Below are 144,179 nucleotides of genomic sequence, written 5' to 3'. Positions count from 1 at the left end.
GTGATACAAATACCAATGGCCCGGCTCAGAACTGAGAGGGGTGGATATCGTCCTGTCAAACCCAAATACAATTTCACTCGCTGTACCCCAGGCCCAAGCAAGGTTCTACTAAATAATTGACTCTTTGGAGGACTCTGAAACCCCCAGGCTGTAAGATGTGGGCACTTGCTATTATTTCCACAAAGCTCCATTTTGGTTTGAACAATAACCTTTCAGGATTTGAGAGCTGTGGGAACTGCTGGCACAAACAAATACATCCTGTAGACTTCAGACTTCAGACCATCTCCCACAGGGGTGTAATAGGAGGGAATATTTCTAGGTTCCCACATGGGCATTTTGGACATGGAGAGATAAGGAATGTTTTCAAACACTGTGTGTGCTTCCAGCAAAATGGAAAACTCTTTCTTCTCTGGTTAATAAGCAAACAGTACATCTGGGTAACTCTTACCAGGATGGGGATGACTCCTGTGGCTGGTTCTTACCTTAATACTTTTTTTTAATAGAAATAGAAATAGGGCCATTCTCACTCATCTAGAGTAATCCCACCTTGTAAAAATGATAATAAAATAGCATTTGTAATAAAATAAAAATTAATTAGTAAAATGAAGAAAATAAGCCTGAATTCTCTTTACTAGCTGTTTAGGCAAATAGTGTGAAGTACTTGTTAGCTTTCTGTTCCTTTCTGTTCTGTAGCTACTGTTTATTTTTCCAAAATGGCTTTCTATGAATATTTTGCAATATGCATTTTAAAAGGATGTCTCCGTAAACATTTTCACCATTGAACTTTTGTACTGCTGGTAAACACAAGTTTTTTTGAGAATCGAACTTACTTCAAAGTGTGACACATATAGCCATTGAAATCCCTCATCTTTCCAGTCGTTGTTTGCCTTTCCTTTTGCCAAAGTCTCCATCAATGGAACTGCTGCAAATGGCCCCTTTGGACCACGCTGTAGAGCCCTGTTGGCCCGGGGATAACTCTGGAACAGCCTACGATGATCTCTGGGTTGCTTCAGGTACCTGGCTGACACCTATGAGAGGTAAATATGACTCACCTACTTTCTGGCCAGATTTTTCGCTCCTTGCAAAATAAATGATAGAGTAACCATCCTAATACTTTAATTTCTACAACTAAGCAATTAAAAAAAAAAAAAGTATTTTAAGCAGTTTTGCAAACATGTATTTTGTATCACATATTTTTTATGCATATGTTTATTCACTTGGAATGAAAGAAAATTCGGCAAAGAAAGAAATAACTTTTTAAGTTGTTGAACAAAGTAAAATTGCAATAACATGCCTAGGTGGAAAAAAAAGCACATTCATTCTGTGTTTTGGTTAATGGACCATTTGCAGAAAGAAATACTGTACTAGAGCAAAAGCTATACCAGGTAACAGATAGTTTATTGGTTAAAAGCTTCTCATATTTTAAATGAAAATAGTTTTCAAAGTGGAAACATCATCATATTGCTTATGCAAACTATTTGAGCAAAGTGAAGGACTTTTCAAAGAGTCTCCAAATCCTTTTTTGACTTTAGCAAAGACATCTACCATTGATTTGATACTCTTTTTACGGATGAAAACGTTATTCAAGAGTGAGAAATGTTTCCATTGGAATCACTTACCAAATAATAAGCCATTAGCTTGTTTTATTTCTGGAGGGGATCATGCCAAACAAATTACTTTTATTATAGGTCAAATATCACCGGTACTGAGAGCCTTGGATGTGATTTTTAAATGCTTTGGTGGATCTATAGCAATGCACTTCCTACTGCTGAGGACTTCTGAGATCCCATCTCATCAAAATGAGCTTTACCCATTCAGCTCCAGTTCATGCCTCCTCTTCACAGCAGGAGAGCTTCGCTGAAGAGTCAGAGGACACGGAACAAAGAGGAGGGTTTTATTTGTTTGTTTGTTTATAACTCTCCTTTGTGAGATCCCGCAGGAGTTAAAAAGAGAATAGTTCACAGTCTAGTAAGATCAGAACAGCAAAAGTATTTGCAGCCTGGCACACAATAAAGCATTGCTTCCTTGGAAGCACTGTACTCCCAGCCAGCACCGTCCTGAGAGGCTCACAGATCGGCTCCAGACGCTGCCGCAGACTCGCTTTGGGAGCTAAGAGTCCCCTCACCTCCAGAGACTTTTCCTCCCTGGAGAGCCCTAAGAGACTGATGCAAAACAGATCTGACTCTTCACAGAATATCTGGTCTTTTTCCTAATTTCTTCCTCTACGGATGGGTAGATTTTTAAATACTACTTTAAAATTTGAGCTTCTTTTCCATTCCCAGTGACAATGTTCACATCCTAGGCAATTTGTATTTATTTTACAAACATATTTTCTTCCATCATGTCGTGGAGCAGACCACTAATTCTCTCCTTCTGGATGGCTGTGGTGAGACCACACATGTCTCCGCTCTGAGCACTAGCAGACTGGAAAGAGATGAGAAGAAAGAGCAAGAACAAAATACCATTAGAAACCCAATGATGTTTCCATCTGAATTGTTCTTATAAGGCTGCTCCTCAAGCCAGCAAACTTCAGGATCTTTGGGCTCGTCGGCCTGGCTATCAGTCCTTTTTTTCCACTCATTTATCATTCCAAAAGTGATGGCAAAGCTGTATCCCAACAGCTATTGATTAGCCCTTGGAGGCAGTCCAAAACAACCAGTAGCCCACACTGTACTTTTTGGTTAAGAGACACTAAGGCCAGAGAAGGACGCATTGAGCCGATAAGCCTAAGTGAATTAAGGGCCTCTGTGGAGTACCTAACGAGGGAAGTTTTGAAGTCCAGCATACCAGTTTTATGGAGGGATGACACTGATGGGAAATAAAGTCTCTGTATTAAAGTGCTCATTGATTGGTTATTTCCAAAAGCACAACTAGGAACTATTTTGAGCGCACAGCGGGTACTCGTCCAAAGTCTGCTTTCCCTATTTCAAACAAATTGGCAAGCTGGAAAAGTTTGGCACAACTACACATATTGTACTGGCCTCCATTTTAAAGGGAATTGCAATTTGAATTTCAATCTCACCTAGAGATGATTCTGAGAAGAAAGTTGTGTTTCTGGATTTAAAATTACAAAGCATTCGATTTTATTTTGACAACAATATTATTGCTTAAAGGAGAAACAGATTGTGGTAAGTACTCCTACTTTGACATAAAAACCTCTCTTTTTTATCTTCCTGTCCAAGATGACATCATCAGGGAGACATCTTTTGGTAGAATGGGTCACACCTGAACATCTAGAAATAAAGCAATAGTTTGGAAACGTGGTTGTTCAGTTTGCACCATTTGTGTAATTCCTGGGGCAGATGTTTGTATCTCTACTGATGCAAGACACACTGGAGAATCAGTCTGAAAGAGTCGTTGACTGCTGACATCTCTGTAGCATGTCTGGTGACATTCACATTAAATGTGTTTAGCAGTCAGGAATTGAGGTATAGGTTTTCTAATCAGGACCATAACTCTAGCTCCTAGTCTTACCTCAAACCCATGATTTTTGAAGATAAAGTGTATAAAACATTTTGTTGTTTTAGAGGTGATACAAGCACTCAGAGAAGTGATGGCTTGCACCGCATTCTGCCTGTAGTTGCTGCTGGTGGCCCTATAGGGATGGGCACCCTGTCTGCAGATTTTTGGGCTGTAGCCCTTCATTTGTGTGCCTTCCTCTGCCAGCACCCGAAGTTAGGTGTCTGTGCCCTTCTTTAAACAGCCTGGGCTTCTCCTTCTACATCTGCCTCTCCTACTGACTAATATTATATTTAGCTGCAGAGGCCCCTCAGCTGGGGCTGAGGTCTGCTAGTGGCATGGCCAGAACCATTCACCTGTGGGCTACAGGCGTGTAGCAGGAGTGGTTTGGGGGCTCAAATCGCCCCAGTCACAAGACTCGGTTTGGCACGGGAGCTGCCATGCATAGGCCATGCTTTGGGCACTGCTGCAGACAGAAACCCCAGCACTGTGCACTGCCAACCACAGGGTTTGCAGGGGAATCTAACTTTTCAGCAGCTCAAAGCCATCCTATGGCACTTTTACATAAAAATGTCTCCTATTCTTAAAGTCTCTATTTTTTAATGCATAGAATGTGTATTTTGTGATTGTTATTTTTGTCCACATACCGAGCACACATGCTCTAGGTCATTACCAGGCCCATGAGCTCTGTTTATGCCATACATCTTTACCATATATTCCTGCTTTTCCTATCCCCCTACCCAAAACATTTTTAGTGGCATTTCCAGTCTGTTAACTTCTGCTAGCTTTTTGATGGACCTCAGGCCTCCCACTTGTTAGTCTATTCTGTAGCTGCCCATCTCCCGCTCTCTAAGCTTGAGCCTTCACTTCAGTCACACAACCATAGTAACGCAACTTCTTGTTCTTCAGGCTTTCCTCGTAGCTTTGCTTTAGTCTATGGACAACAACTGCCACCAAGGATAAAAAGATACAGCAAGTATTTGCTTACTACAGGCCTCCATGTCAGATTGCCTTCTGGGAGATTATCTAATGCAATTTTCAATTTGTATATCTATAACTGAAAGGATGTAGTTTATTATTGCTGTTGATTGCAAGTAAGTCTGAACGTTCAATTTTTATTCAAAACGACCAATTGATTCAAGCGTTTCAAGCAAAGCTTCCTAGCTTCCACTGAAAAATAGCTTTGGGTGATGGTGAAGTAAATCAAGAGTTTATTTGCTATTTTTTAACAGGCCATTTGCTCAAGGTGGAACATAGCCTTTGGCACAGCATATGTGACAATCAGTGAAAAGTGCTTGTACTGAGGAAGCGGCAGCTACCGTCTACTATTTTTCTGACAAATATTTACCTTTATGTGTTGCATTATTTTTCTAACCAACATCTTTTTTACCAGCTCTTCAACAAACTGGAATGAAACTGTCTGAAACGCCACGACAGATCCAGACAAATGCAATCATGAGCATCTTGTTGTATCAAACTGAATATAAAAATGAATATTAAAATCAGTATTATATTGAATTAGATGAGCATTACTGCCTGTAAAGTATTCTTTGTGCTCTTCATTTCAGCACTGAATTTTGTTTATCTTCTCCTGAACATGTGTCCCAGGCTATCAGACTGACAGTGCCAAATTACCTTGTAGTCCAGGAGTTTTGGGGAGAAATCTTGAGATTTTGGTGACTGGGCAGAGGACAGGTGGTGTATCTGGCACACAGTGAAAAATGTGGGAGGTGGTTTGGGAATGTAATAAGAGCACATTAGCTGGATGTTTCTGCTAGAGTACTCAGTAGAAAAATATTTAATGATGCTGACATTTAAATTGTGATAATTAGATTTCCTAGTTAGCACCACATTGAGAAGAATGGGAACAGTTTATATATTGCTCAGAGCTATTATTTCAGACTGTCTGCAAACTCTGATTGGCAAGAATGACCTGGTTCATATTCTATTCATATGTGAGTTTTATTTTGGCTTTAATGAAAGCTTAGCTTCTGGATCACAGTTCTCTGCCATTATGTGGCTCTGTGAGGATGGGAATCACAAAAGGCTTGCTTTCAGCCAAGCTTGGAGCTGCTCTAATGAGATAGCCCCACAACACACCACCTCTACAAATACTGGTCTGCAAATATGGCCAGGACACCTACTGCAGTTTTCAAAGAAAGGGAGGTTATCTAAATGGCTTAGAAGGTACATTGGACATTTGAGTAGAAAACATTTTCTTCTCAAAAAGATTGCAGGAGGAGCAAAGTAAATGCTCGCCATTATTACCTCTCCAAGACATTTGTCCCCTTGCCATAAGAGGTTTGCTACACCAATCAGAATGGAGAGCAGTGCCCAAGGTGACACAGGCTGACAGTCTCCATCTGATGGCCAGTTCTGCTGCCTTTTAGAGTAACCGTGGGGAAGCAATCCATGTGAAAAAAGGTCTTCTGGCAGTTGACTTTTTTTTCCCCTCAGTGTTTTTGCAACAGAACAGTTTTGGTGGATGGGATGTGGAAACAAAATCCACTGTCCTGCCCATTTTAAGAAATATTATGATCATTCTCTTCTTTTTCTCTTTTGGGCAGGGGACTGGCCTCACCATTAACTATTCCTTTGGCCCACATGATAAATTAATTATTTCAGCTTGGATATCCTTATCAGAGCTTTGGGAAAGGCAGCTAGTCTTCTGAAGTGCTGTCTGCAGCCAGCTTACTCTGCAGCCAGGTGCGGCTGTCTGCAAGTGCAAGCCCTGAAAGGAGGGAGCCCATCACCCTGGTGTGGGGGCTCCCACCAGCTGAACGGGCAGCAGCCCCTGCCTGGGATTGAAGGTGGGAAGGAGCCTGAAAGGAGGTTCATCTGAGGAGGGGGCATTGCTGAGAGAGGACCCGTTTAAGGGAAAAAATGGCCAGAGAAGGATCGGAGAGGCACTGGAATAAGTGCACATGTGATAAATGTGGGATGGTGGGGTGTGTGATAGAGATGGATAGGGATAAAAGACCAAATAATATGGGTAAAAGCAAAGGAAAGTGGCAAGAGAGAGCATGGAGACAGATGCTCTGTAGCCACTGGGGTCTTCTGCCCTCCAAGAAGCCCAGCTGATCCCAGGAGCATCTCCACCCTTCTTCTGTTGTCAGTCAATATCTAAGAAATCCAATAACAACGTGTGAATCTCACCTTCCCTCATTTCCAAACAGCTGGCTTACAGTCTAGCATAACCCCCCACTGCTCAGCAGCAAAAGCAATCAGGAGGCAAAGATTTATGCTGTACTTGTGGGGATAAACAATACTGCTGCTGAAGTTCAAACGATGCATGCCTGGTTTTTGAAAAAAAAATTATTAAGCCTTCCAGAACAACTCCAAATGAGGCTCTTTATTTAAAAAAAAAAGAGAGAAGAGGAAGAGAAGAGGAAGAGGAAAGAAAATTAAAGAAAAGAAAAGGCTGCAGAACAAAGCACTTGGAATTTGAGAAAAGCATCCAGAATTAACAGGGACTCAGTACACTCCCCATGCATGTGCTCACTGTGAGACAGTCTTTAATTAAGTGATCAGGTAATATTTCATTCACAAGACCTTTGCCTGATTCCACACACAGGGCAATGAATCTTCACAATTTTTACTGCTTTTGTAAAGTAAATTTCTATAGCAGGCATTTTATTTTGCTCCACAGTAATTAAATGTATTTATTGAGCTGTAGTAGGTTAATAGGGGAACTATCTGAGGAGGAGCAGAAGGGAGGAATGACTTGACAAGTAACTAATCATTCATAAAATTCTTATAGTGACAGTTCCTACAGAGATTTCTGAATTTGCAAACTGCCTTATCTCTGCTTTAATATTTTACTGTGCAGATCAGGCATTTTTTGTTTTATTTGGTCTATAATATATATAGGAAAGGGTAAAATTACACAGGAGCCTTCCCCTTGAAGGAATCACTAAGATGATCTTTTGAACTACTTTACTGTTTATTTTAATGAAACTTTCAGGACTTGAACAATGCAAAACTTTAGACCTGCTGTCAAATGTGGCTGACGGCCAGTGTGTGAGCCAAGAGACAGATTCCCCCAGCCCACACTCACACTCACTCACAGCTACTCAGTCAATCAGTCACCTGAGTGTGAGCCCCTAAGCCCCATTTCCCTGGGCCAGATTCCCTTCACATGTGGGAGATTACAGAAGGTTTTTTTTTCCAGTGTCTACAGCATTAGACTTGCTCAGAAGGGTTTGACTTCCACATTTGTGAAGCCTATCCTGGATTCCTAGGCAGGGAATACCTGTCTGAATGGAAAGCACTGGTGCTGCTAAGCCAGTTCTGTAAGGGAGCAAGGCACCAAAAATTGGCACCAACCTGCGAATCCGTGCTGGGTGAGCATTATCAGCTGGACAGCCTTTAAACCAAAGGCAGTGCTTCATCAGAGAGGATACCTCTGACCATACACATACTGTCGAGCGTGAAGTATCTGCAAACAGTCAATTTGCTCACAGTATGGAAGCTTATCATCAGGCAACTAATTCAGCTTTCCTCCACTGGGAGAATAAATTCTATTTACTTACCTGTTATCAGCAACAATAGTTGTTTAAAAAGAATGAAACAGAACATGATTGATTAGTTCTTTCTCCAGCTCTTTGAGGTTCCAAGTTATTTTTGTCATTCATCATGCCACATTCACACAAGCATGATTTCTGTCAAGGTACCAGTGCAGCTATCATGGTAACGGAGTGGATTATTCAGCGACGTGTTAGGCACTAGTAGCTGTTTTTCTCCTGTCTTCACCGTAACATGCATATAAGATTTCTAAGGCTACCGTATGCCTTACAGCTTTTTCTCCCATACTTTATTTAGACAGGAAAACCTGTTGGTTTCTGTATAAATTTCAGTGTCTGGAAATAAACTGCAATTCGCTGAACTAAAGCTGGCATTCAGATGTATCTCTTTGCTAGCAGAAAAGAATGGAAGTAGAGCCTTTATTTAATTATTTACTTACTTATTCTTTATCTATATGAGTAAACAGCAAATTTTCTCTTTCATTTTGCTGAAAAGTCTCTTACCAGGGCTTATGTCCCTTCTTCTCCCCTGGGCATTCTCTTCATGGAGCTGCAGTTGGTCAAAACAGAGGCAGCAGAGCTGCAGCCATACCCTTGCTTATTTGCTTGCTATTAAAGCCTGTCATTGGTTCTACAATAGACAATAAAATTTCCCATTTGCAACAGGTGGTGGAGCAAATGCAACCCAGACAGGCACTCACCCGCCACAACAGCTGTGGTTCTACGTCCCCTGGGACACTCCACTGAAAAGTCAATACACATCCAACGCATGGTTTTTCCTAAAAACTATCTGCGTGCTTGGATAGGGACAGCATACACCTCCCTTGTCCTGACCCCAGCCTTTCTTCTCCTCCATCTGCTATTTTCACACTCTACCATGCGTCTCCAAGCCAAGGCTCCTTCCTCAGGATCTGGAAGTCTGCACGTCAATGCTGAAGGTGAAGGTGCACTCTCCTTCAGCAAGTGGAGATGTTGTTTTTTCCCCATAACAAATCTTAAGTGGGGGGGTGACTGGGCTGCATGGGCCGTTATTTTTGATAGTCAGATGCTGAAGGGGTAACACTAATCCCACCACAGTCCAAGTCTTGTCTCTCTTCCCATCCTTCACTACCTCTAAAGCTCCCCGCTCATTCAGCTGTCTTGTGGACTAGGAAAATGGGGGAGATAAGGGAGGGGGCGTAGGAAGGCATACAGATGGTCAGAGGCCGAAGTGGTGCACTCATATTCTCTCATTTTAGAAACACCAAGTGTATATGCTATCTCTTACTGTCTGGCACCTATGAGGGTCTCCTCTTGCCATTCCTGATCAGCAGCAGGCACTGTGAAAGAGCGCTGATGCTTAAATTCCCCTTTTCAAAGCATCTCCATGCTGTGTGCGATTTCATGGGGAGAAAGAAAACCCGTGGGGATAGTTATTGCCTTGAGTAAAGAAGGATTGCTGCTTTCTGGAGAGGAAAGGTAGGTCCATTATGGGACAGTCCCATTAAAAAAAAAAACAAAGCAAAGAAAGAGAAACGACTGTGAATGAAATTCACTGAAGCACTCTGAGATCTCAGTGCAGTTTGCAGCTGAACTAACATTAACATCACTTTTGACTGATTTAATTTTAAACAAGTGAGAGGAGTGACTGGTAGATCTGAGGGGAAAATTAAAGAAATGCAACCGAGGAGAAAAAATGCTGCTGCACTGGATTCATCATACCTTACGCTAATCCATCCCTCCCTGCCCTGCTGAGGAGGGAGAAAGCGGCTTCGTGGGCGGCCAGCAGCCAGCCAAGGTGGGCCCACCACATCTTGTGACCAGAGGACCAGCACTTCTGCATGCCAAGCCCCAAAACCATGCATGCTGTCCAAAAACCGTGCGCTGGATATTGAGTCATAAGCACGGAAGCCTCTGGGATGTTGCTTCAATGCGAGGTGCTGGAGCAAGCAGGCAGCTATGTGACATGGGCTAGCATCTTCATCCTCTTTGCCCTGTGTCTCGGAGAGCCAAGGTGGAACATGGAGGAAGCTGTGCCCTCCCTGGCAGGCAGTCAGTCACTCCTGCCTGAGAAACCTGGCTTCCCGGTGCTTTCCTCGGGATTGCCGTGGCACGCGACAGCAAGCCTGCATTGGGTTTGCAGGACCCAGCCCTTACTCCGTCTTCCTGAAAGAAATCATCAGCTCCTTGCAGCAAGAACAGTCCCTGAGCCCAGGGAAACCTCCCTTTCAAAGGAACACTGGGGTGTTACTCTGACATAATAAAATAATTGGCTGTAATGGGAAATGCTGAAGGAGATGATGCTGAAAGGACTGTCAAGAGCACAGAATAATACTCCAGGAAAAAAAATGGAAAATACTTCTTTAATGACTTCACATAATCGGAACTACAAGCAATTCTGTTTAAAGATGTAAACATACATTTTCCAAAATAAGCTTTTATTATGTTCCTTTAAAAAAAATTATTATCTTTAAACCTATAAGAATATAGGAAGGTGTACTAGGGCATAGAAGTAAAATAAAAGTTTCTCCTGCTCTTGCTTGACTTGATACAAAATCAAAAGGAAGTCTTGACTTTTAAACACTGCCCCAAAATCACAATTTCTGAGCAGTTTACAGCTGAAGATGTCACATGTTGGTGTTCCGAGCAACAGAAGACTAGGGATGCTGGTATGCTAGCGATCCTTTTCTAAGGAAAAATTAGCCCTTAGCTGTTAGTAACAAACTACATTTTTCCATGTTATTTATAGCAGTGTTTCTAGTTCTGAGTCAGACATGCTGAGAAATGTGAATGAAATCATCACTGGGTTTTTTTTGTTGTTTTATGTAAGCAGAAGTGACCTGGGACCCGTTGTAAAAATGGTGCTGTTCGTGCTTCTGAATCCATGGCTTTTGTATTATGATGATTAAAGGTAGCTACAAAAACAAGGCTACGTCTACAAAGTAAAGAGCTGTCCGAACTTATTCTCATGGATTTTAAATATTCATTTTGGAAAAGCAGCCCTGGGAGGACCTTCATTACAATCGAGTGACATCATAAACCAGAATAAATCTAGCAACAAATAGGGCTTAAATTGTACCACTTTTGTACCCATAAGAAACTGAGACCCTCCACCTATATCTACATTTGGGCCCAGTTGCTGAAGTATTTGGATATATTAGGGGATTTAGCCTTTTGGAAGCTCCATCCATTTCCTGCCAATTTATGCTATACTGCTATATTTTTAATGAGGTCATTTACTGGAGGGTTTTGGACCAAAATCCAGAGCATTCCCAGATTGGCATGGATTGCCAAGAACAATTGGAGATAAAAATAGAGTGGATGACTCTTTCATAAAGGCAAAACTGAAATCTGTAAACTCATTTTTAATTATAAAGTCCTTGATCTGAGAGATGTATGATATATTCCAAATCTAATTAATGCTTAGATGTTTTTTTCCTGATTTATTCACTGTTGAACAGATTTCTAATGTTCCTCTGTGCTATTAAATTTAGTGGGCCTGATTCTCACGAGCAATGGGTTTCTGTCCCCTTCTGACAGCTCAAGGAGCCCTGAAAGTGAGGAAAACTGGCAAGAGAAAGTTACACCCCTTTTTCATGCTCCTTCCATACTTTTGGAACAAGGCCTGAGTCCATTATAAGTGAGCATAAAGGTAGCTTTTATTATTAAAAGGGAATGGATGTATTCCTTGTACGGAAGCACTTATATTTCTTAGCAGAGCTTTGGCTTTTGCATTGGTTTAGCTACAGCAAGCTAGGCAGATAAACACAAAGAGAACCACTTCAAGGCTGTGTTTATCGTTCTAGCTTAGTTAGCATCTGCCGGCAGCCAAAGTATCCTAAAACATTTCAAAGTCCTCCAAGAAAGGAGCTGTTTCCTTGTGCTGTTATTTTATTTCTGTGCTAGTAGCAATGGTCTGAAATACGAAGGTCACTGAGTCTCTAAAAATTCACACTTCAGCGTGACTATTCATGTTATGCTGGTTCAAGTGTATTTCCACAACCTCATAAATGAGGGTCACTCTGGAGACAAAATTAGACCCTCTTGACTACTTCTTATACGATCTCCAGATTCTCCTTTAATTTACATGGAGTAAAGTGAGCTTAAGCTTGGGCTTTGAGGTTAATGGCATGCTCCCTGGAGTAATTTCAGTTCACTCGCTATCAGTGCAATCACTGTTATAACAACAGACTTTAAGGCTTTGTCATATTGAGCATCTACTTGTATATTCTGAGATTTTCTTGAAGGGGAACTTGAATTCAGCTAGCAGATTTAAATTGACAACTAATTTGATGCCAAGATAATGTGTGTCTCTGCCTAGCATTGAGTCAGGAAGCTGAGTCTGACTGAACTGACTCTTCAGAGACATGCACAAATTTGGATGTTAATCTGTTAATTCAGTACCTGAAAATTCCTCCCAAATTTACTTAGCATGTTTCAAAATGTAAATAATTTGGTTTATGTTTTGCTTATTAACCAGCTCTGCTCCATTGTGGCCTGCTATAATCCTCACAAAGGGAAATAAAATTGGAGGATGAAGAAAACTGGGAAGAAAAATAATGACAAGAGCTGTATGCTGTTCTCCGTTAGCACAAGGGGTTGATGGACCATCCTGAGCTGTTTAAATAGACAGTGTCAATAGAAAGATTGGCTCTGGTGCCTGTGCATCATTTACTGGTGGAAAGTACATCTTCGCTGTTGCTTGCAATACATTGCCTAAGACAAAGTGCTGGATCATAATGGGGAATTAGAGCCAAACTCTGAAAAGTCTTGTTGCCTGTAACTAATCTGCAGGATGACAATATTTTAAAAAATGGATAAATGCTACCCAAGGAGGGGGAGGGAGGGGGGCGGTGGAGAACTGCAATATCAGAGAAGAAACAGCGTATTTTCCCATCAGCAAGAGAGAATATATCTCACAGCATTCAATACATTGGCTGTTGTAATCATATTCTGTACAGCATGTGATTGTTTTATGTGTTTGATTTACTGTTATCTTTAATTAGCGGCAATTCTGTGGTTTTGAACATTAAATGAGTTTGTTTTAAGAATTCTAATTGTAAAAGTCTCTCAAATTAACAGAATGGAAAAAAATACATTCATAATGAACTATTTTTTTTTCGATTACAATAAGCTATTAGAGGGAAGAGAACAAATGTGTGCAGGAAAATAATTAAACTGCACAGAGTTCTCCATGCTGCACCACGTTCCTCTGCCTTCTCCATTTTGGCTAGACACACTTCTGGGCTCTTTCAAGCCCAGAGCTTTCCTTTTCTACAGTCAGTTTATTTCAATGGAAGCCCTTCCTGAGCCTCAGCCACCCAGTCAGGGGAAGAATACGAGCACATTAACTCAGACTTTAGATCATAATTTTCAAAGGCTAGAGTGACTGGAAGATTTTCCGCCACTTAATATAGCAATGGGTGTAATCTTCCAGAAGAAATTTCACTTTCCCACAGCCTTGTCTTGAGTCTTCTGTCAAAGGAAATGGGCTTACGTATTGCTAAAATATCTTGAGCAGCTTTTGACACTTCAAAGCATCAGTGTGCTCAGCACAACATGGACTAGCTAACACTTCCAAAGTGACTGTACACTGAGGATCATACTGCTTTAGAGACAGGCAAAATTCTTCCAAAACAGATGTCAAAGCTGACATGGCAACCGATCTCTCCGTTCTGCTGAGTACTCTGACTGTCGCCTTTCTTAAACCTGCCATGGGGCAACGATCAGCATGCTTGCCGTTCAACACATGTGTGTGCAGCTCTTTCATGATATATTACAAAACTACCTCTGGAAAGTCAAAAGGACACGTGAATGTAATTTCTTTTTCCGCAAAGCATTTGCTGTGTTCTTCGAAAGGTTAACCCGCCTTACTAAACTGTACAAACATTATTTCGCTTATATTGACACTCTTTTCAGACCATGAAATGACTTGAGTTTTAATCTTTTTTTTATATATACTGAAATGAACAGACTAATTTAATAAGCTCCACACACAGAAGTATTTCAAAAACATGTTTTCCAAAGCTCTTTCTTGAAGTTGCAAGGAGGGAAAGGAAAATGGTGTGTTACAAAGAAGAGGTTATTGTTAAGATAAATACTGTTGTATTTACTGGGCTGAGATGAGATTTTCTTTTTATTCCAACGTATTCCTAGAGACTGTGGCACAGCTTTCATGGAGGAAATGCTCCGTGCTACTTGGATTGCGAATAATAGGGTTATATTGTTTGGTTACCTTCTTTCAGGGAAAAAAATAAATTACTATTAAAAAAAACATCTGGATAATGTAATCTCCATACAAAATTATTTTCCCAAATGTACTGCATTTGCATGGCCCACTCCACTTCTCAAGGCATGAGAAAGCAGCAGCTGGAGTACCAAACAGTACAGGAGTATTTTACAGGTGGGTCACTGGGGTGGTAGCGAGCATTGCAGCCTCTACTCTGGTGATGCATGAAAGGAAAGTCTAGGCAGCAATTTGGTCACTTAATTTTGCCATATAATTTCCAGAACTAATTTTCCATGCTGTGCTTAGGGGAGGGTAAAGGGTCCCAACACATCGGAGCATCTCTGTGGGCCTAACTACAAACTGATAAAACACCATATCTTTGTCACACACCATTTTCCATTACCTCCTTGCAACTTCAAGAAAGAGCTTTGGAAAACATCTACCCTGTTGGGCACTGTTTTAGACCAGGATGCTCCTATTAAATACTCTGAACTCCAAAACAATACAAATATTGCAGAAGTATGGGGCATTGTGATCCTGTTGAGAGCAGCTTGTCTCTACTGATGATTCCACCCTGCATTTTCCTAGTGAGGGGATAACTCAGGGATGACATGCCACAAATGCTGCTTCCAAATTCAGTAACGTGTTTGAACATGTGTTTAAGTAACACTGCTTTGCTCTGTGGAAGGGGATTTGACTGTGTCTGCAGGCTCTTGGGTTTCATAGTTCATGAAATTGCCTCACATAGCAAAATATTAAGGAACTCATAGAGATTATATAGACTATATAGATTAGGAAAGTAATGGCACACAGCATTAGCTAACTGTTGCCTGGTACTTAAAAGGAAGAAAATCAGCAGTTCAGACCACTCTACTGTGAGCCTATAGAGAATCCAACTTGTAAAAATGCGTTGAAAAGTCTCTTGAATATCAGGCTGGTCAGACTGACCAGAATAATAACCTTAATCCACATTAAAAAACCTTCTAATTGCAACTAAGGAAACAAGGTTTTGTTCTTGACAGAACAGTCCTGTCAATGCTGAAATCTGTAGCCCCTTTGTTTTTTCCACTCACTCTTTGGGCTAAGCATTTAGGCATTACTAATCCTCAAACTGACAGCAGCAAACAATCTTTATGGCAAGAGGAAAGACTGTCCCGGTGTAGCTGCCTATCAAAGGTTTCTGCTACGGAGTCTGTGCCAAAGTGCTCAGCACTGGTGAGGCCAGAGCTGGAGTGCTGGGTCCAGTCCTGGGCTCCTCAGTATGAGAGAGACATGGACATACTGGAAGGAGTCCAGTTGAACAGCCACAAAGGTGATAAAGGGACTGGAGCATTTCTCCTATGAGGAAAGGCTGAGAGATTCAGCCTGGAGAAGAGAAGGCTCAGGAGGATCTCGTTGATGTCTACAAATACCTGAAGGGAGGATGCGAAGAGGACAGAGCCAAGCTCTTTTCAGTGGTGGCCAGTTCCAGGACCAGAGGCAATGGGCACAACCTGAAACACAGAGGGTTCCCTCTGAACATCAAGGAATACTTCTCTACTGTGAGGGTGACTGAACACTGGAAAAGGTTGCCCAGAGAGGTTGTAGAGTCTCCAACCTTGGAGATATTCAAAAGCCATCTGGACATGGAGCTGGGCAAGCAGCTCTAGGTGGCCTTTCTTGAGCAGGCAGGTCAGACCAGAAGACTTCCAGAGACTGTACACAAAGTTTCTAAACTGGTCTTGATTTTTGATCCTGTGCAAATTTTTACATGCTGCTGAAATTTTACATTAAATTGCAGCCAGTGACTACTGAGATACCGGTTGTAAGAACTATAACCCAAATTAGCATTCAGCTTGGGTCTACAAACAGGGAAATTTATGTCTTTCAGTCAGCATCACTTTAGTTGACTCATATTGTAAAAAAAAAAAAAGAAAAAAAAAAGGAAAAAAAAGGGAGAAAATAAAGGCAAGAGCCCATTTTTTTTTTTTTACGTGTAGTTACTCTGTTGATTTGCAGTGCTTCATTAACATCCATAGCTTCAAGTGTCATGACAGAAGATCAAGTTAAATGTATATTTCATAATGCTGTATGATACCTGAAATAAGCTTCCTTGCTAATGTCTAGTCAAGCCCGTATACACTAACCACAAAATCGGTCTTGACGGATGGTAGGAAACACCACACGTCCTAGGAGAGGAATGAAGCCCTATGTATAGAGAATGCATTGAATAGAATGCTATGTTAAATATGAGAAAAAAAGTATTTTCTAACAACTACTTCACCGACTTGTTACATTTTTAGGGCCAGTCTCTTTTAAAAAGAATTGCTATTACTAAAACTATCCTATAAATTTGATATTTCTGGAACTGTAAACAAAGATAAAACTTTCTCACTCTGTCATAAAAAACAATATTTTATTCTGTTTCTTTAACATAATAACTGAAAGTTTCTTCTGCAGCCGTTGGCAGGTATTTTTTATACTGTTTCTTTCTGCAACAAATTAAGAATTCTGTTTAAAACCTACTGTGTATATTTTCTGATATCATATTCATAGAATGATAGAATAATAGGATAGTTTGTGCTGGAAGGAACTTTTAAAGGTCGTCTTGTCCAACTCCCCCTGCAAGGAGCAGGGAGATATCCAACCAGATCAGGTTGCTCAGAACCCTGTCCAACCTGGCCTTGAATGTTTCCAGGGATGGGGCATCAACCACCTCTCTGAGCAACCTGCGCCAGTGTTCCACCACCCTCATTGTAAAAATTTTTTTCCTGATGTCTAGCCTAAATTTACCTCCTTGTATTTTAAAACCATTATTTCTTGTCCTATAACAACAGACTCTGCTGGAGAGTTTCTCCCCATCTTTCCTGTAGGCCCCCTTGAGGTACTGGAAGGCCGTTGTAAGATCTCCCCGGAGCCTTCTCTTCTCCAGGCTGAACAGCCCCCACTCTCTCAGCCTGTCCTCATAGGAGAGGTGCTCCAGCCCTCTGATCATCTTCGTGGCCTCCTCTGGACTTGCTCCAGCAGGTCCACATCCCTCTTGTGTTGGGGGCTCCAGAGCTGGATACTGTATGCCAGGTGGGTTCTCACGAGAGCGGAGTAGAGAGGAAGAATCACTTCCCTTGACCTGCTGGCCATGCTTCTTTTGATGCAGCCCAGGATGCAGTTGGCTGAACACCCTGTGTTTTCCTTATTTGAAATCTCTCATACTCCCAAGGACAGACATTAGACTACAGTCATATTTTCTTCTTCCATTAGTTTAAACCTGTTGCGGATGGCTCAGGGCTCCATTTTTTCCCAAGAGTATCTTGTTAGCACTTTCTGAAAGCCAGACCCACATGTGAAATGTCGAAACCACAATGCACTTGGACATCTTGGGCTCTCTCACAAAATTTAATGCTCCATAGAAGTAGCTTCCTAAACACTAGACAAAATTATATTTCTTCCCAAGTGGGACAGAACTGCAAATATGTGGAAAAATATACGCAAATATGAGAGCATAGTGTACTCAAACATAAATGCATAATGACAGTTTTAACTCTTCAGCTGATGAGTGTTGATAACGGTTGGTTATGAGCACATAACTCAGAGATGCGTGTAAGATGGTTGCAGTAATTCGCGTTATCTTTCCAATTAGGTTAAGAGTATTTGCAGTAAGCCGCTGTAGCTGTAAGAGCCATGAGATGGAGAAGAGGTGAAGAGCTAGCGGCTCTGAGGAAGCAAAGAGGAATAGGTGTGGGGAAGAGGAGGTATCATTTTGAGTTTTGGATAACTGAGTATTTCAAAACGTTATTTATATTGGACTATGTGATATGAATCAAGGTAGACCTGTATGATACTAAAACTGAAAATCTTTTTATATTCTGCTGCTCAGTAGCAAAAATTAATGGAATTGTACTAAGATACCAACTATATTTAATGTAGAGATTGATTTTTTTTTAAAGTAATGAATAGGAGATTTTGCTAAACCCAAATTTTGAAATGAAATTTTTTGAAATTAAGGGAGAAATAAACATTTATAATATCTGTAAAAAAATACTTTTTATGATGCACCATCTCACTTTTCGACAAAGTCAAAATTTATAACATTGTACAAGCTCTGCATGTCATATCAGTTCTACTTTTACAGAATCTGCAGATTTTCTTCTAAGGCTTCTTTTATTAGTTCCTGGCACCCAAAGACTATGCATAGACTTTCTTAAGTAGCAAATAAAACAATTTAGAGATTAAATGGATTATTGTTGGAAGGAAAATTATCTAAATATAGAGAGCAATTTGGTTTCACTGTAACCATTTCACTTTCAGCTCTTCCCATTACCCTAACCTTTTTCACTGCAGTTAAAATACATTAACAAGAATGTGAACATGGCTAAAGTGATGATTTAACCTCTCTAGATTCTAGACCATGTAAACAAAATTTTATTAAAATTACTTCTGTAATTTTAATAATTACTTCTGTTAAGACAGAAAGAAGTAATTCGGTCCCATCCTCCCCTGTTGTACTCAACTGGGTCCCAACAGCAGCCATTCAATCTGCATAGGACCTCCATTACCAATAAAGATAAAAAAATGGCACAAACTGCAGTCAGGAATTTGACTTCCTTGCCTGTAAGGTGAATAGCCATTTGTTCTCTACTTAAAATACGCTGTAGTAATGTGAGAAATATTTCTCTTTAATTGTTGCAAGCAGTGCATGAGAACTGGTGAAGGAAATTTCTGTGTTTACCTTTTCTCTTTAGAAATCAAATGAGATGTGTGAAATTTAGCAAGAGAATGTTAAAGCTTCATTGTAAATTCAGTATATTTTTAGAGATGTGCTATCTGCTTTAAATACTTTCTAATTTGGATCTCAGCAAACAAAATCTGCTAGCTGAGATAAATACCTATGTAGGATGGAGAAGATTTTGGCTGGGATATATGCAGTCATCCATGTTAAAAATCTTTAATAAAGCACTGAAAATCTTTGTGGTGCTTTTTCAACACATAATAAAATACAGTCTTTAGGAAGCAAATTTTCACTCATGTTTCGCAGATCAGAATAAAAATATTCCTCCCTTGGAAAGTTGTGAATCTGGACACGGATCCTCCCCACTGTGACCATCTTCCCTCGTGAAATGCAGTGTGATGCAGAAGTCCTTGGTGAGTGCTGAGGCAGGCTGCTCAGTGCGACATTCAGATAGAGCCAGTGTGGGCACAGAATCATAGAATCATAGAATGGTTAGGGTTGGAAGGGACCTTTAAAGGTCATCTAGTCCAACCCCCCTGCAAGAAGCAGGGACATCTCCAACCAGATCAGGCTGCTCAGAGCCCCATCCAACCTGGCCTTGAATGTTTCCAGGGATGAGGCATCTACCACCTCTCTGGGAACCTGTGCCAGTGTTCCATCACCCTCATGGTAAAAAATGTTTTCCTTATATCAAGTCTGAATCTACCTCCTTCTATTTTAAAACCATTACCCCCCGTACTATCACAACAGGCCCTGCTGAAGAGTTTCTCCCCATCTTTCCTATAGGCCTCCTTTAGGTACTGGAAGGCCGCTATAAGGTCTTCTCTTCGCCATGCTGAAGAGCTCCAACTCTGCATCTCTGCACCTGCAGCAAGCACTGTCCCCCAAAAACTAGGAAGTGGTTCAGGTGACTCAATATGAATGCCCAGAGCCATCGTATTGCCCTTAGGATGTCCTTCTCAGCTGCTTCTCCAGCAAAGTATAGGGACCCTGCAGGTCCCATGTCATGTCTGCCTGCCCTGTGCAGATATTTTAGCTATCATCGAGCACCTGAAAAGGCACTACCCACCTGTGCTGAGGCAGTTGAATTTCAGCCCAAGCCTCCGCTGCATTCATATGAGTGAATATCTAAATGTCATCATATATCTAGTGTCTAAAGCTTTGTGGTGGCACCGAAATCATTATGCAACACCATACTGTGAATGGTTGGGGTATTCTGACATCTATTTTTAAATCTGTTGTAAACCAAGTCTCACTGAATTTGGATATTCTTAAGCTGGTTTTGTTAGACTTTAAAGCTCCCTTCTTGGCTTTACTGTAACCATTTTAGCTCATGTTAAAGGCTGTATATTTGGCTACAGAAAAAAAAAATAAAGATTCATTAGAACACATTAAACACTATGCTCTAACAGTGCTTTCTTTCTCCCAGGTTAGCCAAGTGGTAAGCATTTTTGGGAGTCCTATCATGTCACTGCAGGAGGACAGCTTCCCTAAGGCTTCCAGGCTTGTGTTACAGGTACGGGAGAGAAAAAGAGCCAGTGATATGTGCACCCATCCATTCAACCAACTCAATCTGCTGTGCGAAGGGGCGAGCGATGATCCTCTTTTTCCCTTCTCCTGCTGGCAGACCCTGCCCTCCCTGAGCAGCACCCCGCTTTCTAAATCTTAGCCCTGGGTGGGGTGGAGATCCCCAGGTCCTGGTCTCTGATCTCAGGGTCATTCCCACTCTTCTCTTCTGTGACTGTCTGGGGGAAAACAGCCCTCCAAAAGCAGAACTGGCCTGCTCTCAGCTGTGTACCTTAGCTGAGAAAAGCAGAGTCAGCTTCCTTAACCTTCCCCTCCTGGTTCAATGAATCTTGCCCTGCTGCGAGTTACCTCATATGCCTCCCTCAGGCATTTAGCCTCTAAAAGGGTCAGAGTCCAGCCTTCACTCCTGTACTAATCCTTTCTTTGGGCTGGCTGGAAGCAGGTCTTTGCTCAGTGAATCGCTTTAAATCATCTCCCTCAGTCCTTGGATTTCATTGTGGTCAGCATGTGTCTGGAATGAAGAATTGCAGCATCCCAGTTATAAGCACCCAAGGCTTTTATTAGTTATGGTCCTAAGAGCCTAATTCAATGGTTTAATCATTAGATGGGTCTGCCTGCTAGAGATCAAACTTCAAAGTCAGTCTTAGGTCAAGCTAGCGTTGTTTGTTTAATAAATGTTCCCCCATACCAAACCATGAACTGTCAAAAGGTTAGTAATCACCCACCACATCGCTTGCCTTTTGTACCTCTGGAGCCAACTGGCTTCAGATATAATCATGGTTGAGAAATGTTTTTCCACTAGTTAAGAAAAGAACTCACCTACTGGAAGTTACAAGTCATCAGTAGGATGTAACAAATAACTGAATGAAGCTTGTCTCAGTTGTGAATGAAACTCATCTCATTCATCTCAGAAAGCTCTGTGGCAGCAACACTGAGACTATGAGGCTTGTAAAAAGTAACTTTTCCTTAACTGATTTTACATAAGTATAATATCCCTCCTCTATATTTTTGGGAGGAATATCAGAGCTTGATGGTGGTAATATTTAATGCAAAACCTTTCTTCTATGTGAGTTTGGGGCACATGGAAGTTCTATGTTTTGGGTACAAGAGCCACATAGAAGCTGAGTGTTTCTCTTATTTTCTGAAATGTCCAAGTGAAGGATAAAGGAATGCTACTGCAGGACAGTAGAAACAGGAAAGCTTCAGCCACCTGATATACAAAGACCAGATTTTCAAGAGATGTTTGAAGGGACCAAGGAGCATTGGAAAAAACTCTGTCCTTACAGAGTTCAGTCTTGGACTCTTAGCAGCCAATATTCCTCACAATAGGAGGGAGATTTGCCAAGGAATTTTGGATCAGGTCTCCACGCTTATTCTAGGCTTTGAAACATGTTTTGCAACCCATGGAGGAAAAAATAGGGTGAAATTAAAACCGTGAGTCAGAACCATCCCTAGAAGGTGTAAATTAAAGGGTTAGAAGACATCTCACTTTTAAATATTATTCACATTCAATAGAGAAAAGCAGCCCCTTGATGTTGCACTGACTTTATGATTTAGAGCTCAGTAATTAAAAGCAGCTATTTTTAAAATTGATGTTTGTTAATCCAAGATGCTGTTACTTTGCATTTCATTCCAGGCAGCACTTTTATAAGTTTGCTCATAAAAAGCACCCCAAAAGGACCAGTTTTAAACTGAAAATCCTGTGAATATTTATCTACTGGATTTAAGACTTGATGAATTTAAGAAGCTTAGGAAAATGCCAGCAGAAGTCCACCAACTTTCTAGCAGTGCAACTGATGCGATATAAATTGGAAATTAATTTCTTTCCGAAGAAAGGGCTTGCATTGGAAATTGTACACTCTCATTGGGGTTTCAAAGGGAGAGGGAAAAATGTTGTTGTTCTGCCTTACTGGATCCCATTAGAGCTGATCATCCCAGAGGAGGGAACTGGACACTCTGCATTGACTGTCGGAGGAAAATCCCTAGGCTCCAAAATTTTATCTGTCTAGATAAATATAAATGATCATTAGGGTTAGATTTGAAACTCGATGGTGCTTCTTTGTCACCCAAAGACAACAGTGACAGCTAGGTACTTCAGGTCAGCTGTGGGGAAAAGCAGCCTGAATAACATTAGGATAGATTAGCTGCCATTAGCTGCACACTAGCTGGGCAAAAAAGATGCTGAAGTTAAAAGTTACAGGTGACTATGTGAGATTTTGAAAGAAGATTTGATCCCTGTCTGCTGGTAATGTTTTTTAACTTATTTGTTTAGTCTTCATTTTTGTGTGTGTGTGTTTTACTCCGCTTATTTACAAGTTTCACTTTCTTCTGTTCTTCCAGTAGAACTGAGCTCTAATATTTTAAAATCTCCCTCTACTAGAAAGGAGATTGAAGATGAGAGTGTGTCTGTACTTCTAGTAATATTCAAGTCACCATGTACCTAGTTAATGGGTTTTGCTCAAATGTTCAGGGTTACACCTCTGCCTAGGTCTGAAGTCTGAAGAATATTTCCACCTCCTCTGAATGCATCAACAAAGGGGTGTTAGAGATCTGTTTTTACTGAGTGTGGAGCACAGTCTAGTTTCTAACCAAAGCCCTTAGGACAATAATAAGTCTCCTTCCACGGAATGGGTCCAGGAGACAAACATGACCCCAGGCTTTTCTTAGTAGCATAGCCGTGTTCGCAGTATTCTTGAGTTTATTATAGACGCTGAGAAGTTCTGGAGCGTGAGACATCAAAGGCTGCATTTTTCTCCTTATGTGAACCTAGAGACTGTGCCTAAGATGGCATGGGATAGCCTCCAGGAGAAGGTCCCTCAGCCCCATTTAATTTGCCAATGCAGGATCCTGACTTGTACGTCTTGTAAATCCAGAGTTTCCCAGGGAGAAAGCTCTGTGACCAGATGATGCGAGGCTGGAACTTAAGTGACATTACTCTGCACATATGTTTGCCAAATGAAACATGACTGTAGGAGCATCATGACATTTGGTCTGAAGACTTCAGTAGGCAAACAGGACTTAATCCAGATAAATGATTATGGTATGAATATTTCCATTATTTTGAATTTGTATTTTGTCAAATCTCTGAACAAATATCTTAGCTCATTTGTCAAAAAAAATGAGAGAAGTGTAAGTTCAGAAGCATGTCAACACCTTCTGTTTTGTCATCAACTCTGATAAGGTTAACCTTGAATATTTTTGAATGTATTTGGTAAAGAAGAAAAAATGACATCTGTTTTGTAACCTCACATCTTCCTACACTTTCTGACAGCATGTAGCATTTTCACTGAACTGTAAGATTTCCTCGTGAAAGCTGAGCTAATCAGAGGTGGCTATCCAAAGTTCAGTCAATAAATAGCTTGGCTTTCTAGCTTGCAAGAGTATAAAGGGAGATCAATAAGAACTATGAAGATTATTTCTCCATTTCCTTCTGCTTCATGTCAAGCTAGCCATGAAGGACAGACTGCTTCCCTTCTCTCAGTTCAGTGCCTGTTCAGTGGATAAAAAGAAGTGTATGTTAATACTAGCCTTTAAATACTTGCATTTAAGTAAAACATTCCTAAACAATACCTATTTATAGCCTTTGCGTATTTACTATCAAATCAGAATGTTTAATAAAAACATTATGTAACTTCACATGGATTTTTTCTTACTGTTCCTATAGAACTGGCTTAGTCATGAAAATCTAGACCAAATCCCTGTCCTGAAAAATTCCTATCAATACTAAGAACAAGCTTTTGTTCTGAAAACAAGTGCATAATTTCTACCTTAACAACATAAAGCACAGCTTCAGTAATGTCAGCCCACATGGAGCTTGTGAAACATCCATTATATCAGATTACTTTCTGGAGCAGGGTTTAGTAAATTGCTGTACTGAAATAGTGAGGAAGTGTCCAGTTTGAATTGAATATCAATATGAAGATTAAGTGTTGACCAGTGTGAAGTGAAGGATATTTCTGAGACGAAATGGAAGAAGCAAAAGCCAGTTAAAAGAAACACAGTTACATACTTAGTATAGCCTGTATAGAGAAAAGGCAAGGAGAAGGATCCAAGAGAACCAAGTCAATTTTAAGTGTTTACCTAAAGGTAAATTATCAGCAAAACCAGTGCTTGTTGATGTTGGTGTTTTTTTAAAGCATTGATTCAAGTGAGTGTACACTTTAAATCTGTATCTCATCTGCAATTAGAGTTATTTGTGACAGACATTTAATGCAATTTTAAACAGAGTACTGAAATACAGACCAGAATCTGGAAGAAAATACTTAATATTCATAAAGAGTTAAAGATATTTTAATTGTCAAGATGGCTGAAATTCCAGGAAAGAGTCTAGAGAAATAAGGCGAAATAATCTTGGAACAATTCTCTTTGAATATTCGTTGAGAACAGAGAAGGTCTGAGAAGAGGAAAGGTTCAGAAAGTATCTCCAAAAAAGAAATTTGGGGAACAAAACAGAAAGCTTAACTTCAACACACAGGAAGACATGGCACCAAGTCAAAAGTGTAATGAAATTGTTAGGTTTTTTTTTGTCTTGGTTATCTGCCCTCAATGCTGAAGAAGCCTGTCACTGCAGCTAAACTTGATGTTAGGTAAAAGTTTGGGGTAGTGGGTAATGCAGTGCCACAATCCAATATTTTTATTAATAAATTTCATCTTAGAGTAGGAACAAATGCCAATTTGGAGCACTCTGAAAAGAGCAGCACAAACTCTGCACCTTTGAAAACTGAGGTTACTACCTGAAATCTGTAAAATGAATTTCAATGCATGAAACTGCAGAGGAGTGAGGTAGGAAATGAAAAACAAACCCAGAGCAGGAACCGTGTAGCTGAATAGCACTACTGCAGAAGCTGAACTAGCTTGTATAGTTGATAACAAACTGCATACATGCCAATGTTGTGATGCTATTTCAACAAAAGCAGACTGAATTTTTGTATGTTGTAACCAGAGCATCATACCCAAGACATAGGAAGCAGAGTTGTTTTTTTTTTCACCTCATGTCAGCAGCCAGGACTCAATGTCCAGTTCTGGATACCACAAGGTGCAGACAGAATTACAAAGAGGAAAAAAAAACCCTTAGGAAGATCAGTTTAAAACATCTGAAGTGGAAAGGATGAAGGAACTAGTTCTAGCTGAGACAGATGAGAAAGAGACTATCAAAGCATGTAAAAATTTTGCTGTAAAGATGATAGTCAGCACACACTCTGCATGCACTTTAGGATTATGACAAGAAATAATCAGCCCTGGTGTTCAGCAAAGATTTAAAGCAGGTATCAAGAAACAGTCTGCATTTCATCAGTGGAGGTTTGGCATTTTCCAGGGATGGAGGTTGCTCAGCCCCTCTGGGCAGCTTGTTCCAGGGCTTAACCACTGGGATTTACTGGGGCTGCAGCATGGCCTCTTGCTCCGTCACTACGTACTGCTAAGTCTATCCCCATCCCCTCTGGGTGTCACCACACAGCTTCTCGCTCACCCTTCCCCTCCCCAGCAGAATGGAGGATAGAATTGGGAAGACAGGAAAACTTGTGGGTTGAGATGAAGACAGTTTGCTAGAATAGCAAAGGAAAACTACAGTAATAACAAAATATAAGGATACTAAAATATACAAAATGAACAATGCATGATTTCTCACCACCCAATATCCCAATGACTGATACAGCCTGTCCTGAGCAGCGATCATGGAAATGAAACCAAGCAGCAAGCAAAGTGGGGAGAGGGAGATATGCCTCCCCTGGGCAACACCCACTTATGTACTGAGCATGACTTTTATGGCATGGAATACTCTCTTTGGCCAGTTTGGGTCAATTATTCTGGCTATATCCCTCCCAGCTTCCTGCACCTCCACATTAGTGAGACCTGGAAAGCTGGACAGTGTCCTTGGTCTCATTAGCAACCACTGATAAACATCAGTGTGTTTATCAACATTCTTCATATACAAAATCCAAAACACACCAACTACTGAGAGGAAAATAATCTCCATCCCTGCCAAAAACAGGACAGTATTTGATGAATTCTTCTGCATAGCGTGCAAGGTCTCCTCCTTGTCCACCCAGGCTGTCCTTCCTAAAGAGCTTGCAGTCATCCATTACAGTCCTCCAGTCGTACAAATCCATCCATCTGTCCCTCCAATGACTCCATAGCTCTGGGGATGCTCATGGGCTCCCAGCACCTCCTTCCTCATGCTGTGTATATTTGTGTTCCCTTCTTTCCTCCCTCTGTCATTACTTTCAATTTCAATATATGAAAGGAAATATACTCCATAAACCCTGAGTATAGACTTGGAACTAAAATTCTTCACAAGAGGCTATCTTGGAGCAGGCAAATGTAGCAGTACAAGCTTCTACACACCCATCTCAAGTCAGATCAGGTCTAGATGCAACAGATGTTCATCAAACTCTAAGCTAGAGTTTGGGTGCAGTGCTGTACGGACATGGCTATGTCACCTACATGCCCTGCACCCACAGCAGTTCAGGGTGCTGTTTGTCATGTACAGGGTTCACAAACCTTCTGAGACCACTAGTTAATCTAAATAGTAAGTATAAATGTACAATTAAACTGTGAAGATTCATGGGCAACAGTTTCAGCAGCAATGGTCCGTACTCGGTTTGGGTGAGTGCAACCTGGCTGGATGGAAACCACTGCTGACACTTGCTTGGAAGTTTCTTTACAAGGAATCATTGTGTTACACAGGCCTGGTTTTTTTGGTTTTTTTTGTCCATGCTGAGACAGGAAAAGTAATTCAAGCTTTAGCAAAAAACATGAAAAAGGCACTCCAGAAACTCCATAACGTCTGTCTTCAGTGAAGATAGGGATGAAAACATTTTCTAAGGTTCTCCCTGTTGGTCTTCATCTTAATGCAAAATCTCCAAACCAAACCTTCCCAAACATCCATCCCCACTAGTTGAACATTTTCTTACTGTTAATGAGTTTGACTTGCTCCTGTCAGCAGCAGGAAGACTTGCAATCTGCACAGAATGGTACACAGCTTGATGAGCACTATTAAGTGCATCCTTTTGTATGGTATAGCCAACCTGTTAAAAATAGAAACAGGTCAAAGCCTTCATAAGGAGGGATTTCTCTTTTTCCCACCATCAGATGAAGCTCTTCAGACCCATAATTTAACTGTTTGTCTCATTGTAGAGGTGCTAAAAAATTTGTCAAAAGACTTCAGCTAGTTAGTCTGCAATTTAGCTTGAAAAGTTTGTTTCTTCCCATTCTTTCTAGTTTTTGAATAAAGAGATATGGGATAACGCCTGCTTGCCATGGTAGGTACACGAGCTATAATTTGCAATGAAATATCATGAACTGTGCCATACTACAGAAGCCTTAATTAGAGTAATTTAAACACATTGTAACTTACCAGTGATTTTGCATTCAGTATATTTTAAACAGCTGAGCCCTGAAAAAAAATGCTGTAATTTGCTCACCACCACATATCAATGGGCTTCTGCAGCTGTGGAATCACACTCAAATCAAGCTTGCACAGGCAGCCAAATTATTCTTCAGGAACTGGAGAAAATCAGAGAATGATATCCCTACAAACAGACTGTTAAAAAAAAAATTGACTGTTAGGTCTCCTACGTGATTTTTGTCCATTTGTACCTGAAGGACAGAATTCAAGGATTTAATTTTTTTTTTAAAGTAATAGTTCCTAGATATTTCACCTCTTTGTCTCTTTAACCTCACACATTCGCTGTTCTCCATTGGGGCAGGAGGTGGCTGGCCAGTCTGCACATAAGGCTATGAAGGTGTCTCTCTAGTTAGCCGAAACAGAGAAATATGCTTGAAGATAACATGCTATTAAGAGCAGTATGAGCATGGACTTAGAGTATAAAGGAAAAGATAGCAGGTACTACTAGCTGGCAGTTTTAAACAAGTTGTTTGTTAAAGGATAATCTCACAAGACTGCAATTAAGAAATGAATATGCTTTTGAGTAAAGGAATGAGGGCTAGAAAAAAATTTTCCTAACTCTTTCTTGGCAATTACATTAGCATTGTATATATCCCCAGTGTATTTTATTATGTAGGCCCCTGTCACTTCCCGAAGCTAGAAAATATAAAAGATTCTTTCATTCCTTGCACAGCTGCTTAAATCAAGACCAGCTACGGGTAGGAGACATCTCATTTGATTGCATATTTACACATGCTGCACAAGCACTTAGTGGGAAAATGTGTAGGAGATTCAGCATCAACATCACCATCCCTCCACCATGTCTCCATAAGGCACCTTGTAAAGACCAGTTCGTGCTGTGCATCTGGTGCAGGTCTAAGTTCAGGCTCATGCCCAAACATGCATGCTCTACACGCAAAAATCCCTAAGCGTAGACCACCAAGCGTCTCCTGCCAGTAAAGAAGCAATCAAATCTATCTCTGATACACAGCAAAAAGAGAGAGTGCTGAGTTGCAGCTAACTGCCTATCTGCCATCAGTTGTTCCCACACGCCTGACACAAGTAGTCAGGACTCAGCTACACAAAAGTGCTGACCTTCTCTGAGCCAGGGCCCATCAGAGGCTGACTGGGACAGAGAAGTGGCAGCTCAGGCACCAGATGTGCAAAACCCTAAAGATTTCCTTAAGGAGAGACCAGCCTGTAAACAGAAGATTTTTACGCTTCAAAGTTGAGAAAGGTTAACATCCCTGAGATTAAATGTTCACCACGGCATCCGGAAATGGTAGAGAAAGGTATCAAAACTGTAAAGGGCATGCAATTTCCACACAAAAGCAAGAGATTCCTCTGAAAACACTCTCTCCAGGCAAGGATTACTCTGATAATATTTTCAAAAGACAGCACAACAAAACAGCTAATCATTATAGGCTTCTGGAGGACACCCTACATAGTTAATTCAAACCCAAAACACAGAGGAGTAGAAGCACTTTATTCCAACACCGTTGCTTGTTTTTGTAAAACTGCCTTTCTGAAAAGGTAATTGAGTCAGCTGTTCAAGTGACAGCATTCACAATGGGGAAAGGATGAGTCTTCAGTGAGTGATTAATTTCTGGAGACAACTATAAAAATACTTTATTGCAGATCTAGTCCAAATTCAGGAGTATGTTTGTGTTACAGGACAAAATAAGAGGACAAAAAGATAATGTAAAATTAATACAAGCCTTTAAAATACCTTTATCCTTTCTTGTGAGCATTTTAAAATTGTAGACTATTTCTGAGACAGAAACTTGTCACAGGACAGCCTCTTGCTGCCCACCAGGCTGCCCGTTCATGCCTCTGGAAACCGTGAGTGCCTTCTGCCCACGCAGCAGGCAAAAATTTTCATTAGCATGCTCTGACAGGAGACCAATTAGCAGGGCTGTGACTGCACTAGGGACACAGATGAACCCCTAGTTGGTTCAAATACTCATTTCATCTACAAAATTAATGAAACAGTAATAACCAAGCTTCACAAAGCAATAATACTAAACAAAACATCTACTTGAATGACTGCTGATAGCACTCACAGCCCACTACACGGATGCATCTCACTTGTGTGATAAGACATTACAGCTACAGCCCATGTATGGCCCCAGGGAGGTCAGGGTCCCATGCGCTGCCCCAAAAGGGAACTGGGGGAGGATGCCCTGTCTGCCTCAGACCAGGGGCAGGGATAAGGTCATGCCAACCGCAGCCTGAATGGCAGCGGCACACCTCACTTCATCTCAGGTCCAGAAATGAGAGTCCAGTGTTTTCTTCTGTGAGGATCTTCTCGCACAAGATTTACTTCACCACTTGGGGTTTATATCACTGGTCCCTGTGCTGAATATTATGTGGGTCATCCAGTTGCTTGTGATGGTTTTGTCCAGTCGTTACCTCTTGTCTCTGGCAAGGAGTAGGGTGACAAGGGATGGCAGCGCAGACTCCTTTACAAGAGGCATCCTTTGCTTCAGTATTGCAAGCAGAGGGGAAGCTGGCTGAGGAGTCAGGGTAAAAAGAAAACAACGCAGCTCTGGCCTCCATAAGTCAGCTGGGCCCACTACTGCAGACAAATTCCTTCAATAACCATAATTACTTCAGAAAAGAAAACAACCTTGTTTTCTGGATATATTGTGTAAGAAGATTTCAGGGTCTTCCTGTTTTACTGGTCAATCCATCTTTCACTTGATCGATAACAAAGCTTTAATGAAATGTTTTTCATAAAATACTTGTCAGTACTGTAAAAAGATGGCATCAGTTATTGTGACCTAATGCAATACAATCTATGTTTTTATGATTAAAAAAATATAAAGGCTGTAATAGACCAGGGAGGGAGTTATCAACAGGGATTATAGTACAAGACTTGGTAGTTCCTGCAATGTAATCTGCATTCTTCCTTTGAAGCATGATTATAGAAAACATTTGGTAGGACCAGCAAGTTGTGCAATACCATTATTTACTGCCTTAGCTTCTTGCCTTCTCAAAGGTCAGTCTACTCTATAAGAATCGTTACCTCAATACTCACTGCTCTGCCCGATCATATTGCTTGCTTAGGGGCACATATTTAACACTAGTCAATTTTTTAATTTCAAAATACTGGAAAAGCCTCAACTCCAATCCATCGGATCCCTCCCTTTAGAAGCAGCATACTAAAGAATTTGCTTTTTCTGCAAAGCTTTATCACACACGTTCTTAGCTTGACCTCATCTCTAAATGCTACTGAGAGTACTTTCTCAGTAAATTTCAAAGCACTTGCAGGGCAAAAGGAAAAAAAGGAGAGCATGGTGAGGGGGAAGCTTTTATACGAGTAGGCCACAGCCAGCCCTAGGCATTTATTCATTAACACTTACCTGAGAGTGTCCAAGAGCCTCAGGTGTTCTGCACAAGAAAACAGGCTGAAGCAGTAAATCTTTTGAGGAAATATTTGGCGTTTCAACTGTATCAATGTTTGTCCTGCTGCCTTCCCAATCTATCAGATAAACAGTAACTCATAGCAGTTCAACTTCGGTATTTTTTCTCTTGAATGACTGCTTTATTCACCACAGGTGGGTCACATTCATGAGAAAGGCTCAGTCGTGTGAATTGGATTCGGTATAAAAACCCATCCCAGGACCTTAATTCTGGCTATAGGTAGTGTAAGTTTTGGTTGGAAGTTTTAAGTAGATGTAGTTTAGTAGGTATTACTGACTGAAGTGTTTAATTTAAAGGATTCATCCGTAAGGTATTAGTACTGCTATTAGGAGGTAGGTAAATAAACAGCTACTCAAATTTTACTTTGTAACTGTTTTCCTGATTCTAGCCTTGCTATTTAAAGAGTTGTAGTTGGTTATGTGAATGCGCTGCGCATAGAGAAATGGCAAGTTGCAGCTCCTGCTAAAGTGCTTGAAAAATGGTTCAGGGTAATAGGACTTTGTAAGGGCTTTGTGGGTTGGAAGAGAGGAGCCAGAGGATGGTGTGGTCTGAGCTAATTTGTTATTAGTGGGATGAAAATGCAACTATTGTATGCAGAGAACCTAATTCCTCAGTATGTTTGTACTGTGGCTTTTTATTATAGCTCTGTTTTACACCCTATGACCCTGGTTTTACTTCTAAGGGAATCTCCCTTTGAAATGTGTTCCTTGAATCTTTAAAAATCCTTTAAAATTTATTGTGGTGCTGTCCATTAGTACTGGTTTATATAGCAGGAGGCAGCAGTCTACTGTGAATCTAGATTATGAATTGTTTATATCTTTCCTATTTTAAACCTCTGTTCTCAATATTTTTGTCTGTGTCTACTTGTGAATGCTAAAGTGATTAGAGAACTCAAGGAGCAGAGCTCAAGTCTATTTGAACGGAATCTGTACCCCCTTTCTTAATGCAAGGGAGGGAGATTATAAAAATATTTTTTCCCCTTTTATTTGACATTTTTATTTAACTAATGTCTGCCCTTGGAACAAATTGGCTTTGAACACCAAGCTACTGGTTAATGTATGTTTGTAGAAACCTGACCCTCTGAGATATAGTTGTTTAGTATGCTGGGCTATCTTGTTATTGCCTTTAATAGGCCTTCAAAGACATGCAGCTTGAATAACAACCTAAATCTAAGGTTGTTACCAGCTGACTACAGGCCTAATAAGCTACTGCCACTGGGAATAGTTAATGACAAAAGTGTCCCACTTACTTGTAACTTGTGTGTGTTATTTTTGTTTATGCTTTAGTATTTGCTGCCATTATGCTTTTTTTTAAAAAAAAAAAAAAACAAACAAAAGAGGACAGTAAAGTTTCTCTTAGCCTTAAGGTTGTCCTTTAGGTTTGGCATGTGATTTTGATAACAACTTCAGGATGAACTTGTTATTTACTGGAACAGTGCTAAGTCAGTACATTTGAAGTGTAAATCTCCCAGTTTTGTTTGCCTGAGAAGTGCAGAGGGGCACTGGTAATACAGATCTACCTCACCCTGAGAGATCCTGGTAACACACCTGAGGGAGGGCAGCCTGTAACTGAGAGCATTCCATCCCCTCTGGAGAGATGTCTTGTGGCTTTACAGCATTGCTGAGGGACTGGGGAGTGCTGCTTGGGCAAGATAAAATGAGAAGAGGAGTTCCCTCTGCCCTTGTCCCTTACTGGCCTCTGGCTGCCTTTTCTGTCTTACTGCCCCAAGAGCCTGCCTGTGGCTGCTGTTCCTTTTCACCTATGGAATAACTGTCTTAAATCCAATTGGCCTCTTTTCCACTTGGCTATGCAGTAAGTCTGCTGTGACTTTTCTTCAGCTTTCAAACTGCTTTAATAAGAGCATGGCCTTGGGAGATGTCTTAATCTGGGATGCCGAGGAGGGAAATGCATCCTTATGTTTGCTCTGATCTGTAGAGTGGATTGGTGGGTCCTCTGTGGACTGCTAACAGGGATAAGTGCTTGCTGGTCTCTGTTAGATAGTATTTCCTTTCTTTTGAGATCCTTTTATTGCTGAAAGGAACATACGGATATGCAGTGTAAAGGGTTTCCACAGTTAAAGAGTGAGCGAGCTGATTTACACTCTAATGTTGATACATATCAACTGTCTGTATAAGCAAAATGCATGCTTAGGTTATATAAATATGTGTATACATATGTATGCACAGTATGTGTGTATGTATGTATGCAAGCTGTAAGTTAAAACTCTTGTTGCCATATTTTCAATTCTGAAAAACTATCTCCCAACCCAGAGCACTTTTTTTCAGGACTTCTTTATTAATCATTAGTTTTGTGATGTTCTTTATTCCTCATACTGATGTTGCACATAATGGTGTCAGACTGCCTTGAGTTGTTGAAGCGACTATCAAGAGATAAATTTCCTGTAAGACTTAATTCTAAGAGATTTATATTCCTGCAGGTCTCTTCCATAGTCCCAGATAAGATCTCATGAATTTAAATAGATCAACTACAGTTGATGTCTTTTCTTGATCTATTTGAATTGCTTCTGAAGCTATTGATCATAAGCTTTTGTCTCCTTCATGCTGGTGGTGCAGCTGCTTGCTCATTCAAGGCCCAACTTCTGAGGTTCTGGGCTTATTCCATGCCTCTAAAGTGGCTCTAAAACTGCTAGTTCTTACAAGTAATCAATGCTAGCTCATTCTTGGCAAGGATTTAATCCACACCAGGATTTTGATGGAAAGGTTCAATTACTTTTTTTTGCTCTTAAACTTGATTGTCAGAAGCAAAAGGCATAAAGGAGATGGGACAGTTTCTGTAACTCTTAATGATACTGTGCCTTACTATGTGATTAATAGTATTTACAGCTTTATGTAGTCTCTCTTGTGCCTCCTTCTTCGTATAGAAAGGTGAATTACTGCACCCTAAAAATCCATAATAAAGACAAAATAACTCCTGTAAACAATGTTTTTATAGTTCATTTGAGCAGTTAATTAAGAGTATAGCATTGTTTCTCTTTTCAGTGGCTGAGCAAAACTCATTGCAGTTTCTAAAGAAAGCATGAGTTGATCCACATGCTAAATGTGTATTCCACAAACATATAACAACTGCTTATCTTTTAGCATTAGGTAATATTTTCTTTTCCTGTGGATGCTTCTGAGTAATAGCCTTGTTAGAACCTCTACAGAAACAAGCTTGCCATTTCAAAAGTTCCCATTTCATTGTTCCTTAGAGTATCTCATCTAGCAAGTGCTTTAAATTCCCTTTTCTGCTCCTGCTATCCTCTTGTGTATTGGAATGCATATGTAGTGTCACGTTTGAGGTGGAGATGTCTGACCCGCAAGAAAGCCCCTCTTCTCTGGGCATCTAACCTGCCCTCAAGTTCACAAGAGAACTTCACCCCCAGAAAATGAAAATATCTCCAAGATATTTGTGCCATGCTAATCTTGTTTGAATATGAGGGTAGTAAGTACCTACAATAATCTTGACATGCTGCACAAGCCACAGCATGTAAGGCTTGTTTGCATAATATATACCCAGAGCTGTTATTCCTCCCCAAGAGGATCCTACCAAATTAAGATTTCATTCATGGAAAAGTTATCTTATCTTTCAGGATTGTCTTGTCTTTGAAGACTGAACAACAATCACAAAATATATCAAAGCAGTTAATTTGTTCTTGTTTTACTCAAGTGCTGGCAAGTGTGTGCCTTAACAGCTTCCTAATGGATACTTAAGAAGTTGTGTCTCCTGTCCATAATGCTAGTGAGCAGAATGCTTTTAACACATTATGGTTGATAATTACACGTCAGTTTAGGTAATAGGGTTAATAGACTGCAGTGAGAGGTCAGTTTTTAGCTGTCAGATTGGAGAACTCATTGTCAAAGATATCTATCACCTGGGATGTCCCAGTGTGATGTTTATTTAAAAAAAAATACATCTTAGGGGGTGGAAAGGAGGAAAGCTCTGCGTTTAATGTGTTCTGCTGCTTCTGAAGGCCAGTAAGTTGGATAACTACATACAGTACTGAGCTTTGTCTGAAATTGTGCCTGTAATTTAGCTGTGTCATCCTGTAGCTTGTAACTCTGGGTATATTGTGTGGTTTAGTAAAGTGTTGTGTAGTACCAGACTAAATTTGTGCAGCAAACTTCAATATCCCTCTGGCAGCTTGCCAGGAGGCAGTCAGAGGTAACCTTCCCCCTGTCCTGTCCCAAGCTCCTTTCCTAACCCGACCCAAGAAAGCTGGTGCAGATGCTGTGGGCAGTTACTTCCCTGTATATATAGAGGGATCATTCCCTCCCAACACATCCTGCTAACAGAGAAACCAGAAAGAAAATCAATAAAGTTATTTTAGAGGTTTTAGACTTGTAGTCTAAGTAACAGCTTTCATGGTGATAACTGGGAGTAGGCTGCTCTTTGCTCTTTTGTTGTCATTGAAGGTAATGACTTCTATTTTTTTGTCCCCCAGACAAAAGGGCATAAGCACTACAAGGAGAGTTTGACAGAACCATGTTACAGTATGTACTCCATGGCATAAGAGCAGTAGTTCTTGACTCTCTACATTGGTCATATGCAGTAATGCAAGTGGAAATATGTCCAAAAGGGGGGGGGGGGAACCCAAAACAATAACTCCAAACCCCCCAAAAAACCCAAACCAAAACAGAAAAAAAAAAACAAACCATGGGGGAACTTGTGAAACCTAATGGGCATCATCTTGCTAGAGTGAATAGAGAAAGGAGCTTCAGGGATAACTCAGTTTTCTTTATTCCTAACAATTATTCTTCAATTTGAGAAAATTACTTTTCTGATAACAGTCAGGAATCACAAATGCTTTTTGCTCTGTTCAATTCCCCCCGCTGTATGTTCACAGGACACAAAGGCAATGTATAAATTGAATGGTAGTTGATGGTTCATGCTTGCACAATGGTATAATAGTCACATATTGTGTAATTTTACTGTGGTCCAGTGCGTTGTCACTATTTCTGGCTTTAATACAAAATGCAGATTAGCAGTGCAGGATTACTGTGCTGTACAGGGCTATGTCTATGATAGCACGTGCTGCCTTGCAGAACGCAAAAGATCCCTTTTCTGGTGCTGGAGTGTTAGATGCAGTCTTTGTGTCTAAAAGTGGAGAGCATATGAGTGTGAAATGTAAGAGGAGATTTGCCAACTGCTGATATCTTTCTTATTTCTCTGCCTCCATATGTCTTTCCACTGGCTGCCTCTTACGTCGCAGTTTCCATCCCCCTGCACAGATGCTTTTCTATCTTCTTTGGAAGAAGAATCTGTATTCCTCTAACAGAAGGCATGCATAATCTGAGCTATTTATTAAAATAGAAGCATTTTCTTAGACCATGTATATACATTCATTTTGCTGAGCTCTCCTTTGAGCGTACAGACAGGGAGGCTGGGGGAAAAAAAAGCATGAACTTTCATATATGAGCAGGTCTGCAGTCCCTCAGTGCAGGATGAACTGCACCAGGAGTGTGACTTTGCAGAAACATTTGTTTACATGGCAGAAAAATGATCCTCGTTGTGACTCAACTGTTCGCATAAACCAATACACAAGATCATTCTTATTAAACATGTCTAAATAACTCCTGAGAAGGTGTGTGTAGTATAGGTTCTTAAACATTATGGAAAAATATTCAGGCTTACTGTCAGGTACATATTACATTGCTCCAACTGAACAATGGAAAATATTTTTTCAAACACTTTAATAAAGAAGTGAAAGATAGTTAATGGGAGTCTCTTAGCAAGAAAATATTTAAGCTCCTGACTTAACTCTTGTTTAAATACCACAAGTGTAATTTTCTCACCTAACTTGAATTCTGTATGACTAAAGTACATTTCCAGCTAATATTTGTTCCTGGTTATACAATATGTACAAACCAGATGTTACATATAATGTGTGGTGTCAAAACCAGTGGCCCTTGCTATGTCTTTTGGGCAATTAGAAGTCTAGCAACTGAGTTGAAGATTAAAACAATTTTTTACTCTTTGTTTAAAGAACAGATTTTTTTTTTTTATTAAGGACATTTGTAAAATAGGTGCAGGTTTTTTCCCCTAAAACAATCTCCAGTGCCCATGCAAGTAAAACCAAATAAAATTAGGTGGTTTTCATGGACTTGAAAGATGCTTCCTCTGGTCCTTCAGGTATGCTCCTCTGGAGAGGAACGTTCTGACTCTCAGCAGCTCCTTGCCTGCCTCCAGCCCAGCCTACATCCCAGGCTGCTCTGGCTGAAGCAGGGCTGGATGCTGTGTGGTGGTCAGATCTTCTGTAGAACTCAATGCATGGCTGACAGATGCCCTGGCTGTACTGTGTTCTACCATGAACACTTCTAGTCCAAAGAATATGTTAGCCTGGATCCTTTCACACTTATTGCCTGAGTAGTGTTTGTGTAATTGGCTGATTAGTGAGGCTTCAGGCAGGTGTGAACATGAGAGTAAGTGGTTTGGATGCTCACGCAGAGTTTGGAAATATGCATAAATTAAAACTTGTATTAAAGGCTTAGCTGCTCAAATATGGTATTCTCTCTTCAAGATTGGGTACTCAGCCATTTAAGATGGAAACTTCCAGACATTCTTGTGTACTCAGAATATTTTTTTTTTTAAAGCAGCAAATCTATGTTTGCTTTTCCAAGTGGATATGAGGTACTTAAGAAGAGCCATTAGTTTACTAAGTAAATCCTTTAGATTGCAGACAATCACTGTGGCTGGATATTACTGGAGACCCTCATAAGCAGAGGCTGAGGTGATGTAATGCACTGTATTTCTGATTAAAGATTATCTCCTTAATTGACAGCTGGAAAGCAGATGCTTAGGCTAGTGTTCCAACTTGTGCAATATTGCTGACATAATGGAATCTGTAGAAGTGCAACAGGAAATTCTGTGATAGAATAAGGGGGCAGTATCTGGACTGTGCTGTCTCAAATCCACAAGTATGGGCACAAAAAATGCTTTGAAATAAGGACTGGAGCATTTGGAGAGGAGGTATCTATGCTACATAGAACTGACTTGGTTCATGGGTGTTTCAGAGGTTCTTGTGCCAAAGGATGATGGGAGTGCTGGGTTGGGCTGAGCTGGTGGCAGCCAGGGGTGTCCAGATGAGGAGAGCCAGGCTGAAGCTTCTGCCTGAGTGAGGAGGAAACCTTTGTTACCAGAACAGGGGGTTCCCAAATCCGTCTTGGCTTTAGCCTTCCCTTAGTGAGTGTTTAGGTGCTGCCTTTGAGGGAGTAACCAAGTCAGGACATCCCCACAAGGCATGCTGGCAAGTGTCTGATTGCGTGCAACCTCATCCTTTTTAATTACCACTTCAGTCCTGGTATTTTATTTTCTCATGTATCAGAAGTTGATTGAATCTTACCTTTTTAAAGAATGATGTTTGTTTGCATAAATGGTATGCATACCAAAAATCAAAGTAATCTCAAGTGTGTGCTAACTGATTATCTTATGCAAATTATCTTAAGTTTATCTTGGGTAATGCTTCTGTTTCATTCTTGGGAGTATAAAGATGCACTTTGAAATGCAGACTGATGTGGCTAAATGAATTACACCTTAACTGAGTTTTGCTTTCCTCAGGGAGGGGGATGCAGCAGGGATTACAATTTAAAGCAGCTGAGAAGATAAAAAAATCTCTGCCTCTGTTATACCTAAAAGTTCAGTACAGCATCAAAGATAACTGCTGTTTAATGGCTGCTTGGAGATCTTCATACAGAAAAGCAGTGACTGAGGTGCATTTTATGGGCATATCAGTTTTTGCTGTAATGGGAATGTGGCACAATGATTCTTGTATGATTTTAGTCAGTACAAAGAAACTTCTACAACCACCTCTTTAACACAGTGTATAATCATTGTAACTGACAGGGGAGGATTATTAAAGGGAGGATGTTTTATCTTGCATATCTAACATTTTTTCTAATTATAATGTTTTAAACAATGGCTAATAAAGCAGGCTACAGACCATTGTTTAAAAGCTAATAACTGCATTCCACTTCAGAGGAGTAGCGTTGGCTTTCCTTCTCCACCAGATAGTGGTGGTGTCTGTAAGACACTGTCCTCACTATTGTATGTGTGCTGCATGCTAAACCCTGTAACTCTACCAATATACAGATATGTTAATGGTGGATCATTAAAGACAAGTCAAGCCTTTCTTATCTTTCTTCTGTAATCTGGGAACAATTCATTCAGTGTGGTATGACAATGTGTTGAATCGTAATGAGCCATTAAGGAAAAAGTATCTTTATGAAGTACATGTTGCCTCTATGAAGGGTTGGTGTATCTGACTCTAATGTCTTTTCACCAAACATAAATATTGTTCAGTTCTTAGTTCCCATTTCTCTTATTTTCACCCTTGACCCCTTTTCCTTGCTTCACCTCTATAGGTGAACAAACCCTGTAAATTTAATGGTTGTGGTAAGGACTTAGTGGCCTTCTGTTAAATAGCAGCTTGGAATGTCTTACTCATTTGCTACTTGGGCTACTAATCAGACAAAAATAACACCAAATACAGTATCACTCTTGAGGTGTGAGTTGCCTCATTTTGTCACTGTTATACTGGGAAAATAGAGCTAATATATGAAAATGTCAAGAACCTCTTGAACCCAGTGTCTCTTAATAGATAATGCCACAGACAAAAAGGCAACTGATTAATTTTCTCCACTCTGAATGGGTAGGGTTTACACTGAGAAAAAATCTGTACATGCAGACCTGAGGACACCAACAGTTTTGATTACTCAGTCTCTATTCTATGTTATCTAATTGTGGCTCTCTATTCCCTCCCACGTCCACCCTTCCCACTGCCCCTGTATTAAACCTATAGCAAAAGGTAAGATGAGGCAGGATAAAATATGCCTCAGTAAAACAAGTTCTCTAGCTAAAGTTGTATTGTACAGATTACTTGTTTATTATATTTAAATTTGTTTCCTCAGTTCTTCCTGCTGTTGTTTGTTGCCAACTGCAACAAAATTTCACACTTCTGAAAGTGCAATAAACTGGTAAGAAGGAGAATCTCAGGCCCAATAAATTCTATGTGCTTTCTCCTAATCTAACTTAATTTAGATTTAATTGATAGGCAATAAAAGGAACAGATTTTGTGGCATACTGTGATGACTTAGGAGATGATGCAACTTCATGCAGAAATGCTTTTTCTAAAGAGTATTTATGGCAGGTTCCTTGACCTGCTGCTTCCTCCTCTCCCACTTAATAGTGGGGGAGCTGAATGCTGAGAAAGCATCTTAACAAGAAAATTATACAGGTATCTGAGATGCCCACTCTGCAAAACATGCAGTTACTTATGGGGGAAAGAAGGCCTGATGACCACACAGATGTATCGTAAGATTGAGGAAAGTAACTTGTGTAACTACAGTCTTCTAGTGTGGCTGGAGGAGTTGGATGTTTTAGGCACAGGTGGCCAGAGGGAAGTATTGGTCAGAGGAAGACATCCTCCCGCACCCAGGTCTGATTGCTCCAAATGCCTTTTGTTTTATGCACATCAGATTATTTTAGGAAACCGATAGCCCTTGTTGGGAAGAGTTCTGGGGAGGAGTATTGAGGCCCCAGGCAGCCATTCAGGGGAAGTGCCTAAGCTTGGCTAGGGCCTTGGCAAATCTTCCCTTTATCCCCAGCAGTCTAAGCAGCCTCTGTGGACTGGGGATACAAACTCTGCTGAGCTGCATCTGCTTCCTGCTCTCCTGTGGCTGAGTAGCAAGGGGAAGGGTGTAAGGCAGAAAGAAAGGCCCAAAGAGACTTCTATTTTAAATTTCCCAAGCAAGTGTCAACAAACATGTGTGTCACTGTCTGTCACACAGCTCAGGAGTTTCTGACCTACCTGATGAAGCAAAACTGTGTAAAAACTTGTCATGGCTTTTTTTTTTCTGCTCGGGGGGCTGTTTCGCATGAGGCAGGGTGACTGCAGCAGATTTCAACATCATCCTTCAGAGGCACTGAGGCAGTGTTACACAGTCAGCAATTTCCTGTGGCACTTCCCTGGAAGGGAAAAAACCTGTGTTTCTGGGTAGAAGCAAATATTGTCCGGCTTCCCGGGTTTCAGTATGGTATGGTAGTTTAGCACTGGCAATGCAATCAGTTGGGCAAATGGGAGTTGTTTCACAGTAGAATTAAAGCTTAGAGCAGCAGAATTTAATTGTGTATTATCATCAACATAGATTATTTGATTCCTGTAAGACTGAGGAGGTTAGAAGCAGCAGAGGTTAAACCTGAGGTCTTTGGCTAAATGCTGCCTATGTCTGCATGGGACAGGTCTACTTTCCTTCTGGATGTTTCTGGACTGTTTTTATCAAAGGTGACACTAGTCAAGCAGAGTTAGTAGCCATTTCCAGGCTTTGACATGAGACTGAGGGCTGGAGGAGCTTGCCTTTGGAGCCTGTGCATTTCCTGTTTCAGAGCTGCTGGTTGGGATGCAGGTGTCTGCACAAGCTCTGTCTGTCAAAAGGTTGAAAATGAAATAAGCATCTTATTTGAAGAAAGAGCTGTCCTTACAGCTGAGATGTTTTGGATGTGCTTGGTGGTCTTCCAGCTTTTTGGGGGAGGATCTTAAAAGTATATTTCAGGGCTCTTTAAGTGCTGCCGGGACAGGAAACTTTCTTATTTGTATAGACTGCAGTCTTCAGCACTTGGCTCTTTGCTGCCTGCCTTGCACTGGAGCTTCTTGCAAGTGGACAGGTATTTGGTGGTGTCACCTGGGCTGTGTGGGTTGGCAGAGCTCAGTAGCAGTGGGAGAGGGAACTTGGGGGAAGCTTGGAGTGCTCTAGAATGCTGCTAGCACTCAGGATCTCCAGCCATGCTTTTTTTTTTAACAGGTCCTGAAGTGTTTGGTTGAAGATGCTACAGCTTCATCAGCCTCTGAGGAGTTCAGGTTGTATTAAGTAAAGGCAGAAGGATCCTTCACTCTTAATCCTTGACTTGATGGCAGCCACACAATGGCTCTGTGGACTTGCAAATAGTGTAGGGATGGCTGGATAACAACTGCAGCTCTAATTCTTTTTAGGCGATGGGGATGTCAACAGAAAACTTTGCAGCAGATGTATGGATATGAAGCAATACAGGTTTAAAAGCAAAACAGTGCAGAGAAAGAACTCTAATATGGACAAGATTGCTTTGATGTATCTATTGAAAAACATAATTGTCTGCCTTATAAAGGGCACTGAAGCTTCTTTGTGTGCACTCCTTCTATACTCAACCTGGGCTGTCACGTTTCTCTCTGCTACACTGGTGATGGTCTCCAAAACCCGCACTGAAGGTTACTGCTCAGGCACAAATGCAAGAGAACTGACATGCTTGTGTTAGCACAGGAAAAAACAACCAACAAGAACAGCAACAAATGTCCACTGCTATGGCAGCTTTTTACATGTTTTAACAATTTTTCACATGACGACTTAGGCTGAGTGCAGAAAAGGCTTTGTCTAAACCTCTTTTGCATTATGCCTGAGCAGCATCTTGCTAGAAAGACAAAACTTCAGTGGGGTTTATGAAGTTTTAGTGGCGTGAATCCTGTTGTCATTCTCTAGGTGTGTTAAATGTGATTTCTGATTGATCTGTGTGAATCTAAATGCTTGTTTACAGATGTATTAGATGTTGCATTCTCTGAATCTGGCTGAACTATTGTGGTAGTTACCAAGGCTTTACACAGCCTTGAGGCTTAACTTATGTAATGACTTTTGAAAGAGAAAAAGGGGTTTGCTTTCTCAAGTAGCTTGACTGTGAGGAAGGCAGAGGAGTACAATAGTGTCTCAGCAGCTGCTATCCCATTACAAGTACTTCTAAAATACACACGTGTTCTACAGCCGTTGCATGGCTGGAAGAGACTCTCTGGGAGACTTCATTATTGTTCTTTTCTTCCAGTTCCTCGTTTGGGCAGTGAAGACATGACAGCAATGGCAGAGCTTCCTTTTTTCCAAGCTGATATCAGAGAGATATTTGAAAGTAAGTTTCATGCTGCTTCAGGATGAAGCACTACGTTAGATTCTGCCTTTCATTAAGGATCATCCACTAGCTGATCAGGGACTCAGCATATCCCTGATTAAACACTGTTCCAGAAGGACGAAATCTTCCGTTGGTGCCTAGGCACAAATATCATGGGTAATAGCTGATTTTATAATTACTTTATGACCACAGTGCTTCATCTCCAGAGGTAGGATCTGTCTATTTCCATAAGTGTTTGGTCTCTTGCATTTTAAAAAAGTCTTCATTAGTCTCTTTTTAGGGCATTGGATTTGACATACAGTCAACAAAATTCTTAGGGCATAATTGAATACAAGAAATGGAGATATCTGATTAGTGAAATTGCATATGAAATATATGCAAGCATTCAAATCTCCTTTTTAAATCTAGCCCTTTCTGTGGAACGACTTCTCCACATTTGGATTCTTGAAAAAAAGTGTAACATTCTTTATACGAATTCAGGGTGAATTTCTTAAGCTTCCCATCTTTAGTCCACAGCAAAAACAAGTTAATAAGTGGGCCTTTTACATAGGGAGACAGCTGTGTTACTTGTGGCTGGGATTGCCCAATATTAATATACTAAGGTTGTGTATTCATTTTTTGGCTGTTCCTATTTAATTTTGACTTTTTCACGACGTGGGTTTTATAGAGGTGGGAAGGGGTCTAGTTTTCCTGCAAATTTTGAAAAAAACATTTTGGTTGTCTTGGAGAGCACACTTATGAAAAATATATCTGCCTAGATTTTTACAGCTTCAGGGGAAAAACTCAGTGTTGCCATGACTTAAAAGGACTTGAAGTTAAGGCAGGTCACAATCTGAGATCTGAAGCATTTTTCTGCATACAGTTGGATCCTCTTTGGTCTGTAGAATTTATTTGCTTAGATGTCTTAAGTGGCACTTCAGTACAGCTGGACCTACTGCGTTTAAAAAGCTGCACTGACTTGATGAAGAAATGTTGCTTTTAGTTCTTTGGGCTTCTGTGGATTTTGCCCCTGAAACAAGCAGCAAAAATCTCTTTGGGCTTTTTTTTAGTGCCTTCTCTACTTGTATGCAGACAGTATGCCTGAGAAGAGCATATCTTCTGCAACTTCAGTGCAGAGGAGATGGAAATGAGAGAGGATGAATGGGAGATGTTAAGGCAGAGGAGGATGTGGCATGAGTTTGGGGCAGAAAAAAGTAATGTGTGCTTGGGAAGAAAAAAGTAGTGTGTGCTGGTCTAATTAGTTGGGAACATGTTGCTGTTAAAGACTAGAGCTTCACTGGCAAACTTGCAAGATTGAGAGAATAACCTAAGCCAAAGACTCAGAAGCTGAATGCATCCAGAATCAATTTGGATCTCTGTAAGCAACTACTTTTAGGTAACGTACCTGCTGTCCCTTGATAAGGCCTATGTTTCTACACTGCTGTGTGCTATGAAATGGTATAGTTGTACCTTAAAGTATGCAAGCCCTAAACAGGGCAAGAGTAGGAGTCAAGACCAGAATACAGTGACTACCCAGACTGCAGAGCACTTTTCAGGCAGTGGTTTAATTCTGAGGTGGGCTCTCCAGTGGCTGATAGATTGAGCTACTTGATCTGGCTGGAGCTCCCTGTAGTGAGTCAAACTGTAGAGCTGAACCCAGACTGAACTATTGTAAGCAGGTTTTTTGGTTTTTTTTTGTTTGGTTTTTTTATATAAGCTCTTGAGCTTTTTTTTTGTTTTCCAGTTCCTTTAAAAAAATACTTCAAGTGCCAAAGAAAGAGGAGGAGGATCTTGGAGAATCGCCAACTTGGGAGAAGAAAGCTTAGGTGTCGTAGGATGAAGGTGATAAAAAGGGAGTTGTGTAGAAGCAGGCATCAAGAAATGGTCCAGGAGCTGGTTCAGGTAGATGAAAGTCCAGAGAAAGGTCAGCCACTCAGCTCACCAGTACAGCTGGGGCAAGGAGGAGACCATCTCTCACCAGCACAGCCACTGGCCCTTGGTCAGCAGCCCAAGGGAGAGGACAATGTCCACACACAGGTGCAGAGGCAGACAGCAAAAGAAGGCATGGCCCCAAACATGGCACCACAACAAGCAGAGAAGGGGTGGGAGGCCCCAGAGGTGACTGTGCAGGTGCGGCCTCAAAAGCTGAGCCAGGGATGGAAGTCCCCGGAGGTGACTGTGCAGGTGCGGCCTCAGAACCCAAACCTAAGATGGGAGGCCCCAGCAGTGATGGTGCAGGTGCAGTTACAGCAGCAGGGCCAAGGACCAGCTGTCCCCCAGGTAACTGTGCAGGTACAGCCACAGGAGCAGGGACAAGGAATGGCTGGTGTCAAGGTCATTGTGCAGCTGCAGTTGGGCCATGATCAAGAAGTAACTTGCCTCCAGGACCAAGGTGAGGAAGTGTTAGGGAATGGAGAGCAGCTGACCCCAAAACAAAACCAGGCAGAGCCAATGTTAAGATCTCAAGGTGAGGGAAAACTAGCTGTGGTGGAACTGGTGCCACAGGGGGCTCTGAGCCAAAAGCAGGACCAAGCAGAGGTGACGAAACCCCAGCAGGACCAGAGCCAAGAAGAGGAAAGAGTGGAAGTGATGGAGCGACAGGAAATGCAGGTTGGAGACAAAGCAGACCTGGATGGGATGGTGACAGAGAAGCAGCTGCAGGATCAGAGCCAAGAGCAGGAACAGCTAAAAGCAGACTTGTTTCCACAAAAGGAAGGTCAAAGCACTACAGATATGCGACAGGAGCCATGCAATGTCCAAGAAGGGCTCAAGGGGATGGGAGAAGATCAGAAAGAAGACCTGGGGCAAGAAGTGTCTAAGAAACGCCCACGAGAGACACCAAATTACTTTGTCTCTATTCCAATAAAGGATGATCAGGTATTATGGAATAGCTGTTCAATAAAAACCAATAAAAAACTTAAATAAGAGGCTAAGCATAACTTGAAAATGTATCTTGGTTTCAAAGCTTGTTAGGAAGCCCAAAGTGATTAAATTCTGTTCCCTTACCTGAAGTGGTCTTTTTGGTCTGGCTGGGAGGGCGGTAACTTCCCCCATAACAGCCCTTATAGTGCTGTGCTTGGTACTTGTAGCTAGAACAGTATCCACTGATATTTTGGCTACTGCTAGGAACAAAAAGTCACTTTGAGGATTGCCATTGCCCTTTCCATAAGGTCTGAGTGGATGTCTGTCCTCAATAATATCTCCTATTCTGTAATCTTTTTCCAGAAGAAAGCACTGGCTTTCACCATCTTGCATTGTCCCATCCTTCATTCTTACAGCCATACTTAATGCAATAGAAAGTGCTATTGATTTGTTTGTCTCCTTCCCTACCGAAGTTTACAATGGAGAATGAGAATTTTCTTCTCTCCTACAGAAGAGGAGAGGTATTGATCTATTATCTCTTTTCCATCTATTACCCAACAAACATACCCTGATGTCTTAGGTAGACAGTTAATTCCAAGAAGATATGTGTGGGGTCTGCATGCTCATACTTCATCCAGATATGCTTTATTCTGTGATTCCCGCTTTTGCTGCAGTGTTGAAAGTCTTTCACCTCCACACTGTAAAACCAAAACACAGCAAGCAGCAGAAATCCAAATAGAAAAGTCTCTAGAAGAAAACCTCTCAAGGGTCCTAAAGCATTCCAATTACCAGAGAAATATTTCTTCTGAAATATGTCAAGACAGCCTTGCAGAGCTTGGATTCTGCAAGCACCCTTACAATCCATGGAAATAAATTCCAAAGGTGATATGGAAAGCTGGAGACGCAATTTCACACTTTTTCTTTAACTAGGTATGTATGACTGGTTTGAAGTCCACTAACTTCTGCATAACCCTATATCTCTTATTTGCTAAGTAAGAGGAAAAATATTGGATTACTTTGAGCTACTTGTTCCTATGCTAGGATGAATTTTGAAGCCCACACAAGGCTTCCTGAAAGAAGGATACAGAGCATCTCATTCCCAAAGCAGTGCTGTCAGTACCTTTACTAGGAACAGGTTTTGTGCCTTTCAGCCTCCCATAGACAACTGTGACTTATTGAAGGCAATGTCTTGTTAGTAGCTAGCTGCTCAGGGCATGCAAAAGCAGCCAGATCCCTCACGCTTTGTACCAGCACCCACTGCACCCCACTTGTCTGGGTGTCTGCTCTTGTGGCTGAATAACAGCATTGTGAGATGGGTCATGTCCCACACAGCAGATCTTGATGTAAGGGCAGCAGGTGACTGTGTAGTCAAATATTCTATGCAGAGAAGGGAGAGAAGCTTTGGGGTTCAAAGACAAGAAAGACTACCCCATCTGGCAGAGGCAGACAGGAGGAATGTCTTAATTTGAGTTGGTAACTGCTGTGTCCCAGTTAGTGTGGGCAGAACTAAGAAACAGCATAAATTGTGTGAATTATTAATATTTATAATATATATGCATCTTGGGATCTTCTCTTACAAAGCAAATATAAAAGGCAAAAACTGAATGATAATTTGTATGAATGTGGCAAAAAAATATAACCTCTGGCTACCAGCTTCTGCTATTCTTTTATGGTGCTTTGTCCAACGAACCAAATGGATGTTGCTTGTTGCAATACATAACTTAATTCCTTATTTTTTCTAGCTTAGGTTTCCATGTGGTATCTGGCCTGACTGTATTTATGCTGCTGAAAGGCAAAAATTAAGTAGGATGACTGTTGTACACTTTTTTCCTTTTTCCCAGTGTGACAAGCAGCTGCAGTACAGTAGCTTACTTTGGCAGGCTTTTGAATTCTTGTTTTTACCTTACTTAAGCGTAGGAACTCTTATGTATGTGTTAGAGGGACATGTCAAAGGTGCCTTCCTTTTGGTAGGCAATTATTTGCTCTGGCTTTGTCTTGAGTGGAAAAAATCTTTGAAGGTTATCTGGAGGACGGCCCTATATAACTTTCAGTGATTCCTATGTATGAATGGCTTTTGAGAGGTGAACAAGAGTGCAGAGCACATCGGGGAAGATAAATGCCAGGAAGGGAAAATAACTGTGTAAGCTGGAAGACAATGTTGGCAGAGGAACAAATGGGTATGAAGTGGGCAAAGAATAAATCTAAGCTGGAAACAAGAGAGTTTCCTGCCATCTGAGGAATGAGATCATGGAACAGCTTGAGGGGACATGAATGCTGAACTTATTCTGCTATTTCGATGAGGTTTGAGTGTCCTAATATATGGCCCATGACCACACTCTTTACAGCTCTATGAATGCCCTTCCCTTCTTGCTCCTGTATTTCCCTCTCAACTCTGCTTTTCTAGATTTCCCTGCTCTAACACCAGCTCTGGTAATCTGGCAGCTCTGACATCCCTGGCTGGATGCTTTGCCCAAGACATTCTCACTTTATGTTCCTCTAAAGTGCCACCTTTAGGGATGGCAGTGACCTGAGACAGCCCGGGGTGAGGCTCTTAGAGAAACACTGAAGGGTAAAGACACTGTGCCCAGTACTGTAGGCCTGGTATGTGTATATGTAAAAGGTGAGTAAATAAATGTGTGTGTGTATATGTATACACATATATGTGCATATATAATGTATTTTGTCAACAATTTCAGGTGCTTTTACCTATAAAGCAGAGGTTCCTCACCCCCTTGAATGCATAATATTCTTGCCTGTTATGCTGTAGGCCTTGTAGTCCCTTACAGAAGGGTTTTAAAGATGCTGTTCATCTTTTGGGTAGAACTGATTTCTTTTAGCTACATTTTTAAAAGAGCTCTCCAGCTGACAGGACCTAGGGCTGTCTCCATTTTTCTGCTTTTCCTTTCAACAGGACAAAGGAAAAACCCCACTGCAGTCCTGGGGGGTCTAGCAGCCCTCTTCCCTTTGTGTTTAGGAGGCTTGACACCAGCCTCCAGCAATGGGCTTAGGCTGGGCTGGATCTAGGAATGTTGCGGTCTCATGCTTTCAATACTCCATTACAAGTACTTCCTTTCTGGCCCCTACCCAAAAAACCAGCCATCCCATCAAAAATGCAGTGTTTATATAAAAGTGCTACAGGCTGATCCACCAAAAGAGATGTGGAGATAAGGCAGGCTGTTCCCATGGGAGAAGCAGCAGAATGTTCTGAAGACACGTTTTTGAAGCGGACAAAAAAGGGTAAGAAAAGACGTTAAAACTGCTCTGCAATAGTTGGATATCTACATAAAGCTGTTTCACTCAAACTTGGCTTCCCAGCTGTCTGACCCTCTAACTGAGGAGGCAAAAGGATCTTCTTATTTCAAGAGTATTCTTAGAAAGATTGGGCAAGGGACAAGGACACTTGACTGTGTTGTGGAATTGCTGTCAATACTTAACCTAGTCTACTAAAGCAAAGATTTTAGTTCCTGCCATCAGACAACTTGATGGCTTGATTCTTGCTCCATGTCTTCAAGATCTAAGCAAATGCACTGTAAGTAGTAGGCTGTAATAGATTGTGCCTCAGTTGCAGTAGGAATTACCTTAATGTAAGAGTCATTTCACTGATGTGTTTTTCATAGTGACAAATGTAGTGTAAGAGTCTGAGTTCGGGGAGTTTGCTGTTTGTATCTTCAAATGGATTCTCTTAATTGTGTGGTTTTATCGTGACATTTATCAGAAATGTCTTGTACTAATCTCTTCTGCCATGCAGATTGTGAGACTGTTTACTGGACTGCACAATGACTGCCGATGCTTTATGTAGAAAGATTGCAAAACAAAAACATATTGACCCAGCCGTTTCAATCTGTGTAACAATGAAGTAGAGCTCTAACATGTGTGAGCACCTAGGCATGTAAGCCAAAATTCACTCAGTGAAATAATCTGAAAATCTATAAATGACTTGGCTGTGACAAAGGCTCCCACTTGGTGCTTAGTCCCTGTGTGACTGAATTCTTCTCCCTCCTGCCTTGTTCCCATGACTGGCTTATAAACCTTAACAGATAACTTTGAGAAAAACAAACAAACAAACAAATCTTTCTTTGGAGTCAGTTGTGTAAAGGTGCAGATAGACCCAGAAGAGCCAGAAAGTGGCCATGCAGTTCTAGAAAATACCAAGTTGGAAAACGGCACGTTTACTCAGTTGATCTATTTTGTTTGCTGTTACAGTTTCTTTTGGGAAGAGACATCAGTTTAATCTGTGAACAAACTTGTAATCAGAAAATGGCATAAGATTAATTATGGAAATGCTATTCAATTTCCACAGTCTATTAACAACTGACAACTGCATGAAGATCCTATTAATATTTACACAGTGCTGTGAGCTTTATTCTGACATGCTTAGGGTCAGATTCAGACCTACTCAAAGATCTAGGGGTACTGGCTCACAAGAAAGCTATGAGTTTAGCCTGGAGGCTTTAAAAAAGGAAAATAAGTCAATTCCTGAAAAACTAACTTTAAAATTGCAAGTGAAAGTTGTTATATGATAGATCTAGGGGATATTTTTTTTTTTAGATTCCTGGCTTAAACTTGAGTTGCATTTTGGGGTGTATAAGGCTTCAGCATTCTGGATTCTTCCAGTAATACCTGGGCATTCTGAAACAAAAAAATATTTCCCTGTCTCCTGTTTTACTGCATTGCAGATTTTGGACAGAATTGAAGATGTCCAAGAACTCATATTCACTAAAGAACCTGACCTGTTGAGAGCTCTTCTTCCTGTTCAGACTATGCACCTTACTATAATAGTAGCTCACCTGGGAACAGAAGAAGAAGTAAAAAAGTAAGAATCCCGCAAATTCAAGTGCAGCTAACATTTCTGTATATGTGGTAGCCTTACTGCTGCAGCTGTTGTGAATAATTACATTTAGTAAAGCCTACATACAGTTTTTCTTAGACTTTTTTGACCAGTTTCTGGTTTGTTCTCAATACAAGGAACAGCTTTACAAAAGCTAGATGTGATGCGCCAGAGGTTTGAAATTTTTGTATATCTGCCATGAGATGAAGAGGGAAAAGTGGCATGGCTGCAAATAGTATTATTTGCTACCATATTTGTATTGCTAACCAGAAATTAACTCAATGGAAGTAAAGTTCCCTGAGCTGCTGCCTTTTGAGAAACCATAGCTTTTCAGCTCAACTGTGTTTGTATCAGCTGGAAAATGTTAACAGATGATGTGCTGCTTTAAGAAGAAAACAGGAAAAAAAAAACCCAAAATCAAAAAACCCTACCTAATCCCTTTCCAAGCTGTTATCTTGTCTAATTTAAGCTGTGGAGCCCTATGAGTGAAGATTGAGATATTGAAAGATGTCTAAGGAAAGCTACCCTGCGGTGAGGAAGGCTAAAGCTGCTGGGAAGGTCCAGTAAATAGAGCCAGTATGCTGCAGATATTTTTCTCTAAGCCTGCTCCCACTGTACCACACTAGGAAACTTGAGACTTCTTGGAGTGAGGAGGCAGGAAGGGAAGGTCCTGTGAAAGCATCATGTGGTAGAGGTGGGAATCTGGTGAGAACAGCCCTTTCCCCTGAGGCCTTGGCGCACATCAGCAAGGGAATGAAAAAAAGTAAGACTTCAATACCATATGACTGTGTCACCAGATCTACTTGGGCATAAAGCAGAATGCCTTGGTGGAAAGATGTCAAAAGAACTAATATGAGTAGGAAAAAAATCCTACTGATACAGGCAGCAACAGTTAAACAGAATTAAGATGCATATGACAGGCTTGTATGTGTCTCATTTTAAAATTACCTGCTTTATTGTACATTCAAAAGGCTTTTTCAGAGGGTCAAAGGGGAAAAAAAAGTAGGAGGACCATTATATGGGCTAAGGAGCCTGCATGCAGAAGACACTGTATACAGTAATTCAGTAATAAAAACCTGTGCCAGTGCTGCTGACTGGGCAGGCTGTCCTCCAAGAGGCTGGAAAGCTAGTGGAGAGCAGCAATCAAAATGGGAATCAATCAGTTAGGGAGGTGAGTGGGGCTAAGTAGTGTTAATGAACTTAAGAGTGGATGTGTGCCTGTAATATAAAAATAATGGGCATACCTAATGAAAAGCAGATCTTCCTTGCCAAATGCTTTTTATCCTTTTTTTTTTTTTTTTTCTACCCACCTACAGAGCTCTACTAAACGAGGTTGTAGTTCAGTGGCTACTGCTCTGTGCTCTCACATGAAAGACTGCCTCAAGGCTTTAAGCCAAGCATTTCTTACTTCTCAGGTTAATAGCACTGCTGAAACAGCCAGTCCACTGCCTGGCAGAGGGAGGGAGGCATCTTCAGATCTCATAGCAGAAGTTGTTCTAGCAACATTTAATGGTAGTTTAGACGCTACGGACTTAAATGAAGGGTGAGATTAGCCCTGCTTGTTATTAAGGTGGAAGAAGCAAGATCCTCTGCAAATAGTTCATTCCCTTTCCACCTTCAGTCCTGTCCTCACCAAATCTCCATCTGTGGGGTCCCCAGGAGTCTCAGAAAGAAGCAGCTCCTATGTTGTTATAGCTGAAAATTCCAATGCAGTAGTGAGAATTGCTCATAATATTGACTCTTGTTGGCTGAAGTGGCCTTTGTATATGTGAAAAATGCTTTCCTAAGGGGATTAGGGTTGTATGTGGGTCGTAGTGCCTGGTTTCTATTTGGATAATGTTACATAATTCTAACATTTTTTTAAAAAATGAAATTAATATAGTCAAAACTTACTCTAGGTGTAATGATAAAGTAAATGTGGCTACAGGAGCCAGAGCAACCCATGGGCCAGCGTCCTGCAGTCTTTAATTATGCAGTATTTTTAGAAGTGTGAAGCATTATAGGCTTCTGTTCAAACTCACTTTGTAGATGGACAGGATCCCTCTTCCTGAGACACCAGGGTAAAGAGATGCACGTGTATAACTTCAGCGGGTACGAAGTTGTTGAAAGACTTGGAGTCTACACTTAGTAATCTATTAGTTATACTTTTTCTGTGTCTTTAAGGAAAACGATTGAATTTGAAGTATTATGTCCTTGGGTAAATCACTTTTTTGGAGATACTTCTGTGCACAGCAAGGTGCACATCTAAACTTTCTTGAAATGAGACATAGTTTTCAACATAAGCATCAATTTGATATTTTGTTAGCTGTCCTGGAATAGGAGAATATAATGGAGACAAATGCTAAATATGCTTCAAGTGGGAGAATGAATTTATTTTGGTTTAAGAATAAAACTAGTGAACCAATTGAAAATGGCAATGATAAGGTTTTAAACTACATGTCACAAATATAAGTTCAGTTTTATCCTTTTTGACTTTTTAGTAGTGTACATTCACATAGCTGTTTCTGGCATGCTAATGACTTGAACATTCACTTTGCTAGCAAAACTCACTCCTAATAAATAAGCTAAGGTTGAAGTTATTGAAAGACATAATGTATTTAAAATGCCTGTACATCTTCTAACTGTTCTAAAAGCGTTAGTGCTGAAATATAATGTGCTTGTTACACCTTGCATAGTGCTGCAGGGTGGTCAAAATCAGGTATATTTTCTGATATTAAAAACATAACAATATTTCTGTATGTGATAATCAAATAACTTTCTTTCAAAATATAGACTTTAAAAAAAATTATTCTTCTCTAAGGGCTATTCTGGCACTGAAGCAAAGCAAGACTAAAGTGGAAGCCATTTTGCAGGGTAAAGACCTTAATATGACATTTCATGGGATTGGACAGTTTAACAATCAAGTGATATATGTGAAAATGTCAGAGGAAGACCAGAAAATGCTGAGCAGAATTGCAGGTAAACACCTAACCTGACTTTTTACTACTTGTGGTAAACCGGCTTGTAGTCTGGCTCTTGTATGTACTGGCCTGAGCTGCTGTGTGTGGTCACGATGCGCTGTCTTTCCTCTTGTCTTCTCTATTTCTTAATTGTTAAATACGAAGCTGACAACTGGGATTCTGCAGCACATGAGCTAAAATAAGTTCTCTGTACTCATTTGGAACAGGTGAGGTGCGCAGACATTTGACATGTCAAGATGACGCGGCAAGGCTATCCTAGCCTGACCTGCAGTCAGGATTTCATAGGCCTGTGGTTTACATAGGGTCTTCAAAGGGACACCTCAAAACAGGGGCTCTGTTCGTCCTAATAAACTGGAAACCTTGCAAGCATTGGCACCAGTTTAGTTTACAAACACTTCTTTTGAACTGGAGCGTGCATGAAAGCATGAGTAGCTTTGGGATAGGAGGTGATAGAACAGTATTTGCATGTATCTGTGTAGCGCTAGCATGTCAGTCTTCTGCTTTCACTGGAGATGGAACAGATATCTAAGTAGCTTGTCCTCTGCTTGACCTTCCCAAAGCACTTGATGGGTTCATGAAGATGCCCCAAACCTTTGACCTGCTAACCTGTATCTCAGTATGACTTCAGGAGGGCTTGATATTCTCCCCTTCCCCCTCACTGCTTCTCCCCTTTCCCCTTCTGCTTTTAGGAGCTGCTTTAGTCTGCAATGCAGAACCTCATCTGTGTCCTGGGCTTCCACTTCCAACAGAGCAGAAATAATCAATATACGTTTTTTTTTCCTTGCTAGTTTCATACTATGCAAAAAGGAAGCATACTTCAACTAACGCTTCTCAAAAAAGGTATGCTGTACAAAGACACTAGCCAATCTTCAAAGGATATGGCTTTTCAGAATAGTTCTTCTTTTTTTTTTTTTGTTGAAGCTGCTTCCTACCTTGTCCAGTTCTTAGCTTTGATATCATTGTCCTTTCTTCTCCTCCTGTTTATTTCCTCTTAAGTAGAAAGTGTTGCAACTAAACAGAAGATGCCTTTCAATATGAGCATCTTTGCTTCAGCTGAATAAAATTAGCCACTTGACATTACTTTTTGCTTGACTCTGGCCTTCATTTCCCTTATTGTTCCATCCATGGCAAATAGAATTTTGACTCAAAACAGCTGTGCTTTTGTTGAAAGTACTGTTTTCCCTGCTTACTAGGATTAGAGCCCTCAACAAGCTTCCTCATACCCAAACTGTTTCTTCTAAAGCCTTTAACAAAATAATCTTGACAGAGAGATGACTAAGTAGAAGGCACATAATGCAGTTTTCTTTAAGACCAGATTTGGTAAATGCCTATCTACAACATATATACTTCAGTGCCATTGAAAGAAGAGACTACGTGACTGTTTTGATGCCCCCACCTTAGTGCTCTCCTCATTCACTTCTGAAAAATGCAGAAGTGAACACCTTCTTTGTCTTGTCTGACTATTGCTGATTTTTCTTCTACTCATTGTTTTGCTTAACTGAGAATTTTATTCCCAGTGAATCATAGCATACAAGATCAACCTTTATTGTGCTATTTTAGCACCAGCAGAAATGTTTAATTTTGGTTCTGCAGAATGTGTGCTATGATGCTCTTTTCTTATTTTTCAAATTATATTGGAGCTGCACTAACTGTAAAAGCCATTACAATAGTGGGTGGCAGATCCTTCATGTTATCCACCTGGATAACCTACATCTTCAGGCTTCTGGAAACCTAGTTTCTGATTTGAGCCTCTTTCTTAATGAGATGAAGGAGAAAAATTTTGATTGCAAACCCCAGGAATATTCTCTCAGTACTGGTGTGTTTTTTTAATGCAATGTGATTTTTCACTGATTGCCTGAAATACTTCCTTGACTGAGACAAGGTGCCAGTTTTCAAGCTGTTAACTCTCACCAATCGCTTTGGTATTCAGAGAGATGTTACTTCCAGTGCTGTTCTCCTCTCTGTGTAATTTCTGACCATTTGTAGAACTTAATGAGTCTGAGGATTATGCAAATATGTATCAAAATCTATCCTTTTAATGACATCTCTGAATATTTTTCTGTTCCCCTCCCCACCTCTCCGTCAGCATAGCAATTGAATTAATTGTTATACAATGAATAGAGATCTCTCCCCCTCCCTTATCTTTTAGTCAATATTTTTGGTTGCTTATGGGGTAGGTACGGATTTTCAGATGCTGCCTTTTTCAAGCAGAGTGAAGGGAGAATTATTTATTTATTTATTTATTTATTTTAACTGGCAAAGGTCAAACTACTCCTGCTGGCTGCTTCTGCCTCGTCATGCCCTTATTGATGATTTGTCAACAACAGTTTAACAATTCAGCCTGCTCTAATGAAGTTTTTGAACATCTGAAGTGTTCCTGGCATTGGAAAATTAGGTGGCTGGCTTTTCATTTGCTTTCATTCCTATATCATGTACTCTGAAGTGGAGAGTTATCCTGTCTCTTGATCAATTAACTGCAGTTAATTGGTAGATACTGGACATTACTGGGCTTCTCTTGCTGCTAGCAATCTCATCTGCTTTGAAAAAGAGGTATTGCTTAAGATGTCTTGATTTTTTCAGGATACTTATCAAGTGAGCTAGGGAAGACGGTGTCTGGAAAACTGAGTGCCATTCTGACACGGGTGTGACATCAGCTATGAACGTTGTTCTTAAACTGAGTTCTTGAAGATGATTCCTAGCCTTGACCTTTCTTCCATCATCAGCCTTTCTGATGAAAGTCTGTTCATGGCAGTAAGGCCTTCACGTTACAGTAATAACTCCTTCCTTGCTGTTTGGTAGGATTGGTGCTGGGTAGTGAACATGAGGAGATGCTAATTGCAGTTTTTTAATATCTTAAGCTCTAGCTTGCTGCTTCTTGTGTGTCTAGAGGCTATTTGTCCAGATGATATGTGAGGAAGGGCTTTTTCCTAGAAGGAACTTAGATGCTTTGCTGCCTGTGTTCTTTGGGGCTTGCTGTGGTTTGACCTACTGGTATAGGAACAAGAATACTTAATAACACACAGAAACCCTTCATATTAATGTGCTTTATTTCACAAAGTACCAGAGCCACTCTAGGGACTATTTGATGCCTAGCCATAATCACCTAGTACCATTTTCAGATGCCCTAAAGTGTCCAATGTCCACCCTGGTCCTACAGCCAGATTGTACCCTTCTGCAGTGGCAGCTGCAGGCCAGGTGGGCGTCCTGTAGGGCATCTAAAGGAGCATCAGATGCTTGTTCAGGCAACTGGATCCTTTTCGTATATTTTCCAGATGGAAAACATAAAGCAGTTGCCTTGGCAAAGTGACCAGATAGCCCCAGCTGCTGTTCTCTCACAAATATTTTGTGATGAAACATTTTAATGTATTAATTAGCTAAACTCCAAGCCAGAGACTTGGCTTGACACAAATGCATATGACAAACGAGTAAACACATGTAGCTAAACTTCCTGATAGATGGAAGCATAAAATAGAGGTAGGGTGATTTCAAGAAATGCACTTGTCAAATATGTGATATCCTATTTTTAACACAAATTTCAACACCAAACCTGCTTCTCCCAGTGCCTAAGCAGTTGAGGAGTAACAAAGATAGGTGGCAAGGAGTGGGGTGCAGCAGGAAGAGCCACATAATTTTTGCAGGTTTCCAGGGCAGATGTTGATTTTTCACTCTTATCCCCTTCACAAATCCAAGGTATAAAGACCTCTGGCAATAAGGAAAATTGCTGGACAGAAGTCCTAATTACTCCAGCATTAGCCAAGGTTTTCAGTGTTATTTTGGAATTATTCTTTCCTGTTTAAACCCAGCTGTTGGAGAACACCACTTTATCTTCTGCGTTGACCAGACTTGCAAGGTTCTGCATAAGGCAAGCTTCACCTTGCTATCCTTGTGAGACTCTGCATCCCCCAGTTCAAAGTTCATGAAAACCAAGGATAGATCAACTTGATTTGACTTATCACTACAATCCTTAGCTGAAAGACCTTGAATATAAATTCTGTTGTTCAGACACTTCTTTTGATGCAGAATAAAACCTTATGTCTTTATGTGGCCAAAATTTTTAAACCAACACCACCATAAACACTTAATACTACATAATCTGGGGAATGAGTACTATGTTTGTGTGACTGCTTCTTCTGAATTGATCTAAGTGCTATGGAGTTGTACTCATTTTGGGAATCTTGCCAATTTTTGATGGAAGCACTTTGCTTCTCACATTGCTTTTTGCAATAATCTGGGAGAATCTGTCCTATCGTACTCCCCAGCTGTGGCCACTGGTGGCTGTATCCTGTTCCTGGCAGGGCTGCCATAAGCATGAGCTTTCCTATACTCTCCATTGTGAGAGGAGGTCTGTGAAGTCAGAAAGAAGTGCATGGCAAACATAAAAGTTTGGATCTAGTTTCAGGTTTGCAACATAGGCTGTACTATCATGCACAAATCTGGTTTTGCTTGTTTTTCATTTGTCTATGTTGGTCGTTATGGTGTGACAACTAGTTATCTGTATGTATCTTAAGGCAAGCATAGTGGGTTTCTGTCTAACCTTGTAAATATGTTTTTCCCTACCTCCCAACTGTTATTTTTTAACTTTTACCTTTTTACTAGAAGCTGTGGAAGAATGCTTCAATGAAATGAATCTTGACATTTCGGGAAGCAAAGATTTCAAACCACATCTTACTTTCCTAAAGCTCTCCAAAGCACCAAGGTTGAAGAGAAGGGTAAGTAATTGAGTTTAAAATATTTTTACTGGGGTCTGTTCTACTGATTATTTTTCTTCTTATTAAATTCATGGGGACTATATACTTAAGCAATATTCACTGCCACTACAGAAAAATATAATTTCTATTATTTAAGAAAGCTTGTATATAGGCTGACCAGCACAGCTGTGTTTGCTCATGTCTGATAGAAAGAGACGGGGTCTCTTGCTCATATTGTGTATGGCTCTAGGGTAGAGTACAGAGTCCTTTTCTTCTGCAGTGGCCAGTCAAATATGTACTAGAACACAATGTCAAGCTGTTTCCATAGGGTAGGATGGCTTCTGAGCAATATTTATCTCAGAAAAGATTAATGTCATGTTGGAAGCCAGGCTGGTGCCTTGATTTATGCTAGAAATGTGTGATGTGCTTTTCTAACCTTTACTGCAGGATTGTACAGGATTTTATCACATACAATTAAAGTAAAAAACAGCTCTGATTAGATTGCTCCTTTCCCAGTGGAATATTGTCCTGCTTGTTTCCAGGAATAGTACTTGTATTTATGAGGTCAATATATTGCAAACCTGAAACACTGAAGGAGCATGCACAAAGAAAACAGAAAATGCTGTAATAGCTGAAGAAAATGACCTTGTATTTGTGCACTTTAAGTACTTCATATTGACTTGATATTTGTGTTCTGTATATGTGGTACAATCAAAGTTGGATAGTACTGATAGTTCTGTGCTGGAGGCTTTTTCTTTTAGACTGCTTATGGGGAATTTCATGTGTACAGGCATCAGCAATGCTTAATGCAAAAAAAAAAAAAAACCAAACAACCAAACACAACCCAACAAACAAACAAACAAAAAAAACAAACCTACACCACCAAACCAGGCATGTAGAAATTATTGTTGAATTTTGTCCAAAGTATTTTCACATTTGCTTTTACCATCAAGATTAAAATAAAAAAAAATCATAATTTCTTGCTTGTTCTCCTCCCTCTTTGATCTCTAGCACTAAATATGGCATATATTCCTGCATAGTATGACTAATGTATGCAATCTCTTTGCTTATAAATATATAATATATATGTGTACAGAACTTTGAATGTTTGAATATCAAGAAAGCGGGGAGCCCAGAACTGGACATGGTACTCCAGGTGTGGCCTCACTGGTGCTGAGCAGAGGGGAAGGATCGCCTCCTTGACCTGCTGGCAATACTCCTCCTAATGCAGCACAGGATACCACTAGCTGGCTTTGCTGCAAGGGCATGCTGCTGGCTCATGGTCATCTTGGTGTTCACCAGGACCACCAGGTTGTTTTCTGCAAAGCTGCTTGACAGTCAGTCCTCAGCCTGTATTGGTGCATGGAGTTATTCATCCCCAGTGCCACAACTTTGCACTTCTCCTTGTTAAACTTCATGAAGTTCCTGTCAGCCCATTTCTCCAGCTTCTTGTGGTCCCTCTGGATGGCAACACAATTCTCTGGCGAATTAGCAATTCCTCCCTGTTTTGTCATCAGCAAAATTGCTGAGGGTGTGCTCTACCTTATCACCCAGATCACTAATGAAGATGCTGAACACTACTGAACATAGTATTCACTCCTGGGGTACACCTGTAGCTACCAGCCTCCAACTGGACTTTGTGCCTGCTGAACCCACCTGTTCAGCCAGTTTTCAATCCACCTGTCTTTTCATCAGCTTCTCTATGAGGGTCTTAGGGGAAAACAGTGCCAAAAGCTTTCCTGAAGTCTAGGTAGACAATACTCATTGCTCTCCTGTTGTCTACTAAGCATTGCTTGTTCCTGTCCAAATTCGTTTACACCCTAAAACTGTTGCTTCTAAAATACAGTTCTACACATCAGGACTGTGAAACCAGAGTGGAACAGGGCTGTATGTTAAGTTAGTTACTAGGGGGCATGTGGAGTCTGTATGTCCATGTACAAATCCTCCCTGAGGTTAGTAAGGCTTAACCCTAGGCAGAGGATTTAAACCTCAAAGATCAAACTGGAAGACTAGTGTGTATGTATTTTGACATGCCAACTGAAAATCCTGACAACTCCATTTCTTTCAAAATCAAAATGTAATGGGAAAACAGACTACTTCTACAATATCCCATAAATACTGCAGGGGAGAAATTGACCTTCCTAAATACTAGAAAATGTCAAAGTATGAATAAGACAAAATATTACTTTAGTTATTATGATGCCATCTACTGGCTGTAATTACTTTATTTATACCATAAATGCAACTGAAGTGCTGCTTATATGAAACTTGAGAAAGAATTGCTAACACTCCCTGTTTATGTTTCACATCTCAAGAATACTGTGTTAACAAGACAGGTATGTGATACTGGTGGAGTTGCAGCAGACCGTGTTCTTACTTGTGCGGAAGGAATATCTACTTCTCTTAAACTACTACTACAGCCACAAACTTTTTTTTTCAAGATTGTGCATCTTTAGTTGTGTGTCTAAAGATCCCATGAGATTGGCTTGTGTGCTGTTTAACTTGAATAGCTACCAAAGGAGCACTCTGCTGTTTTTGTTGGCTGGGTTCAAAACGTGTAGCGTGCCCCTGGCATAAATACAAAACATGGGCTTTTCAGTTCTCTGACCTCTCTGCTTCCAATGAGCCAAAAGGGAACAGTTCACCTCTTCAGAGAATCCACTTCGTACCTGTCTGCAGTAAAAGCTTTCTCCAGCATACAGACTAAGAAGCACTTTTTGTCAGTGCAGGTTGTTAACCTGCAGTGCCAGGCACTGCTTCTGCTCTCCTATGCTGGAGTAAAGCTGGGGATCAAGTGCCTCTGTGCCAAAGTGGGAAAAGTTTACTCTTGCTTTTTATGCTGCTTTAAGTAGATTCACTTGGTGCAGGTCTGCAAATAGCTGTGGTCCATCCTGGGTGGTGAGAAAGCAGCAATCTTGCCACGTCACATACTTGTATTAAAATATTTAGAGGGTTTTTCTTTTTATGAAAGGGCAGCCTTAATCCTGCCTTTTTCTGGCTACTTGATAAGTTATCTTTAATGACATGACCTTACTCAAGTTCCTGTCATCCTCCTCAACTACGCAAAACAGCCCATGCTCACTGTACCTCTGCATTTAAGCTGAACTTGTACCCAGTGGCATAAAGGTGACGGGTAGCTCTTGGCTACCAAACAGCCTGGCTCTGACTGACACACGGGTGTCTCTGGGGCTCAGGAAAAGGATGGCAGTTTGTTTAATTCAATTTGAGTGTTTTTGTCATCAGAGATGGATATAAATACCTTCAAATCCAAATGTCTGGTTTTGTCCAGGTGACACTGGCCATTCTGGCTGTCCTCCTGCAATCCCCATGCTGTGAGCCATGCATGTTGACTCATGCAACAGCCTGCTAAAAGGGCTGTCCTTACAAGGAAGGAAGCTTGTGTGAAGTCTTTTTTGTTGTTGTTTATTAGTAGTTGTGTATGTGAGGGCAGAGCTGAACAAGACTTCTTTGAGGCATTGTGCTGCAAGGGGCTTCTTGGAGCCTCATTAGCTGGCTTGCTGATTAAGTTAGGGGAAGGTGGAGACTATTCCCTGTTGCTTAATGATTCATCTGTCCTTCACTTCATCTCCATGTGTGCCCCTGGTATATGTGGTTTGTTACAGGCTAAATGCTTTGTGGGAGCCCCTTGTTTAAGTTGGCAGCCTGTTGCTGACCAAATTAAAGTTGTGGGGACTGTGGAATTGTTGGATTGCTTGCACATCCCCGGTGACACTCATACAGGGGAGCCAGTGCTGCTGTGCTCAGGTTTGCCAGGGAAGAGAACTGTGAAGAAATTACTCAGATAGGGGACTGTTGATTTTAAATCTTGACAGTCTTAAATTACAGAGGCTTCTAAACATGTACCTTGACTATGGCAGTGGAAGCTACTTTTTCTTAGTCTGAAAAGAACATCTGAAAACACATCTATGGGAGTAAACACATCCATTTATATGCTATGACTGCTGTAGCACTCGGCTGTTGGGATACTAGCAGTGCTTGGTAGCTATCTAAGAGGTGCTGTAATTTTTCTTCTTCTGCTTTGCTGAAATGAATTTGCTTTTACAATAAGTTACTGAGTTAAATTTCTTTGGAGTACTTTTTTTTTTCTACACAGAAGAAGGTGCATGAGCTCTATTTCTAACTCGTCTCTAGCATGCAATTTAATTACTATCGTAGAATGCATACACCAAGGAGAAAGATGATTTTTTTTTTTTCAGTCTGTCAAGGCAGCAATGGGATGACACTTAGTAGAGTAAACTATAGGTGAAATAAAGAAAACCTCCTAAAGGCAATTCAGGGGACTAGGGAATAGCTACCCAATGGATGTGGTGACTGTGAACTTGCTCGAAATATCTGAAATTAGATGGATGCATTTGAATAATAGTGCGCTAATTTGATCTACTTCTGTATCTTTGTCAGTATGTTTTTGCTTGTGGAGGGTGGGCTAGGTAGGAGATTCAGAAAAAGCCAAACTTCCTGTAATTTTCATTACTAACAGTTGTTTTTTTCTCAATATCAACTTACACGCTATCAAATAAAGTAGATATTGCTGTCCGAATTGGGGGATAGGGGGAGTATTTGCAAAGTCTTGGTGAGATAATCCTTGACACATCTTGTAACTTTCTAAAATACATGTATTTTTGTGTGTGTATATAGGAGAATGTCACATTGCTCTTTCAATATTTAGGGCTTCAGAAAAATTTGTTCGGATCTGTACAAAGAATATGAAGATAGTTACTTTGGCACAGAGGTCTTCAGTCAAATTGATCTCTGCGCCATGCGTAAGAAGAAGCAGGAATCTGGTTACTATTACTGTGAGTGTTCAATTAACGTGGGCTCCAGCAGTACGGAAGAGAGTAAAGAGCAAGAAATGCAGACAGAAGATGTGGGAGAAGCAACCAGTGAAAACTCTGCAAGTAGCATTGCAAAGGCTGAAATAGGAGCAACGGCTGCAAGCTGTAAGCTTGTCTCCTGTTTAATAGTAGCTGATGATAAACCATCTGAAAATGTTGTTGAGGCTTCAATTACAAGTAAAGAAGAAGAAACCAATGAGGTAAAGGAACAGCCTGAAGCTACAGATGGGACTTCTCTTGCAGCTGGGGAGATCTACTCAAAGTCAGTACTTGGTCTGTTGCCAGCAAGATCAGATGCATTGAAGAGCGTGGAAAAGAAACAAGAAAAAGCAAAGATGACAGATGGTAGCTTGCAGAAAACTGAAGCAACAGAACATGCACCTGATCAGCCAACAACTTCAGGATAAAGTTGTCACAGTCCTTGGTGAGCTGAACTCACTGAGCTGCACTGGGCTGAGGTGGGTGGGGAGTGAGAATAGTAATTTTTTTTTTTTCTTCAGAAAACTGGCTTTCTAGGACAGTGAAAGAAAGGAAAGTACAATGAAATTAATGAGGGAGGTTGTCACTGAATATAGTGTCCAAATAGCAAAAATGTCTAGGTCTAAACAAGAACCTATACTGAAGGTGTGTGTGAGCATCTAGAATATAAAGACAAATGAGCTCTGGTTTACAGGATCAGGTCCCTCTGAAGTCACACATTGATTACAAATTTGTTGCCAGATAGCTTTTGGTGCCTAAATGCACCATTCCACCTTCGCTGCATTTCTTCCTGCCCTGTTCCCACCCCTCTGCTTCTGGAGGCTCACTTTGCTCCCTCCTCCTCCTCTCTGAGTACTACCTAAAGTCACCTCCTCTGCCTAATGCCTGCAGCTGCTCTGACCTAAGACTCCAAATCACAACTGCAGCACAATCATTCACTGCATGTCCATCAATGGGAGATGATTTTAGTTGTTAATGCATTTTTGTGAAATATGTGCTTTAGTTTGACTGGCAGCTACTTAATGAGAAAATTGTTTTGCCTGACTTGCAGAAACAGTATTTTTTGCAATAAAATGAGGTATAACACTAAATTTTTTTTTGATAAAGAAAAGAAGAGGAATCCATAAAGAATTGGTTTTGTAAAATGCCTTGAGGAGGAAACAGGGCACCACAGCCTTTTTCTAAAGTGAAATTCTGTTGTAGTCTCGCTTGTATGTGTGAGTTAGTAAAAAAAACCGGATAAACCAGAACCGGATTCATTTACGGCAAGAAGAGAACGAAGGGTTTTGAACCACCGCTGCTGGGGCAGAAGTCTCCTTGCTTTCCCCGTTTCTCGCTGGGCTGTGCCTGCCAGCCCAGCTTGCCCTGTCTGCGGGATGGGGAAAGGGTTTTCCCTCACGGCAGAGGGAAACCAGTAGATGGCACTACTGGAAAAACAGCTGCTGCTGGGAAGGGATGTGGCTGCCTCCAGCTCCTCAGAGCTGGCAGCCGGCTCAGGCATCCGTAGAGGAGGGGGTGACAGATGCGGTGAAAGGCGGTCGGACACTTGGAAAATGTCTTGCTTCCCTTTTCTGCTCTAATTGCTCCCTGAAAAACGATATTCAGCCTTCTGAAAGCTCCGCCTTTCCTTGAAAAAAGTGTGCATTTAAAAAAAAAAGTGTGGATTTAAAAAAAAAAAAAAAAAGCATGTGATCAAGTAGCTCACACCCGCCCCCCCCCCCCCCCCCAAAAAAAAAAAAAAGAAAAAGCAGCAGCCTTAAGCATATGGTGTGTGGGGAATACACCTCGGGGCAGAGGGGCTAGGACACTCTGTTAAATGGTTTAGATTTGTCCAGTTGTTACCAGACTTAAAAAAAACCTAAAAAAAAAACCTAAAAAAAAATCCAACCTGTATTTATGCCCTCTTCATAGGGAGGGGAGTAAACAAAACCCACCGGACAGGCACCGCGTGGGCGGAAAGGGAATGCCCTGCATTTAATGAACCAGCTTTGTGCTCTGCACCCGGGTCCGTGTCAGGTCCCTTGTGCGGCAGCGCTTGGCACAGCGTTTATTTTCCTGTCACTCCACCGAAGGTTGTGGACTTTCAAAAGGCTGTCCCCAAATGGTCTTCTAAATGCAAATTTGAGAGTAGTTATTTCCAGCTTCTCTGAGGTCTTCCAAAAGCAGCTGAATTGCTCAATGCTAAAAGAAGACCTCAAGGTTAATTTGGGGGAGTAGTTAAGAGTGAGACTTCCATAGCACATCTCTGTATCAGCACATTCTGGATTAATTTGTTTTCCACAAAAGTTTGCTTTAAATACACACTGAGGAAACAGTGTTTCTTAATGATTTCTAAACTCAGAAAAGGATCAGCAGTGTCATTCATCTTAAGAACTTAAGTGGGTTCAATGGCCTAGGACCAAGTACACTTTACAACAAGCCATATTTGTTCTTATTGAAGATGTTAATTATCTTTTTATAGACAGATGGCACTGGAGTGTAGCAAATGTGTGGTGAACCTGCGCTCATAAATGTTTAGGTTTTTAATATGTACAGGTTCCTGTTTCAGTTCAATTCTGTTCTAGGATTATTGTGATGATTGTAGGGCAATGAATTTCACTCATCTTGGGAGTAGAGTACACTAGGCTTGGTACTGTAAGTTAAAATAAATACTTAAGTTGTATCATTGTGATTAATCTTGACAATTTAGAATAGTGCTTAAAGCCAAATATCTACCAAATATAATATTCAGCTCTTTAGTCTCTAGTGACAATCAAGTCAAAATAAGCTTCCATAACGCTGTTCAAAATCATAACAGCGTATTTTCAGCCTTATGATGGAGAACATATAATAAGTCTTGAATTTTGTTGGTGCTCTACTTTAGCCATGGGGACCCATGATTTTGTTTCCTGGTGGTTTTTTTTTATTCAAACTAATTGAAATATATTTGATTATTAGACACTTCTGATGTGCGTAGGGCAAGTGGGAGACAATTTCTGAAATGAAAATAACTTAGTACTGCTGAAATAGATTAATTGTCCTTCTTTATGGCTACTGTAGGGAAATTACACTATGAAATCCAGAACTGAGTTTGATTCATTCTTTACGATCCCTGCATTTACTGTTTTTTTTTTTTTTTTCTATGATTTCTTTTTTCTCTTTATGGTGTCTAGCTTGCGTATTATTTTCCCATAGAGTAATTTGCTTTATAAGCACTAGTAACTTATGCAGAAGATAAGTGCAATCTGGTGTTTTAGTCTAATTGAGTTTAGTTTAATGTAACTTGAGTTATTGAAACAATGGTGCAACACTGGGGTGGGAGAGAACTTGCGTTAAATATTACCCACTAGCTGTGATTTTTTTTTTTTTCTTTCTTTCTTTTTTCCTCTGCCTCTCTATTCTCGAAAGAACTAAATGCTGAATTGCACTGAAGCGATTATTGTTTTCCAAGTAAGTTGAGAGAAGGCTTTGACAACAGCATCTCCCTGCTTCTTGGCTGGTTTTAATTGGATGTTTGTTAAACTGTTCTAATAAACAGAATGCAAGAGCCAAAGGTAGGAGTGTTCTGTGAATACCTTGTCCTGAATCCTCTGTTACTAGCTGCTGTTAGGCACTAAACCTCAGCTGGGCCTTTGCCATCTGAACAGCTGGGGGAATTCTTCCTTCTGGATGTTGTATTTCTGGGAGGTTAGATGCAACAGAGCAAGAGCTGTGGGTTAAGTTACAATAAATAAAGATTATATTGCTTAGTCCAGCTGGCTTTCCTTTTGTATAGTCTTATACTTTCTACATATGCAGAACAGAGCAGATACACGGATACACCACCTCGTTTGCCTACACTTCATGTCAGGAAGATGCCAGCCTCTTCTAGTGGCACACCAGAGCCAGCAGAAAGGTGGTAGCGTCAAGTTGGAGCCCTACAATAGTCTGGCCCTATTCACTCATCTTGTATACCATAAAATAGAAGCCATATATTGTTTCTCTTTATGCAGGAAGAATAGAATAATCCCTCAATTCAAAACACTTAACAAAACTTGCTCTTGTTCCTTGTAATCTCTGATTTAAAAACAATTAAAAAAATTTTTTAAAATGCCCATGAGACAAATCCCTTTCCCTTACTTGGACTTGAAGTGATTTCTTGCACAGTCCCACTCCTCCATCAGTGCCCTGACACCCAGCTGAAGGGCTACAGTCACTTGGCCAAGAGCAGGGCTTGCTTATGGTACCCTGGAGTGCTGATGAAGTGGGTCAGACCAAAATTATGGATTTTTCTTTTAGGAAATCTTCCATTTTTTTCTCCTTGCGTTGTTACGAAACTAAAAGCAGACACAGGACTGAAAGACACTCTGTTTGGCAAGTACCCCCATTCCAAAAGCCATCTCTCTGAGAATATTTAAACTCTGGTAAATATGCTCTTTGTAGGAATGGCTATTCAGAGTTAAAGCCAGAAGGACACATCTAGGGGCCCATAAATCCTAAGCAACTTAATGTAATTGAATTGTACAGTTTCCTTCTCAAAAGCACTGCTAGATGGGCTTAAATCCAGGGACTATGTAGGCTTAACACCTCTGAAGCTGGCTTTCTACTATGGCTTTTGGTCACTGACCTGTGCAGAAGAAACATTGAGCAAGTCTCACAAAGATACTCTAAAAAGCATACATACTTTTCACACTCATAGGAGAGAAATAAAGTACTTTCTAAAAATTAAAATATTTTAGATATTGAATGTCTACCTAGGGCTTTTTCTGTTCTTTTCCATTCTGGAGATTGACTTCTAACCTTATAAATAAAAAACTGCTTCTAAGATCTGCTGAAAATATTCTGACAGCTGCTTTTGGAAATGGCTTGGAGTTTTTTTTTCCCAAGTTTCAAGATGTGAAATCTTAGTTTCTCTTCCTGAATTTCAGTATTTGGATAAGAGGTGGAAAAACAAATCTTGCTTTTTAAAATGGACATACTACTTAAATAATTCTGTCTTCAAAATGAAACACCCAGTAAATTGCTACCTGGAGGTTTGCTAGCCTTTCAGCCTTCAGTTTCTTAATGTAAAGAGGAGACGCGATCACCTGTATGCAGTGGTAGCTTATATACCTCTTTGCCAGAAATCCAGCTTTTATTATCTGCTGGTAAGTGCTTGGTTCAACTTTTATGCTGTTGAAGAAGAATAAAATAATGTTGAATATGCTTGAAATGGTGATACATCTACCAAGTAAATGCATCAAATGCAGTTCTACTGGATTTCTAATACACATGTAAAGTTTGAGAAATTTGATTTATACCTTTTCTAGTCAAAGAAGCTGCTCAGCTTTACTTGTGAGTAGTGAACCAGAGTTGAAGACCTGTTGAGGGTTTTCCAAGATAAATCTTCTTTAGGTAGAGGACTAAGCTTTCAATGCTGGTTAGTTCATAAGTATTTTTCAGAATTAAGTTGATTTGAGGTTAAATCCTGCTCAGGCTCTGGTTGAGGCAATGCTGTTGGTGACACAGAGATCTTAGCTGATGTTAGTTTAGACCAAATCAAAAAAACAACCTTGTGCATGACAAAGGTTGTTATTAGCAATTGACCAGGATTCTGTTTGCGATTTAACTGACGCAGATTTTTCTGCACATGAAAAAAGTGGATCTGTTTTTTTTTTTTTTTTTAATACTCTGTCTCCAAATACAATAGCTTGATCTGAGCATGCTACTTCACAGAATAATTAGTTCTTTTATCTGAATAAAATCTATGGACTTGGTTCTTGACTCTTATCCCAGGCAGTGCCACCTCCTTGCATTTGATGACCTGTGGAAAACACAGCCTGAGCAGGGACCAGAGCTGGCTGAGAGGGAGGATGAGGTGGCTCCAGTGAGGCTCTGAAGCTCTACTGGCAACAAGGTTTTCTTCTCTCAGGTCTAACTTTGTGGAAGACATATTTTTGCTTTTCATTGGCTTTATTGAAAGTCCCCAAACAGACTCTGAGACTAGTACTTGAAATTTCTCCATCTACTAATTCTATACGTAAAGTGACAGAAAATGGTTGTTTGAAGGCAAACAATATAATTTCAGCCTAAAAAACTGAAAGCCTTTGGGTACTGTTATGAAACCCTTTATAAAGATGGGATTTATAAATACATCATTTCTTTTTTATGGCTGATAACATTGTCAGTTAAAACCCCCAAAAATCTTGAGCCTGGCTTAAAAAGATGATATTTTAGAGATATATTTCAGGGCATTTTATCTTGTCTTCCATATGGAGTCTTTATCACTCATGGGATTTTTTTAAGCTTGCTTTTGCTGTCACAAGAAAAACTTAAAAGGTATAAAAAGTGATGCAAACCTACCTCATAATTTCAGAAGCTTAAGCTTTGAGGAAAACCATTCATCTGAGAAGAGCTGGGCACTCTCATGGCAGTATGTATTTTATTTTATTTTATTTCTTTCCTCCCCTCTCCATGTCTTAGTGTTCACTGAGGGCAAGATCCAAGCATCTATTCCTTGATATACCTGCACATCACCTTTTCTCCTGGCTTGTCCTACACACCACACCCACCCATCTTGTTGGCTGAAGGACTTGCAGTGGCTTTTAAGAACAAGAAGTGAGAGCCATTGCTTAACTGACCAATATTTTTTTTTTGTGCATAGAAAGCAGGTAGTACTGCTTGTGAAGAAGGTGCTTAAAATCAGGTCTCCCTAGCTGGATATAAAATCCAGGATATAGACTTGAATAGTTAAATCTGCTGCTCAAAAATGGAAAGTACATCTCCTTTTCCCATTGTCAGCAGCACATCTTTGTAGAATCTGCAAAGTTTCTTCATTACCCCATCACTAGACCTTCCTTTAAGACTGCCTTTTCCCATTGCTGTTTGTTTTCTGTGCTTCTCCTGTTTTATTCTGCCTTCACTCAATTTATCTAGTTTGGCATGGGGTCCCACACTTCTACCTCTTCCATTATACTTCTGTATCCTACTGCATTTCTTAGCTTATACCCTTTTTCTGGGTAGTGAACACCCTGCAGCAGGGACAGTGCTTGCTGCACCACTTCCCTTTATCCCTAGGATGCTTTCATGACTCAGCCTGTTGCTGTGGGGTGGGATGCTCAACATCACCTCTTCAAGCTGGTTCAGGCTGTGGGCTAGGTCACGCAGGCAGCGGTTAGTCTGCTGCTTGTAAGCCCCTGTTGCAATGGGGATACTGAGCCAGCACAAAGTCTCTGAGCTGCTGTAATCCTACTCAGAATAACTAAGTGTACCGCTGACTTACTGCAAATGGAAAGTGGAGCCAACACAAAATTGGATTGCAGCAAATTACCAGTATGCACGTGCCAGGGCCTCGCAGAGCAGCACTTGAATAACCAGCATCTATGAAGGATGGTGAAAGATCAGACAGAAAGGGTACAAGTACTCCCTGTAGTCTTCAATTTAGAATCACAGAGTAGTTTGGGTTGAAAGGGACCTTTAAAGGTCACCTAGTCTAATCCCCCTGCAAGGACAGGGGGACATCTCCCACCAGATCAGGTTGCTCAGAGCCCCGTCCAACCGGGCCTTGAATGTTTCAGGGATGGGACATCAACCACCTCTCTGGGCAACCTGTTCCACCACCGTCATTGTTCCACCACCATCATTTATGCAGATGACACAGAGAAGCATCACCAAAATGGAAGATTTGGTGTTGTGGGCTGTCCTGTTTCAGGCTGGCTCCAGTTTTAGATGTGTAAATGTAACAGCTGGTACTAATGTGGTATGTGTGACACAGATGGAGGAGGAGGAAATGGTTCTGCCGTGTTTCTGGTCCCAAGGGCACTGGACTGTGCTGCAGGGTGACCTGAGTGGTGCTGAGGCTGCTGCTGCTGCCAGTATCCTTGCTCCTGCTGAAGCAGAGTGTCTGTGCCACAGCCTGCAATTGTAGGAAATGCTCCACCAGTCTCTGGAGGGGCAATGCCCACTCAGGACACAAGGACACACCAGCCACAGTGGCAGGGGACCTGAAAGCAGTGACTCGGCAGTAAGGACCTCCCCACCATGGGAATCATTCCTGCCTTAGCTCGGGCCCCTTCCCATGTGCCTGACATCTAACGTGGTGCTGGTGGTGGGAGCTCCTCTCTCCTTTTGAGGTGCCCCCAGCTTTTGTGTGCTGCAGGTGGGCTCCTTGGAATTGCCTTCAGTTACTACTTGGGGTTTCTTCTTTTCTTTCTTTTGTCTTATTTTGGTAGCTTGTGGCAGGTTTCAGTCTAAGCTCCCACTTCAAACAGCTCTTGTTACCATGCTTCTGCCTTTAAATCACGGCTGGGATGAGATCAGCTATTTCCTCATTACCTTCTCCATCAAGGACACCTGTTTTACCCTGAGTGCATATGTTACTCCATGTGTTGCACCAGAATTTCAGTTTTCAGTGTGAGGCTTAGTTCTTTGGGCTATGTAGAAGCAATGTATTTTAGTTGTACATAAACATGACGATCTATATATGCTGTGTTTTCGCAGTATGCAGTTCCAGCATGTGTTACATAATTGCTTACACTCTGTACTGTAAAATAATTATTCATTTAAACAAAAGCTGATCAAGTTCTAGCCTTTGACAGAGAAACAGAGCAATTCTCAGGACTCTTCTTGGTAGAACAAGACCTGCTAACGCTCCTGTATTTTAAAATGGTAAAAACAGTGCATTAATTTCTATTTCAGTCACGAAGACTAACTACTCTCTATGTTCATCAAACACAGACTTTTAAAGAAAAGGCTGAATACTGCATATTGTTCCCATTTACTATGTATATATCTAATACAAATAATCTACCATCTCATGTGGTAGGAAGGAAAGCAAAAAAGATTAGGCAATCCAGTGTCATGGTACAGAACATTGATCAGCATCGTCTGAAACGGGTGTATTACTTACCAATGCCACCCAGACCACTTGAAGCTCCTGCTGACAAAAACCTTCTCCATCCCCACATTGCTATGTGCATTCCATTTTTGTGTTAAAGAAGAAACGTTTTAGGACTGTCTAAAGATATTTAGGGGTAATCTTTATTTTTTTTTCCTGCAACTTATAAGCATTCCAACTGTTCAGAGGAATCCACAACTCACTTTAAATAATTTGAATAACTTATGTCTTAATTTCCTGATGTTTTGACATCTTGAATCTACTGAAGTATCTGGTAATTTCTGAACTCCGGTGGGGTGAAGATTTCTACCTCAGTCAGAGACTGAATTGTAAAATGGCAGTTCTAAGTAAAGGAACTATCCTTGATCCAAATCTGATTCTTGTCTCCCACCCAATCATTTCTCTAGTCTGAGATTAAACAAAATATTTGTGTTCACCTTCTTTAGCAGTTTTGCTGAAACACATAGTTCTATCCTTTTCAAGGTGGTAGAATTACTTAAAGTATATTTGCCTAAATTGCCCATAAGATTTATCTACAACTGTAAAATAAAACAAGATATTCTACAGAACACTTTGAATATATACCTAATACGGCTTGCTGGAAAACATTGCTGTCGAGAAATCTGTTGCCTATATGAGAAGTAATTCAACCTGCTAGTGAATCGTTAGGCAGCATATAATGTTTATTTGAGCAGAGGACTGGATTAATTTTCCAGTGAAATAAAAGATATAGTAAACATTATCTTAATATTGCTTTACAAATATAATTACTTTGAATGTGTCAGCTTCCCTTGACTTCAGGTCCCTCTGCTCCCCTGGATCCACGGATTCATCAGGCAGAGGCAGCAATGCAGGATGGATGCGTGTGCCAAGCCAGGAGGAAATGCCTGCTGTCGTCTTGGGGTGGTCCAGCTTCTCAGGGAGAGAACAGATGCATGGAAAGGGAGCGAGGAACCAAGGTGGCTGCTTGTTTTAGCCATTGTACAAGATTGTCCCATTTGAGGGAAGGAAAGACTTTTATTTCCCTGTCTCCATTTGGCTAGGGTAGTGCTAGCAGAGCTGCACAGAGCTCTTACGGAGGCAGTGATGAGTTACAGTGAAGTCAGTGCCAGCTATACATGGGAAGATCTGAGTGCTACCAACTGCTGCTGGTGCAATTGCAATATTTTGTGGTTCCTCTTTGCTCATATTCAACAACCCCAAACTGCAAAGACAAATGCAACAGTAACTTCAGCGACTTGTTGCTTTCCTTTTCCTGCCATCTTCAATAGTGCCTTCCTGATGACACCAGTGATGGTGCAACCTGCAATCCAGTTGGCTTCCTTTGCTCTATGGGTAACTCCTGGGGCTTGCTGGGGGTCGTGCTGGCAGCTGACCTGCAAACTGGTGATGGCCAGAAGCTGCTAATTTTCAATAGCTTATCATTTACCCCTTTCCCTCTCCTCCTAGATTGTCAGTGACAAGCATGGACCAGCCAGAGGGCTACCGAGGCATAGCACTGCTGCAACACTGGGAGCTCGTAGATACCAAAACTGTGCCGGCTGATGCTTCAGATGCTGTACACGTTGTAAAGACAGACACAAGGACAAGAACTGTCCTGCTGCATTCTCAAGCAGTGAGGCAGCCTGCAGTGTTATTTAAGTTAGCAGTGCCAGCAGACAGATTTAAGTTTTCAAAACCCGAAGAGCTGCTACTATCATCACCTTCTGCTGTGCTACCACAGTAAACTAATAAGCAGTGTCAGACTTTACCCATTCTCATTTTAACTTCCTCAGTTGAAACAGAATGCCATCAACTGTCCAGTATCGCTTGTCTCCTTAAATATTCTGCAGGGAGGTCATAGGAAAGTCTTAAGCTTTCGCTGAGTTATTTCCTGCAATGTTGTGTGCGATGAGTCTGAAAGATAGTGAAATAGATTAGCACTTCAGTGTCTCGCATGCAGAGAGAGGCTCTGTTAAAGATGAGGGATGGATCTCCTGTTGGAGGACAAGTGTTCAAGGCTCTGTTCCACAGTAGGCTACTTGTGTGGTTTGGAAACATCACTTAGAGGCAGACATCTGCGTGCTGTCATCACTGCGTACTGGTGCCTATATTTTTCTCCCTTTTAAAAAAAAAAATAAATCTGGTCTTTGTACACTTCATCTGAGGCTATATCTCTAGTGACAGGAAGAGAGTCACGCTCTGTACCCAAGGCATATTAGAGAGAAATACATTAAGGGCTGTGAGGTTGTCTGATGCTGTTTTAATAGAGACTCTATAAGTATTTTAAATAATAGGTTCTATTAGCCTCTGAGACCAAATTGCATTTCTTTAAAATGAATTTTGGTTGTAAAGTCAGTCAAGTAAAAACACGCTACACCTCTCAGAGACCTAAAGCATGCTTCAGGAATGAGGGAGGAAGGCTGTTTCATGGTGTTTCAGAAGTATCATATTAACTCATTGGGGATTTATCCTGACGGAGCTGCCTCTGGTGACTCGTGTGGCACACCTCAGAAAGGCTCATTTGCCAGGTCTTTACAGGTTGTTTTTTGTAAGACCCTATTGCAGGCTTCCATGCTGCTCAGAGGTGCAAAGGGAGCTGCGCTGCACCCTGTACTGAGTCACCTCCATTTGCAAAGTGATCACTAGCTCTAACCCTTACCAGAACTGATGGTCACGTTATGAAGTCCTGGTCCTTTACCAATGGCTGATTTAATTTATGGCAACAAAATGGGAGCTGCATGGCGTGGCCTCAGCCTGCTCCCAGACAGGTCGAGGAGGATGTGTCAGCAGTGTGCCAGGTCTTACGAGTGGAGATGAACAAAGAGCAATCCTAGGGTATGCGATGGTATTGCACTGTCTTATCCTATGTGATGGTGGGTATTGCAACGTGTTGTCTTTCACAGTTCACAGAAAATTTTAAAAAAAACAAAACAAACCATGATTTGTCTCAAGATATTTAGATATTTCAGTAAATACTGTGATGGTTCTTCCAATTGTTTGGGAATAACTATATCCTGGCTTGTGGATTATGTTTTCTTCAAAGCTGCAGTTCATTTAAACTTCATGAAAATAAAGTTTATGCTGAACATTCACTTTTTATTTGCCATTTTTTGCTTTAGTCATGAAGCCTAGTGTGGAACCGACTGCTTCTCTAAAGCCAAACAATCTCTCCCCATTTTTACCTTCTGGTCTGAGAGTATCAGTTACGTGTCCTCACCAGAACTTGTCCTAGGGAGAAAGGGGAAAGGGGAAAGGAAAAATTAATACTTAAAAAAACTCCTTTGTGCAGAGGAGGGCAAAGGAAACCTCACACACTGAGATTTTAATAGTGATTTTGACACTTGTTTAGTTTGCATCTGTTTTGATACTTTCACCAAAAAGGATTTCTGTCTCATTGCAATGTAATTTAAAAAGAACAATGATGGAGAAAAAAACTTTAAAAGCAGTACTGTGGCTCCTTTGTCTCTACCTGATTAAAATGTAGATAAACAACTAACCAGTGGATAGATAGAAGCCATGCTCATCCAGTTCCCAAATTATCCTGTGGTCCAGTCAGATCCTTTCTAGTAGTCTACTTTCCCCACCCAAACTTCAATGCCATTTCACCCCATCACTCCTGCCTGTGTTGGAGCTTCAGGGTGTCCGTCTGTCTCCATGCTTACAGTGAAAGCTAAAGGGTAGATGGTATTTTCTAGTGCACTCACTTAGACGCCTCTGCTCTGAAGATTTTAGCAGTGGTAAACAGGAAGCCTGGCATCTGGAATAAAATAGATACCAGTCTACTCTTCCACGTCAGACTTTTGCCCGTGGCAGTCAGACCCCATTTATTCTCTCAGGTTGTGCCTGCACATGCTGTGCATCTTGTTCGCTGCTTGCGGGCGCAAACTGAACCCTTGACTCATCCTTGGTGGAGAAAAGCAGTAATTAAGCAGCCTAGATAAAGCACTGCAGTATTGCTATTGACAGTCCTGGAGAAGTGAGAGAAAAAGGATTTTTCTGGGGGAAGTTTGAGGTATTTGCTTTAGAAGAAAGGGGAAAAAAAAAAAAGGAAAAAGAAAAAGCCCCACTGAGCTTTTATTGATTATTAAGATTTTAATTGTCAGCTACCGCTGACAATTCTGTGTTGTTTTATGTAACAAGGTCTGATTTCTAGCTAGGTTATGGCCAGAAGTTGGTTGTTGCTTTCTTTTCTTTTTCTCCTTTTCTCTCTTTTCTAATGGAGAGATAAATTTGAGGGACTGAAATATGTTAATGAAACAAGGCATTAATTGGTGATCTACTTACATTATTACTGATTCTCCTTTCTCACTACACATACAATCCTGTTTTATTGCATCCACATGAACATGTTCTTGTTCAGAAAGAAAACCTGTTAAATCTTATCAAAGGCTATTCCTCCTACTGAAATCCAATAACCTTTACCATTGTGTCATTAATAAAAATTATTGTTTAATTGAAACCATGTTGCTACTTCTGTATAAACCATTTGGGCTGGTATGGAAACCAATACTCTATCTCAGCCTGCAGACTTAAAACTATGTTAACAGTGACCTAACTCAGTGTTTGTATGTGCACTATTACTCACTGTCGGACAGCACCAATTCTTGAAAAGGCTGTTAAAAATATATCTAAATAATACAGGGTAATAAATCTGGGCTATAGTCTTTCACAGTAGATCAGCTGAGATGTCAAGAGTTTGGGGAGTTTGGTAAATCACTTCAGTCAAGGGAGCCAGGTTAACGCAAGGATGTTAAATACTTTGCTAGCCAGTGAAAACTGAGCCAGAACTGGGTTACAGTGCGATCATGCCAGCAGCTTCTCCAGAGTCCTGAGGATTTTGTAATGAACAGCAGCATGACTGAAACACAACTAGGGCATTTGCCTGTATCCTCAGACTGTGCAGGTAGCACCTATACTCATAACAAAAAAAAACCTTAGTGATGGGAGTATTCTGAGAGTTCAGGGAGAACTTAACTTTTCCTCTGGCAATTTTTTATAAACATGATAGCACTTCTTCTACGTTAAAAATATTTCTGGACCAAAATTTGTTTTTCCCATAGCAAAAATTTATGCTTAGGTATTCTAGCTTAACCTATCTCCACGGATATAACTTTTTTAATAGAGAACTAACGATTCCTTCTTAGTATTTCGTGTGCAAGCACATCTTCTTTTTGCAACACACAGGCAGGCAGATACTGATAAGCAGAGGCAGCTTCTCAGCTCTTGACAAGGGCTATGGAGGAAGCACTTGGTAGCAGAACACTGGAGATGAAGGTTAAAAGGAAGAAACCAGATTGGAGGAAAACGCATAACCAAGTGACAGAACTAGCAAACGATGGCCAAGAGGCAGCCTGGCAGTGCTGAGAAGGAGTCAGGGCCAGCTGGGAGAGACCCAAGAAGAGGTCAATGCACAAACCCCAGCACTCCCATCACCTCCTGGGGCCACTGGGGGAGGTTCAGCTACTTACCAGCCGCTGCGTTTCTCTCCAGGGCTAACGGCACTATCAGCAGTCACGGCTGGTGCACAGGGCTTGAATGTTTCAGCCGTTTTCCAACATCAGCGTGTTAGTGTAACTTGCCCATCTTGGATTTTAAATACAAACTACTGATGCCAACTCCACCATCACATAAGTTGCTGAACAAATAGTTTTAATTAATAAACTTGCAAAAATAATGAGAGATTTTTAGATAACTTGCAAACAGAGGTGGCTTTCTCTGCTTATTAATCTATGTTACAAATCACTTCTAGCTGTTTTTATAAAAGTGCAGCTTGACTGATCAAAGTTCATGTTTCACACCTTCTTTTTGGCAACACAGAAACAGGGTATAATTTTACTCATTAAGGCCAAACTCTGTTGTAATTCTGTTATTCAGAAAGCTTTGCAGTACATTAATCATCAGAAGAATTACTGGACTGCTTTATTTTAAATCAGTCTAAGGAGTACTCAGAGGCTTTTTTACAGTTTGTTTTTTTTTTTTGAGAGCACATTGTAAGTTCAGACTACTAAAGAAATACTAAGAATTTTTTTTTTTTAAAGCATCTGTTTCCCCCTTTTGGAATAAAACAAACTCCTGCCACATTTTCATGAGGACCACCCATGACTCGCCTCTTCCCCCGCACCTCCACTAAGGGTTTTCGTGTGGAAAATAACAAACAGGGTGTCTTCAGCTGTGTTGATAACCAGCATCTCCATCAGCACCAGGTAATGCTGCTCAGATGCATCTCATAAATCTTGCTGGAGGTCACAGGAGAAGGAGCAGAAGTACAGGGCCAGAGCCCCTGAGGAACTGAAAGACCCGTGCAAATGCCAGCACCAGTCGAGCTGCTCCCTTGCCACTTCACGTGGCGCCTAATCCAGCCCGTGCTCGGCTAGGCAGCTTCACAACAAAATTTTGCCAGCAGTGTGCTAGGGGTTTGATAGCAAAAAATACCACACTGATGTTCATATTGTCAATTTACCGGTTGCCAGTGACAGGAGGGAACATATTGCCATCTGAATGTTTCCATTGCTTGAGAGAACAAGCACTTTCTGCTTCCCCAGTTGCAGGACTCCGACACGGAAAACTGTTCTTTTATTTTCTTCTTTTATTTTAAATTAGCCTTACTTAATGAAGGATTTTTCTGGATTACTAAATGCAATTGCATTTAGCGATAGCTATATTCCATTTTGCAATATATTGTAAGTAGTTAAATATGTAATTAAGCATTTTAAAACATGAAAACATACGAAAAATTTTAATTGCAACAGAAGGACTCTTGCCTGCCTCCACATTGTATTTGTTTGATGTGCATTTCTCTTCCTGTAGTAGTGAAATGCCACATTTGTATTTAAAATCCAAAGTACAGACAAAATCTTCTGAGTACATAAAGCTGTTTTGGCAAAATAAGAGTGCCTGCTGCGCTGCAGCTACAAAAATGAAACAGCTCATCAATTTACCAAAAATCTGCCTTCAGAAAAGGCATTCTCCAGCCTGCAGGAAACCTGATGCTTTTCTCACGCAGGAAGAAATCCTCACGATGCTGAAGTCAGTGAGAAACCACCGCTACTTCAACAGGGCCAACTGCTACAGATTGACAGGGCTGTTATGCTTTAAAATTAAGCTTATGCCTTCACGAATAGGAACTGTAATGGCAAAAAGGCTTAATGCAACACTTACATGGGAAGTGAAAAATCTACAAAGAATATGTTGCAGTTCGACATTAATGTGTTACTCACGAAAAATCTTATTTTAATAGAAGGTCAAACCTTTAAAAAATTTTCTTCCTTAGCATGTCAAAATCTCACATTTCTTCAGCTGTCACAGAACACTGTTAGAAATGGAGACAGACTCTGCTGATCGGATTAAAGTGTTGTTTCTCGGAGACTGAACCAGTATTTATTTTGAAATTACTCCTAAATGATTAATTACCCCCTCAAGAACATAAGCAAACCTTTGGCCTCATAGCATCTCTATAATCTTTCACAGTACAAAATCAAAAGGTTTCTGATATCTGTAATTACTTACCAAAATAAAAGACCCTTTTGTGTGACAATTTTGTTTGTAAATGTTTTATTAAAAAAAAATCTTTTAATGCTATTAGTCAATACATGTGTAATAATACTTAATAAAGTATCACGTAGTAGTAGGTATTTTGGATTCAGGAATGTAATGGTTTTAACTAAATCGTCAGAGATCTGTTCTGCTCCAGTCTCTTCTAAATTGCAATTTTTTTCCAGAATTTAAACAAACTCATTCTTTGTCAAGGTACGTCAGTCATCCTTAAGGCCTTGCAAACTTTTTAGTGATTGAACCAAAACAAAGAGAGAGCTCGGCTTTCTTGATCTGAAGACCACGTTGCTCTTGAGTTTAAAAAGGTGCCTGCAGTTTTCAAGCAGTTAGTGGCAAATCAGCAAGAAAGAAATCAGAGGAGAAGAAGGGGCACTTGGAAATCAAAACAGTAAAGTGCACAGTTATACTGTCCGAAATTGTATTAATCTGATCCAAAGAACTTGCTGGACTGTGGATATTTAATACAATTTGGCTTGCATGAAACATACAATCACGATCGGACAGAAAGGATTCTCTTTTTCTTCCTGAAGTCGTCTACAGGATTTATGGAATTCAGTTTTCAAGGGTAACATACTGCAGCTCTTTGGATATTGATCGGTTTCCTAAGTCCACAAGGAGATGGAGAAGGAGGGGAAGGTGTGGAAGGCCGCAACATGTCCTCGTGCCTTCTCGGTTTTGTTTAGATGCCAGTACTCTCCAGTTCCCCGTCCTCCAGCCCTAATGCAGCGTGTGACCTAGAAATCATAAGGAGTTTCTCTTTATTTGTGTACTGTCTTTGCATTTGCTGGGATTGCTCCCCTGTTTGTTCTCTGCTGGTAGCCTTGAGGGGGTCTGTTTTCTCAACTGGTTCCTCCTCACAGTCCGGGATTTTACTGGCTGGGGTGTTGGCAACCGACTCCAAGGAGGTGCCTGCCTCCTCCAGGTGGCTGTAGCCCTTATTGCTGCTGGAAGGCTCAGATTGGGAGCTCTGGGAGTCCGTCCTGGTGATGGCAAGAGGGGTTGATGGGGGTGACCCCCTCAGATCCACAGATTTGGAGTAGCTAGAGGATGCCTTTACCAAGAGGCTGGAGTCCAGGTCCCTGCTGACAGCCGGGGACCGAGGCAGCTCAGGGAAAATGGGACGCCTGGTGTCAGGCAAGCAGCTGGTGCTCTGCCGCCGGAGAACCAGCTTGTGCCTCCTCGTCCCACAGCCTCCCTCGACGTGGCTGCTGCTGAGGTCAGTTAGGCTCAGTTCAAACTCCCCCCGTGGGATCTCCCGGGCTCCCCGCTCACCGGGGGGCCTCCGCCAGCCTCCTCCTCCACCGCTCGGTGCCAAGGGCAGGAGGGTGAAAGTGCTCAGCGAAGAGCCGACGATGGAGCTGGTTGTGCTGCGCTGGTCCCAGCTCTCTGGCGGGCTGCAGGGTGGGCTGGTGACAGTGCGGCCAGCAAGGGCAGCACGCTCCTGGTAGATGCTGTACACAGCCTCGGCCAGGCTGGGCGGCTGTGGAGGGGTGCAGAAAGAGGAACGCCGTGGCGAGGACGCCAGGTCTGGTGGGGAAAGGGAAACACCCAGTCCTGGTGGCCAGGAGCTCTTGGCCAGCATAGCCGCAGCACCTAGGCCTTCACCACCAGGCTTTAGCTCCAGGCCCCGGGACTGCACGTAGTTGACAAAGCCGTTGAGAGGGGCTGAGGCCGGGGTGCCTCCATCTTTGGCCCGCAGGCTGTGCGCGTCGATGACAGTGGAGTAGAGGTCACGCAGGTTGATGATCTTGGTCTTCTTGTCGCGGTTCTCGTGCAATACTGCATTGGCACAGATGAAGAGGAAGATGCCAATACCCATGATGAGGGGCCCCAGCACCTTCAGCTTGTCTGAATGCAAGTAGCTCGAGAAAAGACTGAAAAGGAAACCCACTGAGGCCTGAGGGGATGAGGAAGTGGGTGGGGATTGTGGGCCCCCCCAGCTGGTAGCAGTAGTGGAAGTGTTGGCTCTGGAGGGTGACTCTAGATGGATCCCTGCTTGTGCCCCTTCCTGGCTCCGGGAGCGGTTCTTGGGGGTGCCACCGTGTGGTGCCAGGTGCCAGCCCCCACTGAAGCTGCCTTCTCTATATACCTGGCTGGGCTTCGGCCAGTAGCCCACCACGGCCAAAGCGATGCCCACCAGCAGAACCAGGATGCCACAGAGGGCGATGAGCCCCGAGATGGAACACAGCTTGAGCTTGCCTTTCACAATAACCACGTCGTTCTTGCGCTTCTTTTTGGCCTTGCGTTTGCGTTTGGGGACTTGGCTTTGGGGTCGCAGGGGGTCCTGTTTCCTAGCTGAGATCCTCAGGAGGCCTCCAGTGGCGATCATGGCTGGCTACTCAGAGCACTGTCCCCTACGGCCGCTCCAGCTCCTGCAGTGCAAGGAAGAAGAGAAGAGGATGAGGACCAGGGGCAGATCTGCAGCACAAGAGCTGTCTCTGTTTGCTATTCCTCATTCAAACCCCTGCTAATTGAAACCCTCAACAAGTGGGATGGGGGTGGACACCAACAGGACCATCTTTCTGGGAAGTGATGTAGCCATGTCCCCCACCACACTCTTGCCAAACAGCTAATTAATGTCTTTACACTCCACGTAAATGATAGAGGGAGTAGTATCTGCTGGTGTAAACAAAAAAAATGATCTTGCTGGTCTCAGAAGGAGTTTGCAAAGCACTGGAGCTCAGAGGATGCTGAGCTCCACTCCCTAACAAGGTCTGGGGTTACACTGCACACTGTGGTTAGTGATGTTACGCAGGATTTGAGGAGAGGGGGGAAATAAAAGCACGAAGACGGTACACTTGATCTATAGATACCATTTGTTTCATTATACTACTTAGACATTACTGGGGGGAGGGTGAAACATATTACTTGCTTTTCCTAAATGAGTGGGAAAGGAATTACTGTGAAATGCACAAGGGAAACATTTGAACACTGCAAAGCGGTGCCCTGTGAAAGTTTATTCCTAGCCATTCGTACTTGATCTGCAATATTACAGAAATTTATCTCCTGCCTGTGGTCCAGAGGCATCCCTCGCTTGGGAACGCGTGCGATGCTCCAGGTAACCGTTATGTAACGGCAGCAAATTCCTCCCACCCCCAGAAAGGGGAGATGGTGGCTGGCAGGTAAGAAATGGTGTGTCAGACCTTGTTACAGGAGGAGTGAACCCTTGCGAGTCACCTGGGGAAACGGCAATGACTGCTTGTAGGGCAAACTGGCAGGCGATTAAACACTGAGCATTTATGGCTTGTGTTTTACTGGACCATCAGAAGTCCTCTCTCTGTTCCAGTGGTCTGAGCTACAAAATGCAACGTGCAGGAGCAATTCTTGTGCTGCTGCAATTCTTTTTGGAAGATATTCCTTCATGCTACTGAGGAGCAGGATCCACTCCCCCGTTTCTAAGTGTCCAATTATTTTTTCTTTGAGGAAGCACAAGATGACAGCAGTGAATATAACGCAATTCACAAAGTTCAATTCATTGCACTGAAAGGCAATTAAGTAAGGAACTAAACAAAAAACACCTTGCTTCTCTTCCCTCGTTCAGCTTTTATACCTCATTTCTTTTTCGTTCTATTCCCAGATTTGCCATGTATGTGGTAATTCTGCATCCCGTCTACTCCGTTTGTCTTTTCCCCAGAAAAAGAAGGGTGCTGGCAGCGAGGACATTGTTAAATTACTCTCCGAGGTATTGCAGGCTCAAAACAAAGGGCGGAGACTTGTCTTCTCTTTCCTATCGCTGAACTATTTATTTATTTTTTTTAGAAAGGCAAAAAAAAAAATCAAAGAGCATTTTTGGATCACGGAGAAGTGTAATTACTGGGACATGCTTGGCTTTAATCGCCAGTGCGTTCTCTCATTCTTTCCGCTGCCCCACCAGCCCGCAGCCCGTCTCCTCTACCGGGGCGAAAACCGCCGGTGATCCCCGCCGAGCCGCCTTCCCGATCCGGCACCGCCCGCCGCTCAGTTTCGGCGGCGGAGGGCGCGGAGCCCGGCGAGCCGGGGAGGGGAGGGGAGGGGAGGGCAGGGCCGGGCCGGACCCTCCGGCCAGCGCCGGCGGCGCCCCGAACACCCCCCGTCCGCGGCTGGCAGCAGCCACCGCCACGTTTGGCACCGCCACCTCCGCCCGCACCCCAGCCCACCGAGCCCTCCAGCTCCTCCCCGAGCTCGGTCAAGACCCGAGCGCAGTTTTAACAGCACCCACAGGAGCCGGTTTAATCCCTCCCCACCCCTCGGGAGCCTCACAGACGGGGCTCACCAGACTCCGGCCGCCGCGGCATCGTTCTAAAAGCGCTCCGGTAGCAGAAGCCCCGGGCACCGCCGGGTGCCCCGCGGGCAGGGTAGGGGTTTGCTGCGCCGGCCGGGCTTGCGCCCCTCGACGAGGGATCGGGGGTCGCCGGCGGACGGAGCCCCGCTGCTCAAGATGGCAGCGGCGGGGGTGTGGGGGGGAACGGGGCGCGGTCACTTACCGGGGAGGGCCGGGAAGAAGTCAACGCGGGAAGCGGCCGAGCCGCTGCGGGGAAGAAACTTTCCGGCCCGAGCGGGCATCCCCGCACGGCGCCCGCCCCGCCGCCGCCGCCGCCTCGCCGCTCCTCACGGCCCTGGGCGGGCGGGCGGCGGGGCTGGGCCGAGCGCCGGGAGCCCCCTCGGCCCCGCCGCCACCGCCGGCGGCCGCCTCAGGGAGCTCCGCGGGAGCGCTGCCCCCTCGCCATACCGCATCCTCCCCGCCGCGGGGCCGCCCCCCGGCAGCGCCCGCCCTCGCCGCCGGACTCGCCGCCCTGTGCCGCCGCCGCGGGTCGTGCGCGGCTGCCGGCCGGACTCGGCGCCGTTGCTAGGAGACGGGAGCCGTGACACAGGGAAATTGCGGCAGGATGGCCGCGGCCGCCTCCCCCCGCCCCCGCCACCTGCGCACCTGCGCCCGCCCGCCGCCACTGCCACCGCCTCGCCACGCCCCCACCGAGCACGCCCCGCCCCATCTCCAGCCACGCCCTCGGTGGCCCCGCCCCCAGCCGCCCCGCCCCGTCCTCAACCGCCCTGAGGGGTGTGGCTTGGGGCTGGCGTGTCGTGGGTGTTGAGCCGTGGCGGGCTGCACTGCGCCGTGCCCGTTAGACCCTTTCTTTCCCCTCGTCCGACAGGAGACTGGCTTGGGTGAGGCGCAGCCTCTCCTCTCCTCCCTTCCTCCCCGATGTCGACCCGCCCGGGGCTGGCCTCTCCTGAATCACGTGAGGTCCTGTTGCCTGTCACCACCTGAGTCCTTCCCGGGGCTCACTGTGTCTCCCATTTAGGAGCTCAGTAACAGCAAGCGAGAATACCCTTGGTCTCCTTTCCACCAGCGATGTCTCAGCAGCCTCAGGCTCAGCCACCTCACCTGTGTTTTTTTCCCCCTCAGATTTGCAGGAATGACTAGGGAGAGAGCCAAGAAGCGGGTGGTAAGATGAAGAAAGAGGACGAAAGAAGAAAGTGGCAGCTGAGACAGTCAGTGGTGTCACCCAGGATCTCTCATTTTCAGCAGAGACCGGGAAACGATGCTGACTTCTGAGCTGCTTCGTGAAAACTGATTAAGTTGAAGGTATCACCTAAGTGAGACACAATCTAGCATGTCCCATCACACTGCTTCTCTTATTCATGAGAGGAGATTACTGCTGATTGCTTTAGTTCAGTCTTGTTACAGGTCCACTCCGAGCTAGAAAGGCAAATCTCAGGAATGTAGCTCAGTAAATGTAGAAAACTCAACCTGTGGTTTGAGTTTGCTCCTAACATACCTATATTGTGTGGTTTTCTGCGGCAGATAGACCAAACCTGCATTTTGTACAGTGGCCTTGGATTCCTCTTGGAGCTGGGGTGTGACCTAGCCTGGCCCAAGCCAGCCTTCTTCTACCTCTGCCTGACTTCTTGTGTGGGAAGACGACGCTGTGTGTAAAACAGCCTGCTGGAAACTGAGGGGCAATAAAGAGAACTTTTATGGTCTCAGGCTGTGTTTTTGAAAATAAAGAATCCAACATGGGTTGAGAAAATTGTCAGAGACATTATGCATATCCAGTTGAATTGTATGTATTCCAGCCTTGACAACTCTGCGATTCTGCGAATGTTCACCCAGACTGTGCTATTACGTGTCTTTCACCCCAACTATCAGTGCCTGATTTGGGAACAAACAAACCCTAATGCTGCGCATATGCATTTTAATGGCATTTGCAGTATGTCTCAGCACAATCACTTGGGGCACATTTCTTTTAGTACATATATAACTTTTGGTTATGCAACAGGCTTGAAATTTAAGATTTATTATTTAAGAACTTCTTTTAAAGGTGTGCTTTGAACAGCCTCGATGAACTTGAGTCTTCTGACATTCAGTAATTTGCTTTGTGTTCAGCCCGGACTATCAGAGAAAACCAAACATATCACATCTGTTTCCACTGGAGACCTGTATCACATCAATAATGCAGCATCACCAGACTCTCCCTGAAAGGCTCCTGTGTTAGAGGAAGAGGAAGAACGAGAGTGATTTTTTAAAGGGCAAAGAGCTCTTTTCCCTATCTGAGTCATATTTTCTATTTCCGTCAAACTACACCATTCTGTTTCGCTATCTTTTTATACAACAGCCTTTCCGTATTTTCATCGCTGAAGTTTTGAGTGATTAGGCTATCCTCACATTCACAGTTTTGAAATTACTCTTAGCAAAATGTGTTGTAAGTGAGGCCAAACCCTGGAAAATAAGAAATACGTTCTTGGATGAGAAGCTGCTGAAGGCGTTGTTCCGCAGCAGCTAGCAATCCAATCTTGATTTGCTCTACATGGAAAGGACCAGTTGTACAATGGCAGGCTGAATCCCTCAGAGCAAGTACCTTGCCGAGTTGCGTATCCCTGCCTATCCGACGGATTCTTCTTCTTGTTTAACAAACACATCGGGGGCTTTCATGAAACATTTATTTTATTTTTAGTTGATATGGATTTTTTGTGTTCCCAGAAGTGGAATGCCTGCAAAAGGCAGCTTTCCTGTTGGTCTGGTTTACTGGTTGCCTGAGTTAATTTGTAACTGTCTGTGTTTGCACTGACTACTGAGCGCTGCTGGCAGGCTCAGCTCCTGCCTTACTTGTATAACTTTCTGCGTGATGCTGTGCATTTATTATTAAACTGTGGTGAACTTAAATAATTATTAGGAATTGCAAAGAGATTATTTGATTTGGGTTTTCTTTCTCCTTTCTCCTTTCTCCTTTCTCCTTTCTCCTTTCTCCTTTCCCTTTTTCTCATCCTCTTTTCCTTTCCCTTTCCCTTTCCCTTTCCCTTTCCCTTTCCCTTTCCCTTTCCCTTTCCCTTTCCCTTTCCCTTTCCCTTTCCCTTTCCCTTTCCCTTTCCCTTTCCCTTTCCCTTTCCCTTTCCCTTTCCCTTTCCCTCCTCTCCTCTCCTCTCCTCTCCTCTCCTCTCCTCTCCTCTCCTCTCCTCTCCTCTCCTCTCCTCTCCTCTCCTCTCCTCTCCTCTCCATACTAGTTATAATTATTTAGTTATTAGTTATTATTATTATTAGTTAGATAACTAATTTTTAAGCATATATTTGCTTTTTAAAAGTTGTTTAAGCATAAGATGGTAACCTTCACGTGGTCCTTCTTGGGACGTGCTTCAGCACAACAATGCCATCAATTTCAGTATATCCACTTGAACAGGTTCCACCCCAGGCTGGCTGGGTATGTCAGCTCTAATCCAGGAGATGTGTAGCCAAGTTAATATATCTCAGCAGGCCTGAGGTCCAAAACCAAAGGACAAGCTAGAGTACTTGGTGTACTTACCTGAAATACTGTCGCATCTCTGGGTTCCAGCCACGGACCTGCAGTTCCCAGTGTAGAGACCCTACAAAGTAGGACCAGAGAGAAGGCCTGTACTCTATATAAATATATGCAATCTGAGCACCAGATTAAAAGAATAAATATGAAAATTATTCGTAGAGGAGTAGTGTTAAAAGCATAAGAGAGACATATTGCACAGGCTTCAGGTTTTCCCCAGTGATTTATCTTTACAGTTTCTCAGACGCAGAGTGTCAGGAGTATGGAAGGGTCATTGCCATCTTAACCTGTATCCTGATAGCAGAATGGCTTCCAGTCATAACAGTGGCTCTAGCCTGAAAGCCCATTTTAACTGTAGCTTAATTAGCTATTTTTAATTAGCTAATTTATTACATTAATAAAAACAAAAGCTGGTGTACGTTTTGTACATATAGTTCACAGTGTATTGTGCTACATGCCAAGGTTTTTGAGTCTTTATTGCTGGAATTCACAGCTCCATCTTATTCAATAGCTAGGAAAGTTGCAATAGCATCACTCCCAGTCTACCCTCTGGTCTCAGAGTAAGTTTTTGTTTTGTCTTATCTTAGCCCCATATACTTTGTTTGTTTGTTTGTTTGTTTGTTTTCCATGGCAGTGGAGATTCTGATATGATTAATGGTGGAGATTCTGGTATGATTAACGATGATTTGATAAACAACGCAGAGGAAAAGAGCAGCACTGTGAATGAACCGTGGGAAATCATCCTCACTGAGAAAATATGTGTTTGAAATCCTTACAGGACTACATCAAACACACTGAATCCGCGTTGTGTATTCAATTCATCTGGCTTATTTGATACATGGCAAAATCAGAGGCAACTTTTCTTTTCATTGTGTAGCAAGCCTGAGTCTAGATAATCCACTGAGAGCAAATGGCAATTTGCATGTCTGCTCTTCTTTGCTGAGATACACGTTGCTGCGAACATTTGCCAGGGTGAAGGAAATGCACAGCCATGAAAGGTAAAGAGAGTTAATCCTTAAATATGAACAAGATTTTTCACAAAAAAAAAAAAGCAACCAAACAAGAAGGAACTACTAGTTTGCCTCACTTCAGTTCTTACTGACATTCTTTGTGAATAGATTTTTATTTTTGAGGCATTAATAACACTATCCATTTTATAAAAATATGGGTTTTTTTAATTGTCATCTTGCAAAAGGCTTGAAACTAGAGGAGACTGAATGTTAAATGCTCCTGGGCCGGCTGTGACATATTGCAGGAAGTCTGTGATGGTCGCACCCTCAGGTTATGAACCATGCTCAGGGGCAGATGTCACTCAGTTGCTTTTAAGTATTCTGTGCTTGATTTCTCAACTGGCTTGAAGAGAAGTAGGAATCATTCAGCCATGTTATTTGCCTTCACTTTTGATTTGTTGATACAGGACAACTGCAAATAACTGAAAAAAACCCTGTCTGTTATTTGTGGATACGAAATAACATAAAAGCTAATCAAGAACACTTCCCAGACTATTTCCCTGGAAGGCAAGCATTTCCCCCAAATTACTGCAAAGAATTTTTTTACATCGTTCCCCCTCCACTTACCTCATTGCTCTACAATGTAAGCTCTTTGAGATGGAGGCCATCCCACAGCAGCTTGACCCTAGCTGCAAAGAGATAGCACTGTAGAACTGTTTTGTGATGACCAGCTCCTTACTGTTTAAACATTTTTATGGTCAATTTGAAGGCCTACCGCAAATGTCATGAATGTGTATTTTATAAGACAAGTTCATAAACCAGCTTATTTTATTTTCAACCATAAAGAAATAGTGTTTTGAGTCAATGGGACAGCACTTGTCTATGAGAAATAATGACAGAGTATATTGAACGGAGGGTTGGAAAATGTTTTTGTTGTAAGTGATATTAAAAGTGCATTACTTGCATGCCAAAGCACTTGTTGTAGGAGGGGAACATTAGAATGCACCAATAACATATGGCTCCTGCTGTCTTTTTTTTTTTCTTCTAGGGCAGTAGGTGCTAGAGAGATTTTTAGCCTTGGTAATTTAAAATTGTAAATGTTCAAAAATAAACTTGATACCAGCATTTCTGCATCTCTAAGTGAGGGATTTTCAAGAAGGAGAGAGATGCTTATGCCGTTATATCTGCACTGCTCATTGCAAGTCCCGACATTTGGTGATATGAAAACAGCTCAGTGGAGAAGCGTTCAGGCAGCAATGGCGGCAATTTGCCTCCTCCACATGGGGACAGGACATCCATGAAGCTATGAAGAAGCTGGGCTGGTCAACCACAATAAGCCTCCCTCACATGGAGCCCGACTAGTTAGCAGATATTCTGCAATTGTAATGTCATCAATGTTTCCCCTTGCTTCCTGGGGATGCACCTGCTGCTTCCCAGGACACCCTCAGGCTGCTGGGGAGCAGGGCTGTCTTTTCATTGTACAAAATACACAATGCCTGCATTAGCTGGCGAAATTCCTGACTGGTCTAGTGAGACACCAGAATAATGCAATCAAGCATAATCACACTTATAATTAATAATAAGATGATTTGCAGTAATCTGCATGAAAGCACAACCTATCAGCCAGGAGAATATGATGATTGCATCCTTGCTTTTTGAGAGAAGAGTTTTCTCAGACCAGCACTCACTGTATACTTACATACTTGTGCAGTTTGATAGGTGTCTTTGCCCTACATTGTTAAAGGATTAACTTAGCATTTAATAAATGGAACTATTACAGTGTCTTTTTTATGTGCTGTCAAGAGAGATTAACCCAAATTTTTGACCTTTTTTTTTTTTTTTTGTGTCATTTCCCTTCCTCCATGACCTGAAATGACAGTTTTTTACTCTACACTGGACATCTGATCATCACTGTGGAAAGCCAACAAGCTAGTGTAGAGTACTCATCCAGAAGAAATAGTTTTTACGGATTAATAACTTGATGATTTATGAAGGTCCTTAAAGCTCTATGCTTCACTGGTATCACTTTCAGAGTGATACAAGATCTACTCAAAAGTGAAGGTCAAATTTGCCCAAGATTTAATGATACATCTTGGGAACATAAAGGAACCCAGAAAACATATCAAGACTCTGATGGAGGAACCCTTGGGTCGCCAGAAGAAAAGAGTCATCTTGTTTTTGCCAGCTCTTCCACAGCTTCTATGCAGAGAAGGCATGTTGGGGTAAAGTCAAAAGCACATCTTAAATGTTCTAGGTACTGTTACTAACCAGTATAGGTGTGAACAGCCTGTGGATTTCTTTCCTGTGATAGAAGCTAAACACTTCCTAGGCTTAGGTAGCACAAAAGTGAACTGTAGATTTCTTTGAGCTCTGCCATGCTCTGGACCCAAGTGCCAGGGTCAATGTGCTGATGTATTTTCTCTTCAGTTACACTTAAGTTGTGTTTTAAATTATTTGATTTGACAAAGGTAGCAAAGGATATTTTGTTCAAACAGTGAACTTTGCCCTAAAGTTGAGGAGGAGTGGTTTAACTGTGATCAGTAGGTGCCAAGTCCTAAAAGTAGACAGAAAAAAAAAAGTCCTGTTCAGAACTAGAACTTGAACTCTGTCCCTAAATGACACTTAGGGACTCAGATCGTAGGCCATTGTTTATTGAATATAATTCATAACACTTTACATGGAAGACTTGATCATTATTCTTTTGATATTCATGACATATATTGTACCTCTGCTTTGATTTTGAATGTTACTGTTGCAGCATTCAGTTATGTTAGTCAAATGCCTGGTATTATACTAATTGTTCTCAATCAGTTTTGCAACTTTAAAGTTATCAAATGATGTAATTCAAGTAAAGTGCAATTTGCTAAATTGCTTTTCTGCATTGATACTTGCAAGCTGATTTTACAGAATGAAGTAGATCTACAGGAGACATTATGGTTTTGCCAAAGCCAGCGAATATTCACAGCAGAAAGCCAATAGGAATATTCTTTTCTTTACTATAGGAAACATTACCATGAAAGAGTGAAACAGAATAAATGAAAAAGAATTAGCAGCATCATGTGTGCTTGCTGTTCCTTTTCCCTTCATTGCCAAATAACTCTCTTTCCTTAAATTTAAAGAGAAAATATAAGGTAGCCTTTTAATTGTGCAGGCTATAAGGATGTTGCTTGCTCTGATCTTCTCAACATTCCCATTGGGGTAGGTATGACCTAGTTAATCTATATATCTGAAGAAAAGTCAATTAACTTTCTATAGAGTTTCACCAGAGACACTGAAAGGAAAATCTGGCCTGCAGTTGCTGTGGGATTATGTATGTGAGTAAAGCAAACAGGCTTTGGCCCCAAACATCCTGCACTAGCTCTACTGTTCGTGTAGCAAGGTCAGAGCTTTGGAAGCCTCTACAGGCTTGGGTGTTCCTGAAAAACAGATATTCCAGGCAGGAGGAAAATGCATGCCTCTTCTTGTGATGCAGAACATAGCTGATTTTCAGTCTGTGTTTATATATTTAGTTATTTTTAGAGAGTTATTTTGCTAAGTTTTGTTTATAGATACTAATGGTGCAGAGAAGGTAATTTGCCCTAAAGCACTCAAAAAGACAGAAACTGGAATAAGTTTTGGTTTTCCTGAAATTTAATTATGAGTAGATTCATGTATTGAACAGAAGGATGGGAAGGGCCTTTTCATGCTCTTTTTTTCTCTTTGCTTGTTTGCATATTTTGGGTGTGAAATGAAGCTTGTCATGTATGCTAGTTAAAAAGCCTCAACTCCTCCATTTATTACACATTCTTTTTCCAGTGAACGCTTATTACTCCTGCATAGCCAGGAGTATGAGGATCACAGATGCATTAAAAACTGTTTATTTAACTTTAAAACAACCAATCAGAGCTTAAGAAAATATTAAACAAATATTTCCAAGTAATACCTGCAGGTGTAAATCAGGCCATGGCTAAGCAAATAGCTGCCTTTATCACAGCTTCTGATGAGGACTCAACCACAGTCAGAGCACTTACTTACACTCTTGGTTACTTTTGCTTTTCCTAGGTGTCCTCACCACAAAAGGCTGTGTCAGTTCCTGTCTCAAATATAACATATTACATCACAAGTGGGTGGAATTTATCTCACCTAACTTTGGAAGGCTATAACATGCCTACATCATTTCTAGAGCATGACAGATCTGCTTTTCTGTAGGAGCAGCAGTTTGAGAGGAGTGATTTTCGGCAATTGTTTCCCCCCATTGATTATAGCAGAACAATGAACTCTAGATTGCAGTGTTGCAGATTTTCACATTGCAGAATTTTTCCTCTGCTTACCTGTACTATTTACATGACTCCCTCTGGAGCATTTTTGCATAGTATCATGAAAGTTCAGCAAAGTACTAGATCTAAGGGTCAGGTTCCCCAGATTTCTGTTTTGCATCTCATAAGGCTTTCTACATCACAATGTCTAGCTATCTACACACTTTGGTGTCTTCACGTGTCACTTTTTACTTATGGATCTGTGAGGAAATTCTGCATCTGTCTTCTGGACTGGCTATTTTTCCCCTCTGTAGTCAGAAGTTCAAATTATTTCCTTATTAGAAATTCAACTGATGGGTGTGCTGAAGTGTAGACAAATTTTTTTGCGGGAGATGAATACATAGGAAAAACACTTCAGAAGAATGGCAAGTTATTGCATTTCACCGAGCAACTTATTTGAGAAAAGCAAATAACTCCTTAGTGACAAGATCACATTGTAGTGGTGACTTAAATACTGTGAAGCGGTTGCAGAACATTTGGGTGTGGAAGAGCATATTGTTGAAGTTGTATGATGAGCTTGCTGTAGCTCTTCAGCACAGATACCAGAATAAGAGGTGCTTTGCTAACAGGGAAAAGTGCTTTGACTGCACTGTGAAACTCTGCTATCCTAATCTACTGTTGTTCAGTAGGCAGTATGCTATGGAGGAGGTTGTAGATAACCATGTGTGTAAGACCACCAGAATAAGCATACCCTTATTTACAAGGCTGTGATGCTGGAAGTGTTTCATACAGAAATTCAAAGCAGTGATTACTCTGAACTGAGGTAGGGGCAATACCAAATGTTAGATGTGGCCTGTGGACACCTACTCCAGTTCTGGCACTCCTCACTTTGAGTTATTAATCCTTTCAGAGTCCTCAATCCATCATTAGGCACATGCTGCTGAGTCGCCAGACTTAGTTTTCTAACTATAAACATGTAAAAAGAAGGTGCATAAGCTTCATTTTAGCAACAAAGGTGCAGGCAGTGTTATTCTTTCTTGATTGGCATAAGCAGCATTTGGAGGACTCAAATGCTTGCAGAGATTCTGAAAGGTTTACAGTATTCTGACTAACAAAAAAAAACCCTGAAAGATCAGATGTGACTGGCTGAAGAGAGTATTACAGGACTTATCAAGCAGGAGATAAGCCACATTCTCCTCATCTGAAAGGCAGCATAACACACTGACCGTGAACTCTGAGTGACTAAACTTCATGTAATGGAACTAAACCCAAAGGCTGCTGAATGTGAGCTTAAATCTTAACTGTCTTAACTTTAGATTTTGGTATTTGCATGACTCTATGTCTGCCATTTCTCAGCATGAAAGTAGATAACATCAACTTTAGTTACCTGCATCTTGAAAGAGAAAGAAGCTGTTACTTTGCTTAAAGGAGAACTCATCACTTGGGACTTCATAGTGACAGGGTCTCCATCTGAGCACCATTATCTGTCCCCTAAAGTCAGGCTGGTTCCTGAGGCTCCCATGACTGCACCTTCCCTAGACGTACCCCAGAGCACAGAGGGCCATGCTGGTTTGCAGCAAGTACAAGTATTTTATCTCTGTATATCAAGAAACCACACTCTTCTTCATTCTGGATATAGAGATAAAACCCTGACTCCCATTCTAGTCCCTCTGTGGCTGATGCTTCTTTATCTCAATATAACATAGTGGAAAGGCTGATTTTTTTTCCATTTTCAGTTTTTAAAGAGTTTCTCAGTACTAATGGTGGGAAAAAATCTTACAAAGAGTTTCAGAGATGCCGTATGGCATAAAGTAGAAAACCGATCCAGAGTTCAGTATTGTCTCTCCCATAATACCCTGAAGAAACCTCAGAGTAAAACTGAGCTGTCTTGTTTTCTTTTGCCCTCCAAATATTAAAAAGGCAAAGAATCGACAATCTGAAAACAAGTTAACTAACAAATGCCTCAAACAATGTGAATTAGTTTTTTGTTAGAGTGCTAATATTAACTTAAATTTTGCAATAAAAAATCATTTTGAAATTGTCAAAAGGACATGCTTGCCTAAATTTGTTAAACAATTATTTAATTTTTTTAAAACCAATTATTGCCTAATAGTTTTGATTTTGGAGAATATATTGCATTCACTGAATAACTGTGTCTCCTCCATCCTCAGAATGCTCATGCAGCTGATCTGCACCCAGATGTATCCCTTCTTGTACATAGATCTGAGTGACTGCCGTGAGTGACTACGGCAAAGATGCGGAGGAATTGTCTGAGTAAGGGTCACAGAAGGGACAGATACTCTAATTTGAAGTCTAGATGGAGTCTCTGTTGGGGATTAAAATCAGTTTACTGATAGAATGTTGTCATAGTTCAACCCCAATCGAGACCAGAATATGCAGTCTCTCTCTCGCTCCCCTCACCCTCCAAGAGAATAGGGGGAGATGATATAAGAAAAACAGCTTGAGGTTTGAGATAAGGACGGGCAGAAATCCTTAAAGTCATGGTTACAGGCAAAACAGACTTGACTTGGGGAAAACTATTCATTTATTACTAAAACCAGCAGGATAATGAGACAGAGAACAACATAACCTCCCTCGCCACCCCTCCCTCTTCCCAGGCTTAACATTATCTCTACTACCGTTCCTGCCGACCCGAGTGGCACAGGGGGGAAGAGGGAATGGGGGTTGCAGTCAGTTCATCACACGTTGTTTTACGCTGCTGCTTCGTGGTCGGGGGAAGAACTCCTCACATTCCTCCCTGGCTCCATTGTGGGGTCCCACCCATACGCCATAGTCCTTCGTAAAACTACTCCAGCGTGGGTCGTCTCTTCCATGGGGTGCAGTCTTTCCAGAACAGCTGCCACAGCAGGCCCTCCACGGGCCACAGCCGCCTTCAGGCATCCACCTCCTCCAATGTGGGGTCCTTCACGGGCTCCAAGTGGATCTCTGGTCCTCCGTGGACCTCCATGGGCTGCAGGGGGACAACCTGCTCCACCATGGTCGTCACCACAGGCTGCAGGGGAATCTTGGCCAGGAGCCACATTACTCCTCCCCCTCCTTCTGAACTGACCTTGGCGTCTGCAGCTGTTCCTCTCACAAGAAAAGTTCTTCACAACAGGCTGGCAGACGCCTCTCAGAATCTCTTCACATCATCCAGCTCATCTCCTCTCCACTTCTTGCAGCCAGGCCGGGCCTACTTGGGCCCGGTCGACCACCTGGCGAGAGGCCAGAAGGTGAGGCCTGCAAAGCCCACAAGGCCTGCGCCTCCCACTCTATGCCTCCGCCTCTGTGCCTCTGCCCCCGCTCAGCTTCTTCATATTTTCTCTTTTTTTTTTTTCTGTTTTCCTCTTCTTAAATACGTTATCGCAGAGGCGTTATCACAGAACATTCTGCTACCAATCGGCTCGGCCTTGGCCAGCAGTGGGTCCACCCTAGGCCCATCCAAGTCCACTGAACAAAGGGGAGCAACTTCTAGCAGTTTCCTACAGAAGCTACCACCTTAGGCCCCCCCTTACGAAACAAAACCACAACAAATGTTAGAATTAATTGTGTGATTGCTTGGAGGTAAGCTGAATTAGAAGCAAGCGTGGTTGAATTGTAGCTTGCTTATAGCTTAGCATGAGTAGGCCTTGTTTAAAACTTAGCATAGGTGAACTGTAACTGAACTCTGTTCATTAGCACAGATAGCTATGCAGAGGAGGTAACAAAGGAGCTTGGGACATCCTAATCTACAAGATAAGGGGAACCAAACCCATAACTCAAAGGTAAAAACACCTTCAAAACAGGCAGCAGATAATGAACAAGACCTTGGCAACTTTTAAAGAGGGGCCCTAGAGGCTGGTCCAAGCCAGAAAATAAGGAAACTAATGACCAGCTGCAAACTTTGAAGATAAGGACATGGCCTGCCTACAGACAGGAAGGAGAACCAATGAGGAGCAACAAGCCCCAGCCCTGAAATACCGTTGGACTAACTGTTGTGTGGATAGCATGGGAAGAGGGCATGGGAGCTGGGAACTTAAATTGTGAAGGATATAATTGGCATGGTGTTTCTTTGTTCTGGAAGAGCCCAGCTCGAGCTGTAATAAACCAACTTTGTGACAGAACCTAGGATCTGAACTTTTCATCACAGTCAGGGCTAAGTCTGGATCTAGCTGCATCTAGACTCCTTCCTAAGAAGGAGTTTAGAAAGCAAGGAGGTCCAGTCTGAATCCTGCAACTTGGTGCAAGAGTCTTCCCAGACTCTGCTTTAACAGTTTCCATTTATTTGAAATACACAATAATGGAACAAGGCTGACTTTGGATAGACTTTCTGATGGATTCTGGAAATGGGGATATACTAGTTCATTAAACATAGCTATCTTGCAAACAAATTAAACTGATTTGTGTTCTTTATCAGTAGAAGTAAAAACAAATGTCTTTCCGATGTGTTACTTGAGAAAAAAGGGATGCAAAAATATTATCTGACCAAGGAAAACACATCAGAAAGAATTCAACTCTGTACTGACAAGAAACTGTGATGGATTTCTATCCTCCAGAGCTTTGTGAAGATATTTTATAGTTAGTGATAAAATAAATGGGATGCTTGGATTTACAGAAAGGTGATCTGGGAACTAGTGGAATAGATAAGAAATTTCTTTTATCAGCTTTTCACTAATTGATGAGAAAAATCAGGGAATAGATTTTGTTCCTAGTCATACCTGTGTAAATCTTCAGTAATACTGTTCTCAATGAATGATGAAATTGATGTAGCAGAAGGTAGCCTTTGCATTTCAGACAAGTGAATCTCTAAATCTGTATGCTGTTAGTTTTACTCCTTGTGATACCTGCTTTTGCAATTTATTTTACCTAAAGGATAGCTTAAAATGTTGTATGTCAATCTACACACCACTGTAAACTCACACCTGGAATGAACAAAATTTAAATATGAAACAAACTGAACTGAGGTTATTCTAAGTGGAATATTGCCATCTTAATGAATAAAAGATGAAATGAACCTCTCTATGAGCTATAATCACCCAACAAAGTGCAAACTTTGAGACCAAACTTCTAGAAGATCCAGCTGAAATTTACGGCTCCCATCTAACCAACCCTGTGGACTACATAAAGCCTTTCCCCCTCTTGACACTGGCAAGCCACATCAGTTTGCAGAAAGCCCAGGGCAATCCATGTTGTTATAAGACCCACAGTATTGCATGATCCTGGTATGCTACAGTAATCCTAAATCTTCTGCTGTGGTAGTGTGGAGGTAAAGTTCATGTTAACATGGGCAGCACTGCTCTGCTGAATTGTGGTCAGTGAAGTTGCAGGCAATTCATGACATGGGAAGTCACCAGTTACTAGTTTATTTGTCCACAGCCAATCCACTCATTTTAGAGCATCAGCCATGAAGAATTTCATATAGAGACATAATGAGGATATCATGGAAATGGCAAATTCTAGTTCCACTCCCACACTTGTCTAGAGCTGTTGCTGTTATCTCCCACTTAGAGACAAATGTCCAACACTTCATATGTATTTGACATGAAGAGAACCGCAGATATGAAGTAGAAACCTGGCTGGGCTTGCAACCTGATTTGCAGCGATTTCTCAACCACACAAACTAAAAAAAAAAACCACCAAAACAAAACAGAGATACAAAGCCAATAGAAAGCTTCTGTAAATATGTTCTACAATATTTTGTAAGACTTAGCTGGGATTCGTCTTGTAAACCAACGAGGGAAAACTAGAGTTAAGGGAAAATTTTGTTTAATCTTTCATAAGAAGTATCAAACACTTTCCTAAGACACTGTCTTGAAAGGTACTTTTCTCTAAGTACTTAATCAAGATACAATACTACTGTGCATTTAGTCATTATACGGTTTGGCTTCATAGAATCATAGAATGGTTTGGGTTGAAAGGGGCCTGTAAAGATCATCTAGTCCAGCCCTCAGTGCTTCCTTAAAGTATGGAGTTACAAACTGCTTGAGAAGCCCATTATCTACTATCAGACAAAGAGAAAGACTGAGATTTAAAAATGGACTAAAGTGATCAGTTTGGAAAGCTGCTAAAGCTACCATTGGGCAGATGCTCACATATTTTTAAAGCACATTTTGTTTCTGCAAAGCACTTATTGGTTTAGATAACCTCTACTGAAGAAAATATAACTGCTCCCTACTTTGCTTTTAAACATGAGAAAGTCAAGCTTCTTTGACTCTATTAACCCAATCGGTTGTTTGCAACCTCCTACTTAAATATAAGCACCCATAACTATTAAAATCAAAATGATTTTTCTGAGTATTGTCCAGTGTTGCTATGCATATTTGTTTGTGTGGGACACGCAGAAGAAATAGCAGGTGCTGCGGAGAAGAAAATGAACCATCAAAGCCAAGGGACACAGTCTGAATTAACATTGGGAATGTGACCCTAAGATGAATGCAAGTCTACTGCAAAGCCTTAGAATTGATGTCATCTGGAAAATGGTCATGAAATAAGGTCGAAGTGCCAGTTTCCTTCTTTCAAATATCTGTTTCATGCTTTCCAGTGTAATAGCTTGAGGTCAGGGAAGGGTCTGTTTGCTTATTCAAATAGAGAACTTTTTGTTATGAGGAAAGGAACATCTAAGAAGTGATATAGAGCCTTTAAGCAAAAGTAGTACCCTCCTGAAGATGCTGTAATAATGTGAAATTTTGTTATTGAATTTGGACCGTTTACAATTAAGAGATTGATATTTAACTTATATACTTTCTATGGTTCATTTGTATCAACAGAAATGTGCAAAACTCATTAATCTTCAGAAGGTGACTGGAAGGTAATTACTGCCCCAGCCCTGAAATTATCCTTCCAATTTATGCCTTACTGTGGCTATTTGCTTGAATAGACACACTCTAAACACAACAGAGAAATTAATACATGAGATTATTGCAAACATTTGCTGCACCCATTTGTTAAAAGCATGGGTGAGTCAAAATTAGGTAGCCCTTAACAAAGCTAAATATAATTTACTTTTTGAAAAACAATGCATGGCATAAACATTCAAGGTCAGAGCTTGAATAAAAGTTAACTCCCAACACAAGACTTTAAAAATCCTAACAACTTATATTGACACTGGTATTTTGATAAGACAGAATCTTACTTGTAGAAACTGATAAACGTGTGGGGAACAATGACCCTGCTATCAATATATCAGATATGACATGAACTGATGTACGTGGGGGATACTGGTGAAAGGATAATACACCAGTCCGAAAATCTATTTGCCTTTCATTTATTTATATTATTTTGTTTCTGTTGTCTCGAGTGATGACAAATGTATTCTGTTAGCGATTGAATAAGTATTCTATGGGTCTGTTCCTTTGTAACAAATTATGACTCAAATTTTGTGCTTGGCTGAAAATGAACAATTAATCATGGCAGTTACAGGCTCTGTAACTCTGGAGAAACAAATCCGCGTATTCAAAGATGCATGGAGTCTGCCCATATATGTTAGCTGTTTCGGCTTATATTTATTGATAATGATGGTATTCTTTTTTCTTCTTCATACAGTAAAGAGCATTGGGAATGCAGTGGTTGTGGAGTGAGGTAAGTAATAAACTCTCTGTGCTTTTGGTACTTACTGTAATAACGAAAAAAAAAAAACAAAAAAACAACGCACCTGTTCTTTTCTCTCTATGGTCTTACAATGTGCTTGAAAATGTGATGAGAAAGAGCCATGGAAGTGGGCACTTGCAGTTAAAGATCAGTTCTTTAAATATGAGAACTTCAATTTGTTATAAATAATTGTTCCAACATTGAGCTGTCTTTGAAGATCTGAATCAAATGCTATTCCTGATAGGGCAAATATTTTCAGGAGCTTGTTATTTTCAGCCAGGAAGGAATTGAAAACAAGGGTGGAAAAGAGGTGAGAATCTTACAAGAAATCTTGACAATAACTTTCTTTTGTCATCCTGCACAAACAGTTTTCAAAAGCGCATGGGGAAATCTGCATTTTAGAGAATAAGGACTTAACTGGGATTCAGCAGAAAGGAAAAGGAAACAACTGCATTTGATTCTGCTCTCACATACTTCAGCTGCACTCACAGTTGCACTTTACTGAATACAAATTTACCTTGGTGTAAATAAGAGAAGGCTTAAACCCAAGCTTGGGTGTTTTGGAAACCACCAGCAGACTAAGCTGCTAAAAAAAACAGATGCTGAAACACTGTGATCTTAGAGCCTGTCTTGTTTGAATGGACCTCTTCATTGTCAAAAGCAAGAATCCTTGAAGGCTCATCTTCACTTGTTCTCTTGCTTTAGGCTCAGTTTTGTCCCATTGAATAATACCTGAATTTGTAAATAATACACTCTCTTGAGCGAAGCTCCTTGCTTGCACTTAGTGTGGGCCCTGCTTTGAGTGAGGCTGGACCAGGTGTCCTCCAGAGGTCCCTTACAGCTTCAGTTATGCCATAATCCTATGGGGTTTGGTCACTGCTTTACACGACGAAAATGGCAGAGTTTTATGTCAATTCTCATGTAATCGGTAGAATTATTTTTACTGCATAGGGAAGGAACAAACTTGTGCTTCCTTTTCTTTCTTATAATCAATATGCGTTGGGTTGTGGAAGGTTTTGTGTATCTTCTGCACTTTTTGGCTGCTATATTTTAAAACTTTTGGATTTTCATTTGATTAGCAGTGATATTACTATTGTCAGCCAATATGTAACAGTACCTAAATTATTATTTTTACTGCTTCAGTACTAAATTTGGCCTAACCCACTTAAGTCATTTTTAGAGACAGATTTGCATTTGAGCTGATTCTGTGAATGCCAAGTTTCCAGCCTACAGTGACTGAAAACAGCTGAATAGTGAAATAGTGAGTGACACTGTTTATAAAGGAAACAGCTCCTGACCCTCGATGACAGCTCTGTGAATATGATAATACAATCATCTGAGGATGTTCAATCTTGCCCACAGTTATTACTACATAGATTCCTAATTTGTTGCCTTCCTCCATCATCAGAACGTGCTCTGAAACTCACATTTTTACATAGCTGAATTTTACTTCTGTCTATTTCCTCTGAGTGATATCTTGTGAAGGGCCACAATATTTATAATATCTCATAGGGCTACACTCTGCCTTTGGGTGTAGCCTTCAGACAGAGATACTGCAATATACTGTGCCATAGCAAGGATAGCCCCAGGAAATAACATGCTTCAGACATTCCAATGAAGAACATTTTTCCTTGGTTTTCCCTTTATCTGGCTAGTAAGTTGCCATCAGCCTATGTAGCAATGAGTTTGACCCGTCCTTAAATCAACTCACCTGTGCTGACCAGTGCAGGTATGTGTGTGTGTATATACATAGTGTGCGTGGGACAAGCATTAGTGCTTTACAGTGCGTGCATTACTGAAATTTTGGAGTCTTGCATTTTTTTCTTCTTCTTTTTTTTTTCTTTCAGTTTCTTAATCTCTCTCCAGTTTTACATGTTCTCATTCACTCCTGTGGAAGTGAATTTGCGCTCTGGAGAAGGTTCACAGTCCTAATTTACAGGGAGCGATGCACAATTTTGTCTCAGGAATTCTGATGAAAAGTTCTAATCCTGGCGTATTTAGTCCAAAGGGCAAAGTGTGAATGTCACCTGTGTGTTTCATGAACTACATAGTCTATATTTTTTCCTGAAGCACATCAGTAAGATAAATCTTTATTATTTTCCTAAACTGGATCCTGAATTTTAAACCTAGACACTCCCTTACCCGTTCATATATACATGGCTGAACAGATTTAAAACATATAATATTGAAAGACTTCACATAAAATATATATTCATTCATCTGTAACTCTGGATGTGTGGCATTTATTCATGTTTGTGGAAGGGAGTCAGGAGCTAAAGAGAAAGAAAGGCCTCTGTTCTCTCTAAAGTGTTGAGTGTAGATCTGGTACTCAACATATTAAAAAAAAAAAAAAAGGCAAAAAAATAAACTTTGGAGAAAGCAACTGGCTTTACCCAGGAGTTTTACTCATCATTTTATGTCCCCTTGGTTTTGGGACTTCCAATACAACATGGATTTTTTATTTTTTTTTTTTGGGGGGGGGGAAGTGTGTGTATAGGTATATATATGTGCATAAAACTTTGGAATATCTTTGTATGTATGATCTTTATTAATTTTTTTTTAAATTGTCTAAATTCACAATCTTTAATGTCATCCTCTGATTTACTGGAGTCATACCAATTTTCTAGCAAAGAAATCTTGACCTGTCAGTTACTGACATCTGTAGTTGAATGGGATGGGGCAGCCTGAAGAGTACTTGACCAATTGGTTCTGCTGTAACTTTTACAAAGCCTTTGGTTTAGCCTTGTTAGACATTTTGTGCCTCAGATTTTATACACTGTTTGAAGTGTCTCTTTATACATTATTCATGTTCCCATCAGCACAATATTGGATTTTGGCATCCCTCCAAGGATTGGTAACACTCAGTTCCAAAATGAGACTGAAAAGGAAAGGGGGAAGAAAAAGATCATCTTTCTAATTTTTTTCCTTAAATTTATCTGACCGTTGACCTACTTTATTTTCTTAAATAGCATGCAAGATAAAAGAGGATTGATTAAATAATTTCTACAGATATGAGTGCAAGTTAAATTAGATGGAGGGAAGGCAATCTCGAGGAGACTGGGACAAATTCACCATTGGGATTATGCCAGACAGGGGTAGTATAGACTTCATGGGAGTTTTCTTACGGCAGAAACTGAGCAGATAAATTTGTATTAGTAAAGAACTGGTATGATCTTTCAAACACTAAGTCTTTGGCAGTGCTGCAAGCAGCAGATGAAATTTGAGAAGGTGATGTTTTGGCAGTGGCACAGGCCTTGTAAGCACAGCTTTATTACGCTCCTTCAGGAACTTCTACATTTACCCTTGGATGCAACAAATTCTGATGGTACTAGAAAGCTAATCCTTATCTTCAAGGAGAAACCATGAAGGAAATCTAACACCAATGCCTTCCACATTCTCATGGCTCAGACTTTGCCTCCTTTACCAGTCCAGAACACCTTCTCCTGCAGCTTCAGCAGATATGATGCCACAGAGCATGGTATTCTTCTAGCTTGTGCTAACTCTAAAACGAGTGCCTCTCCACTGATTTAACAATATTAATCAAAAAGTCAGTGGAAGGTAACTGATCTTGTTAAAGTAGTTACAATGTACCTTCACCCTATTGTCCTGATCTGTTTGGATTACCTGCTGTGGAGAAGAAACCTGTGCCTTTTAATGACGCAAAAAACCCATGAAATATTTGTTTGGACTTCAGTGGTCTGAGAAGCCAACTAACTGTGCACTCAAACCAAGAATTATAGGGGCAAAAGCAAAAATTCTCAGCCACGCTGATGACTGCTGTTTGCTCTCTAAATCTTCCTCTTGCTCGGTGGGACAGCCAGGCCACAACCGCTCAGAGCAATGAAGGGAAGCATGATCAGTGTTCACCTCCACTCAAAGGTGATAACACCATCTAGAAACTGCCAAAACTGAGCAACAGTGAACTGGGCATTATTTTTTTCATGTTATTTAGCAGGATTTCCAAAAGGTTGAGATGTAAGTATGGGTAATGAATGGAAACAGCTATAATTACACTGGGATAGAAATATAATTGCCACACTTTAGAATCTAAGCCAAACTGGGAGATATATTGTGGAATGAATATTTTTTTCTATACATTTCACATTATTAAAGTTACAATTCTTCCTCAGATGCATCTAAGATTAGTTGATCTCAGAGATGGGCTGCTCAATAAGATGTGTGGCTGACCTCATACTGCCTTCCAATGCATATTTCTCCTTTTTGTCCACTAGCAGCAAGCATTTGTAGAGAAAAATCATCATCAGATATAATCAGACTGGTGACTGTTACATTTATCTGGGTAAATTAGAATAACTCACATTTTGGTTAGTCAGAATTACCACTGAAACGGATTGTAGAAAGAACCAACACAATTATGAGCTGTTTTTCTCAGCAATGCTGACTTTGGATCAGAAGGTGATTCTTGCTTCCAGAGTAGGAAATTCTTGGCATTTAAATTGTCAGGCATCTTCTCCTGTATCAAAGAGACTGTGTAGAACACACAGGATAAAAATCTATGTCTTATCCTCATTAGGATTGCACTGAGAGCTGACTGAGAGAAGAGTGGTATGCCTTAAATTCGACTTCCTCACTGTGGCCAAGCATGCATTCTAGAGCAACACCTTAGACACGTAGACAGACGAATGACTGAATACTCCACACAATCATTCTCTCATTCACCACTAAGCATGTGCATAAGTGCCATGCTGAGCCTTCTGAACACTATACTCTGTGTGGTATCCTCGACTTTAGTGCTGTTACCACCATTTTCTAGAGATTTTTTCTAGTCTGTCTTTTTAACCTTCAAAATTTGTCTTTTCTCTAGGCACTTAGGGAAGACTGGGTTGAGAAATGAACAGCCTTCAGCTTATTTTTCCTCATGATAACTGTTGAATATTTATGCACTGAATTGTGATGAGCTGTCAATTCTATACTGCGTATTACTGGGTATTTTAATTCATGAGATGGGATTCAGAGCAGAGAGGTGCTTCTGGAAGTTTTTATATCTCTAAATAAATAAATGAGACAGACAAGTTTTTGTCTTTTCATCTGCCTTTTCAGCAAGCATGTTTCTTTCTCTGCTCTTTATTCTGCTGTTTTTTCTGCAGGGTCCAGCTACCTCAGTGACAGACACCATGTGAATAAAAATAGATAAAATCACAGTCTTGGTGTTTTCTCTTTTGAGAGAAGAATAAAACAGACTTAAGAAACTACTGTCCCTTTTCATTTTTTTTTTTTTGTGAGTCTGGAACACAAATACTTTCACTAGAATTATTTGGAGAATATTTCTCAGCTGTCTTCAAAATATCTGCTAAGAAGTTCTCCCTCTTTGGCTTCTGTGCATCCTGCATTCTTCCCATCATGTTTGCATGAAAAAGCCTCTTAAAAATGTGTCACAGCAACAAAAGTTTTACCTTTTCATTTTTATCTTCCCACATTCCCATGCTGTTATGATTGTCACTAACCTCAAATATTTACTTTTTGTAAAACCAGGGAAAATTGCAGAGATGTTCAGAAGACATGATCAGTTTAACCTTTCCAGTAAAAATGCAACATGCAACAAAGACTTTAAATATCAGTGTAATAATCATGAACCTTTCAGCTTTATTTGATGTCTAGGGGTCTGATTCTGCAAAGACATGTAAACCTGGCACAGAACCATATACTGTGGATAATGCCTTTGAGCTGAGCAAAGGAGTTGGTCAAATACTGTCCAAAATGTCTTCTTAATTAACTGAAAATATCAATGTAACACTCATCATGGGATTTAAAAGCTGTGGTGAAAAACATATGACTTGTTTGGCTTTTCATTTTTAATGACTGTGTGTTGTAAACTCCCTTTTTGTCTTCCTTCCTTTTTTTTTCTTTTTTTTTTTTTTTCTTTTGCTTCTGAAAAGAGCAGAGGAAGAACATGAAAAGTGACTATTTAATTTTTGATGCCTTAAAAGTGGGCACTTTTTTCTTTATTAAAAGATCTTTTAAATAAAAGCGCAATGTTTGAACCATCACTGTTACCCAGACTTATCAGGATTAATCCTTAAGATACTTGAGAATAGAAGAAAAACTAGCTTGTGACTCAGGCACAGGTCTACCTAAGCTTGTTTTGTAGTATGTCTGGCTCCTACATGGAGGAGCCCTTCCTACAGGGAAGGGATACCTAGACTTCTCAGATACATAGGGCTTGTGTGATACACAGCATATTCATGTTTGAAAAGATCTTCTCAGCTCATGAGATGGAAAGATCTACAGCCATGGGAAGTATTATTGTTTTTTAAGGTTATGTGCAAATGAACACAGGAGACAAATCTAGCAGATTAAAGGATCAACTAGAAATTAAGGTCTATTCCCTGAGTTTTTTAACCATGCCTTTGCTTCTCTTTTTTTTTTTTTTCAACAATTACAAAATGATGAAAAGCTAATTCTATCACAGGGAACTTTGAGCTTTCATATCAAAGGATCTTTATTCATGTCTTTTTGTAAGTAGAGAGTCAGGGAATATTGTGTGTTGGGAGCACAGACTCTCTGTGCTTTGCACTGGCAGAAGCCCTGCTGCAGTAGTTACATCCTTTTACGTCATGGGTAGGCTCATATTACCAGGGCATTGTGTGGAGAACAGCAGACCATGAGAATTGCCATATACTAACTGTTCTTTAGAAACTGTAGTTCCACTACAAATACTAAAATCCACTGATAAACATATTTTGAGTGTCTGGTTATCCATCCAGATTAACTTCTCTGCAAGAACTTAGGGTTTTTTGCAACATTTTCTATACCTTAGTTGTCTACAGAAAGATGGTCACAATCTAGTTTCAAAACTTTTATCCCAGTGCGTTGGGAAACCTTCAATATGTCTTAATTTTTTTGACTGAGCATGTAGAATGGGATGCAATATGACCAACAAATAATTTCACTTAAGTAGAGGTGAATCACTAGCTAGAGTTGTTATAACCTGGACTTCATTGGATAGTGCACTGTTTCATCAAGTATCTAGAAGAGAACTAAGTATTATCTGATGTCAGTGTGTTAGGAACTTAAAGGTAGAGCTTATAGCCAGAGTCATTTGCCTCTAGATCATAAAAAAGTACTATTTAAGTATTTAAAAACATCTTATTGAAAACAGCGTACAATAATATAAGAGAGAGAAAGTGATTTGGGAAGCCTTGGGGAAGTGAATAAGTATGGCTTGGATGGCAGAGAAAGGTAACGTGACGTCTCCAGCTAAATGACAGCTTCTTTCTTTAACAGTCCTTGGTTTTACTTACCAGCCATAGAATAACATGTTTAATGAGCTCCTGTATGTATAGTGAAATACTGAGGCACATATTTCTTCAAGAAAGGTGGCTGAGGAGCCAAGAGTATATGTAGGATTAGCTCCTCTTGCTTTTGTGCCAGTCTACGGCTTTGTTGAGTTCAAACACATTTGTATGAGAAATAGTTTGGTACCTTTATTTCTTATAAGATACTTAAGAAAAAGATTTTTAGTGAGTTAAACCCTGCTCGAGAGACTGCAGACCTAGGTTTTATATGGCAATGTCACAGAGATATCTGAAATACTGCACCAAATGAAGAGAAATAGAAAGACCATTTTCTCTGCCTCATCCCCTGGGAAGAGTGAGTCTCTACATGACTCTTTCTTCCTGTTCCTCTCCTTTACCAGCATTTGTTTTCTGAGAGGATATTGTGTTTTACTCTTACTTTGAATGTTTGATAGTCAGTCTAAATGAAATAAAAAAGCAAAGGGTTTTATAACAGCATCACTTTGTAGAAGCTGGAAGCAAAACAGAACTGTGCAAAATACAGCTTCTTCAAGACCAAAATGTGTCAAGAAAATCTACTGAAGATTAACATTAAAAATGCTTGAGCAGGATGCTTCTGACTTAAGGATCAATTCTGAACAGCATGTGGCCAACCTGAAGAGGTGGAAGTTCAAGAAACTTTATAGAAGGGGAATCAAATAAATATTTCTGCTTAATTTATGCTGCTGCTAAGAATCGACTTAACTGCTGGGGAACATCTATATCTTAGCTACAGAAATGAAGGATGCAGAAGGAATGGCTAAGTCAGCCCACTGGTTGGCCCAACCTGGTGCAGAGAGAATTTGAGCTCTGAATTATAACAATACTTGTCATTGAGTCAGTAACATAAAATAAATAAGCCTGAAAAGTATTAAGAAAAAACATATTCCTGAAGATCTTGTAATTCAGTTGCATAAGTAGGATAGCTGTTCTCCTCTTTCTTAATTACTACCTAATGCCACTAAGGCATGTGTGTATGTATATAATTATGTAAGTGTAATATAGATTGCATGTAATGTATTTGGCAACAGTTTATGTATTAATTCAAATATAATTGTTTTCCCCTTTCAGCAAGTAATAATATACTATTGTAGTTGCTTCATATGATCATTAGATTGTGTTAAAGCCGAACATAAGAAAATGCAGTGAGTGTAATGTCATCTCCCTGCTCTTATGATATTAATATATGCTCACGTCTGAGAAGAAGCTCACAGTTTCAGATCTCAATGCTTGGCACCTGAACACTGTCCTTTCAGATTTTGGCTCTGTGTGTGCTGTATTTAATTGTACTTTGTATTAAAATTTGTACTTTGGGTTCAGTAGTCTGCCCTTTTGACATATAGTATGTGTTAAAAGAGAAAAGCAAATAGATCTGTTGGTAAAACCTGTCTTTTTCTAATCAGGAGGTGCGAAAACACACAAGAGTATTTCTGCATCAGCTCTTCAGAAATCTTAGTTGATTCCCTATTTATTCTTAATGAAAAAAATGGCAGGGCTCTTTTTTGGGTCTGCTTGAACATTCAGATGAGTATTCACAACTACTTGATAAAAAAGAAAAATCCTTGCTGCACTTCTGAGAAAAGGCACAGTATGACATGGCCTCTATCTTATCATACTTTCCTTTTAGATTATAAACATGATAAATCAAGCCAGAGCAGCAAACAGAAGGGAAAAAAAGCATGACTGGGAAATGCAGAAGCCGCAGCCACTTGGTTGGTTGCCCCTGTGCAATGCATGCTGTGCCCACCAGGCCTCTGCTCTGGGGTTGCCACCCTCAAGAGCTCCTTGGCTTCTGTGCTGTGCCCCTACCCCTGCTCTTTGTCATGGGATCGAGCTGCCACAGCCCAAATGCAGGCTGCAGACGTCTGGTCTAAGGGAGATGCCTTTCCTGGAGGTGCATGGGGGCATATATGCAGGTGTGCAATGTAATGGTGTACTCAGAATCTCCCCTGGTTGGTGACAGTGTCTGTCAGAGCTCCTGGGGGGCTATAGGGGCTCACCATAGGGTCCATCAGGGCAGGACCTGGCGTCTGGGGCCCATCTCACCATCCTAGCCAGGAGCAGGGCAGCCAGGGGACACTGGGGCAGTCCCAACTCCAGACATTGGGCATCTCCCTCGGGATGGGACCAGGGCCAGGCTGGGATGCAAGTCAGGAGCTGAGGCTGGGGCCTGATGTGAGCAGAGCCACGCTGGGCAGGGGTAGCTCAAGCCAGGCCCCATGGGAGGCCCTCACATGAAAGTGGCTCCCCCAAGGCTGGGGTCAGCCCTTCCCGGCGCTTCTCTGTATCCTCACAGGAGCTCTCCTGGAGGGCAGGCTGAGGCTGAGCAATTCCCAGGCTGGCCTGGAGCCCACACATCATACCTCAAGGAGGGGGAATGATGTGCCCAGGGCCTTTGCCAGTTGCATGGCAGATCCTGGCAGAGTATCTAACCCTAGAAATGTCATCCTCAACCCTCTCTATCGCAAAGGTAAAGAGAGAGCTCATTGCTGGCAGGAATTGTCCTTGGGCCTGTGGGGTACTGAGGGCACCTGCCCTTTACAGGCTGCAGTTTGTTCAGAGGCCCAGAGGAATGTTGTTCAGACGTTGTTTGTGTTCCCCGTGTTTAAACAAACATAGCACTTATTTGCAGCAGACAATGATGAGAGTGAATGTCTGGAAAGTGCCAAGTGTGAGACTGTTCACACTTGGGGTTGCCCTGGGTATGGCTGCGTGCAACATGGGCTCCCAGCCTCAGGTACTGTGCTTTTGCCTGTGCTCAGTAAAGAAGAAGGGAGGGAGGCAGGGCTGGAGAGTGAATCAGATGCCTGAGATTAGATGCTGTGAAAGCTCATCTTGTTTAATACCTACCTCAAAGGGTATCTGAAAGGCACTACAGTTGTAAGAAAGGCAGAAATAGTCAGCATTAAACTCTTATGTAGGCTCTCTGGGCTTTACATCTTCAAGAAGATGTTCTACACTGCTCACACCCTGCCTCCTATCTCCCCAGAGCAGCCGATACATAAAGCTCCTGGTTCCAAGTGTGTGCAGCACTGGATCCTTAGTCATCAGGGGGAACAAAGCTGACAGCAGAGGTTGATGCCTGCAGAGAGAAAACAGTTACCAGCTGATGCTTCAAACAGCAGCTGCAGCATCCGACTGCCACTGAAAGACCTTGCCTGAATCTGTTCAACGTGCAGCAGGCAGGGCACGTGCATCCATGGAGAAGCCTACTGTAGACAGAGGAACAGCTGGCTGTAGGTATGAGAAGGTTTTTACCCCACTGAGACCAACAAGGATGGAGGTGAGAGCTCTGCAGGGGGTGGGGAGGGAACAGACTCCTTCCACTGTCAATAATGTCCACAAAGCCTTTGAGGGGTAAGGGGCAAAGCAGTGAGAAATGCTTCTGAGAATGGGAGAGGATGAAGATCAGTACTAATGCAGTGGAAATCGAGAAAAATCAAGGCCTACCATCTGGTCACTTGAGAGCTGAGGAACCCAGGCTTGCACTGGGGAGGGGAATCTGCACTGGAACCAGGCAGACTGAGCTGGGACTGCTTTATATCGTGGCTGCATCTTTGACTTTACTGTGTGTATCTGGTAGGAGGCTATTGACATTCACTTTCCTATCTATGAACTTCAAAACCTCTTTCCAAAACATACTGTAACAAAATACACTGTACTCTCTACAAAACTATATTTGTGTTTTTAAGTATATATATGTCTGTTTTCCTGTATTTCTATGTTATATCAGTATATATAGACAGAGGGGGAAAAAAAAAGAGGAAATACATGACATATGGGTAGCATATGGAGCTGTGGTCAAGCATTTGTACTGCATAGTAAAGAGGTTCAGAATAGAAAAGGGCAATATTTTTTAGTGACTGAGATGCACTATTATCGTTTTAAAAGGCTCTTTAATATTGTCTTGTTTGGCCATTACTTTCCAGAAGGGCATACATGATATACGACTGAATACAACAAGCAGCTTCTATGAAGGAAGTATTTTCTAGTTGTCAGTAAGCAGACAGTGTAGCTCAGAAGAGGATTTCATCATGCTTTCTCCAGATTGCCTAGCTGGCAGCCTCTCCTCACCTCCCAGTGGCCCTAGGCTCTGCTGCTCTGGCGGTGTTTAATGTTCAGCCCGAGAGACAAAGGAGGATTGTCCTTTCAAAATGTACATACATCAGCACTGCCTGAAAGAGAAATACAGCAGGAAACATTGATTCCAAATTGCTGTTTAAAGTGCCAGCCTTCTTCTGAAATGCAGACAAAACAGAAATAAAATAGAAGGTAAAAGCAGCAATTCTTGTTCAAGCAGAGAAAATACTCCCTTTTGGCACCTTTTCTAAGACATTAACTGTACCCAAAGAGCAGTTGAAATGAGGTGAGAAGAAAGTGGTACTTTTGATGTAAATAGCTAGGCATTGGTAAAGCAGTAACTACTCCTTTAGATACTGGTTTCCGCTGAACTGGGATTTGGGAGGTAAAAACTGATTCTCATTCTTGGTGGTAAATCTGTTGGTCTAAATCTGAAAATAAAAGGTTCAAAACCTCCAGGCAAAGCTTGCCAATTCTGAAGAATCCTACTAAAAGTACGTCAGTTGAAGACTGACACAGGGCCTGCTGCACATATACTGCACAGAATTATGCCAGCCTCTTATGCAAGGCCCCCAACACAGGACACTGAGGTTTTGTGGCTGAGAAGTGATTCTGGATCTGCTCCACTCTTTGGTATGGGGAGAATGGTTATTGCAGACTAGATGGGCAACACTGGGATAGTATGTAGGATGTGTTTGCTCATTGGGCTTTATTCTCCTACCTAGCTTGTCAGTAACTGGAGACCAGAACCTGCATGGGACAGTTTCTGGATTAAGATCACTTGATGTATTAGACAGATCCAAATTTGTACACTGAACCCAAGTGAGCTATGCTGATTGAAGGTCTGGTCACATTTTTAATCTGTAGTGAGACACTGGAAAACTTTAGGGCACCTGAAATCCTTGAGGTAAAGCAGAATGGCTGCTATATTTGTCTGGTGCCCAAGCCTGAAGTCCTTTGAAAAGGACTCTTTTGGTACTCTGAATATGTTTCTAGATCCAAAATTGCTGTTTATCCAAAATAGTTAACAAGGAAGTTATATTATTCAACATATACACAAAAAAAAAAAAAAGGAGAGAAGCAAATTAGCATCATCTTTAGAAGCTTCTTAACCAAGATTTTCCACATATATTTCTTCTACTTGCTGGAGCAGGTAAAGGTGCTAGATCATTACTTTTCAGGTTAAAAAAGAATCACCCTCCTGCTGTGCTGTTCCTCAGATGTCTTTTATTACAGTCTCGGAGTGATAATAGATACAGATGATACCCCAAACTCCCAAACTTTCTCTGGATTTAGTGCCAAGATTTAATGCATTAAAAATGAGAAAAGGAATCTCATCCTTAATAAGGAAAGTTTTGTGGAGTGTATCACATGATGTCCAATTCTATGGACATATCCAGGGCTGCCATTTGCTCCTCTGAGCCTATCCCTTTCTGAGTCTGGTCCAATGCTGATTAAGTCTAGCATACAGAAAGCAGCGGCAAAGTGTCCAATTCATGCCTCGTTCGTATGTCAGTAAAAATCTGTCCACCAGTAAAGGCCTTAAAAGAAAAAGCAGAAAAAAATATAGTGACTGCATGAAAGCAAAAGCGATAATGTATCTGATCAGCTCAGGAACAAAAGTGCCCTGGACGGTGTCAGATGCAGACTCAGGCGTGTGTGCTGGGCATGCATCACTAGTACCACTTTCTTCTCTCTCATAATGTAGGATGATCAACAATAGGCCACTCATTTAAGGATGGAAAGGTTCTCTGAGAGCTAAGGGCAGAGCATAAGAACAAAAGAGAGGCTATATTGTTCAAACCATGCACAGGGTACTTTCTTAGTACTCTTCTGGCTGTGACTTCTCAAATCACTGAGGGTTATTTTCTCAGGTCTTTGTAGTTTGTCATGGTGTTGCGTAGGATTTGTCTGGTGTTTGCCTGTCTATGCAGTGCTGGTCTGGTTTCTTTTTAAACCCACATAATTTTTTTTTTCACAACCATGATAGCAAGGAGTTCCACATGTCTACTACTCACTTGCATGAAGAGCCATCTCCTTTTGCTGGTCTTGAACCCAGCTCTTGCTTGTTTGTCCTTAGTTCTTGGAAGAGAGTGTAAGCAGTCCCCACATACCTTCTTTATGTTGCTAAGGATTTTGTGGACCTTTAGTATATGCCCCTAAAATGCCTCTTGTCCAGAATGAAGAGTCTCAGTCAACTCAGTTATTCCTTTTAGTGAAGCTCTTCCTTCTCGTGGTTATCCTTTTCGGCCTTCTGTGAACTGTATATGTGCTTTTGCAGATGAGGAGAGCAGAACTGAACACAATATTCAAGGCAGGGGCAAAACATGGATTTATATTGCAGCATGATATTTTCTGTTATGTTCTCTATTCTCTTCCTGATAATTCCTAACATTTCTTTTGCTCTTTCAACCACTATAGAACACTAACCTGATGTTTTTATGGACCTATATATCATAACATGAAGGTCTTGTTCCCAGACGGTAATGATCAGTACAGAGCTCGTAATTTTCTTTTTGTCTGAAGCTAAGATTGGTTTTCCCCATGTGCTTCACTTTACGTTTATCTACACTGAATTTCATCTACCAATTTATTGTCCAGTCAATTCACCTCTTAAGGTCGAAAAAAATTCATCATGGTTAGTTCTTCTTCTTAGTGCCTTGGATAGCTGTGTATCATCTTCAAATTTTGTTATTTCTCTGCTCATCGTTTTCTCGAGGTGGTAAAATTTTGAGTGTCTTAAACAGAACAAGTTCCATCACAAATCCATGTAGAATTTGAGTAGTGACTACAGTGAGAAATGACCATTACTCCTATATTTTTTTTTTTTTTAGTTTTGCATGCTGTTTAATTTTCTATACATGCTTAATTTCTTTGTCTTTGATGAAAGGGTTTTTGAGAAACCTCTTGGAAATCCAGATGTATCAATAGATCACCTTCACCTACATACTTGTTGACCCTCTTCTTGCACCTTAAAGAAGCTTTATTGACTGCTCTCAAATCAGACACTTCCTATGGATGGCAGAGCTGTTCCTGTTTCCTCCTAACATGTGGCTGATGCTGTGCTTCTGTAAGTGACTCATTTTTGACAGGCAATTATTTTAGCCAGGCTCCCATTTCCAGGCCTCTACAATAGCTCAAGAATAAGCGTTCATCAGTTCCTGGAAGCTGGCCATGGCAATCTCATGTGGATAGTTGTCATGTCAAATCCACCAATAAGTACATTTGTTGTGAAGATCTGTGAGATGTAATCCAGCTGATTTACCCTGATGAGCACCCACAATATCCAGAGCATTGTGTTTGTGTTTGTGCGTGTGCATGTGTGTGGGGGGGGGTTAAGAAAGTGTGAATGGTACCAGAGGCAGGATGTCCATTTTCAGAGTCAGGATACACACTCAAGAGGACCCAGAATTATTATAATTCTAAGGGAGGCCTCACAAATCCTCTGGGCACAACACTGTCAGCCACAGTAGCAGAGTACACATCACCTGAATCTCTGGCATATACATCCCAGCACAAGCAGCACCATGTTTGCCCCACAAAATATCAGCTTCCACAGTATGAAGGCACCCAATTGCAGGCATTTTTGCAACAGTAAATTGCCAACTACTGGCATGGTGCCCCAGTACCTGATACTTACGATGAACTCTTTGTCTGCATCAATTCTCAATTTCTGTAGTAACCACTAAGTGTGCTTTCAGGGCAAATCAAAGGTCATTGGGACTGCTGGTGAGATTGTCTTCATGCTAGCACAGAAGGATTAGCACGAGGATTAGCACACCTCTGTCCCTGTGGAAGCTGTTCCAGCTCCACTAAAGAGCAAGCAGCTCTGTGATATTCCTGGCTTTGGACATTAACCAGGAAAGACCATGCGTTGCCCTATTTGAAGATATATTGGCATGGTACATAGAACTGTAAGGCACAAATCACCTGTGCTCCTGCCTGGCTCAGGGGGTATAGTGTCTCTCACATCTTCCAGACACCTACCAGATTTAATCTTGGGATCTTTTTTTTTTCACCATTAGAAGACTGAAAACCAAGAACAAATATTTGATATAAAATAAGCTGCCTCATTATGATTGGTGCATGTTAATCAGACTCCATATATTTTCACATACATATACCAGACCGAGGGCATGGACACAGGCTGACCATAGAAAGCTGACACATAGGCTGTCTCTTCCTCAGAGGAACCACCTAGAATTCCTCCAAATCTCTCTGGATGAAACCAGCTGAGATTTCCCACTGTGCCACACTCTGGGCATGTTCATTAGAGAAAGAAGGCATACAGGCAAAATTCAAGCATCTATAAACAAAGAGAGATCGTTCAGCACCAGCAGGTGTGTGAAGGAGCATGGATCAAAAATGAGTGGTAGACTTGTTTTAAAAGGAGGAGAGACCTAGCTACTGGTAGCCTTGGGCCTGGTGACTTAAGACCCTGTGTGGAAAACTCTGTCCAGTTACTCTTGGCAAATGTCAGTTGCTAGCCTTCTTTGAAATGCTGGTGAAATGCTTCCAAATGATAGGTTACTACTACTAATTTTAACAGAGTTGCTGGTATGACTGTGGATAGTAGCAGGCACTGCTGATCCCATAAGTCATCTACCGTGAAAGGAAGTCCCAGCTGGATCACTGTGATAAGTATTTGGTTACTGTTCTTTGCAATGGAGCTTATGGTGGTGTGATGTGGCCCCTCCTGATAATAAAGGGCCCTATGTGATAAAACAGATAAGTAATTTCAAAAACTCAGGAGAGAAGCAAGCAGGACTCTGAAGAAAAAAAAATGCATACAGCTGCTGGTATTCAAACATTTTTGCTAAACCTAGATAAGATCTCCCATATGGGTATGGGAAGCTTCCTTTGGGATGGGAGTGTCTGTTGTGAAGAAGAGAGGCGTAGGGGATGCTTGAGCTGTTGAGATCTGTATGAGGGATGCATTGCTGGGAGCCGGGTGCCTAGGAATGTGACAGGAATGTGCTTCAGAAGGGGCTCTCCTAGGCAAGAGTCATCTGGACTAGGTGTGAAGGTAGATAGTGATCTCCTTTGTGTTGTTATGCTTAGACCTGTTGCCCGTAGCTGTACCTGTCGGGTTTCTCTCAGGACACCTCAGAGGTAGCTTGAAGGGGTAGGCTGTGTGCAGGGACAGAGAGGTGGGGTGGGAGAAATTTAAGAGAATAAGAAAGTTGTAAGATAAGAAACCCAACAGGCAACCTTTGGCTCTGCCTTGTACTGGATGCATTGGTATAAGGAGGTTTGGGGGGCAATGAGAGAGAGAGTAGTAGTTTAAAATTATGTTTACATCTATAGCCACAAGATTATGACATCCTCAGGAAGCTATCTCTGATCTCCAAAATTTTACACTAAAATAATAGAAAATTTAAAATAAATTATTCTAAGAAGATATGCCTCTCCACGGCTATCGGTTTGTTCAGTGTAATCTGAACAGGGCTGTTGTGTGTAAATAACCCTGGCTGAGTCTCAATATTCAGTGAAAAAAATCTACACGTTTTAATATTTGGAGCTGTCAGATTTTCCATCTAATTTCCAGATTGTACAGTTCTTATGTGTAGCAGAAATGACAACTGGAACAAAGAAAGAGGGGAATTAAGAATTCCGGAGAACATGTACTTTATTTAGGACATTATGAAAGAAAATAAAAGCTTTCACACTGTTCTAAGCACACACAAATCTCACTTCAATTATTTTTAAAACATTGAGTTATCCTGTCTTTTACAGTGTGTAAGTGAAAACTTGTCGCAGTCCAGATGCAAAACATCTGAGCATTGCTCTGTTTTGCTGATAAAAAGCATTTAGAACACATTTATGAATACTACTTTTACTACTCCACCAGCTGAGAATTTTCTCACAAACATATGAAATCGGTTTGTGGTAGATCTGCTGTAACTTTTCACCATGATGCATTAAAGCTTAAAAGTGTTCATCAAAGAACACAAGCATTTACATTTCTAGGGCAAAATTGTTCTTGGCTCATGGTCATCAGAATCTCTTAAAATTATAACCTTTTTACTTATTTACTATAGGTGACCCAACTTGAAGGATAAAATTCCCGGTTTTCAGAGGATTACCAAAATACACACATGCGAAAAATCAGATATTGTATGCCTGATGCTCTTATGTATAAAGCTAACTTAAGATTTTTTTTTACTACTGGATCAGTTTGAGCATGCCTTGTTTCACCATCCCATTGGGCCTGTGTGCTGGGCCATAGCTATTTCTCGCTCATGTCTGCCATATAGTGTATCATACAACTCCTTCTGAAAGATTTCAACTGTAATCCATTTCCTAAATGTAGGCGATTTGAGTAATAAATATTACTATGTGTCTATTCTCCCAATACAAATCTTGTAATACAGACAATCTAATTTCAGAGTTCTCCCAATACAAATCTACTAAGATACAAAATCTAATTACAGAGACCTTTTTAGCTGCTGAGCTGTAAATGTCAAATTTAAAGCTGAATACGTTTCACTGACTGTGGGAGCTTAGATACCTCACCTTAGTTAACACCTGTATTTAGATGACTATGGTCTCTAGTTGAATGCTCCTCTTAATATTTTCTGATATTTTATCTTCCACGGTTAGTTGTCAACTCAGTACCTTTTTAATTTAATTTTCAGATTAGATGAGAAGTCTTCTTTAGGATTTTTTTTTTTTCTGAATATAATACTAGGTGATCTCAAACATCTTTCCTGTAGCAGTCTAGAGATCAGGTTCTTTTCTGCTTTAATTTTTTTTTTTTTTTTTTTACTTCTTTGTCTGTTCTATTATGGTCTTTTAAAAGCACCAGTAATAAATACTTCTAAGCTGCTTTTCTTTTTCCATTTTTTTTTTTGTGTCTGAGGTTCTTCATTATCCAATAGGGTGCTTTTGAATGCTGCCTTACATATCTTTATTTTCTGATGGTGGCCAAATCTCTAGATGAAATGATTTAGTAAATGCTGTGCTTGACTCCGTTATCACAGAGTTTACGCATGTACTATTAGTGAGGCTTTCTATGCAAGCAAACTGTGAAGCTATTTAAATCACTTCCATCCACCATATTTTTCATTGCCCAGCCTGTGACAATTAAAAAACTCCAAGGTGAAAGAAGGCATTCCTGCTGTGATCCTTGAATCAGCCTGAATATTTGTTAACACAACATTCTTAGTTCGTAATATGTGCAATGATACTAAGATACTTCTTGAGGACATTTCACTTCTACTGAGTGCATTGTCCCCTTTTTCATGGTATGTCTGTGGTAGTAAATCAAATACCTTTAATATAAATAGATACTACCTTTAGCATATATTTAAGTCAACAGGGAGGATATTTTGCCTTTAACCCACTCTGTGAGTATATTCAGGTAAGTAGATCATAATGATTTACAATAAAGGACAATTAGCCATAAATTTTTGTGTTCAGCTACACATGTAGCAATACACTTGGCAGAAAAATAGCAAAGTACTTCTTAGTAGATATACTGTGTTACAAAAACTACGTTAAAAAGGCATGCATCAATCACTTTTTAGAAACTGGTCAGGTAATTCAAGGCACCTTGCAAGAGCTATCTTTCGTGGCTAAAAGAGCTTCAAAGTAAAGTAATTTTTTTTCATAATGTTGGACTAGTTCATATTGATTTATTAAGATGGACTAGATTATAAACAGAAACATGTATTAGCTTGATTTTCTGGAGTAATATACATTTTAAGTTATGTTATGGTTACGCTAAGTCTTACTGTAGGGGATTGTGGATAAGAAATAGTTTTCCAGTTCTCTTCTGGATAGTTCCGATCCATGCCTGTGTCCATACAAATAATTGCCGGCAGGTTTGTGTATGCGGGCATTTTAAGAGTATTTATTCTGTACGAAGTGGAATATAAATAAAGGGCAGTCAAAATGAAATGTCAACAGACATTTTCCTAAGCACCACCCTAGGGCATGATATTGAAGAAAACACTTTGCTGCATGCCATACTCTCATGTCTGTGTCTAACTCCCTCCTCTCTAATTGCCTCTTTACTTCTGAAATTCTTGCTTGACATTGACACTGGATTAAGCAAGGCTTCTCCAAATACACTCAAAAGTTATTAAATCTACGTGTTCTTTGATGTTTGCTGTGACTTTAAGGAAAGTGATTCTGGCTTTATAAAATAGACTTTTTCTCACTTTGTGTGAATTTTATTTTCCTGTAGTATTCTATTATCAGCTTCCTCCTTGCTACATGCTATACGGCATGAGAGCAATGTGTAATGGCACATACCACAGGGATACACAAGTTTGTATAGAACAGACACCATAGTATTGTGCCATGAGCAGATGCCATTCCCAGCAACAGTATGACTATAGTTAGGGTGAGGTCCTGCCTAAACTAATAAAGGCCTGCCTCGCTTAGGAGCTCAAACTTGGTATGCAATTGACTTGATTTGATACAGGTTCCACAGTATTTTCTGCCTCTCTGCATGTCACTCTGTGTATATATATTGCCACAGCTAGAATCTTTTCCACTGCTCTCGTCTTTGTATGCCTTTGTCTCTGACCTGCATCTCCCACTGGAGCCATCCTGTAACTCACATTGCTAATACTTCACATACATGGGCTTTGCTTAATTGGTTTAGTGGTGTGGCTGTAGACTTGTGGCTGAGATGCCTAAACTCCTTAGCTGAGTGTTTGCCATGTGTTCTTCAGTGCCCATAATGAAAACCAAACGTAATTTATTCTTAGTGCAAAATGATTAGGGAACTGTAGCTACTGAATGCATTAGCTGCCGCACTGAACCTTATCAGGGGCTTTGAACACTCTCTGAAATAAAAGGAAGGATCTCTATGCATAGGATCAACATGCTACGGTTGGCTTTCATCTGTACAATGAAATCAGGCCTCTTAGGAGTTTTCCTGGATAATTTCAGACCCAATGACTGCTGTTGTGTAGTTGGAGGTAGACTGCTCAGACCGTAAAAAGTCCAGTCTATTAACAGGGTCAGGTGGAAACAGCTATGCAAATCATATAATGTGAGCAGGTTAAAAATGTGGGAAATAAAGACTGCTCATCTGATTGAAGTACGTAAGAACAAAGAAGTGCATAAGTTAACGGAGAAATACATCGTGTGTGAGGGACCCTGCTCCCAAGGAGGCAAGGATATTTCCTTTCCCTATGGGCAGTTCATATGGTATGTGCAGAATTCAAGCACTGCCCTAGCCTCACATGTTGAACAATTGCATGTGTAAGTATTTATTCAGAGAAGAAAAACTTAGAGGCTAAAATACAATGTGTCTATAATTGTAACAGATGAACCAGAGCTAATCCTTGGGAAAAGGGTTGTTCTGACCTCTTTGCTTTTCAAAGCCGGAAGCTCTGGAGATCATCTGGATGCAGAAGGGAAGGATGTCCAGCATTTAATCTTTTAAAATGCACATGTATAGAGATACATGCAGTAATGCATTTGTTATTCCATTTGAATAATTTTGGTAGTGGTATGGAAATGTCTTGTTTCTCATAGAAAGAGACGATTTGCTACCTATGAAAAAGAACAGATATTTAGACTAGAGCGGGCCAGCTAAAACATGTCACTCATGGAAACTTGTTTCCTTGGAAATATTGCAAATATTTCTCCAAGTAACCAGTTTAGAAATCACTACCATTGGAAAATAACAATGTGATATAATGACTAAGGTAACTAGACAGTGGGGGAAAAAAGGAATACCCTTCTTAGCTTATCTGTTTATTGATTTCTATTTCCAGATTGCATAAGGACAACATAAAATTAACTTTGTTACCTGGAGGAAATATTTTATGTTCCAACTGTAGTATTTGTAAACAATGTAAAAAGAGGAGTCACAGTAGATACTTAGAATATTGTAATATTATTTTAATGTGACATTTCTAGGACTAGCTAAAAGAAGAGAAATTGGTTTTGCCTTTTTTTTTTTTTAACTTCTGCCTGCCAAGGCCATAGGGTGCGATTCAATCTACAAAAGGTAATGGAAATGTTCCTGTTTGTATTTGCCCTTTGATAAACTGTATTTTGCTAAATGCACACCAGATTTATCTCTGCAAATAACACTAAAAAGAAAATACTATAAATTTAATAGTAGAAGATAGTTCTATAGTAGAACTTTCTACTAAAGTATTTCTAAAAAGGAGAAAGTTAATTGTTGTTAAATAATGAAAATATTGAATTATAAACACTCTCAATCATGGTATATGTAAGCACACAAGCGGAGTTGACATTTCAAGTGTCTTTCTCCTTGTGTGAAACTGGTTTAATCACTTTAAAAACTACATTAATTTCAATATATTTTTAATAAGTTCAGTGAACTTGTAAGTATGATGAAGAGATGGCAATCAAGCTTCTTAATTTTGAGTATTAATAACCACAGTGACATGAAGACTGTAAGAGTGTAATCAGTTAAAATGTCACTTTTGGGGGAATTTATTGACTGGTCATAAGACTGAAAAATTGATATATTTTGCTCAATCAAAGTAAAAAGTAGTATTTGAATCTCAGAAGCAAATTACCCTTTTCAACAGCACACTGGAATTACATCCCAAATCATTGACTTTAGTTGGTGAAGAAAAGAGCTGTCAGGGAAGGCAATACCTCATAAGAAATTATCATATTCTGCAGTGATAAATTAATAAACTTGAAAGAAGAGGGAGAAATGGAAGTTGAGAATTGACATATAATGTATATACATCCCATAATATTATAAGATTAGATATGCTAAATGTAGGACTGAAAGTTAGCTGCTGTTAATGCTTTTATGACAGAAAGATTTTGCTGCCCTTAAAGGGATGTTAGAGGAAAATAGAAAATCAACAATTCCATTCCTTAATGACATTATATAGCTAAATACTACTCGGATGCTACTGCGTCAGTGTTTATTAGGGGTGCAGTGTTACCTCTTTAGAGACATAAGGACGTAGCTCTTTGCTTATGTGGACCTTCATGAAACATCATGCAACTTCTTTTAAGAATATACCTCTAAGTAAGAATACACATTTCCTTTTAAAGTCTTCAGTGCTCATGTTTATGGGCTGTAACATTTGTTATTCTGGAATATTTTCCTTATAAATATTGACACAAGAGTATAGACCATTAATTATGTAGCAAAGGACACCCAATAAACCGAGCCAAGCCTAATTTTTACTTTCCTAGTGTATATACAGTCTAAAGAATGCTAAAACACTGTAAATACAGTTTTATTCTGGATCAGTGTATTTGCTAGGGCACTTTCCTCCCTAATTTCATCAGAGAAATTCAGTGCTGTAGGAATGACTGCTCTTGTTCAAGCCTAAAATCTTACATAATAAAAATTGTTAGTGGATATTTGCAGATGAAGTACATTGGCATCTGAATACGCTCTATTCCCCCTTCAGCTAGCAGTTACAAGATGCTTCACATGGGATGCCAGGTTTTATGCAGTGTTCTTTATTTGTGGCAAATTAGGGAGATGTTCTGAAGCACTGAGGTTGCTAAATCTATTTACCAAATGCCAGGTGACTGCAGTTATCATTTTATAGGTGAACAACAAGAACTATCCAATTGTGCTTTGAGTGTATACATCCACAGCAGTCCAAATTACACCAGCAGTAGTGCTGCTATTTATACGGGTGGTAATAGCACTACAGAAAATACCACCCACCTGGGAATAAGAGACTGTAGTAAAAGTCCTTATTTATCTGCCTATCAAAATACTCTAAGGCTGAATTCACAAATGGATAGTGTTTATATTATCCATGGAAAAACTGTACCTCTGTCCTTTTTATGCATGGAAAATGATCTATGAGCTTTTCTTCAGCTGTGCAAAGGAAAATCACTGCATAAATACGATGTACTTTGTTGTGAGTAAAGCTACTGAATGGGTATAGACTTGAATACATGAGGAGTAGGTTTTAGAAGATCCAGGATAAAACTCACTTATATTTATAAGGACATCTGTTCTTATCCTTCAGTGAATGCATACTCTGGCCTGTAATAGAGTGATAGCACGTTTTAGCATATAGCTACAAGTGGATTACTGTTCAGTCGTAGGACTTACTACAGACCTGTTTAGACAACACATGACCTTGCTGAGAGTAATGGTATCTGTCCTGCTCAGTGCAGTCCTGCTGAGACCCCAAACCAGTTAGTGCATGCTACAAAACATCTCTACATGCAGTGTTTCCCAAGGGGATGAAGAAGCTGTGGTTGTGCCGGGTATAGTAGTTTGGGTGTGCTGCCATACAGTCCCAGCTCCATGCTGTTGGAGACCCAAGGGAAGCAGGGGTTTCTGCACAGCACTCCTGGGAGCTCCCAGAGGCAAGGTGAGTGTGGGCAGGAGTCCTCAGGGACGTCTCCATTCTCTACGTGCCCTAAATCAATAGGGCATTCCCATTGTGTTAGAATACTTAAACACTGTTTAGCTGGCTGAAGATGAGAAGTGCTGTAGCTATAATGATCTGATGATATTACTCCACATTGACTTCCAGGGGGAGAGAGACACAAGGCCACCTGTTGAAGCTGGAAAAAGTAGTCGAGCTTACAGGCAAGTAAGCCATATACAGTCAGGTATATAGGTCTGTTTTGGTGAATGCTGGGATTTAAAAAATCTGTCCAAGCTTGGCTAGTAGAACCAGTCTTTTAAGAAATTCTTCAGTTCCTCCAAGACTACTGTATTATCTATTTGTTGATATAGTTGTATGACTTAATAAGAACTCCTAGACTGTTCACTTCAGCCCAGCTCAGTTCAGCACTGAACAAACTATTCTATGCTAGTATTTGCAGTGAGTTAGCATTGTCCCCACCATTTCAGCTCACACAGCTCTCTTGTGTAGGTCCTTGAGAGTCTTCAACAGTTAATTTCATGTTGACATCTTCATAATTGCAAAAACTGAGGGGAACCAAGAGGGTTAATCCATGAAAATATGTAGTGAACATTTCTTCTAGTAACTATTATATTTTCTAAGTGGACTGTTATGGATTTTACACCATCGCTGATAAAATTTATTTTCTGGTAAGTGGTTCTGGATTAAGATGGGAATAGGACATGAAACGGTAAATATATTACTTCCACACTAAAATATACATGATTGTTTTGGCCTGGAAGCCAGGAATAGCTAGGAATTTTTCTCTGCCATAAGCTTTAGCTTTAGTATTTTTCAAAGTCTTTAAACATTTGCCAAAAAGCTAAAGATGCCTATTCCCTCTCTTTCTATGTGTTTTAAGTTCTATAGCTTTTCAATACACACTCCTATGGGTTCTAGTGGGTCTAAATAGTTTAGTTCTGGAAATGAGATTAAATGAAATACACACTGATGGCTAAAGCAAAGGTTTGGTCAGGCTATTTGTTATTAAAAACGACTGTGTTTTGTCTTGGATATTGCAATCACTGGATCAAAACTTTGTCCAGGGAAAATTAAAAGTACCAAAAAGCCTGCCTGACCAGATTGTTATACACATGTGAGTGTAGTCAATTTATGAATACAAATACAATTCTGGACATCTAGTTTTCATTCCAATTATTGTCAGCCAGCTGTGGACCTTCAGCCCCAACTAATTTGTCACATTTGTGACCTACACTGAGTGACCTACACTGATGTTGGAATAAAAGGTGTATTCCTCAATGTTAAGTATTAGGGGAGAGAGGTTTGTGAGACAGTCAGTTGTTGGCACTTTAAGTTGGATTAAATTTGAACTTTTAAAGTTAATTTGTTTAAGGCCAAGAGCTGGTTTAATGTCTAGGATTTAGAAATGGCTAGTTCATGACAGGGCTGATAAAGCGTTTTAGCAGAGTTGGGATGAGCCAGTGATAGTTGGGAGAGAAATTGAACATGGAGAAGGAATGTGAGCAGATTTTTCTTCTATAAGCTGATAACATATAAACACATGGCACTGGCCAAGTAATATTCAGGAACTAGAGCACTTCAGAGCAGCGAAGTTTAAACCACCATGATCCATGTTAAAATTAACAGTAGGAGCATCTGTCAGATCAGGCAGGCCAGACTGTGCTCCAATTAGCTGTCCTTGTGATTGATGTTACAAGTTTGAAGTCCGTTGTGACTAATGGTCACTAAAGTTCACAGTGGTTGTGGCTTTTCCATTTTAAGGAAAATACCAAGAATTACTTTAAAATACTGACAACTGTGATTAATAGAATGAGGAGGTGACTGAAAACCTAATATTTTAGTAGATTGGCAGAGATGGGGAATTAAAAAGGCAGGGGCCATAGCATGCAGAACCTCTAAGTTACTTAACGTTCTCAGACACCTCATACTGACTACAATGTGGACACTGTGCTGAATTCCCTTTTGGGCATTTCCAGCCAATTGCCAGGCAGATTCTTGGCTGACTGAGTGTTTTATTTTGGCCTCTGAGAATATCCCGTGCAGTTTTAACCAGGTTGCATGGAGTCCTGCAGATTCCAGCTACAGAGAGATTGAAGTGCATCATAGGCAGTTTCGTATATAGTTAGAAATATAGTTATCTCTTCTGACATAGACTAAAACACTGCCTATTTTACCTGCTGCAGTGCAAAGGGTGTTAGTGATAACTTGGGCTCTCAGATTTTTATCCCCACTGAGTGCATCTGATACTTTCAAAGGTCCACATGTACTTGCACAATCACTACAGATCTCTGCCAAAAATCTACACTGTGGTCTCCATGAGGGGCACCAAAGTACAGCAGAGCTAGAGCAAGTAAGAGGGCCATGGCCCTTTTACTATGCCTTAGCAGACTGAGGCAGCCCTGCAACTGCTTAATTACTTGTACATGCTGAGAGAAGACTAAAGCTGTGTAAGGAGATGGCTGTTACTCAGAATTGTGTGACTATCCCAGAAACATGAGTCCTTGTACCAAATTTTTCGCCCTCTTGTCAGCAGCAGGAGAGGCAATCTCACTGTTGAACATGGAACACTTTCGCTTTACTCTCTCCTTGTTGTGGCTGAAGAGCCCTGTACACAGAGCTCGTGGGATAGCAAAAACAATGCTGCTAATGCTCTTAAATTTCCAGGTGAGCTGGCTACTCAAATGAGCTGGTTTAAAGGCAACTTGGTTATGTCTGCACAATTTCAAGTGACTGGAGTGTACGCATATCTTTTCAAGTATGCCCATTCTGCTCAGCTAAAGTCACATTGAAAAGTATTGCTTTCTATATTATAACACAATTACAGTGTGTATATCTATGCTGGCACTGAGACAGCATAGAAGAAGATTAGAATACTTTTAGTTTTATGTCTGAATAACAGCATCAGCCTGAAATCCTGCTGTGGAGTTTACATCATGGGCAGAGGTACATAAGGGCCTGTGAATATTCTTCTACTTTATGCCCTATAACTTCTCTTCTTCTTGCAGCTCTCACTGAATGGTTCTTAAATTGTGTGGTGAAATTTACTTTTGTGTAAGTAGCAGCATTCTGTTCAATACTTTTCTGGAGAGAGCAGCATACAAAAGACAACATTTCCTAATCCCTCTCTGTATCCTTCATCTCTGGGGCTCCCTGCTTCACTTTCAGTTTTTCTCCCAGCTGGAAAGAGATTCTTATGCTTCTTTCTAATGATGACTAACTACAGTTAAAAACTATTGGCTTCCTGCAACACCCAGAGGATCCGAGTGTAAAGAAAGGTGGTAGTCCAAATAGCCTAAGGGTGATCAAATCCATTTCCCTCATTTGATATTGCCTCCTACTCATTCAGTTTTGATGTTTATTGGAAGGAAAAGAAAGAATAAAGTAGACCCCTCTGGACTTCTGAAATTTCCCTTAGCAAAGTAACTTCTCAGTAAGAGATAGATCAAAAAATATCTTTGGTACTGACATGCAGATTGGAAAAAAAAAGGTCTTAAGACTGTATGACAGTATTGCAAAGCCTAAAGGTAGGTGCCAAGCTCCAGGAGAAGAGTTCACAGGACCACTCATTGTCCCCTCCCATACCAAGAGCTGGGATCCACAGCAGGCAACAAACTGAGCTGAAAGATCCCATGGCTAGGGAACTGCTTTGTGAGGCTTTCAGCCTCATGGTCTGAGTGCCTTTGAGAGACGTGGATTCAGATATTAGCCCTCTACTTGGGGATTAGGTGCTCTTGGACATCTGCTTTTTTTTGAAATGTATGTTTCCAGCCCTCATCAGGTCTTTCAGAGCAGGGGGACCCGTAGCCAAGCATGGAGATTAGCCCTGATGGAGCAGGGGCTGACGGCCTTGCAGGGCTGAAAAGGAGTCCTGGGCCATGGGCAGACAGGGCTGGCAGTGCCTCAGGGCCATGATGATGTGCTATTTTGCACATACCTTTTGCATTGTAGCCGGGTAATGAAAGTGTTCGCTGGAGGAAGAGAAGGTACAGCCCCCAGCCCTTTCCACCCAGAGGTCTCCGTTCACCTCTCCCATATTACTGGAGAGTACCCGTATGTTTCAGCATTTCCGCCTTTTTGGTTCTCCATGGTGCAAAACCCAGTCTACGATGGCCAACTCTTCACATGTGCAGCAGAGAGAATCACTTTACCCAAGTCAGTCTTGTGAAGCCCACCCCAGTGTCAGATCTGCAAGGCCATTTGTCAGTATGGGTCTCTGCAGCTTACCTACTACCATTTCAGCACTGGTTACTGTAAATGTGTGCATGTATCACTCTGCTTTCATGGAAAAGATGAAATTTACACTGTTATACCTCATTACTTTAGAATAAATTGCATTTGAAAACTTACATTTTATTGAACTTTTGTTTTCATCTCATTAAATGTCTGCTTTAGTGTGAATACCAGTGTATTAAAGCCATGGATGACATTGAAAATCATAATCTCTCCACTATAATAAAGGAAGAGGATGTAAATTAGAGAGCTTTCTCGAAGTCATTGTTCAAAATTTCCTTACAGAGAAGTGTATGAGCCAATAATATAATAAAAAACTTCCCTCCTTGCTAGTTCCTAAGGAATTGTGATGGAAATACATACATGGTTTAATTATTCCAGTGAGCTTTGGAACAAACCTAGCACTGAAAATAATAGAAGTTCTCAAACCACTGACACTTTTAAATAAGTTCATTCTGAACCTTCATTGTGAATGTAAAGTAAACTAAAGGAGGACTTCAAATGGCAGAACACATAATTAATTTAAAACATTTTATGTGTGAAAATGAAAATCACATGTTGTGTAAGTAAAATGCGTATTTATGTATATACCCCAAGTGATTTATCAGCTTTTTTAGAGGTGCAGAGTGAAAGGAAGAGGGGGAAAAGACACAAAACACAACAGAGGAAGTTCTGATTATGTATTAGGATAATTTTTGTCACTATTCTTCAGATATTGTACCAGATTGCCCGGAGACTTGTAATATCTCTGTCCTTGGATTCTCAACTGTAATGAACAAGTCCCTGAGTCCTCTAAATTGGCTCAGGTTTGAGCATCTTTTGGACCAGCTGAAGCCTCGAGGTTCATTTGAAGCTAAATCATTCTGTATTTGGGTAAGGTTCAGAGGACTGCAAGCGCAAAGAGGTGAAAATCAGGGTTAGTGAGAAAACTTCTCTAGCAAGCTTTGGACCTTGGCCTTTCACTGCACAGAATACATTATTTGAATGAAAAATGATGTAAAATTATGATGTAACTACAACAATTCCAATTCAGATTATTCCAGTAGCATGTAATGGATTACTGAAAAAAAAAAAAAAATTACATCCTGGAGACATTGTTTTTATAAAGGCTGTAAATTAATATAAAACTGAAGAACTACATATTCTGCAAACAAAAACCCCCAAGACCAGTATCTCTGTGTGAATTGTTGCACGTCGTTGTCATTCCTGGGAAAAGGAAGTAAGTGATTTACTAGACAGAATTAAAAGGACCAAAGATAACATTAAGAAATGTTTTCTACAGCATTTGGCTTTACTCCTCACACTCAAGGTGCTGAGTGAATGAGAAAGGAAGGTGTCCACTCCTGTTCAAACTGGTGCGAGTGGAGAAGGCACAACACAGGGTCAGGCCTTTGCGGATGATGGGTTCTACGCGTTCATAAAACATCAGCCATGGATTTTTGGGATCTTTAACAGATATCTTTAATCTTTCCACCTCATGAAATAAGGTGATGTGGTCTCCAGCCTGTCTTTGAAGTCAGTCAATTCTGCAAGCAGATCTGATTTGAATGTTGCAAAAGTGACAGGAACATGGAAACAATGTGAGAGGGGAAAATGCATCAGTAAATTACCAAGTGGTAGTCTTTCCTGGCTCATCTGAAATGCACCTGCCCTCCTCCTTCAGATTAAATCTTAAAGATATTGACTTTACTTAATGACTGGAAGAGTTGATGCCTTCTCCCACAGAGAAGTGGTACAAGGTAATTTTTTTTTTTTTTGACAGGAAAACAAAAGTCCTATCAAGGAAAGCAAAAAAAAATCAATTAAAAACATTATCACTGTCCTGGTTCTGGCCAGGATAGAGTTAATATTTACCTGAGCTGGGTGGAGAACTGAAGCTGGTAGCCCCTATGGCTGGGATAGTTAACTAATTAGCTAACAGCTGGGGTTAATTTACCCAAATTAGCCAAAGGGCTATTCCATCCCATCTGACATCATGCTCAGTATATAAGTGAGGAGGGTGCTGAAGGGAGGCTCCCTGCTAGTTGGAAGAGACTGGATGTGGAGATCTGTTGTGAGCTATTGTACTGTATTTGTGTTCCATCACTCTCTTGTTTTCTTCTGTCATTACTGTTAAATTTACTTTTTGTTCAATCTCAACCCGCATGTTTGGTTTTTTTTTTCCTGGTTTTCTTTTGTTTGTCAAATCTCCTCCTATTCTCTCGGAGAGTGGGGGGAGTGAGAGAGAGACTGCGTAGTCTGGTCCCTGTTGGGGCTGAACTACGACAATCACAAAGACTTTTTTATATTACATTTTGTATAGCCTCAGGCAATGCTAACTTGCCTAATATAATTTTGTTGTTGTTTTTATGGCTTGTATTTGTATTTACGTAGTTCTTCCCCTGTTACCCTGTTACTGCTGAGTGTAAATAATAATGTATCTACTTCCCTTGGCTGAGGCCTAGACAAACACAGAAGTGATTTACCGTGCTGTTTGAAGATGAGTGGAAGGTCTGAGGAAGAACAGGGCTCTGTCAGGGCTGACGGGGAGGCAGATGGATGAAGTGGTGGCTGTGTTCCCTCGGGAAGGAAATTCTGGAAAATAAAATGGGGCTGGAGAGGGTATTTCAGCTCTGCAAACAATTCCTCTTCCTGGAAATGCCCCGCCCTTTCCAAGCCCTGCCATGTAGGACAAAAAGATAGCTAGCTGCTTGGTATTTTCTCCAAAACTACAGAAGATTATTTTTTTTTAGTATCACTTCTAATGTGTTATATAGGACTCTTTCTGAGTTTGAGTAGCAACTATTGTAATCTGTGAAGAAACAGAATTTTAAAATGAAAGAAATAAGAATAGAAACAAGCAAAACACTTGATACAATAAGAAGTAATTACATTTGGGATTAATGAGAGTAGAAAAAAATATTATCAGAGAGAGAGACACCATGAAAGAATCAGAGAAGGAAAACAGAGAGGAAATAAAAAACCTCAGCAATTATCTTTTAAACAGTTTTAGGTCATGTCCATATGTTTTGTGAGATGTGACATGTACAGAAGCTGTGGGGCAAAGCTTACAAAAAGGACTGGATAATTTCCATGAAAGTAGCAGTAGTAGCCTGGGTTTCATTTTGAGTCCCAGCCTTTGTGTCTTTTACCACAGCTGACTGATCAGACCACGATATACCAGAAGAAATATGCTGGAGGCACAATCAGCCTTGCAGGGTTTATAACTTCGGCTGAAGGAAACAACATAGTTACACTTATGTTTTAATTAACAGGGGAAAATCACATCAAGTCCAGGCAGTTATGCCAACGTACATTAGCAGAGGAGTTAGTCCTTAATATTTCGGGGTAGTCTTACTTGAATGAAAATTTATAAATATTTTTAGCAGTCTCTATTCTAGTTGATTTACTGCACACAGTAAGTGAAATAAACTAGTAATGTGATTCAAAGCCTTTTATGAGGGATTGTATCCTGTTAACTGGATCTGAAAATAAGAAGCAGCTATTATGCAAATGTCACACCCTTGAATTAATTACACATTTTAGATCATGAGTCTGACCCATACTTTACAGAAGTCTCTCCACTTTTTTTTTGTGCCTATTAGTAGTCAGAAAGGTTTATAATATGAACATGCTTGCCAATCACCAGACTTATCATAAAACACTGCATTATGTCTTCAGGTGGATGTCTCAGGAATGTGTAGATGAAGATAAAAAGGCAAAAAGAATTCCTGGATTCATGCAGTTTTTTGCTTCACTTGAATGCAACAATAATGCACCCTTAATAACAATTTGTTCAACATCGACCTTTTTAGTATGTAAATAGATTATCTCCCTGCAAGTACAATCAATAGAATACAGGGTGATTTACTGAGAGGAAATTGCCTTGAAAACTTCAGGTAAATGCTGTTATGAAGAAGTCTGCAGGTATAATGTGGTCAACTATAATGTGTATGATGTGTTCATGAAGCATGCAGTCTCAATACCTTAGTCTCTGACTACAGAGAATGTCTATAGTCAAATGGCAAATCACTGTTTCTGTGATTGTTCAGAGTGTTTTTATTTGAGAAGAGAAGCAGTGAAGGCAGACGACTAATAGTACAGACTAGGTGAAATAAATGGCTGTATACTGTACACATTTATAGATCAACTGACTGTGTCAGAACTGGTGAGGTACTATCCTTTCAGAAACAAAATATTTCCATGATGAAAGACAGAAATAACAGAAACATAAGAATTGTTTGTCATAATTTATTGCAAATATCTCCCAGCACACAGATCCCTGGATTCCTGTGGTCATGAAGCCTTTATTCCTCCTTGTGAAGGCAGTCTTAAAACTTTAATAAATGTGGTTTCCATATCAAGGAGCCAGGTTCAACTTCTGCAGGGTTGTTGTGGGGTAGGACGGAAAAATGTCACTGAAATTTTGGTAGGGTCTAAATTTTGTTTCCCCTATGAATTCCAGCCTCTTTGAGTGTTTTGCCAACAGCTGGGGTCAGTGGGTTCTACTGCTGGAGGGCATCTCTGGCAGTCTATGATACTTGTGAAGACAATAGTGTGTGCTGAGAGCAGGTCCTGCCTCTATATTAAAGAAATAAGGAGAAACAGTAACACAAACCTACAAGTTCCTGGCATCTGCTGGTCACAGATATCACCCTTGAAAAGAACAAAAACACTGAATAGCAAAACGAGATCTCATTTTTCAATAACTAGAGCTCTAAACCTTGGCAATAGCTGATCCAAGATGCCAGGTATTAACACTGCTGATGTCAATCAATTCTCTTGTTGGAGCCTGTGTTTCTGTCAGAAACATTACCTGAAGCTGCCACAAAGGTCGTTCCTCTGTGCTGGCAAAGTGGAGCAATTTGCTAGACACATCTGATGAAAAAAAAAAAAAATTATATTCTTTCTTCCTGGTAAGGTGAAAGAAAACCCCCAGTCAGTTCCCTGTCAGCTAAGACATTGTGGTGTAGGTCTCTGACCCTGCACCTAAAGCAGCCTGCATTTCTGTCAACCACGATATGTTGGATGCAACATGCTTATCATCTTTTGCTGCTGATACCTCATGCCACTGTTGCATAACCTTATGCCTCTTGTCCGTTTTGTCAGGAATAAAAATGCAGTACTAAAGAAAATGAAGAACTATTCATAAAAATGCAGCCACAAATGGATTTGGTTGCAAAAGCTTTTAAAATATTTTACTTAGTTTGTTAATTATTGTACGGTGAGCACTTCTCTGAAATTAGAAAGACAGTATATAATATGCTGCCTTGCATTTAATTAGAACATCTTATAATACCACTTATATGAATAGCTTTGGACAAAGTGCAGTAGAGTTGTTCTTAATTTGGTCACTGGAGGACTGCCATTTTTTTTTTCACTTACAACAATAGTAATGGGGAAAAAAATGATGACAAAAGCTACTGGCCCAGAATCTCAGCTATTGCTAAACAGCTCACAGAACAGCTTGGGAATGACAGTGTGTAGACATATAAATATACACTTTTACTCCTGTAGATGTGAAACAACTATTCCAACCCTATTTTTCTTGTAGTGAGTACTAGATGTTTAAGTCCACCAAAATACTGGGAAAAAAAGAAGGCGGCAAGAAAATTAAGATCAATTGAAAATCCCCCCCTTTTTTTTTTTCCTTTAAGCATTGGCAAATGGGCTGTAAAATTTCTATGCCTATCTAGGAGGACAATGGGTACAGGTAATAGATTCGGCTGCCTATTTTGTGTAATTTACAAAGGAACACTGTACTAGGCTGGAAGCAGAAAAAAAAAAATCCAGAAAAACAGCACTGTATGATATATGAGACAAATCCTTCTTACTATAGCAAGATACATCATGAAGTCAGAAAGAAATTATCCCACATGTATTGTACTCCTAAAAGGGATAGTACAGCAATATAATACAAGTATCTAAAATATAATTCTCTAAATCAGCTGTGTTGAAATGCATTAAATTAGGATTTATCATGAAGGATTTATCTATCTCCTCTAGCAGAATGCTTCCATGCAGAATGAACAATCCTCTCCCTGGAGGCACCAATTCTGCTTTTCAGTATCAAGACACCATGCCCGTCTAAAGACAGACCTCAGTAACTTCTGTAGTCACAAAGGTCTGCATAGCTTTGGGAGATGGCATGTTACAGTACTAATCTTGGCAGTATATCTAATAAAGTGCTTGTTTTCAGCATTTGCTAGCATTATTGTGCTCTGTAAGACACGTAGATGTGTTCCTTTAATTTTTTCAGGAGCTCAGTTAATCCCATGTTTAATCTCACATACACAGAAGCAGCAAAGTGGCTGAAAAAGAAACTGCATAATGCTGCAGTGTTCGCCTGAGATAAGCACCCTAACTCTCCTCTCTGTTACACTGACTTGATACCAGTGTTACTTCACTAATTCCAGTATCATTCCCTCTACCTTCTGTGTATAACTGGTTTGACAGAGTACAGAAGGAAGTCCAAAGGGGGATGTTTGCAGGAACTTTGTGCATTTGCTCTATTACTCTTACATATTAAGTATGCAGTCTGCTTCAAATATGTCTCCCACAAGAACTAGATATGCTGGAAATGCGTCAGCTGAGAAGCAAAGAACACGTTTACCTTGCACACAGGTAATGCTATCACCTCAAGTACTTGCAGGCAAATTAGTATAACTGTCTATAACAGTGTTTCTTTTACTGGGAATTCTACTTCAAATGCTTTACTCATCAGAAAGCTTTTCTTAATGAACAAAATTTATGTTACACTGAGACATTACCTGGAAGGATGTGTTGAGCTTACTAGGCATAAGTGACTTAAAGTGCAATAATAATACCAAGACAGTGAATGAGACAGGTTGATGTTCTACTTAGCAGTCATCTCTGCAAAATTTCACTTCATTGGCTCTTTTCAGTGTTATAGCCTGGGCCCTGCGATGAAAACCAAAAACACAATGTAGCCCTTTTCCCTCCTGTTTTGGAAAAATACTTGGTGGATTGTTAAACAAAATATTTCACTCCTTTACCCTTGAGAAGCTGTCTGTATTTAAGAAGCCAAGGCTAGGACATATTGCATATCTAAGCATGTTTATTCTAACTTATTGGTTTCATGGGTTTTAGTGTCATGCCAAGATTGCCAGAAAGAAAGAGAGAGAGAATGATCTGTTTTAGAAAAAGAAGAAGAAGAAAAAAATTCCTCAGATATACTCTGAGTGTTCTAGATCTGTTTGACTTGATTGAGGGAGTAATTTTTCTTGGAGCAAGTCACAATAAGTTCTGCCCTTAATTAATCTTCCTGGCGGCACGCTGCTAGGCTGCCAGCAATATGGTTTTCATCCTTTTGTCTCGTGCTCACCGGGCAACATTTATTTTATCTTATTAAGCTGATATGAATGCAAGGTGCTAACTACACTATCTTGTGCTACGTTTCACTACAACCAACTCTTAAATTCCACTCACCTTTTGAAATTCAAAAACTAGGAAGAAATAAATACCTCTAATGAAATAAGGTGGGTTTTTTTTTTAAAAAAAAAAAAGACTGCAAACCAGAAAAACACAAAATCTTTTCCCAAATTTTACAAGCAATGAGCAAAAATTGAATGTGACCTCACTGTGTGTGAATACCTTATTATGAAGAAGATACAATATGAAAAATATTGTAATCTTTGCCTAGATACCTTCTGGCCATTGAATACAGAGAATGTTGCCCGTAGCAAGAGAAGTCAATTCAAATGTGAATGTTCTCTACTGAATATGGCAAAGAAGCAGAATACTACTAATAGCTTTCAAGAAAGCATATAAACAGCCAGTATTTGAAGATAAAGGAAGAACAGTCCCAGGTCCTGGAAAAAACAACCCATTAATCAGTGACAGTAAATGGGAGGTTTAAATGAAGAAGTGTTTGGCAGACTCAGATGCTAGTATGTGCGCACTCCACAAGGCGTTCTGTCTGATAGAGCAGCGCAAATAAAAATGTATTAAAATTACTGTGTTCAGGCATGTCTGTCAGCACTGCAATGTCTTTTTAACTATGACCATATGAATTGCCACACTAGATCAAAACAAATGTTTGTCTAGTTCAGTGTTTCTAAAGGTGACTAGCCCTTGTCTAGCTGGCCAAAATCCTCCTCCTCCCCATTCTGTTTTTGGCCTGAAAGGTATGCTGATAACTGCCTAATAAGAAATCTAGTATAGAATCTCAGTGAAAGAAAAAAAAGATTTTTAAATGTAAAACAAAAATGCTTCTGTTTTGGTGGAATCAGAATTTTCCTGAGGATAAACAATACTGAGAGGAGAGAGCAGGCATACATAGAAAAAAGGAATCCCTTTGATGGACAAATTTGAGGTAGTCAGTAATTTTTTTAATTCTTGAAAATGTGATTAAATAAGCACTTTTAGATCAATACATATGGCAACATACGGCTCTTATATGACATCTGTGAATTAATCAGAAGTGGCATGCACCGAAATTTGGAACTAGCAAGCCATTTTGCACATACAGTTTTTGCCTGTATCATAAACTCCCCCAAACAGGCCTCTTGTTAAACACCAACTTAAGGATTGCCTTGGAAGCCTTGTTCTCTTTTGATTCATTTTTTTTTTTTCTACTTTGGACTTGAGTATACTTCATCCACATCTTCAGATCACCCTGAGCCTTATCATGCACTGCTCTGTTTATATGCCATAACACAAAGCAGTGTTCTGGGTTTCCAAAGTCAGTTGGCATAGCTTTGGTAAACTTTATTTTCAGTGTAAAAGGATCATAAAAAAATTGTTTCCAAAATAGGTTTTTTTTTCTCAGCTATGTGAACAGAGAACTTAAGAGGAACTTAAGAAGAACTTGGGAGTACGGGTGGACAAGAAGCTCAACATGAGCTGCCAGTGTGCACTTGCAGCCCAGAAAGCCAACCATATCCTGGGCTACATCAAAAAAAGTGTGGCCAGAAGGTCGAGGGAGGTGATTCTTCCCCTCTACTCTGCTCTTGTGAGACCCCATCGGGAGCATGTCCCTGCTCCTTGCAGGGGGGTTGGACTAGATGACCTTTAAAGGTCCCTTCCATCCCAAACCATTCTGTGATTCTATGATTCTAACTTAAATCCCATTTCTGACTCTGATCAGCTGATATTTGTATTGAGCTGTTGTGTTGGCATACAGGCCAAAATTTAAAAAACAAACATACAAGCAAAAACCTACTTATTTTCTGTTCATCAGAAAGAAGCAACTTGATTTTAATTTTCCGTCACCAGAGAAGGTGGCAAAATTGACAGTGCTACAGTGTCTCAAAGCCTCAAAGCATTGAACAAGAATAGCTGTGTTTGTGTTAACATCTCATAGTGAATAAGCTCATGTTTTTACATGGAGTTTTTCAGTCAGGTCTAATGACTAGTGTTCTAGATTGGAAGTTAAGGGCTCTGGATTTCATTACGTCTTATTCTGCATCTTTGAGATTCTACTGGGTAAATCACTTTCTCTGAGTGCTGTAGTTTCCCATCCATAAAATGACCTTTGTGAAATGCTATGAAGTGAGTGTTTTCCCAGTGCAATGCGGTGCTGTGTGTTATTACCACAGCAAGTATGCTCTTGAACATCAGTTGGGTTCCTGTAAATGGGATGTGAGGGATGAAAACATCAACAGCTGGTGAATACCACACGCAAATTTTCTCATACAGGTGTGGCATTCTACTGAAGCCAATCATTACAAGGCTATACCAAGTCTTTATGTCTGGTGTTTTATCCTGTCAATACTTACATATAAATACTAGCAGCACCAACAGTTTAATGTGAGAAAAAGAGAAGTATTTGCTCACAGATTTTCTCTTTAAGTAAATGTCAGACAAGTCAACATGTCAGACATGTCTCTGAGGTATTCCAAATTGCGCTGGGGCAGACAAGCTCATTTAAATCTGAGAATTGAAAATTTGACTGCAGAGAGCCTTTTCATATTTACTGTAGCCAATGGTCATGGGAAGTGAAGAAGTTTGTCCTGAAATAATCTTTGTTGTGTTGGTGTGTTTTTAAACCATAATATTTGTGTTGGGTAATGTTAGGAGAGAGGATGCTCAGAGGTATGGCATCAGGCTAGGATGTTGGAGAGCTGGATGCAGTTTTTAATTTTTCATTGCTTTGCCTGTGATTTTGGTTCCATTGTCTCACCACTTATGCCTCAACTTATGAAATGGGATTTGTGATCTTGGTTTGCTCGTAGTGTGAGATCTAGAGGTTAAAAATAGAAGGAGACAAGATCTGTGTATTATTGCGGTCTTATAAACACTAAGATAGTAATAATAACACTAAGACAGTAATAATAATGAAAGGTATTTCAAGTATATTATTTCTCTTATATTATCCAAAAATAAGAATCGACTTTCAAATAAGAAAAAACGCCCTGCTCATTTTTAAAATAGAGACTTCTGTTTTCATTGATTTGTAAAGGTTGAAATCTGGGCTACCGCCTGAGTTTGCAGTTACAGCCTTAAAATGTGGCTGTCCAATGGTTAAAAAGTAAAAAAGTTGTAAGTAAAATAATCTGATAAACATTTCTCAAATGAAAGTCAAATACTTTTTCCTTCTGCAACAGCAGATGAATGTGCCTCCAGATACAGGCCGAGGGGTAAATCGCTGACCTCGTTCCACCAAGGGGTATGTTTCCACCTGGGATCACAACTGCCTTTTGCTTTCCTTGAAGATATGAACTCCGAGAGGATTATAATCATGGCAAGGCAGAATGCAGCTTGGATTGAGAGATCTTGTTCCCAAATGAAGAAGCACTAAGAAAGTGAGGGCCATTTTAGGAGGATATATTGAGGGTGTATTCTGTAGAGTTATCTGATAAGCAAGTTTTGGGTCATGAGTAATGGTCCCTTTGGAATCAGCTCTTCCTAGACTTACCACAGACCGTTGGTAGCTTAAATCTGATTGCTTAGTCTTCCCATTTAGAGCTGCTTATTCCCAATAGAAACTAAAGCTGTGACAGTGCCTGAACTAGAAACAAAATTGGCGTTCAGCCTGACAGTAAGTAAAGGCGTCTACAGTCCATAAAGGTAGCAGTGCCAATATTGGCATCTGTCTTGTTTCTGGTCTCACAGCTCTGTTGTTGAGAGCAGCCCATATTACAGCCCTGATCTCTGGCACAAAAATTGCTCCATTCCCTGGAAGAAAGGTTTGTGCTGTTCTAGTGCCAGTTTTTACAGTGATGCAGGCTACTGGTGTTGGAAGGGACATAAAATGAACAACTAGTATGAATTCCTCAGGAAACCACCATGGGAAATGTATGTGGCTTGTGGGCCTTGTTAGCTGTGCTGCAGCAGAGGCACTGTCGGTTACCGTTACAGCTAGATCTGTGTACATCCGCAGAGGCATCAGGACACAACTTCTGTTATTAAGCTGTATCAAGGTGAAAGCTGTAAACTACTTTGTTTTCTAAGTCTGTAGATTTTTTATTTTCAATTTAAATGATGAAAATCAATATTTTCAAATCTTCTAAAAAAAAAAAGAAACATCCCACAGAGTCTAATAAAACTGAAATAGTCGTCAAAATTTTGAGCAGTATGATTTTTCTTCTTGATCCTCCACTTCCAATCATCATCCTTTTTCAGTCCATAATGATCTTGCACTCTGAGGTTGGGCACCATATCCAAGGGTGATATGGTTTTAAAAGCTCTGGATTGCTATTGATGTATTTTAAATTAATGTTTATGAACCACCTGGTATCACGATCACATTGCTTACTATGATGGCTTAAATAAAGTCCATGTGCTTACTTCTTTCCAAAAGGAACCTCATGTGTTCAATGCAGGTGGAAAACAGAGCATATCTTAATCATCAATGGAGTTTATATATAATCTGTGTGAATCAGAAGGCACTGCACAAGGAATTGTGTGCTAATATAAAATATTTCAAATAAAATTTGTGGTTGAGTAGTCTGTTCTGGGACTTGTAGTCCTAGGCTATCGAAGCTGCTAGACACTGCAACCTTTGAGCAGCTATCTCCATTACAAGAACTGTCTCTGATGCTCATATTTCCCTCTAAAATACTTGCAGCAGCAATGACTGCGTAGCTGAATACTGCCCAATTTAGTCACATTCTCTGCCTTGTCAACTGCCTTCTGTATTTCTTCTTACACCAGCTTTTCTCTCTTCCATGACAGCTTGCTTCTGTACAGGTTTTCCTCTTTCATAGAATCACAGAATCATAGGATGGTTTGTGTTGGAAGGGACCTGTAAAGGCCGTCTAGTCCAACTCCCCTGCAAGAAGCAGGGACATCCCCAACCAGATCAGGTTGCTCAGAGTCCCGTCCAACGGGGCCTTGAATGTTTCCAGGGATGGGGCATCCATCACCTCTCTGGGGAACCTGTGCCAGTGTTCCACCACCTTCATAGTAAAAAATTTCTTCCTTATATCCAGTCTAAATCTACCTCCTTCTATTTTAAATCCATTACCCATTTGTCTTATCACAACAGACCCTGCTAAAGAGTTTCTCCTTGTCTTTCTTAAGGCCCCCTTTAGGTACTGGAAGACTGCTATAAGGTCTCCCTGGAGCCTTCTCTTCTCCAGGCTGAACAGCCTCAACTCTCTCAGCCTGTCCTCACAGGAAAGGTTCTCCAGCCCTCTGAACATCTTAGTGGCCCTCCTCTGGACTCACTCCAACAGGTCCATGTGCTTCTTATGTTGGGGCTCCAGAACTGGATGCAGTACTCCAGGTGAGGTCTCACAAGAGCGGAGTAGAGGGGCAGAATCTCCTCCCTCAGCCTGCAGCCCAGGATACGATTGGCTTTCTGGGCTGTGAGCACACACTGACAACTCATGTCCAGCTTTTCATCCACCAGTACCCCCAAGTCCTTCTTGTCAGGGCTGCTCTCAATCCCTTCATCCCCTAGCCTGTATTGATACTAAGGGTTTCCCCGACCCGGGTGCAGGACCGTGCACTTGGTCTTATTTGACCTCATGAGGTTTGCATGGGCCCACTTCTCGAGCTTGTCCAGGCCCCTCTGGTTGGCATCCCGTCCCTCAGGTGTATCAACTACACCACTCAGCTTGGTGTCATCTGCAAACTTGCTGACATCAATCCCACTGTCTGTGTCATTGATGAAGATGTTAAACAGCACTGGTGCCAGTATGGACCCTTGAGGGACACCACTTGTCACTGATCTCCATCTGGACATTGAGCCGTTGACCACAACTACAACCTGCTGGATATGACCATCCAACCAATTCGTCATCCACCAAACGATTCAACCATCAAATCCATATCTCTCCAATTTAGAGAGAAAGATATTGTGGGGGACCATGTCAAATACCTTACAGGAGTCCAGGCAGATGACATCCGTAGCTCTTCCCTTGTCCACTGATGTAGTCACTCCATCATAGAAGGCCACTAGGTTGGTCATGCCCTTGATGAAGCCATGGTGGCTGTCTCGAATCACCTTCCTGTCCTCTGTGTGCATCAGCATAGCTTCTAGGAGGATTTGTTCCATGATCTTCCCAGGTGTAGAGCTGAGGCTTACAGGTTCGTAGTTCCCAGGATCCTCCTTTCTACCCGTCTTAAAAACGGGTGCAATGTTTCCCTTTTTCCAGTCAGCAGGGACATCACTTGACTGCCATGACTTTTCAGATATCATGGAGAGTGGCTTGGCAACTATATTAGCCAATCCCCTCAGGACTCTGGGATATATCGTGTCAGGTCACATAGACTTCTGTATGTTCAGGTTCCTCAGGTGTTCACAAATCTGATCTTCTCTTACAGTGAGTGCTTCCCCAGTCCCTGTCTTGCGGTTCATCCACTCAAGAGGTATGCGAAGAGGAGTTACCACTGAAGACTGAGAAAAAAGCTGTTGAGTACCTCAGTCTTCTCTTCATCCATTGTTACCAGTTCACCAGCCTTGCTCATCAAGTGCATATATTTTCTTTGACCTTCCTTTTCTGACTGACATATTTGTAGAAGCCCTTCTTATAACTCCATGCATTTCTTGCCAAGCTCAGGTCCAGTTGCTCCTTGGCCTTCCTGATTCCATCCCTATGCAACTGAGCAATGTCCCTATATTCTTCCCAGGATACCTGCTCCCACCACCTCTTTCATGAAACATCCCTCTACTTCCCCCCCTTATTTGTTCCTAATCCCTTTTACTACTAAATATGAAAACAAACTTACATGTTAGTGTGAAGATGCATGCATGAGCTTTCTGAAGACTCTTAAGAATAGTAGTAGTTGAGAGAAACTAAGGAGTCTTATATTCATAAGAATACCTGTGAGATGCAGGTAACCTTTTCTCTCCTGTGCACAAGCCATTTGGTGTCAGTGGCTACATGCACTCTGTAGAGTCATAAATCTTGGGAATGGACAAGAACTCTCCTGTGAATAAATATCGTCCATCATTCCTGTGGCAGCTGGAGCTCCTTCACAGACCGAGTTGGCTACAAATCTTACTTGCCCTTGCAGCAAAAGTCATAGCTTCTGTAGGATGAATCACTAGTGTCTCCTCAGGTATGGTCAGACCATATCACCACAAAGGTAGTAATAAAATGTGGAAGTGGCTGCAAGGCAAGTGCACCATGAGTGTGATTTAATGCTTAGAGTCCTCCAAGATTTCTTTCTTTACCTTCCCTCCAATCAATAACATAGCAGGAGGCACTCCATCAAGTTAGAAATGTGAATGGTCAGGGAATTCAACATCTGCCCAGCCTTGCATCCTTGCTTGAAGTGCAGCAAAGTCCTGCTACCTTGCTACAAGCATGTGAGAATACAAAGATTGTTGGATGAAAGATTAAAGCAAACGGTAAGAGGGAATTTTTTGAGAAAGCTGATCTTTGTATATGTTAGATTTTTCTTTCAATGAAGCCTTCTGTAGAAGTAAGCTGATATTTTCAAGAATTTCTGTTTGAATTAAATAAGTATTCAAAAAAATAACTAGTGAGCATGTTTTACTCTATGATTCAGGTATTATAAGTAATTTTATGGGATACTATGCAACAGCTATTGCATTCAGTAATCTATTTCCTCAGCTAAAAAAAATACATTTTCAATTTTTTTTTCAGAGAAAAAACAGCTGCATCTGTTTAATATAAATCCGATTTAGAAATCAAAGCATTCCTGATTTTTTTAATAACTCAATAATAAAACTCCACATTGTATTGTTGCTGTGCTGAGAAGTATTTTTCTTGAAGAATCTGTAATATTATCTACAGATATTGAATATCTAAAGTAAAAAGTTGTCTAGGGAAATAAGGAAAGCTAATATTGCAAATTTAGCTCTGTCTTTTTTAGAGAACTTTGGGTACTGTAAATATTTGCATTAGGTCTTGAAGGATGTCAGCAAGCAAAGTGAAAAAAAAAGTGTATCTTCTGTTAAAGTCTAGTGAAATGCCTTTTTTTATATACTGTACATAATGAATACGCCTCCTTGTCTATTTGATGTTCTCCTGACAAGCTCCTTGATGCCAGCCCTTGAGCTACACAACCTTCTTGCTAATCTTTGCCTGTTACATTTATACAATGCGAGACTGTTTTTAAGAAATCTGCTAGATAACCAGTATGGGCATAGGGTATTCTAGATGCAGCTTTGCACTGTTTCTGAAGGTGAGAACATAGTCCAGACCACAGGAATATACATACCGGTTATTCATCTCATCATCATTCAGTTTTTGCTAGCAGTAGCAGTGCAAACTAAAAAGAAGTATACTCTGAAAGTGTGATTTCTCAGAAAGCTGGCACTGAAAGAGGCATAAGTACCCTAAAATATTGTTTTGTATGAGAAATCCTACTGTGCTCTGGCAGGGACAAAACACTCTTTCCAGATTATTCTTCTGTTGTCTCTGGTCTTGATTACAAATGCTCTAAAGACATTATTCTCTGCACAGTACCCTGCACAATAAGAGTCCTATTCAAATACTGCCATACAAATACTAATGTAGTCTAACAACAAATTAAGGACCAACATAAGATAGTTCCTGAAGTCTGAGGGGGAAAAAAAAAAGACATTGGATATAGGGTAGCTGAATAGAGAGATTAAACATGCAAATTGGGTGGTTCAGGTTCTTCACTTCAGAGCATTTCCCTTTCATTATGGTTCAAGTCAGATGTAGCTTGATGTTGATTAAGATC

General features: G+C 40.9%; 2 protein-coding genes across 2 annotated transcripts; one reads left to right on the top strand and one right to left on the bottom strand.

Moving 5' to 3' along the window:
* The first annotated feature begins 42,047 nt into the window (after positions 1-42,047).
* On the top strand, positions 42,048-63,725 carry LOC104478251 (uncharacterized). Its single transcript, XM_086741493.1, has 7 exons — positions 42,048-42,081; positions 43,068-43,148; positions 44,872-46,004; positions 50,666-50,802; positions 53,618-53,775; positions 58,374-58,486; positions 63,153-63,725. Exons 1-7 carry the CDS (start codon positions 42,048-42,050, stop codon positions 63,723-63,725), a joined length of 2,229 nt encoding a protein of 742 aa, XP_086597619.1.
* A 15,915-nt stretch (positions 63,726-79,640) lies between these two features.
* Positions 79,641-84,323, bottom strand: TMEM200C (transmembrane protein 200C). The gene is made up of 2 exons (XM_086742222.1): positions 84,127-84,323; positions 79,641-82,035 (listed from the first exon to the last, which is right to left on the bottom strand). Exon 2 carries the CDS (start codon positions 81,990-81,992, stop codon positions 80,343-80,345), a length of 1,650 nt encoding a protein of 549 aa, XP_086598348.1. The 5' UTR covers positions 81,993-82,035; positions 84,127-84,323; the 3' UTR covers positions 79,641-80,342.
* Positions 84,324-144,179: the final 59,856 nt, after the last annotated feature.

The sequence above is a fragment of the Chlamydotis macqueenii genome, chromosome 2, assembly GCF_036417535.1.
Source record: "Chlamydotis macqueenii isolate bChlMac1 chromosome 2, bChlMac1.mat, whole genome shotgun sequence".
NCBI lineage: Eukaryota > Metazoa > Chordata > Aves > Otidiformes > Otididae > Chlamydotis > Chlamydotis macqueenii.
This window is presented reverse-complemented; position numbering and strand designations above follow the sequence as displayed.

Coding starts and splice junctions, on each gene's coding strand:
- LOC104478251 (XM_086741493.1), top strand. CDS start 42,048: ATGCTACAGCTTCATCAGCCTCTGAGGAGTTCAG. Junction 42,082..43,067: donor TCAGCCTCTGAGGAGTTCAG/GTTGTATTAAGT, acceptor CTTTTCTTCCAG/TTCCTCGTTTGGGCAGTGAA. Junction 43,149..44,871: donor TATCAGAGAGATATTTGAAA/GTAAGTTTCATG, acceptor TTTGTTTTCCAG/TTCCTTTAAAAAAATACTTC.
- TMEM200C (XM_086742222.1), bottom strand. CDS start 81,992: ATGATCGCCACTGGAGGCCTCCTGAGGATCTCAGCTAGGAAACAGGAC.